The sequence below is a fragment of the Abramis brama genome, assembly GCF_963993115.1.
Source record: "Abramis brama genome assembly, chromosome: 1".
NCBI lineage: Eukaryota > Metazoa > Chordata > Actinopteri > Cypriniformes > Leuciscidae > Abramis > Abramis brama.
Genome location: NC_139963.1, coordinates 21,809,220 through 21,939,219, shown reverse-complemented (window position 1 = coordinate 21,939,219; position 130,000 = coordinate 21,809,220). Strand labels below are relative to the sequence as shown.

Below are 130,000 nucleotides of genomic sequence, written 5' to 3'. Positions count from 1 at the left end.
ATATATGTGTGTGTGTGTGTGTGTGTGTGTGTGTGTGTGTATGTATATATATATATATATATATATATATATATATATATATATATATATATGTATGTGTATGTATGTATGTATATGTATATGTATATGTATATATATATATACATACATACATACATACATACATACACATATATATAAATATTTATATCCTGTATGTTATATTAACAGTACACAGTAGAGCATTGGTACTTGTAACGCCAAGGTCATGGGTTCGATTCCCAGGGAAAGCAAGAACTAATAAGAATGTAAATGTGTACCTTGAAATGCAATGAAAGTGTCTTTGGATAAAAGTGTCTGCCAAATGCATAAATGTAAATGTAAATATCCTAGGATTCACTCTGCCTCCACCTCAAAATAAATCAATCAATAAAAAAATATTTATTTTATTTGTTTACTTATTCATATTTTGGGGGGGAGCAGCCAACACATGCTTAGCAAACAAGGGCACATACTTCCATTCATTAATTTCCATTTTGATGAATTGACTATTATTGTAAAATGTAAAAAAAATAGTAATACTAAAGAATGAGTTAGTGTGTCAAAACTTGTTTAAAGACGCACCAATATCTTGGTCACCCTCACGATGTGGAGATTGTGCAAGGCCTTGTGCAAGAAACTTTTTGTGTTCTTAAGGTGACTCTTAAACACAGAGGATGATGCAAATACCCTAGGGTTTTCAAAAGTCACCTGAGGAGCCAAGTCTGCAATTAGACCTCCATTCAGGAAACACATAAATAACGGAGACACGCGAAGCCAGAGACATAACAGTGATTAATAGAACCATTAATTCAGGCAAATTTTCATCCCAAAACCTTACTCATCTTTTCCCTAATAATGGATAATTACAATCTATGGATATTGTCAAAGGAGGAGAGCAGATTAAATGGTGGAGGTGGAGTGAACATGAACGTGTGTGTGTGTGTGTGTGTGTGTGTGTATGTGTGTGTATGTGTGTGTATATATATATATATATATACACAAACACATATACATATATTCACATACACATATATGCACATATATACACACACACATATACATATATTCACATACACATATATGCACATATATACACACACATATACATACATTTGTATGTGTCTGTGAATATATTACAATATATATAATATAATATAATAATAATTTTGATGCTATTATTATGGTAATGTTGTCAAAGATTCCTAAAGGTGGACGAGTCTGCGGATCAGCCTGCAGTTCTGGATGAGAACAGCAGGAGGCGTAGTGCTATATCAGGCCTGAGTATTCCTACTGACTGCATATGAATGCACAAAACCCAGTAGGATAAAAAGGACGCGAGAGATTAACAATGTCCTTCTGAGCCAGAGATCATAAAAAGGAGTTGTGCTTTCCGACAAGCACTGGGTCAAAAATGTGTTGATTTTAAAGCAGCCTCATAACTACAAATTCATTAGAATAAAAAGTTAGACATCCTTAAACACAAGCATGTACGGAGTAGAGTGAATGATATTCCACTTTCAGCTTTTTGAGTGAACTCTCTCAAAGTGAGCAGATACTAAATGACATCTGGGACGCAGCCAGAGCCTGAAACCCGCCAACAAAGAAAGACGAATAGAAACAATTAGATAGAATCTCCTCCTCACCAATCCACCAGAGATCTATTTCACTCGGTGGAAATAAAGGCCATCAGATCATCTCTGGCAAAAGCAGCAACTAGAAACAAAGAATAAAAGTGACATTTAAGACAGGTTTGTTGCATTGGGAGGATGATGATGTACCACGGCAAAGAAGCTCCGTTATAACGTCCCAGCGAGAAGCCCGTATTATCCTATCGGAACAGAAAACATCGAGTTCCCTCAGTTCCCGTTCGCCGCTTTCATCTCGACAAACCCATTACGTCCATATGAGATTATGTCTTCATCCACTTTCAGAGGTGACGAAGATCACATGCAGAATTAACAGAAAGAGAGAGAGAAGCTAATATTTACATAAGTGCAGGTGTTAATATTTGCCGCCATTAATTCCCGGGTCTCTGCTTCAAACGGGGCTGAGCAGGCTTTGAGCAGACACAGGCCTTGCCCTGCGCCCAGGCCTCTTTCAAGAGTGCTGCGGTGTGTTTGGACAGCACTAATCCTGCCATAGGTTAGCCTGACACTGAGGCTCTTAGTAAGACGGGCTCTCATGATAAAGAGCAGGAAATGAGAACAGCAGCATCAGAAAAGAAAGGGGATTTGTTTCCTTTATAAAAATAATCTGTTAACTAGACATGTAAGAAAATGTAAGTTGCCCATGCAAAAGTCTAGAGTGTTGCGGATGTTCAGTGACACCAAAAAATAAATAAACAAAATAGTTGCCTTTTATAGTAAAAAAATATATAATAATCAATGCAAAGACTTATTTTGCAACCTTGTATCTTGAATAATATATAATGTAATGTTATATAATAATTTGTTACCATTAGTTGCTTTTTCCTTCTTTCAAGCATAAAGCTAGCTGGATATTATAAGATGCATGCATACAACACTAAATAAATAAAGTATTGCTTTTTTTGGCAGTTTATTTATTATTATTTTTTCTTGTTGCACATTTCATAATACTAAAAATATATAATTATCAAAAAAAGTTACTAAGATAAAGGCTTATTTTGCAAGCATCTTGAAATTAGGATAACATTATTATGAATTATAATTTCATACAATAATTTGTTAGCATTAGCTGTTTACTCCTTGTTTCAAGCATTAACCTCACTGGATATTCTTAGATTTATGCTTACAAGAATTTTTAATTGCTGTTTAATATTTGTTTTACACATTTACTATAAAATATATAATTATTAAAATAGATTTACTAAGATAAAATACATTTTGCAAGCGTGTATATGGTCAATATGATTCAGCATTATATTATTTTGAATATAATATAATATAATATAATATAATATAATATAATATAATATAATATAATATAATATAATATAATATAAAAATGAATTATTAGGTATTTTCCCCTTATTTCAAGCATAAACCTTGCAGGGTATCAAATAATGAAAGAAATAAAAATAGAGGTTTGGTAAAAATATGAGATAAACAAGATGATATAAAAAATATAATACAATATACACCATAGTTGTTTTTATTATTTCAAGCCTAAACCTTACTGTATATTATTTGATGTATGCCTACAAAAATATGACAGTTTCATATTTAGGACTAGGAGTTTCTGCAACAGTACTGATGCTTGTCAGCAGTAATCATAACAGCAATTATATCATCATCAATTCTATGATGTTGTTATAGTTTACAGTGGGGCGTTTTCTAAACTCTAGGCTTTATTTCCTCAATGAAAGATGACTTTCTGTCAGATGTCATTTTTAGTCCAGTGCTAAATTGAATCTGGGTTTGAGAAACGACCCGTTCGAAGTCGAATCCGTACTTAAGACGGACAAGACAGACAGAGCTCGTCGTCTTGTTTATCTCAAGGCGTTGTGTGATGTGCCGACAGAAAAAGTAGCACTCCGTCGTGTCTTGACATCAAACAACAACCCCTGTTACCACTACAATGAAAGAGCCACCCTCGGGAGGAATGACACTTTGGGTCAAAGGTCACCGAGAGGAACCTCAGCTCTCCTCTCGCACACAAACACAAACAAGCACGCGTACAAATACGTACATTTTCTCATTCATGTAGCTGCCTGAGGCGCAGTGGAAGCGGTAATATTTATGTGGTTCCTCTGCTGTTTTACGCCCGCAGCAGACGCAGGCTGAGTCTCTCCACCGCCCTGATGACTGCCATAAAATCAGCTGCCATAAAAATTGATTTGAAGCGAAAGAAAGAAAATGGAGACATACTCCAAAATAATTATACACATGAACGCTTAAACGCCACCGCGGTGACGCTGCGTGAGTTATGGCACATATTTACCCACAACACACCACTGTGACAGAGTACACACAATTTTAAAGCCTTTGTTATTGCGTTCATCTGTCTTCATGTTCTAAGATCAGCTTGATTCTCCTGCTTTTCTGACACTAAGTTTGTGCTACTAGGGGTATATTTTAATGTTACGTATTTCTGTGTAGTTTCCGTTATGATCTGTGTTGTTTGTTTGTGAGACGGGCCCGTGATGGCTCTATCCACAGGGGCTCACAGTGAGGATGATATTGCTCACAGTCAGTAAAGCCTTTGACCTGCTGCTGTGTTGTTCATTAGCAATGGCGATTTGTTCGGATCTGCTACTCAAGGAAAAGGGGAGAGAATGAAAGAGGAAAGCCGTGTTTGTAAACCTGCGGTAAGACACTCAAATTCAGCTAAAACTTCCTTCACACAACCAAACAGAATTTTGCAAAACAGCAAAAAAAAAAAGCCACATTTCCAGACAATTATAGACTTATGAAAACCTGTGACTACACATAAGTCAAATTCTATGTTAAAGTGGTAAGTTAATGTAATATTTATGCACAATCTGGTATGATCAATCGAATGAACTAAATTACAAATCAATATTTTATAAAATTAGGATGGATGGATGGATGGATGGATGGATGGATGGATGGATGGATGGATGGATGGATATACAAATATACTTAATATACAAATTAAGAAAAATATTTCCTGGCAGTATATATTACTTGAATTTCAACTCATCATTATTTATATATCACAAACGTATTATCACAACCTGCAAAAAACAAGAATAAAAATGTAATTTATCATATTGCTTTTATTGGCATATAAAAGCAATAAGCCGCTTTGCATTACACTGATTTTACCATGGTTAAGGGTATATTACTTCACACTATTCCCAACACAACGGTTGTAAATAAATAAACTGAAGTGTATTTCTCCTCTTCTCTTTCACTTATACATGACATCCTGCAGAATTTGTCGTTTTCTCCCCTCCCCGTCTCTCTTTTGTCTTCCCTCACTTCCTTTCTTCAGATCATATGTAATGTGCTTCATCATTCATTTGACTGTGGCCTCTATGTGACCCTGCAGAGTTCAGGTAAACCAGAGCATGTCCTTGATCTGACTCCCTTCACTCATTTATCAGTCTCTACAATTCCTCATTCAGTCACACTCACATTCTTTTTTCCATTTCTATCTCTCCATAACACACGTTTTCTGTTCCTATCTGTATCCATCACACATATATACACAATGCAGGCATAAATACACAGAAACACAACTTCTCTTTCACACAGTCATCAAACATTTTCATTAGGTGTATAAAACATGTGGGCTGGTCAACCCTGGGATAGTTCACCTAAAACTCTCAAAGTTTTTTTGTCCAAGTCAATAGGGTTGATCTGAATCAATGTTGTTCTAAACTAGGGCTGCACAATATATCAAAACAAAAGCAATATTATTTAGCAATACTAGCAATAATAATAAGAAGCAATACTCTGTATTTACACAGAGACTCAGAATGGCTTCATTCATTTACTGTGAATCGAGCTGTTCTGAGACGCCGATATCATCAGTTTCACTCTGAAACCGACAGTACATCTTTTTATTTGCCAGTTACCTGTCAAAATTAAAGCTTGATGTTTTCACCATTTGAAAGTGAAGACATTAAATAAATTTTAGTATTGTAATTTTACAGTAAACGTTTTTATCACATTTTTTTATTTTACAGTATATTACAATATACTTTTGTGAAATATTTTATATAATAATAATAATAATAATAATAATAACAATTCAATCATAATAATTATTATTATTTTATAGTCATATTGAATTGTTCAAAAACAGAATTTGGACTATGGAAACTTAAGTGGAAAGGGAAAAAAAATAAATAAATAAATAAATAATAATAATAATAAAATTTGAATACCGAAAGGTGCATTTCGGTGTTCCACAGAAGAAAGTCACACAGGAAAAAACAAACAAAAAACAAACAAGAGAGTAAGTAAATAATGACAGAATTAAAATTTTGCGTGAAATGTCCCTTTAACAAGAGGTGGATTGTTTACTATTCCCTGCCTTCCCTATCATCCAATCAAAGGCCAGAAACGCTGCTTAAGCCCCTCCCTTCACATTTATTTTCTTGTCCAAACCTTGTAGCACAACTTGAGCAGTTTCTTTTGTTTGTCTCTGATTAACCTCTTTATGTTTATCTCAGTGGCTCTGGTTATCTTTTTTGGCAACATAAATGGTTCGATAAAACCAATTTAACAGGTGTTACATGCACAGTGTAAAGACTTCATCCCTCCTCACTTCCAGTGACTGTTCCATAAATATAAAGCGGACCCTGTCTGGTATGTGTATCCATCCCACCAGCACCTGACAAATGCAGTGACGAAAGACTAAGAGTCAACAGCACCTGTATCTGCTCTTATCCTGCCATCTTGGTCCTGTGTCCATCTCTCTTGTGTTATCTTGCCCTTTCCATTCATCCTGCTGGATGGATGCCTCTAAAATCGAGGGGAGACAGAGGCGCGGTTCACGGGGGATTGTCTGGTGTCATCGGGACAATAACGACCCCTTTACCATGGTGATGAATGATTGGCGGTTTACTGTGTGATTTGTAGGGGGGCGGGAGAACAAGGTGCGATGGAGGCCACGGGTGGACGAGGTGCTAACGGATAGACTTTCTGTCTCCGCCTAGGACGAGACCCGTCCCGCCATCACCTAAGGCCAAACCTCAAATTCCTAGACAGAAAGGAGGGTCGATGATAGACGAACGTTGGTGGAACAGGGGATGCTAATGAGATCTGACAGATCTGTCAAGTGAGGGTCTTTGTTCCATTCCCGCCACTTTGTTTTAGGAGTCCTGGCATGTGCAGGCACACAAACAGGCGTCGTGAGGAAAGATGGCTGACTGAAAACGTGAAAACTAAGGCTCTTTCTTTTTGCTCTGCTGTTGGTAAACAATCATTTGTTTAAAGTTCAGATAGAAGGTTTTATCATGCATCTCATCTGCGTCTGTCTATCTGGCTGTCTATCCATCTATCTATCTATCTATCTATCTATCCATTTATATGCCTGTCTGTGTCTATCTGTCTATATCTATCTTTATGTCCACCTGTCTATCCATCCATCCGTCCGTGTCTGTCAAATTTATCCGTCCGTCTGTCATTTTAGTATTATTTATACTATTATAGTATTACTATTGAAGTAGTATTTATTAATATTTTGAATTAGCTTTTATTTTTTTCATTTCATTGTTTTTTTTACTTCAACATAAACTTACTTATTTCAGTTAGTTTCCAATGCAACATTTTTAATTTTAGTTGAAGTCTCAACTAAAGTTTTTCTCAGTTTTTCCTCAAATATCTAAATTACCAAAAACTATTTTAGATCTAGACAGATCTTTTCTTCAGGCTTGTTTGACTTTTTTCAAAACTTTCAAACTACATTCTTGACAAATTTCCATTTTCTAGCTAAAATAAAAATGTAAAAAAATTATCTAAATCAATAAATTCTACATCCTTGTAGTCAAATTCAAATGGCAATCTAAAACACATTTTATATATATATATACAGTGAGGAAAATAAGTATTTGAACACCCTGCTATTTTGCAAGTTCTCCCACTTGGAAATCATGGAGGGGTCTGAAATTGTCATCGTAGGTGCATGTCCACTGTGAGAGACATAATCTAAAAAAAAATAATCCAGAAATCACAATATATGATTTTTTAACTATTTATTTGTATGATACAGCTGCAAATAAGTATTTGAACACCTGTCTATCAGCTAGAATTCTGACCCTCAAAGACCTGTTAGTTTGCCTTTAAAATGTCCACCTCCACTCCATTTATTATCCTAAATTAGATGCACCTGTTTGAGGTCGTTAGCTGCATAAAGACACCTGTCCACCCCATACAATCAGTAAGAATCCAACTACTAACATGGCCAAGACCAAAGAGCTGTCCAAAGACACTAGAGACAAAATTGTACACCTCCACAAGGCTGGAAAGGGCTACGGGGAAATTGCCAAGCAGCTTGGTGAAAAAAGGTCCTCTGTTGGAGCAATCATTAGAAAATGGAAGAAGCTAAACATGACTGTCAATCTCCCTCGGACTGGGGCTCCATGCAAGATCTCACCTCGTGGGGTCTCAATGATCCTAAGAAAGGTGAGAAATCAGCCCAGAACTACACGGGAGGAGCTGGTCAATGACCTGAAAAGAGCTGGGACCACCGTTTCCAAGGTTATTGTTGGTAATACACTAAGACGTCATGGTTTGAAATCATGCATGGCACGGAAGGTTCCCCTGCTTAAACCAGCACATGTCAAGGCCCGTCTTAAGTTTGCCAATGACCATTTGGATGATCCAGAGGAGTCATGGGAGAAAGTCATGTGGTCAGATGAGACCAAAATAGAACTTTTTGGTCATAATTCCACTAAACGTGTTTGGAGGAAGAAGAATGATGAGTACCATCCCAAGAACACCATCCCTACTGTGAAGCATGGGGGTGGTAGCATCATGCTTTGGGGGTGTTTTTCTGCACATGGGACAGGGCGACTGCACTGTATTAAGGAGAGGATGACCGGGGCCATGTATTGCGAGATTTTGGGGAACAACCTCCTTCCCTCAGTTAGAGCATTGAAGATGGGTCGAGGCTGGGTCTTCCAACATGACAATGACCCGAAGCACACAGCCAGGATAACCAAGGAGTGGCTCTGTAAGAAGCATATCAAGGTTCTGGCGTGGCCTAGCCAGTCTCCAGACCTAAACCCAATAGAGAATCTTTGGAGGGAGCTCAAACTCCGTGTTTCTCAGCGACAGCCCAGAAACCTGACTGATCTAGAGAAGATCTGTGTGGAGGAGTGGGCCAAAATCCCTCCTGCAGTGTGTGCAAACCTGGTGAAAAACTACAGGAAACGTTTAACCTCTGTAATTGCAAACAAAGGCTACTGTACCAAATATTAACATTGATTTTCTCAGGTGTTCAAATACTTATTTGCAGCTGTATCATACAAATAAATAGTTAAAAAATCATACATTGTGATTTCTGGATTTTTTTTTTTTAGATTATGTCTCTCACAGTGGACATGCACCTACGATGACAATTTCAGACCCCTCCATGATTTCCAAGTGGGAGAACTTGCAAAATAGCAGGGTGTTCAAATACTTATTTTCCTCACTGTATATATATATATATATATATATATATATATATATATATATATATAATTATCCAGTTTTCTTCTCTCCTGAAAAAAACAGGCAGTTTTATACTTATTTGGTGGAATACATGCTTATGAATACATGAATATGCTTATGTTCTGGAAAAAAACAGGATTGCTGGTGACTTGACATGTTGGTCTTATCAACAAGGTTGTTTTGCTCATTCTTTGCCTATCCAACATCTACTTGCAGTTTTGAAGTCAGTCCTCTAGTAGCAGGAGGAGCTGCAGGTGGAGGGACAGATGAAAGGAAAAGTGTTTTCATGTAGTGGGGTCATTCTGTGGGGTAGAATTACCCTCATCAAACCTTCCTCTTTGGTCAGAAGCAACTTTGAGGTCAGTCTGTTTCACCTTGACCGGATCTACTTCTCAAACAACTGAGGCTTCACATGCCACTTGCAGAAGTTAAAGTGTAATTTTGCTGCAGGCAAATTTAGTCCTCTGAGAAACTCACTCATATGGTAATGATGCACCTGTTGCATAGCTTTGAGGCAATACAACTACACAGTATGCAAGCTGAAGCTAGGCAATCCAATCTATATATGTGTATATTATATAATATTACATTATAGTATGTAGATTGTATAGTATGTTGTAGTAGTATGTGTAGTTACAATTATTAGGTATTAAAATTTCTATTTATTATATATATATATATATATATATATATAAACTGTAATTTATTTCTGTGATGGCAAAGCTGAATTTTTAGCATCATTACATAGTCTTCAGTCACATGATCCTTCAGAAATCATTCTGATATGCTGGGATATACAGTATATATATATATATATATACACACATACACTGTATATAGGGTGTTGATGTAAAATGAGTAAAAAAATATATAAAATTTATGTTTAACACTATTCAATCATTACTCAACAGTGCATAAGCTCATGGTATCGTCCTCTGCTACAGAAGGCACAAACAGACGCACAACTGCTTTTCACTAGCAAATTAATTTAATAATTGCCACTAGGGGGCAAATTGTTGTATCTAGAATTTGCAGAGATTTAAACAGTGTTAGAAAAACATACAAGGACCACACACTAAAACAGCATATCAAATAACATTTGCACTCACCCATTAGGCAAACATGCACAGAGCCATAAAGACCTCATATGTATGCATTGTCACTGGTTTGCTTGAGCGACTCATTGTTCAACACCAGACTCATCTGCACAGAGGCAGTCACATCAGAGACGGCCACATCTCTCTCTCAGTCTTTCACTTAAGTGATTCCCAGCAACACACATACACAAACACATACAACTGATCCTCAAAAACTGGCGCATGGATATATGATGAACATCACTGACAGCGTCTGATCTCATCCAACACAACCAGAGATGGAATATAAATCAGATACTTTAAGGGACCACCAAATAACCTTGATCTTCCTCTTTTGGGGATCTTTGACATTCTTCACAAAAACTGATTGATCAGGAATCACAACACACAAAGATCACATAATTCAAGATGCCAAAGTGACATGGTTTCTAGTTGTCCTCTTCATTTTTTTTTTTTTTTTTTACTAAATTGCTAGTTACAAGATTTTAATGTTCTTGAAGGTAAACTGATGCATGGCACTAATGGGTTTGACAGCCAGGTAAAACACATATTTAGGGATGCACAATATACAGTATGAAAACCATATAAGTTGCTCATATTATTGGCGATTATTTTTAATAATACGTTTATAAGTTTTTATAATAAGTTAAGTTTTTTTTCAAAAATTTTTTTTTGTATGTTTGTTTATTATTATGTTGTGTTTATTTTTATTTATTTATTATTATTTTTGTTTTATTTGTTTAGTATTGGCCGATGTAGGATATTTATTCAATATAAAAAATAAATTAAATATTTCAACAACACAAAACCCACAGGTATTAGCAGATAAATTATTTAAAAAAATTATTTCAATTGAAATATTTTAAGAATTAAAACAGTATTTTTTATATTAGAAATTAATTTATTTTTTATTCATATTTCTGTGTTGTTTTCAGTATTGGCCAAAACTGGAAATTTATTAAAGCAGAAAAAAAAAGCAGATAACCGATAAAAAAATATTAGATGTTTAATTGGTTTGGACTATTTTAAGAATTAGATAATCATCTAGCAGTAACTTAAAGGGATAGGCCTAAATTATGACAAAGATTCATCAAAGAGTTACATTCACAAGACATTATTGGGAAAATGTAGTTTCACATTTCTCGTATTTTCCTTTTATCCATTTATTCTGCCCATCTTTCTGTCAAGCATACGGCCTCTCTCTCTCTCTCCCTCTGCTCTGTTTGTTCAGTGGTCCCTCTGTACCTCTCTGCCTTTGTCAGAGCTAATGTTCTCAAATGGAGGGAAATTAAAGCAGGGAAGCCATGCGTGTCGCACACTAACTCTTCCCCCTGCGGGCCTATTGGTTTGCAGCATGCATACTGATGAAGGCACATGGTTCCTAGCCTTCGTTGCGCCTTCACACCTCTGAGAGGAACCAGCTCGCTCTACACAGTCACATGCATGAAATATACATGCAGAACAGAGAGGGAGAGACGACCTGAATTTATTGAGGTACTCATTCATATGAACAAATATGCACACACAAACACACACACCAGTATGTTCATAAAGAATGCCTGTTGCACATAAAAATGCCACCTAAAACTTTAACATGCAGTGATATTCACAAATCTGAGTCGGTTCTGAATATCAAGGATTCAAAATCCAATTTAAACCTGGAAATAAAGTTTGAGGATTTAAGGTCAGATGTTTTTGCAGACATGTGGTGTTCATGCAGCTCGAGAACTGCTGACAATAAAGCAAAGGGAGGACAATCCAACTTGTGTGTGTGTGTGTATACGAAATGTATGCATGTATGTAATATATATATATACATACATACATATATATACATATACACAAATAGATACATACTATGCTTTCTATTTACTGACCTTTTTCTCCTCTACCTTCTCTTCTCTTACAAATACAAAAACATACACTGAATGTGGGGCTACAGCGGGAGGTATGACAGTGTTGATTTGTGAGGTTTCCTGCTGCAGTGCTGTGAAGTTTGGGGACAAATCAATCTGATCCCCGCACAGACCTGTCTGCCTCTCTTATTGAAAAATGACCTCTCAGAACAGATCAACTGACATGGAGACAAGCTGTGTGAGCGTGTGTGTGTACATACAGAGAGAGAGAGAGAGAGAGAGAGAGAGAGAGAGAGAGAGAGAGAGAGAGAGAGAGAGAGAGAGAGAGAGAGCGTGTGTGTGTGTGTGTGTGTGTGTGTGTGAGGGAGAGAGAGAGAGAGAGAGAGAGAGAGAGAGAGATAAGATAGTGTGTAAGATCTAAACAAGCATGTACGTGTGTTTGTGATAGTGTCAGAACTAGACAACAATAACAATCCACCTTGCAGAAACTTGCAAAAATTGTAAAGTTCTTTTTGAAAATGCTTTTTAATTATGTTTTTCTTCTGCCATTTTATTATTTTTTTAATTATTATTATTATTATTATTTTACAAAGCACCGTTATATAAAAAAAAAAAATATTTGATGGTTTAAAAATACATTTTATTTAGTACAATTAATTGTAAAAAATAAAGGATATGAAATTTTTTTACAAATAATCATGCCACTGACCTCTAAATAAATATGGTAATAAGGGACACCTCACTGAAGCTTAAAGTACCACCATTATGTTTTGTTCATAGTCGGCACAGCCCCAGCTGCTAATAAAGGCAACACGTCTCACTAAAGGCCCCGATATACTCACAGCGAAGTTCTTTTTCGTTCTTTGATAAGATAAAAAAAAAGTTTGAATACCTTTGCAGCAAAATTAATATGTATGAATATAAGTGCTGCGCTTTCCTATCAAAAAATAAATAAACATCAAAAATTACAGCGGTGAAAAAACAGCAGTTAAGAAAGCATCTCATAGTGATGTGAATATGTTTTCTTGAGCTCTGCAATTCGGCATTCAAGTCAAGTCACGTTTATTTACATAGCACCTTATACAATAGATTACTTTAAAGGTGCTGTATGTAATTTTTTTTTTACTGTACTAAAGCATAAAAGATAGTGCAGATATTTAGGAAACATGCTAAATTCACATACTTGTTTCTCAAAAAAAAAAGTTATTTCTACTTTGAAATGTGCGTTCCATGTCGGAATGTCACCCTGTGTCCCAATATCCATACTATCCTTCCTAAATAGTATGTGAGATTAGAATAAGTGTGTCCCAAGGCATAGGATGTTGATAAGAGTATGTTGATAAGAGTATGTCAAAAGTCCAGGGATGGTCTACTACATCCATGCACACTATAAAGCAGGGGTCTCAAACTGCCGGCACACGGGCCATTTACGCCCCCCCCCCCCCCCCCTCCCTCTTCCTCCGGCCAACAACTGATGTAAAAAATATAACAATCCGGCCCGCAAAATATAATTTAATTATTTTTTTCTAGTTGCTTCATGCCAAATTTAAACTACCCCTTCATATTAAATTGAAACAAGAACACGATTCTATAAAAAAAAAAAAAAACGCATACCAGCATATTTGATAAGAGAGCTGATTTTGGTCCTAGTAGGTTTATTTGTTGTTTGGCTGCGAACGAAAATATGTCTCTTTCCAAACCGAAAAGGAAAGTGGATAAGTGGATGATGAACAGACAGTTTCAAGAAAGATGGACATTGCAGTATTTTTTTGTGGAGTTTAGTGGAAATGCTGATGTGCAAAGAAAAAGTGGCAGTCCTAAAGGAGTATAATCTCAAGTGTCATTACTCGACTAAACATGGAGAACAGTATGAGAAGTACCAGGCAGACGAGAGGGAAAAAAGAGCCACGAAGTTGAAGAGAGAGCTAACGTCCCAGCAAAGCCTTTTCCACAAAGCCAAAAAGGATGCTGATGCTGCAGTTGAAGCAAGTTATGTGGTGAGTGAGTTGATCGCTAAAGCCGGAAAGCCATTCACTGAAGGGCAGTTTATGAAAGATTGCATGTTGACAGTCGCTGATATTCTATGTCCAGAAAAGAAGGGCTTGTTCAGCAATCTCTCTCTATCAAAAAAAACAACACGATCTCATGAAAGTGCGTATCTATAGCACAAATTTTATTTCTCATGCAATTTATACTCCAAAAATAGTTTTTGCGTACATATGATACGCACTGTAAACCCCTTGGGTAGGATTAGGGTTGTGGAGGGCGTGTGTTTTACATGCCATAAAGTGCGTATCATAAGCACACAAAAACTATTTTTTGGCGTATAGGCCTAAATGGCACGAGAAAACTCGTTAGTTCAGTGCAATGTTTTGAGAAGTTATTTAAGTAAACAAAAAGTAAGGGAAAAAGAGTTGCACTAACTGTTAAAATCATATTTAATATATTGTTAAATATAGTATGTTTATTACTGATGTTTAATTTTTTTGTTAAGTATGACAAAAACATGTTAGTTATAGAATTTGAAGTAAATAAGAGCTAACATTCTGAAGTGAGGTACATTTTTAGAAAAATATTGCGCTTTCTTCTTGTGCTTGAATGTTAAAATGGCCCTCCTATGAGGTGTCATTCACAGCAATGGCCCCCAGCCAATTTGAGTGTGAGACCCCTGCTATAAAGGCTACAACCCATTGAGCTTTGGAGGAGGATTCAGTTCAGAACAACAAACATGAGTTAAAAGTGTTAAACTACAAAACATGGCGGATATGCGCAACCGACGGCGAGAAGTGCAGGTAAAGGTTTGAGTGACTAATAATCAAAATTTAATCTGATAAAAAAATATTTATTTAATGTTATTCGTGTTATATTTCATCTGCAATAACAATGAGGACTTTTATAGAGCTCTGTTTGGCCATTAACTTTTAAATGCATCATTATGCATTAATATGAGGAGAGTTCTTCACATGGAAGACCCGCGACTGCAGATCAACGTGCTACTACATTTCTCTCACGGTAGGAAATGAAATGAAATGTGGAGGATTTTAACTGTGACAAGTTGATTGACAGGCCAGTTTATGGCAACAGGATGCGACAGAGCAACCATTAAAGACGCAATTGTATGACGTGATAGTAAGTCCCAAAGCTTGTCTACTCTTTTGCTACACACTTAAAAGTATCTACTTTTTCTTCACACAAAGAATAAATACTTTTAGGAGATAGTATAAGTAGGAGAATTGGGATGCAGCATTTGTTTTTGTTTTGGTCTGTGTGATCCCCGCCCACTGCTAATTTACCCAATAGTATTTACCCAACATCCCGGGTTGCCAGTTGGCAGAAAACACAGCATATTGCAGCCATGAAAGCCAGCAAACAAACTGGGTCAGAGATCACAGATTCCACACAACCTAAAAGGCCTCAGTAATGCATCCATCTAAAAGCTCTGACTACAGCCATATTAAAACGTGGAACTCAGTTTAGAGCTTGTCCCCTTCCATTCTCAATTGCACTCATTCCTGTTGCGTATCCTCAATCTGAAACCAGCATGAGAGTTGAGTCTGAGGGAAAAAACACTCCAATATTTTGACTGCAGTACCCAGTTCAACTAGCTGTCAATATTACATATTGCACCTTTAATACCTGCTACAGACTGTGCAATTTCAGCAATCCTATAAGATCATTACAAATCACACTGTACGCGACATGGATCTAATAAACTTGGGTACAAGTCAACTTGTATGTAGACTGTACGATGATGACATCTATTCTATCGCAGGCTATGACACAAGTTAGTATAGAAGAATAAAACGTTATCAGCATTCGCTAGTGGTTAACAAATAGAGCAAGATGAATCGCACTTTGGTAATTGTGGTTTTTATGTGCGCTGAAAAAAAGAAAGCGAAAAAGGAGAATATGGACATGGACATGGCTAGGGAAAAGAGGCCAACTTGGCATGGCAATTTTGCAAATGGAGCTTTAGGTAAGTAGTTAAGTTTTAGCGCCAGCAATGCGTCAAAAGTTGCGCTGATCAATACGCCATTTCATGTTGCATTTTTATCGGCTAGTCATTAGCCATAGGTTGTAACAGCAAACACGCTGTGAGATGATCATGCTAAATTTCTGACACTGTCAGAAAATGATCGCAGACTATCTTTGGTCGCAAGACTGTGACAATGGCCGTCTTTGACCCTCTCACACTGTACGACGTAGGTAGGGCTGCACAATATATCAATTATCAAAATATCGCAAATGTATATATCGTGATATGCATATCGCAACAGCTTGCAATAACTGGGGTCATGAACAAAAGACAAAGAGAAAATCACTCACTGCTCTTGGCTGAATAACTTTGTTGATTTAATAAGAATCAGTATATATTTAATTCATACAGTGAAAACTAAGCAGTGTTTTATTTTTACATTTGATTATTCAGTTTCTGTTGTTAAATAATCCTAATGTTGGATAACCTGAAACCCTAAACCCTGTGGTTTACACTGATGTTAAAATAACACTTCTTATGCTACAGTAAAACACTGCTGTTCACTTTCAGACGTTGTAGGGACATTTTCTTGTCACAAAAAGAATGTGAAACATATATGTAGGTTATATAATTTTAAATATATTAAAGATAATTTAAGTTTATTTTACACACTTTAAGCATTATTGTATCGCATATCGAATAACGCATTATTTAATGAGTTATCTCATTTTTCTTCAATATCGTGCAGCCCTAGACATAGGACCACCGTTTAGGAGCCACGACCACAGAAATAGCCACGACTGGTCATCTTTCGGCCGGGACAGACCAAAATCATACAACGTGTACGAGGCATAAAGCAAGCAGCTTTACATTATTAAACATTAAAAAACAGTCAGTGACTCTCTCAATTACAACAGTTTCTACTAAAAAGCAGCTCTCCAGTGAGTTCATGTTTTTACTCGCAAACATCTGACCTTGATGGACTGAACAGAAGAAATCAACCAAGTCAAATCCAATCCAAGTCAGAGGCTTGTACTTATTACATAATCGCCACAAACCAGTGGAAGTTCAAGGTGTTTACCAGCCGGAGCGAACTTTTCTGGAAAACTCACTTTGGCAAGCAGTTTCGAATTCCCGAAATGAACTTAGTTTTGGCCTGATTTTGTTCAAAACAACATTACACCAGTTCATTCTTCGATAATCCGCTTTAAGTATATCGGGACTTTAAACCACACACTGATAACAGTCCAGAATGAACAGAACAATTAAAAAAACTACAAGAAAGAGCACAAAGAAATCTGATGCTGGTGTATCAAAACGTGTTTTGCAAAGTTGAACCATTTTAACTTGACACACCATACAGTAAAAACAGCACTCATGGAGCGGGACACTATAAAACAATGTGAAGCGGCCCTTCTGTATGTGTGCACACACCAACAACAATCTGTCTATATTAATCTGATTGATTGCAAGGTGTCATTGAGCTTGGGAAAGCCCATATATAAAAATTATTATTAACAAACAAACAAAAAATTGCAAACAGAATACAAGGTCACATCTAGTCCGAATGGCCCCTTAATTTATAGACATATTGACACTTGATTGCAAAAAAATATTACTGTGGACATATATGCATATAAAACAACATATTAACATATATCTTCTATGCATTGCTTTCAACTGGTACAATCATTTATTGCCTTTAAATGATCTTCATTTGGAAGTTTTCTCAGCAAATACTGATTTCATTAATTAGCAGTTCACTTAATTTTAATGGATTGATTGCTCTAAGTGTTCCTGTTTTTATAAAAGCAAAACGGTTTCTTCAGAATTTCTTCTTTACATAACTGCCCACCCAAACACTTCAAAAACCAGGTGACCTATAACTTCACAAACATCTCTGTATTAATAATTCATTTCTGATGCTGTTCAACTCAAAACCAACAGACCTTCGACCCCTTAGGCTATGCGCAAGGCTTAGTGCTAATCGCAAACTTCGCCATAAAACTTTTTTGACTAGTCACCCGCTCTGTTCCCCTCCAGCGGTCCATGGCCGACCCTGCGGCTACACTTGTCCTCTCGGGCCGCCGGGGTCAGCCATGTTGCTCCGAAGTGGGTCCAGTCGCCCGCCTCCCTGGTGCTCGGGTAATGGGCTGGCAGGAAACCGGCTTCCTCCGAGCGCTGGAGACACTGTAAAACGTTAATGGCTCACCGTGGGGATCCGCGATTGAGCCGGGGCCCCCGAACCAACCCCATTATTCATTAGACGAGAACGTTATTTATTGCCTCCCGGCACAAACACAACAAGCCAATTAATAATTAAGCATTTCTATCCGCCTCTGTAGCAGCTCGCGCAGATGAGGAGGACAGGAGATATGAACGCGAGCATGAGATATTGGCGGTCGTGAGCTGCATAACTTCAGCACTATTGAGGAAAAGGCCAGTTAAGACCCAACCACTGTCTGGAGAGACTCGGAGCCAAATCCAAACGAAGCGGAGCGGAACCGTCGCTGTGGCTTTTGTCCAAAATCTAGCGCTCAAAATCCAGCCTCCTGTACATTTAGTAATGAACATCAATAAATAATGTCAATATAAATCTGATGAACAGGATGGGATTTGAGGCTTTTTTTATGAACTACAAGTCTTTCTGATTAAAAGAAAGAATAGATGGAGAGTGTCATTTATCTCAGTTCAACCATCTAAGGAGATCTGGATGCCCAGAATAAAACTACAAACATCTCTGCACAGGTTTTACAAGAAAACTCACATGAAGGGCTACATACATGCATGCATATGAAACTTAGCAACAGGGAAAGGCAGATACACACTATGAGTGTGTCACATTTCTAGTTAAAGGTCACAATTGAAGGTCACACAACTAAAACGCATTAGTATCCACAAAAAGGAGCCTAAACCTCAAATTGCAGGCTTTAAACTGTCATCGCATGGCTTCAGTGAGATTTACTGAAACTGTTTTATGTGCCCGTCACTGTATGTTTAACTGGAAACTTGACCAACGTCTTTTTCCTGTGTGAGTAATTCACTTCTTTTTTTTAATGTTGCTTCATAAAAGCCTATATTGAAAAAGATTGTGTTGATAAATGGTTTATAGTGCATTTTCAGCTGTTTACATGTGCTTTGCAGTGAAATAGACTTGCGTTAAAACTTCTCTTTGTTTTAAACAGCAATTCACACAGCTAGTGCGAATGCTCAAACCGCTTTCTTTACTGTACAAAACTACAACAGTTAAAGATCCTATATCACAACCAGTAAAGAAAGATCCTGCTAAGAAAAATCCCTGCAAACACAATAAATGTTCATGACTGATCTGTACACATCCAATGAACGTTCTTAAATCGCAACCTAAACAAATTCGTGTGGAGAAAAATCCTGCGCACACAAACTTATTCAGTAGCTATAATATTCTTAGCATGCTCTATTTACACATTCACTAATAAAGCTATGCATATCTGTCTATCTGCTAAATGGGCCGTTTCACTAGCAGATCCCTGAGACGCGAGTTAAGACCTTCCACCCAAATATTTTTTTCAGTCTACTCTTCCTGTAAGTGCATCAGCTGACCTGTATCTTCAACTCCAGTATTGATCGGCTGTAGACAGGCTGCGGAGGAACGGCGGGGGTTTAGCCGGGATGTCGTCCTGAGATCGAGCCGAGGTCTGTATCCGCTTCAGGTCAACAGAATTCTGGATCAACTCCTTATCTGAAATAAAGTTACAGAACAATACGACTGAAGATTCTGAAGTGAAGCTCAAAAATTCAGCAGTGAATGTCTCAATACCGGAAAGCCCTTTCCTATTACACGAGTTTCAAAATAGTAAATACTTTTATTCAGCAATGATGCATTAAATTGATCAAAAGTAACAGTAAAGACTTGTATAATGTTACAAATGATTTCCGTTTCAAATAAATGCTGTTCTTTTGAATTTTCTATTACTCAAAGAAACCTTAAAAGTACACATGTATCATGGTTTCCACTAAAATATTAATCAGCACAACTGTTTTCAACACTGATAATAATCAGGAATGTTTCTGGAGCATCAATATTATCATATTAGAATAATTTCTGAAGGATCATGTGACACTGAAGACTGGAGTAATGATGCTGAAAATTCAGCTTTGACATCACAGGAATAACTTACATTTTAAAATATATTCACATAGAAAAAGTTATATTTCACAAAATACAGTTTTACTGTGTTTTTGATCAAATAAATGTAGCTTTAGTGAGCATAAAATAGTGTATATATGATTATTAAAAATTAAATTAAATATATAATTATGTACATATAAAACAATCAATATATGAATAACCATAATTATTATTAAATGTATATTTTATTGTTATCTTTCTCTCTCTTCAGTATTGCAGGTATGGAACTTGAAAGCCAAAAAAGTCATGAGAGTTTTAGTCACAATCATGCAACTTAATTTTCAAAGATACAAACAATTAAAAAAAAAAAAAAAAAAAATGTATCTTTAAAAACCACCTTAGCTCAAACATCTTCAGGAACTCGTGCCCCCCTTAGTTTTAAAGGCCATGACGCTTCTGAAAGTAGACATTCAATTTCATGGCATATGAAGTTTACACTGATTTCAATGTATTATCGTGGCTCATCATTGTAAAGGTTTTTGTGTGGAGTTAGGGCAGTACTCGTTTTTTTGCCTATGTGTGCATGTGTGTGTGTTGCTCATTTGACTTTCTGCTCGATTGGTCAGCCTAATGTGGCCAGGCTCTGTCGCCCCTGGTAATTGTGCTCATTTCATTTTGGCAGCCTGCGAGGAGCCTGTCCATCACTACAAAGTATAATATATAACACTTATTCAGAAGAGTGTGTGTGCTCGTCTGTGAGAAAAGAGAAGAAAAAAAATAGGACACCAAAAGCGTGTATGAAGACGCAAGCACGTGGATGGATGTTTAATCAATTACAGCAATAACACAAATGACATTAAATGAATATATTTAAGAAGCTTGTGTGAGAATAACAAAACTGCCATTAGTGAGAATAACTAAAAGTAATGATGCTACATTCTAGCTTTTATACAGCTTACTGTAACTACAGACTAGCTTGTACAGAGCTACGGTCTCTAATGATTAGGAGTGTAGGACAACAAAAAGCTACGTTTACAAGCAAGAAAACTACTGAGGCAATGAGTCAAACACAAAGCACTGGGAATTCTGATTCAATTTAGTGAATCAGTTCATTGGGATGATTCATTTAAATGAACTAGTACGAAAATAATTGTTTTTCTTTTTCTTTCTTTTTACAAATAGCTAATATGCTGCTCTGATTGAAATAAACATCTGATAGTAATATACTGGGAAAGATAATAGCTTATAACTTCACTTGCGACATGGCTTCAACTGCAGAAAGGCTACAGTGATGTCATCAACCTCATCATTATCGTGAAATCTTTTCATTTGCTAAAAAAAAAAAAAATTGCTTCCCTGACTTGGAGCAAAAAGGCTGGATAATTAAGTTTTAAGACACGCCATAAATGTGTGTGAGAGCATGTGCATCTGTGCATACGAGTGTGTGTTTGTGTGTGTTGTAGCTCATCTCTCCTGGCCATATGGGGCACAGGAGAGGAACCCTGCACACAGATGGCAGATCGTACAGCATTTTATCTTCCATCTATCTCACGATCATCTCTTTTATCTCTCTCTCTCTCTCTCGCTCACTCTCCTAGAGTCAACTTTCATACACACACACACACTCTGTTTTGCTATCTTTGTGGGGACTCTCGTTAGGTATAATGATTTTTATACTGTACGAACTGTATATTATACCCCCTAACTCTAAACCTACCCATTTATTAATCCATTCCCTCATGGGGATTGCTGGCTGGTCCCCACAATGTAGGTGATCTCAGGTTTTACTATCCTTGTGGGGGCATTTGGTCCTCACAATGTAATACAAACCTGTACACACACACACTTTTCACAAACAGTCAACTTTCATGCACACACAATTCTCAATATTATTACTATTACATACATACACACTACTAAAGCCACTCCTATTCCTACATCCACATAGAAGGATAGTTGAAATTTCAAGCAATGACTGCTGCACTTAATCTAAAACCATTAAATACTCCATTTGATTATTATGTGTTATGCAATTGCTCCTTATATCTACCAGTTTTGGGGGTAACGCATTACAAGTAACTTAAGTTACGTAATCAGATTACTTTTTTAAAGTAACGAGGAAAGTTACTTAAAACGCATTACTTTTAAATTTGAAACAAAATATCAGTGTTACTTTTTATTCATTTCACTTTTGGTGTCAAAGGGCCTTTAGAATAGAACTTTTGTTTTTTCTGTTATTAAAAAACAAGCAAGCAAGCCCAACCTAGGTGAGAAAAAGTAACCTAACGCATTACTTTCCATAAAAAGTAACCAAGAAAATGCAATTAGTAACTTTTTAGGGAGTAATGCAATATTGTAACTAATTACTTTTAAAAGCAGCTAACTTTCCCCAACACTGTTATCTTCTATTACAATTTTCTAATATGTCCAATTGAAAATTATTATTAAATTATTTATAACATAAAATGCATTTATAATAAATAAATAAAAAATTAAACAAAATGCAGAATGTCTTAGTATTTAGTTGGAGCACCTTTTGCAGCACTCAAGCTGTCAACAAGTTTGTGTAAAACCTGATGATCATGTTCTCCAGCATGATTTGAGATTATCCAAACAGCATCTTGAGCTTCAGTGGAAGCAAAATCATCTGACCTTCTGTAAAATGTAGTTCACGTGTTACAAAATTGCTTTTCATGATTGATGAATATTGCAAAATCTTACATATGAAATACATTTTAATATAGAACTTTATACAACTTTAATTTTCAAAAACTTGATTCACAGGTGAAATGAGAATGTTGATAATATTGACTTTTTGGATTCAGTCGGGGGAAAAAGCATTCATTTAATGCAAGTTAATACCCTTCACCAACCTCTCTGTCACATCTTTATGCATTTATCACGTATGTACATAAATTACATATACAAATAATTTACAACCTTTACACCAACAGTTATGAAGATCTATTGAATGTGACTAGTTCAATTACTTAATTAATCAGTCTTAACTTGCAAACGTCATTAGAAATCATATCAGCATCATGAAATTAAGACACAGATTCTGTAAGGTAAGAATAAGAATAAATTCCACCCCCAAAACTGAACACACACACACACACGCATGCAAATGTCACTGTATTAATTTCATAGTGGCTCATCATTTTGATGAAGTAAAAGAGAGGGGGGAGAGGGAGGACAAAACAAGCTGTGCACAGCCGGGAGGGAGAAAAATATCACATTTTCCAGGTGATGAATTTTTCCAATTTCTCGCAGACAAGTACATAAACTCGTTCAATTAGGAGCAGAATCTGGAAATGAGGGACTGTGGACGGTTGGAGAGCCCGAGCCCTGATGGCTAATTTTATTGAGTGGAAAATTGAATCAAATTGTTTCATTGAAACAATCAGCCTGTACTCCTTATATTCCACTCAACACAGACACAAAATAAATAAATAAACAAAAAACACCACTATACGGTTCACACTCTTTTCTTAAATGGATCAATAGAGAGTTGAGAGCTCAAGAGCCCAAACTTGCACAGCCTGTCACTTCCCTTTGACAAAACAAGGTGCATATTAATTATATTAAATGAAAACCAACAGATTTCTGACAGTAGAGGAGACATAACTGGTCATTTCCATGCATGTCTCTGTCCTCAGCGGGACATTAGAGCGGGTCTTTGGTGCCCTTTAACTGTAAACTGTCCATCTGTTCTGCAGCGTTAAGCTTGCCAGCGCTTCCCTCCGAGGGTCACATACTGAAGCAGACATCAGAAGAGAACTCCTTGTGGTTTCACATGAATACATTTCACCAATGAGATCCCCTCTAATAATGAGACTTCATTCTGTATTAGCAATAAGTCCAAAAAGAGTTGGTCTGTGTAACAGACCCTGCAGAAATAACTTATTTATATGGTCATTATATATCTTATATAATATAAAAGAAGTGGAGAGAGCTAATGTATTCACTGAGCTCATAGGCCTGCATCCAAATAAATATGCTGTGAAATTAAATATTAACCACATGAATACATTACATTTATTTAGTGCACTAACTTCTGTTCAAAAAAAAAAAAAAAAAAACAGGGAATCTTTATTAAGCCCTTTATCATGGTCTTCTACTTTCATGGTCTTGGCTTTAGAAATACTCTAGAAACAGTTTCCCATTACGCATTATTTCATAGTCATTAACATAATCATCAGTGCATATATTATTATTATTATTTTGATCATTTATCACAATTTCCACTGGCCAAAGCTTAACCACAGTCTTAAAAATAAAGGTTCCAAAAGGGGGTTTTCACAGGAAATGCATTCCCCAAAGAACCTTTCAGTGAACAGATCTTAAAAGAAAGATTTTTTTTTTTTTCTCAGCGTGAAGAACAGTTTAATAATGTAAAGAAACGTTCTCCTCTATAAAGAACATTTTGTGCAAGAAAAAGGTTCCATGGATGTTCTTCATGGAATTATTGATGCTAGTAAAGAACCTTTATTTTTAAGTGCATGTGTATGCCAGTTTAAAAAGGTAAAAAGTCAATTCTTCTGCTTTCAATATCTAGACTTAAAATCACACAATTGCCATATAAAAAATATAAAATGGTCAGACATCATCCTGGACAAGAGTTCTAAAAACTAATCTCAGCAATGAAGTGATTTACCCATGTAGTTTCTTGCCCAAGACACTAGAAATCAATGCGGGACAATGAAAAAGAGCTGTTCATATGCATGTTTACATGTCAGAAATACGTCAGTAAATCTCTAAATCCATGGCTTATTAGTGACAAATCAATAACACAAATTGGTGCATCACTCCTAAGCTCATAAACCAAAGCAACCCACATAAACTGCTCAGTCGGCTACAGAATAAGCATAAACTACTGAAAGAAATGTGGAGATTTTAACTGGCACAGAATCTGCAATGAAACTAAAACGACTGGGCCTACTACCGTTCCCTCTCAGTGGTCCCATCTGTAGAAACCTCACAAATTATAAAGACGTAGATTATATTGGTTTGCTTTAGACGACTCTGATCGTTGAACAGTTAGACAAAGCTGTACTGTTCAAATCTGAAAATGCCTGATTTTTAAGCGGCGAATGGAGGAGTTTGTGGCCTCTTCTGGATTCGCTCCAGATAGTGCTCAGAAAAGTGGCACCTAGAAAAACACAGCAGTGGTTCAGATGTGTAACATTAGAACAAAGTCAACATTGATGCAGGAGCTGGAATTATTTGTCGAAAGTACTTTCAGCATTGTATTGCCGCCCAGGGAGAAGCACCACTAGCCCTGGCCTGTTACTAGGCTATATAGCCTACACTACCATTCAAAAGATTGAGGTCAGTAGACTTTTTAAAGAAATTAATACTTTTGTGTGTTCTTTTTGTATTTTATTTTTATTTTTTTTAATTCAAAGAATCCCCAAAAAAGTGGCAAGTTTACCATAAAAATATTAAGCAGCACAACTGTTTTCAAAATTGCTAATAATAAGAAATGTTTCTTGAGCAGCAAATCATCATATTAGAATGATTTCTGAATTATCATGTGACACTGAAGACAGGAGTAATGATGCTGAAAATTCAGATTTGATCAGATTTTAAAATATATTCAAACAGGAAACGGTTAAAAATGGTTATAAACTTTCAATTTATGATCAAATGCAGCCTTGGTGAACATTAGATACTTAATCTTAACAACCATAAACTTTTAATAAGTACATATTTATATGAAACATCTATTTTTTTAAAATTATTATTATTAAACAAAAAGGCCCGTAAACTTGTTTCAGATATCAAATTCAGCAGCTTTTTCTTTTATCCCTCAAGGATTTCAATTCATCTACGATTTATTCAAGTCCCATCATCATTAAACAATCCTGACATGCTAGCGTTTATTCCTAAACCACTCTATGACATATAGGAGACGTAGCATCACAACTAGGATAAATGCTATATGTAGTACCCATTTAAACAGAGAGGAAAGTTTATGAGACGTAATGAGAACGATTTAGTGGTGAAGCTGTCATTAAAGACAAGCGTCTCATCATGTTTTATTGACAACACGCATCTTCAGTTAGCCAGCAGGGAGGCAGCAACCCAGAGGCTGCAGATTGAACAGACGCAGGAAGCTAATGTGCTAATGCTGCCGCTTAATGACTCAGTGAGAGCTTAGCAAACTGTCCACTATAATAAGAAAAAACATCCTGTTCAAGAAGCAACATAGCTGCAAGTGATGCCGTTATCCGTTTATTGCCAATTACAGACTTTATAACTTTAGTTTTTTGGGGGGTTATTTTCCATTTATTGGTTTGTTTATTTGTTTTAACTAACGTTAGCATGTTTGGGTTGATTTAATGCTTGATAAATTGATGAAATAATGAGAAGACTCTTGCTGTATATGAGCATCTAACACCAAATGTGTGAATCTAACGTGTTAGCAAGAGTGTGTGTGGTTTCGCTAGGTAAAATGTGTGTGTAGGCTGTCCACATCAGTTAACTAAATCTGACAACACCTCAACATATAATCAGAGTAGACATATACATTGTTTTTAAAATTCAAAAAATGCAAAAAGTTTACTTTAATGTTTGCTTTCAAGAGGCCTGAACACACCAACACAAATGTTCAGCAAATAAATTGTAAATTGGGGGGAGTAGACAGGCTGAGAGAAAATTCACTCTCTACTATATTCTCAGAAGGCGAAGGACTGCTACTTCTGTGGTGTGATTTACTCCAACTCTGAGCGAACTCTCTGCTCCTCACCACGGGGCTTCTCAGGTGCTGCGAGCAAATCACTCCACCCAAGTAGCAGTGCTTCGCCTTCTGAGAATATAGTTCCCAGTATGTATACGGTTAGAAGATGTCTGTGTCTCATGTGACCTTGTTATTTGTACATGCTGTGACTATACAAATCACAACATGTAAATAGGAAAATGCTGCCGTTATTTTGTCACTTACTGGGAACAGTATGCTAGCTGGAGCCGTTTACCTCCAGTCTTTGTGCTAAGCTAGGCTAGTGGTTGGTACGTCAGACAGAGTTACGGCACGCACGGAGATGAGAAGGGCATGTATGGACTTATCTAACTCTGGGGGATACGGTGAATAAACTAAAGTCCCAAAAAGTCGGCGTGTTCCTTTAACATTTATTTTGTTTCAGTTTTTAGGCTTAGTTAACTATAAAAACTCAACTCTTATTGGTTGCGTCGCTTTGAACGGAAGCATTAACTGCCGTTCATTCAATTAAAAAATGTTATTGCACCAAACATTCATATTGGTGTAAACGGGCCTTTAGCCTGCAATTCCCATTAGCTTTACATAAAAAAACTACAGGTTAATCAGTGGTTTGGTTTGTCCCCATTTAGACAGTAAACGTGCATGTGTGTGTTTGAATTGGAAGGTCTGTTGGAAAACATATGTTTGAGGAAACCAGCTTTCCTAACCAAGAGGAAACAGCACAATCCCAGAAGACAGACAGGAAGTCCATGCAGCAGGACACCAGCTGACTGACATCAAGAGTCATGACACACAAACACACAACCAATGCCCCTTAAAGATTCTCAAGGGCTGTTCGACTCCATAATTTAGTCCAAGGTGTACACATTCATTTTGACAAGATGGCAGAGTGAGAGCTCAAGATTTTCCACCCCTCCCAAGGCCTGACTGGTTTCCTGGAGGACGTCCCACCCCCTGTGGTGCTGCACGCAGGCAGATCGCTTACAGTCAGGTGTTGGGGCGCGAGCTTGCAGGAATTCCCTGACAGAGACATAATGGCCTCCGGAGCACGGCGGCTCCTTTGGATTTGTTCCCTTGACTTCACACGTCTTCCCATCTCCTCCTGCGCACATGCAACGCCCTGTCAAAGAGGTCAGCGCTCAGGGTCATCAGTCACGTCACAGGGTCGTTTCCCGTCGATATTCGGCTTGATGTGTGCATCCCCGACATGTGGATCGGTGCTCGCATTGGTACGGCTCTGGAACCCTGCCACTCTTCCTCTCTCCTCACCTGCGGCTCCACAGCAGGATTCCTCTGACATTCCCAGATCGTAAAACTCACAAGGATGTTGTTTCTGGTCCCACCCCCCCTTCTACTGTAGCGTGTGAACTGGCCGTTCAGTCGGCGGACCCCATGCATCCTCTGAGGGTGCGTCCATTTTTTTTCATGGTTGAGGGCCAGAGAGGGGAAACTGCTCCAATTACAATGCGGTTCTTCTGCTGTGTTGTCAGAATTTCCTCCCACAAATCTCCAAATATCTATACAACACAATATAAAAATGTATATTTTCTTAAGCTTAGAAACAATTCCAAGAACAGAAAAAAAAATCAAAACAATTGGCCTAGAAACTCTGCATCAATATTACAGTAATAGCCTATTATTACTTAAGTCCTCTAAGAACATTGTCGCTACATAACTGAGATGCAAGATGGCGCGATGGAGTGATATGGCAAGACACGAAAGTAGCTCCAGTTTCAGAATAAACAGTCTAATATACAGCATTCTCATGGATGAGGATAAATATTAAGAAATATCTGACCAACTGTCTAATCTGAATCAGGTATTCCAGAGAGTCATGTTATCAGAGTACATTTAAAGGAGTCAAAAGACTAAAAAATAATAATAATAATTGAAGACTGCAGTCACCTCACTGGCTGTAACAAAATAGTGCCGCATGCCCCATCAAACAACACATGCAATATGTAAAGCTCTTCAGCAAACAGCTCTAATTTGAGTCTTAATTACCTTTGACTGGCTCCAAGTACACTTAGGAGAGGCTCCCTACTGCCCAGAGTCCTCATTCTCCTTATTCAATAATAAACAAACATATGCACTCAAACTCAACCACATGCACACACACTCTTTTAATACACTCCTCTGCAAGTAGATTTAAGACAATCTCTCCATAGTTTCCTGTTTACTACTGTTTACCACTCATTAGCTTTGGCGCTGGATGTTTGGATGCTCTCACAGGAAAGACTGGCTCTCTGTCGGACTGACTGTCTCGTTCATTTTACCCCCCTCACTTTCTCTCTCCACTGTCTGGCCCGCACAAGTCTGTCACAAATGGATACACAGACAGGATGGTCTACACAAGTGGCTGCCAGAAACACACAAAAGGAGTGAGAGAGAATAAGTGCTGATGTTAAGAGAAATTAACTTTTTTTTCCATAGTGCCGCAAGTGCTGAGAGGTCAACAACTGCTGACTACTAATATCATAACAGACCGAAAGAGCATTGATTTATCCATCCATTTCATCCCGAAGTAACATACAGTGGCCACAAAAAAAAAGGTACTTGGACACTTAAATGACGCTTGCAAATGTGTGAATGTCATTGCATTTGCAAAATATCAAAGCAAGTGGCATTTATTTTATATAAAGGTAGTACAAGAACACTTTTGAAGCAAAACATTTAAAAAAGGTTTGTTTAAAATAATAAAAATACTGTAAAAATTAAGACTTTCTGGGTTTAAACTTAAAGTGAACTACAGTACACCTGTGAACTAGTGTTGTCAGTCACAAATTAATACCATAAACATATCTTATGATGCTATACCGGCTGAAGTTTCATGACCCCCGGTAGTATCACAATGCCGTATTGTTTATTCATAATTCAAATCTACAAAACAGACCAAATTTTCATAAATGCGTAGATGTAAAAGAAAACTACTAGACTAGATTTTCCTCTGAATACTTAATGAGAATGAATAACTTGCTATTGTTACCAATCAAATGAAATCAGTGTAAAAAAAAATAAATAACTATGTTAACTGCAGATGTGACAGAATCTGCATCTGAAGTGGCATTTTAATGTTGCTCAGAGGTGGTATTAATGTATATTCATACATTGCAACTACAATTGTATAAATCATGTTATGAGATTAATATTTTAAATCTAATATTATGAACATAGAAATATTAAATGTTGAAAAAAATCTGAAATAATATACATACTTTTAAATAGGAAAGTAAAACCGCCAGTAGGTGGCAAGTCTCCCCTACACCCTCATTCACTATGCCCTACATTACTCACTAATGAACTTGAGGGAGTGAATGAAAGCAAATGAGTGAATTCGGACCCTGAGTGCCCCGGAAGGGCTCCTGCTTTTGCATAGCTTGTGCTTGCCTTTTAATAATTATTTGAAACTTGGCAAACTGGCAGCTCCAGTAGTAAAATGAAAAGATAATATTCCAATATGGCAGACGGATTATGTATACTGGCCGATAGAAATAGTCGTTAATGAGGTCATATCTATGTATAGGCCTATGTATATATATGTATATGTATATGTATATATATATCTATCTATATATCTATCTATATATCTATCTATATATATCTATATATATATCTATATATCTATATATCTATATCTATATCTATATATATATATATATATATATAAATCTATGGTTGAGCACACATTGGTTGTACACTCCTATTGTGGTGCATTGTGGGATTGAATGAGTGCGTTCGATAACGTCCACTATGGTTTCTTTCAGACACCACTACAAAAGGGTATGGGGGGGTGATTTCAGAGTCACTGTTTTTGTGAATGGCTTATTGAATCATTGATCAAAAACACAGATTCATTCAGAAACAAAACTCCTGCTGTGTTCGGGGAAGCGCAACTTTACTTTGTTTAGAACTATTTTCATTGGTGAAATAGAGAGAAAATATCAACATTGACAATGTTGTGTAAGTAACTGTGTTGTGTGTCAGTTAATAGTAACTTTTGTTTATTGAACTGTTATTAAAATCAGTCACATTTGCAATCAGAAACTATGCTTGCTGATATTCAGAAAAACAGCTCCCTTGCTCATGTCATATTGCTAAACTATATTGTGTTATAAATATATATTTTTAAAAAAATAACTTATACAGGAGCATTTTTTGCCACCAAATCTTGAAATTTCCAACTCTGACTGGAGGACAGTATGTATATTGTGGAATATAAATTCATTTATAATGTTAAAATCACATTATAAGGATTTAAATGATTGATAAGAACCGAGTGCAAATGCGACAGGAATTGCGACATCTACCATGGATTTGTGCTAATGCTAACCAGCCAAACCTTGAGCCCTTACTTGAGTTTGAAGCCTGAATATGCTAATCTGGAATTAGATGTTCCAGCAAAAGAATCATTTAGATGCTTCTGATCTTCACCTACAATGTCTTACCAAGTTCATCATCCATCCCTTCACTTTCAAACATGTGAGTCTAAATCTGTCTTGTCTTTTTCAGTGTTTCATTCTGTCTTTTTCCTGCACTCATTTGTTCTCACAATCCTTCTCTCTCTCTCTCTCTCTCTCTCTCTCTCTATGCTGACAGTAATGATGAGCTATGTTCAGTCAGGCTGGAGATGAGAGACACATCAATCTGTCTCTTCCGACACATTTTACATTTGATTTGTTTTCATTGGGCCAGAGTTCCACAGCTGAAGAAGAAGAGCTGAAGAAGAAGAGCATGAAAGAGAAAGATCTGAAGGTATAAAAGACTCGTACAGCAACTGCTTAGCTTTCATATACTCACTGTCACCCAAAAAGGGCAGTAGACCTTCATGTTACCTAGAGATTAGAGGAAAGACAGAGATTTATTTCGAAGAGCACATGGAGTTCAGATGCATAATTTTCTCCTTTCACATTTCAGAAGCGTTTGTTTTTGCCTGTGAGGTTGTGTTGTACCACAGCTGTTGGTGTGTGTGTGTGTGTGTGTGTGTGGCCGCAGGCGGTGTGTTCTGCAGTAATGGGAACGGTGTTTGAGACTGAGACTGTATTAACAGGATAATTGAGTTGCTCGATCAGGCAGAGCCGAATTCTGTAAAGATTCGTAGAGTTGGGCAGACTAAACCGCCTCCGCCTTTCTTTCGTTCTTTCTTTTTTATGTTTTCCTTTCTTTCTTTCAGTCCACCCATTCTCTCTCATGCAAACCTTTGATGCTATATTAGTAAAGTCCTCTCACAAACACAGTGGTTTTCACAATGAAGTAATAACTTTTATACCACACTATACTCAACTATACTATATCTCTAAACCTAACCCTCTTGGAAACCTGTTGAAACCTGTTTTTTGAGCTGATACTGAGATCAAGCACACAAGACAGGTTTCATTATATTAGTGACATTTCAGACAACTGAGGGAATTTCATATAGCCAAACCTGTAAACCCAAACACATTTACTCACTGAAAAACTAGATTCCAACAGACAGACAATCCAGAACGGTAGAAAGAACAATAGGCAGATTTTTTTGTTTTCTGTTAAAACTTGTATACGAGATGTAAAGCCGTTTAAATTATTTTAGTCAATTTAGTTTTTTAGTGTTTATTGCACATTGGCATTGCATTGTCAATGTAATAACAAAATTATAAAATTAGATACAAAAGTTATTCAAGGTAAAGGTTAGTAAGTGAATTTTCACTCTAAAACTACATTAACACGCATATCGTTTACATCTTGTGGCTATTATAAAAGTATTTAACATTTACAGATTGACCTCATTCACTTTTATTGTAATTTCCTCACTGTACGCCCAGTTTTTGTTTTTTTAAATGAAAAGGAGGGACAAGTCGAAATAACTGTTGTGATAATCAACAACATGCCACTGATGCAGAACTTATACTGAACCCGGATAATTCCTTTAAAAAAAAAAACAACTTATTTCCCCCTGCGATGTGAACAGAACAGGAATACACACTCATCAGAGCAGCGGCTCGCGTGTGAACGTGGCCTGTGAGACTTTACTGATGGTTGATATAAACTATACTGTCTCTCCTCTTCTCTCTCTCTCTTTCTCCAGATGGTAATGTTCTCTTTCTCGTCCCTGTGCAGACTCAGCTTCTGTATGGAAGGAGATTTATGGGAGCCCTTCGTCTCAAAATCACCACTCTGAGTCCCTGCACACACCAGGGTGTGTGTGGGTGTGTTTGACGGCGTATCTCAGTGTTGCAGCTTGTGTGTGTGTGTGTGTGTGTGTGTGTGTTTACATTCTACCCTGCTGTGCATGTGCTCGCACACACTCTAAAACACACTCGTAACCACACAAATATACTGCAAACAAACAGGGGAGTATGGCAAATAAGAGTGTGTGCGTCACAGGCAGGAGGGTTGTGTGTGTGTGTGTGCTCATCTGCAACCTGCTTGCTCTCTCATTTTCAATCTCAGCCCAATTAATTTAGCAGAATTAATCTCTCGCTGTGCACAGCCGTTCCTACCACACACACACACACACACCCCGCGACACAAGGCACAGTCAAACATGAAATAGTGTCTCATGCCACCATCCATCTGGCATCTTAACACACACATGCATGCCCACAGCCCGGTGACATTTGCAGATTGGGGGTGTGTGAGAAATGGGGGAATGATTTCCTCTCCTAATGAAGAACTTGCTGTGTTCTTGCGGGTGGAAAGCAAAGGGCGGAGGAGATGAGGACGTTTTTTAGTTGAACAATCAAAGGAAAATATGTTTCCTATATGACTATAAGTCGAATTAACTGGATAGGAGGTGAAGTGATTTTGTCCCAAACCAATTCTACAATGGCATGATGTAGAAACAGGGATGTACAGTACCAATATTGAAATTCTGGCCAAAACAATAAGCTAATAATTCATTTATTTTTAATACTGAAAAATCAAAATAGCTGATGTTATAAAACTATACTATTTATTTTAATTCTCTTTATTTATTTATTTTTAAATGTAAATAGTTTCATTTTATAATGCTATTAAGATTGTAAACAGTATAAAAGATGGATAAACATTGCTATTAAAAAAATCATCCTTTTAATTTAATGCTAACGATGATCTAAATCTTAAAAGATTTCAGGGAAAAATTAGATATCCAATATTGTAAGTAAATTGAACATACACCACCATGTGAAAGTTTGAGGTCAGTATTTTATTTTTTTTAATTAATACTTTTATTCAGAAAGGGTTCATTAATTTGATCAAAAGTGACAGTAAAGCCTTTTTACATGGCTACAAAAAAAGATGCACATTTTAAATGTCATTCTTTTGAACTTTCTATTCAAAGTATCTTGAAATTTTTTTTATGAAAGTTTCCACAAAAATATGCACAATATTTATATTGTGGTAGCACAACAGTTTTTGACATTGATAATAATAATAAATGTTTCTTGAGCATCAAATCATCATATTAGAATGATTTCTGAAAGATTTAAGTAGAATAAATAACATTTTATTATTTTATGTATTATGTTTTTATTAAATAATTTCAGCCTTGGAGTGTTAGATACTTTTCAAAAACCTTTTAAAAAAATCTTACTTTTGAATGGACATTTTTTTTGCATAATTTTTTTTTGTATAAATTATGAAAAATAAATAAATAAATAAATAACCGTTATGGTACTGACATATTATACATCCCTACAAAAACCAAGAATTAACTAATCAAGTTATGTTCAAATCAGACTAATCTCCTGCCACATGGAACATGTGGTTCTGGCTCAATGCAGCATTCTGCTGTTACGATCCCTCCGCCAAATTAAATGCCCGTCTGAGGGGGTCTGCATGGCACCCAGCTGTCCTGCCCAATGTATGCCAGGGACAGTCTTGCCCGCTCGCCATGCCAGCAGTTGCCCTGGCAACCCCAAAGACCTGCAAATGCTCTCTCACAGAGAATAAAGGGAAGGAAAATAGTGAGTGTGTGTGTGGGGGGGGGGGGGGGGGGGGAGGGGTCATCTGAAGCACAATCGCTAACCACTAGGCCACTTTTCCAAAAATTTACATTTAACTTAAATTCTAAATAATTCTGATCATCAGCCGTGGAAAGCAATGATGGACAATTCAAAAACATCCAAGAAATAAAAACAAAAAGCAATGATCAGTACCAAGGGCCAAGATAACAGCCAAATCTAATGCTTGCATGAATTAAATCATAAAACCACCTTTAAAAGTACAAAAAGCACCTTTAAAAATCCTATGAGGATCCTGTATAAAAATATGGCTCAATAAATATAATAACTTAATGCCTCGCAATATTACAAAACATTTGTATGTCTTGTCTATGAACGTTATGCAACAGATATTTGTCTAGAGCATGAATTTGCGTCTTTATATTTATTTATATAAATAAAGACTGTACAATCTATTTTACTGTATTTAAACTAACACAATAGATTTTTACAATAAATTGCCACTACTGCTTTTTTATTTATGGTTACAATTATACATCCTGGGTTTTTATGAATATTACAATGACATTTGTGTACTTCTAGTTTTGATATCTGCGGTAAAATTTCAAAGCTTTAAGCTAAACAGAAACCAAAACGCTGACTCAATTTCCTGAATAAACCAAAGAGTGTCACAATTATCCCTGCTCTCCTTTTACTTCAGCACTTGGCGGACCTGAAGAACTATAATCATCTCCGGTTGGGTAAGCGTAAGTCAAAGCAGAATGACTTTATTAAGCATAATAAATAAAAGCAATCATTGACAACTGTTGTCACATCACAGAAGAACTAAGAATAAGAAAGGAAAGCTGAGCTTCAAATCACAGCTGTTACATTTAGCCATTTCAGCACACTAAACTAAAACTGAATGCAAAGTAGAGAGTCACTAGTGTTCATTTCATCAACGGTCCACCAGACACTGCTGACATCTAGAGTCCAAACGCTGCTATTAACAAGCTGCCTTCATTTCTGATTAACAATCACTGGGGGCCAAAATTCTCCTGAGCTTTCATAGTCATTGAGCTGTTAAAATAAAGCACTGTGATTTTAATGCTGGGCGAATCTGGGTTTTTACTGAGATTCATTCGATTTAGTTTGTAATTTGATTCTTTGAAGCAACTTAATTGGATTGTTTTTTTAACTCAGTGCTCACACCGAAACAAATGCAAAGCGCGAATCAGAACGGATTAGCATTGAGCGGCGCTCCAATCAGAACAAAGCGTTTCCGTTACACCGTCCTGAAATATCCCTGCGGCAGTCCAGTGGACTAGAAATTATGGACCGGGCATTGCGGCCTCAGGACAACTTCCTCTTGCTTTCAAACTCTCCAAGTCACGGCACGCCCTGTTCGCAAACACGTCTCGGGGGTGAATAAAAGCTGGATCACAGAGTTTCGGTTAATGAATAGAAGGAATACAAGGTTCAGCGGGTTTGCGGACGAAATAGTTAACCTGTGTGCCGTCAGGCTTTCAAGAAGGGTCCTGAGGGTTGATCCCACCAGAGATCACAGCGCTGCCTGGTATGCACCATTCATCTTATCGTTTGGGCCACAAGAAAAATAGCCAGCAAGGACGTGTTTATATGTGACAAACGAGTCTAGATTATGAGCTTCCGTCCCACAATTTTCCAAACGCCATGTTTTAATGGGTATAACAGTATGGAGGGGATGTTCGGTTCTTCAGGGATGAACGGTTTCACCACGCGTTGAACCATAAATGCCTGTGTGCGGTAAGGACGGACCCATTTAGCGTCAAATATGATGCTCGAAAGCATCATGTTTCACTCCAAATCAGCATCGCGACCCACACTTTCCCTTAAAACACCTCCAGGCCTCTGTTTAGAAACAAAAGGTATGATGGAAGATAGATGCACAGGTGCACGCAGAGATGAGATAAGCCAGGGAAGACGGGCGGGAAACTAGCATGAAAGAGAGGAATTAAAGGAAAGCATTAGAGGAGGAACAAGAAAGAGCATTCCATCAGTAGGCACGGAAGGGCATTACACAGCGCTTCATTTTTCCTCCCGACCTCGCAACAACCCCGAAGCTGATGGGGTGAAGAGCAGGTGGAAAGAGAGAGAGAAAGAGAGAGGGAGGTATGAGGAATAGGGCTTTTAGGAAAAGCCGGCAGCACGCTGGTTAAAAATATCTCTCTGATGATGCCACATGGTGCGTCTGTGATGTCAGATGTTTACCAGCGCCCTCGCCAACATGCTCATTAATACGGCGAAATACAAAAAGGATAATGAGATGGGAGGAGAATGCATCCGTTTCTTGGTCACATTCTCTTTTTCTTATATAAGAATTGTGCTTGTTCTGCCCTTTTTCGTTCGCATTTACTCATGCATCTCACTTTTACTAGAACTAGCAGCCTCACATGCATACAGCGTGCTGCATCGCATGCCCTCAGGGACCAAGTGTGATTGAGAATGGGGGGTCTGCCATTGCCCTGCCGTTGAACCCGCTTCGTTCCTCCTCTCGAAAAGGCACGCTATGAAACCTCATCAGCAATGGCTGCACCTTGCTGCAGATCTCTTGATTTCGACCTCTCCTGCTGCGTCCCATGCGTACCGACGCGTCACAATCGACACGCCGAGAGATCGTTCCACTGCTAATTCGTTCTGTACCTTTGTCTTTCACTGCTTCTAAAAGGCACATACACTCTGATGTGGCACCGCATGGGGCTGCACGATTAATCCAAAACCGAAATTGCCATATGGCTTAAAGCGATTATCAAATCGCAAAGGTTATGATTTAATTGGATAAATATATGCGCTGCGTGCTTCAGAGTGAAGCGCAGCACTGCAGCTCAATACCTGCCGGAGTTTGAAACGACTCGGTTCGCACACAAACTCAATCTCTGCTCGGAGTTTGGGCTGATTTAACGTGCATTTGGGAACGCAACATGCGCCGACCATCTTCACATACTTCTAATGAGAAGCACTTATCAACAAAAGAGAAGTTTAAGGGCTCCCTGTGGTTTTCCGTCACTCCATAAAATTGATGGTTTAATGTTTGAAAATGAAGAAATTAAGTAATATTAGAACTGTAATTTTACAGTTGTTTTGGCCAAATTGTTAAGCCCTACGAACAAGCGCAGCAAACCTTGACTTTTTCACAACTGTTCCTCGTGTCAGTTGGCCGCCCATCACAGTGGTGTGGATGACAGAATTAGCTCTGTCCTGTCAACTCTGCACACTTAACTGATAGAAGACCATCTCAAAAGTACTTCATCCTTCGACGTCGCTCCCCAGGGGAGCGAGATACGGATGCTTCTGTGAAGTCGTAACGGCGGTTTAAAGTGGACGCGAGTGGCTGTGGCCTAATGATGCCTGTTTACGCCGCTGTCCTCCATCTGTAATGATTAGAGGCAGGATAGATGAGCCCTTGGGCACTGCCACCGAGCCAATCAGACCCCACGGATGCAACCAACATCCTACGGTGGCTCGGATGGGACACGAGAACTGACCGCCAGATGACCCTTGAATCTGACCGCCGACTGACCCCGGTTACATGCAGGTCAGACGCAGGCCAAATACATGCAGCCTACTAATTTGAATGATCAGACTAACTGATCACCGCTTGTATGTCTTTTTAGGGACATTGTAGTGCTTTTAGGGGAAGAAGCACCCCTATGCCACTGACCGCCAGACGACCCGCATCGCGTTCCGGGTGAATTCGAGGTCACATGAATATTAATCGAAGTGTGTGAAAATTCTGAAGTATGCGGTGGGAGCTACGGGGTAAAAGCGACATACTGCTACTCTGATGTAATAATTTAGTATTCAAACAACGAATCAAATCCAAAACCAAACAGAACTTTCATTTGGAAATATCTGGCTTGCATTCAAACACACCAACACAACTAGGGATGCTCAATATTAAAATTATGGCCGATACCACAGACCAATAATTAATAATGCTGCCCAAAAAACAAAAAAACAAAAATTAACCAATAAATATCATATTAAAATTCTATAATATTTTGCAAAGTTTTAAATTTTTGCCACATATTCATGTCAAGATTTGAAAAAATAACAGTTATCATTGTACAATTAATAATAAAAGTTTTTTAATAATACGTTTTTGGCAAATGTTTGGCATTTTTAAGGCCATTTTAATGTTGTTAATGCTGAATTTCAGACATATTCTTTTCTGATTAACTGAACTCTATGAAACTCTGAGCTGCATGAAAAGTGCCTGCATTGAGACGCATATTCTTAAGGAATCATATGATTGTTGTGCCATGGAGTAGAGGAGGTGAAACATTCACACAAGCGCTTCTGTGCATCACATGGAGGTCAACAGTAATAATTTGGGTCAAGCCATTACACCTTATGAATGTTACCAAACGTTTGGGTTTTGCAGCATGATGCTGACTACGGAGTGACCTATGATGACAGACCGAAGCCATAGAGTTTGAAACCTTGCTGAATCATCTGGAGCTTTTTTGAACACACTCCGATGACTGCCAAATGACCCCAGGCTCCAGGTCATGGCGGGGGCAGATATGTATTAGAATAGTGGAAAGCAGGCAACATCGTCGATTTGCTACTGCTGCTTTAGGGAAATGCCTTGTAATTGACCGGTTGACGACCTCTGTGTTGATGTGGAAAAAGAGGTTCATTTTAGGTTAGCTACAAGCTAGCAATCTGAATACTTTGTTTCTATAGAAAAAACAATATGGAAATAATCTGTCTTTTCTTAACATTAACAGCTTTTTCAGGCTAGTTTCCAACTGTATAATGGGAATGAAATATGAGACAACTAGTATAATCTCACACGCTGAAACACAAGACCTGCCCTTTGATGAGACTGACCAACAGAACCATCTCTGTGGCTTCAGGGTCTTGAACACACCACTGATGTTGACCAAAATGTGACCTGATGTTGACCGAGAGATGAACCGAGGCCGCAGACTGACCCCTCTGTCGCCATGGCCGCCAGATGACCTCTGGAAAGGTCACAGAGATCAGAGCCTGTGGTCAGATCAATGCTGGACACAAAGAGTCAGTGAGAAGAATGAGAAAAGAAACATAGGGAGCGAATAAGAGAGTGAAAGAGAAAAGGAAGACATGGGGTCAGAGGTCACTATCTAAGCTCTTCCTTTCTCCATTTCATCATCCTCGGTCCCTCCTTTCTCTCTTCTGCGCCCTCATTTTGAGTGACCTCTGACTTCGACGTGTGTTTCGGGCAACGCTTGGGCTGACCTGACCGTGAACGCGTCCCAAACACTGCAAATAACACTAGTCTTAAAGGGATAGTTCAGCCAAAAATGAAAATTCTGTCATCATTTACTCGCCCTCAAGTTGTTCCAAACCTGTATGAATTTCTTTGTTCTGTTGAACACAAAGGAAGATATTTTGAAGAATGTGGGAAACTGAACAGTTCAGAGGCACCATTGACTTCCATAGTATATTTTTTCCTATGGAAGTCAATGGTGCCCCAGTGTCCTGGTTACAAACTTTATATAAATGAAATATATTCCTTTGTGTTTAAGAGAACAAAGAAATTCATGCAGGTTTGGAACAACTGGAGGGTGAATAAATGATGACAGAATTTTTGAAGATTTAATTTATCATCCCTTTAAGCAGTGTTTTTGCATTCATTGTAAATTCTACCAAGTTTAGTTTACTGAACAAAATGATTGGAAAAAGATGGTCTTATTTATTTTGAAGCAAACTTTAAGGAAAATTTTAAATAAAAAAATCAGCTGAAAGTAAAGAAAGCAAACTCTTCACGAGTAAATTAAGTAATAAATATATGTGAATTTCAGTAGAGGTACTTATATTTAATAGCAAGATTACTGTATTGATTTCATCGGATTAAAATTGTTATATTTTGTACTCCAAACAAATACCAAAATACTATTCTCATCATGGATTTAATCTTACATTTTAAGTTATGGAGACTTTTATTTTAAAATGTGCAATCGGTTTCCAGCGTTTCATCAAGAAAACAAGTTCAGTTTCCCAACTGTATATTTTGTAATAAACAACTGTTTGAGAAAATCACATTAAACTATGTTTCTAAAACATCTTATATAAGACTTGTACATTTACAGACCTCCTGAATAAACTGCAATCTGCTGTTATACAATTACAACTCATCATGGCAACTATTGTTTTTTAGACTATCAAAAAAAATGTCAATAGGTGAGAGAAATTAACTTTAATTCCAGATAAATTCTATAAAAGCCACTGCTTCGAGAAAATTTGTGAACAATAAACCTTATAAAATAATAAGTATATATATATATATATATATATATATATATATATAGTGAGAAAATTTGCTTGAATTAAAATTGTGCACAACAAATAATATGATAATTTAGGCAAATTTCTTAATTTGTATTTTTTATTTTTTTTTTACAGTGCAAATATCTAAATATCCTAAAAACAAGATACATCAATTAATGATTGACTAAATATTATTATTTTTTTAAACTGCTTACAACAGTGCCAAAGAAATAAAAAGTTACACTAATTCAAAATATATTATCTTCAAGCAAGTTTTAAATATTTCAAAATTTATCTTGAAGTAAATTTATTGTTTTTTAAAGATACTTAGATGTTTTCCACTAAAATTCAGGAGGGAAAATGCTTAAATTATATCTTTCAGTGAACGGCTGTTTCAGATGAATAATTATTTTATTTATTAATTTCCTCTGTGTATTTTCTCCATCGTCATCATCAAAACTGAGCAGGTCGCAAACACTGATAATGGTATAATCCAACTAAATCAACAAGAACGTAAAAGGCATTTTGACATCTCAGACAGCAGCCTCTATCTGTAACAAGTCTCTTCACTGTCAACATATTCCTCTGAACTCAAGCAACAAATCATGACCAGATCTGAAAGAATACAGAGGGATCTAATCTCAGGTTGTCCGAATGATTCAATTCAGATGCAAAACAGCACAGGGACCAAGTCGATCGATTCTGCCGCCGCATCGAAAATAAATATGCTGTTTAAAACATACATCACATTCAGATTATGGATGAAAAATATGAAAGCGAGCAAATATTCAAGAAAGAAGAAGGGCCAGGGGAAGTAGAATGCTGCTGACCTCTGACCTCGAAAGCACAGCAAGAAAGCGGTAGATAAAGAGGTGGCGTTTGATGTGTACGTGCAGTACAGTGCAGCTTCGGCTTTCTGCAGAAGAAAGAATGTTAAAGACTTCAGCACACATGGGCTACGGATAGATTACACCTCTCCTCACAGCGGGACAACGGGAGGAAGAGCGAGTTGGACAGAGAGAGAGGTGAGGGGGCAGAAATAAAGCAAAAGAGAAGAAGATATTGTCAAGAGGACGAGATAGAGATGAGAAAAGAGTTGAAGAACCTTATGAAGAGGATGGTTTAAATTGAGATGAAAGGCCCGGTGGAACAGAAGAAGGTCGCTTCCCTCTGTGCCGCACTTATCATCGCCATTCCACATGCGGGTCTCTCAGGTCACGGATCTGTTACCCTGTCTGGGAACGGCCTATCCTTCTGCTATCTTCATTGGAGGTGACATTTAGGAATCCCAGTTAGGGCTCCCTCTGCTGTGCACACAGACAACGGCACATAGTTCAGATCACACAGACTTTGAGTATGCACAATAATGAAAATAAAGTATGACTGCTTTAATGGGTATGGTATGATTTAATTATTATTTTTTTAATAAAGTAAATACCCAAAAACGTCTAAATGCAAAGTGCCATGCTTGTTCTATTTGCACATAATTGTATCTTTGTGTCATAACTACAATGTGAGAAACAGTTGGCGAAAATTTCACTAGAACTAGGTATTCTGCATATGTCCATGACCTTTAATGTAATATCAAGATTTTCGGTTCTGATCTACAGGGTCGATGACCAATAAGGATTTAAAGGAAATAGTTTAAAACACACGCAACATGTTCTTAAAAATGTAATCGGTGTGTGTGTGTTGCTGGTTCTAAACATCTTTGGAAAATGTTTAGTAATTTCTGGGAATATTTAATTGAACAACTCTAAAAATATCAAGCGGTATAACCATTAAGTACTGAAATAGCCTACTTTCCTTGCACCTTGGAAAAGCATTTAAAACCCCTGGAACATATTTTTTTCCTTTTTTTTTTCTTCATAAATATATGAATTTGTTAAATATCTTGGATGTTTTAGTCATGAATATTTAAGACATTTTCATAGGGATGCTCCAACTAACATAAGCAGACATTCCTTTTCATAAAATTAAATTTATGAATTTTAATATGAATCACAAAATTTGTATTTAAGGTAATATTAAGACATATTATATTAACAATGTATTTGACAATATTAAGAATATTTGAAAGCTACATGAATGCTTTAATGATGCTTTTTCTTTTTAAAAATCTCCAGATAGTTACCTAGACATTACCTATTTATTTTTTGTCTTTAAGAAAAAAAGACTAATTTATATCAAAATTACATTTAATTCAGAAATTGAAAACATGTTTATAATAAATATAGATGTCTATCATCACTTTTCATAAACTGCATTTTTGAAAAACAAATAACATTAGTATTACATACACCAATACCCATAAATATGTATATTTTTATACTTTACAATTTAATATCAAATTGTTTAAAAAAAATATCAAATAAATAGGCTATATATAAGATGAACTGTATATTGAATCATCATTTTGATTTCACTAGAATTCAAACGATCATGCAGCGTGACAAATGTTTCTATACAATTTCTCAAATATTATGAGTTCATAAAAAAACAGAATATGTAGGCCTAGTAATTGCAAATGTTTTAGGAGATGTGGTGTAAAATATCACATTACACTACAGCATATCCCGCCACCGAAGATACTGCTAAAAGCCACGTTAAATGCCATGCACTTCAACTATCGTAGGCTACTCCACACATAAATAATGATCTTTCATACCTCGTTCACTCCTCTTCAACAAAAGCATCTTTAATCCCAACGTAATAACCATCTTAAGTTTTCATTTTAAACATTCGCAAATAACAGAAAAGGCTAAATATCACCAATAGTCCACCACTGGTATAATCTCGTGTTACTCCCAAGCGCCACCTGGCAGCGAGAGGCGGTACTGCAGCCGCGCGCGCTGCTCTCTGTCACTGTCTCTCAGTGGTAAATAAAACAGGCCTCAACGGACAGGCGGGATTCTCTATTTCACGGTATGACCGGCTCTATGGACGCACCCGACAAGCCGATGCTCTAAGTGGGATTACATTCCTCTGCCTCGATGATAGTGTATCGATTTTTATTCCCCCAATAGGCAGTGTAGATAACTCAACGCTAGCAGGCCTAGGCTTCATCTAGCCTACATCAGAAAATAATTCAAACAACGAGTTTCGACTAAACTACCAGGAAATCTTAACCATGTAACGTTACCACTGAAGTATTTCCCCTCTATCCCTGTCCAATATTTGAAATCATCTCAATACAATAACGGTTCGAGTTGCTAAATTAACGGCACGCACGGCGTCTGATTTCGTATGAAATTTGAAGCGAAGTGTATGAATGCCATCAAATTCACCGTTTAATGTTCTTCACTTAGCATTATTTAAATTTTATGTTAGCTGTCAAATCATTTTTTTGTGTGTTTGTTTTGCATTACCTTGTGATTCTTAGCAGCAGGCCAGGCAGTGTACATGCCTTCACAGTTATGTTTAGGAAACGGGCTGTTACGCTTCTCACCGATAGGTGGCAGAACAACACAACTTTTCACCAGTTTGCTGACGTCACTCCCGGCACAAGGGGGCAGCAGCTCCTTAACATCTGTTCACATCAAGTGCAAAAGGAAGTACATAAAGTAAAAAAAAAACATACAATTATTTAAATAAATACAAAACTACAGGGCTTTGAGCATAAAATTAAGCATTTAAATGTCATCTCACTAGATAAATTATTGGGAGATACAGAGTGACGATAGTTATTCTATTATGTGAGTTGTCTGCTATAATGTGATGTAAAAACTCATTTCCATGGTTTCACAGACAAGGCTTAAGCCTAAATTGCATGTTTGAGCTGTTTTAACTGAAAGTAACTTGCTCTGTCAGTGCCATTGTTTTGTCTCAAGACACACACCAGTAAAAAAAAAAAAAAGAATGAATTAAGGCATGTTTATAAAAGCTACTTAAATGTCTTGATTGAACTATATTTAGTTGTTTCAGTCTATTTTAATGCTTGTTTTGTCTTATTTTAAATGATTTTTGAAGTCACAAAATTTAAATAGCTGAAAATGTTAAAATATTCAGCCAGTTCTTTGTGATGTGCAAAGCATGCCATATATAACCTTTATTTAAACAGGAAAAGTCCCATTGAGACACAGTCTCTTTTACAAGGGAGTCCTGTATAGCACATTCAATCATAGGTTGCAAGACAATACATTACAATATAAAATACAAAGCAGATTTACACAAAATATACAAAATATTTGCATGTGAAGATGCAATGAGGTTATAATATATAAACAAACGAAGTAAGGGCTAGAAGTCAATATCCACCCACCATTAATTAAAACAATTGCACATGTCCGTCCGCATATCAGATATTCTTTTTTTAAAAGCAGCTAAGGAAATTAGCGCACCAATCTTAAGTCTAGACTGGAGTTCATTCCAGGACGAAGGACCATAGTAAGACAGACCCCTCTTTCCTGCTTCTGTCCTCATTCTTGGTACCTTAAAAAGTAGTACATCACTAGATCTTAATTGATATGTACTTTGAGTACGAACAAATTTTAAACAAATATAAGATTACCTAAGATACCTAAAGATACCTAAAATCGCTTTATAAATAAAAATGTACCAATGTCGCATCCTGCGCGATTTAAGTGACGGCCAATTTACCATATTGTATAAGATGCAATGATGTGTCAGATAGCCAGCATTTGTAATGAACCTGAGAGCCGCATGATAAAGAGGGTCTAGTATTGACAGAGTAGATGGACAAGCAAATTGATAAATGATATCCCCATAATCTATCTGAGACAGGAATAGTCCTGCAACCAGTCTTTTTCTTATAGTCCTAAAAAAGCAAGATTTTAATCTATATAAGAATGCCAGAGTGAATTTAAGTTTCATAGCGAGAGCTTCAATGTGTTTTTTAAAGGTAAAACCTTTATCAAGCCAGATACCCAAATACTTGTAAGTATCAACAAGTTCAATAGCTTCATCTTGGAGTGTCTTAATAGCAAGAACTGGGACTTTAGTACCTATGGGGGCAAATATCATTGCCTTCGTCTTTTTTGCATTTAAAAGTAGCTTCAAATCAAACAAGGCGGATTGTAATGAGGCGAAATCTGACTGCAAATTCGCACAGGCAGTCTCAGGTGTAGAGGCACAAGAATACATAATTGTGTCATCGGCATACAAATGATACTGTGAGTAATTAAATTCACTACAAACATTATTTATATAGATGATAAAAAGCAAAGGACCTAAAACTGATCCTTGTGGAACTCCCTTTTTTAGGACGACAGGCTCAGATGTTACATTCCCATGTCTTACAAATTGCATCCGTTCAGAGAGATAGCTGTGAAACCAATTTACAGCTCCATGACCAACACCAATATTCAACAGGGTTTTGATTAACATGAAGTGGTCCACTGTGTCAAAAGCCTTTGTGAGGTCAATGAACACAGCCATACAGAATAACTTTTTATCAATTGCCGCTTTTATATCATCGATAACTTTTAAGCAGGCAGAAACTGTGCTGTGGCCAGATCTAAAACCAGATTGCATGTTGTTAAGAATATTTTGTGAAACCAGAAAAGTTTTTAATTGATCAGACACTAAAATCTCCAAAACCTTAGCTAAAACCGAAAGATTTGAGATAGGTCTATAATTATTTGCATCACATGGATCCCCAGATTTTAGTAATGGTGTGACGTAAGCCTGCTTCCATGAAATGGGCACTGTATCTGTGCAAATGGACAGGTTAAAGATAAAAGTGAGTGGTTTCACTATAATTTCTGCTGCCATTTTTAACAAACCAGGATCAAGACCATCTGGCCCAGCTGCCTTCCTGGAATCAATGCTCTGTAAAACATGTAAAACTTTTGATTCCAAGAATGGCGTAAACTCAAGGATCGAAGAAGAAACAATATCAGCAACCACTTCCCCTGGTAGTGACTGGGATCTAGGTTCCGCCAGGAATAGATTTTTCCAAGATTCCTGCATGTTGGTTTCGCCATGGGGAATTTCACCTATTTCTACCTGGGAACTATGTTGAACAATAGAGGTTTCACCCAATGTTTTCTCAAAGATATGTCCTGCCTTTTCAAAGTGCTCATTAAAAGCATTTAGCATATCCCTCTGCTCTGTTATCACAGCATTTCCTATTTTCAACTGGTGAGGGAAGCCGTTAACTTTTTTATTTTGTAATGCTCTAATAGTTTTCCAGAATTTAGAATGGTCATGCAGACTAATTGACGTTTGTGCCAAATAGTATTCAGCTTTAGATTTTCTAATGAGCGCTGTACACTGATTTCTAAGAGTTCTAAAAAGACGCCAGTCGTTAGTACTCTGTGTTTTTCTAGCTATTGACCATTGATTATTTCTGGCATGAATTAGGTCAGCTATATCTTTAGAAAACCAAGGGTTGTCTCTGTTTTTTATCCTAAACTTCCTAATAGGGGCATGTTTATTTGCAAGCTTTAAGAAATGTTGCTGAAAAAAAGCTACAGCATCCTCAATAGTAGAAATCAATTCTATTTGAAGCCAATTCACTCTGGATAAATCTTGAAGGAAAGCTTGCTCCGAGAAATGCCTGAAACAACGTCTGAGAACAGTCCGACCTTCGGATTTGGGTAATTTTGTACTCCTAACATATGCAATAGCACAATGATCACTCATATCGTTTGGAAAAACTCCAACAGCAACATATTTATGTGCTGCATTTGTTAAAATAACATCAATGAGTGTATCTTTACCTGGCTGTAAAGGATTTACCATGTGAGCCAGGCTGTGGTTTGCAGTGCCTGCAGTTCCCTCTTGCTTTCCTCCTCTTTTCATTTCTCACTCTCAGATCAGTAAGTGTGATGAATTTAATTCAGTTGTAGGTTTTGTGTTCATGGTTACAAATGTCAGCTGCAGAAGTGATGCAAAGAACTGGACATTATAGACAGTCAGTCCATGTACATTTCTCATGCAGTTTGGAAAAGTATGGGATTTGATTCGAGTTATTTCCAAGTCTGGATAAGTATGAAAATCTGTTTTCAGACTATTGATCCTATTCAGTTTTCTTAAATATAAAATTAAGAATGTCTAAAAATGTATAATACAAGTAGAGTGCGAACACAATTGAAAGCGTTTTAGGTTTCTTATCATCATGCAAGCACATGTTATCACTTCAAGAAAACCAATGAAAAAAAAAATAGAGGAAAAGAATTACAGATGACTATAATTTTATATATACATAAAATATATACTCATGTAGTCTAGATGGAAATAGGGGTCCACGCGCACCCCCCGGCTTTTTTTATGCCACCTGATTTTTTTTAAATCCTTAAAGTGTCTATTTTCAGAATCTGCCAGGTACCAAGCTGAAATAATGTCCCAAAGGGTTCTTTTTTAACCCTTTGCTGCACCGGACCGGAACTCGAAAAATCAAAAAATGATATAGAAAGTGGCATAACATTAGAAGTAAACAACATACAGAGACAAATGAACACATTTTCCCATACAATTCTGACCCCAGGAATTTAATGGAATGGTTATTTTTGACATTTGATAACATATTGACCTTATTTCTGGACAAAAATAGCAAAAAATGGCCAAAGATGTGTAGAGGATCAACTATTTTTTTCGTTTTCTCAAGCGCATAGGGTGATTTTTTTTTCTTTTTCACAACCTGTTATTTCTTTATCATTCAAGTGTCTATTTTAAGATTAAATTGGGTACCAAGCTGAAATAATGTCCAAAATGCTTTATTTTTAACCCTTTGCACCAAACCCGAAAAATCTAAATATGATATAAAGTGGCATAACTTTTGATGTAAACAACTTACAGAGACAAATGGACACATTTTTCAATACAATTCTGACCCAGGAAAATTGTTATTTGTCATGTTTTACAACATCTTGACAATTTGTGGTCAAAAAGAGCAAAAAAAGTTCATTTGACAACATTTTTATTATACTTTAATTTAAAATAGCTTTACTTTTGAAGTAAACAAAACAAAGCAAATTTAGCAATTTTGAATGTTGGGGCTTTGCAGTTGGTGGCTGTTGGTTGGTACCTGCAGATCACCATCTCCCACTGCTCTCTCTTTTGGAAAAATTTCAGTAAGTATTTGAAACTATAATTAAGATATACCTTTGTAGTCATAACTTAAAGTGATTTTTCAACAGTTACTATAATCACAGGCTTTCGGAAATCGAATCTGTATTCTTGACTAGCAGTGTTGGTAGCTTAGTTGGTAGCTACTAGCTAAAGTTTTTTTTATTTTCAGGCTCAATACTTCATACATACATACCATGGGGAAAATTAAACATTGTAACACAGCAGAAGTGGCTCCAAAGAGGATTCATTCCCTAACATGTATTTTACATGTCTCAACTCTTTCTGAGTATGGTAATTTTACCACACTCAACACATGCAAGGGGGGGGGGCCAAGCGAGAAGCTATCATATCTACACAGTATACGAGATATGAGACTCTGTGAAGAAGTCAGTTCACCATACCACATGATGGATATTTGTGAACAGATTCCATTAACATTAGAGGACTTGGATACAACTGGCTATCACCAATACTGCTATAAAAGCTTTACAGGGAAAATAGATTGTTTACAAGTGTCAAAGGCTTCTACATCTGGTGAATCATTATCATTGAAAAGGGACTCTCTGCGCCATGTCAAATCTCTGTCAGTTCAATCTGAAGGAGCTCCAAGAAGGTGTTCCTTCTTGTTTCCCAATCAATGCATTTTCTGTGACAAAGCAAAATCCAAGTTCAAGGGCAAGACTGAAGAGCTTACAAAGTTTCAGAGTTGGAAACACAAGGAACCAGCCTGGAAAGTTATTGAACCTAGGGCACAGGAATTAAAGAAAGAGGCTCTTTATCGCAAGGTGCAGGGCAAGGACATTTTTGCAATGGAAGCAAAGTATCATCCATCATGCAGAAACAACAGCGTGGAAGGGAGAGGGCAGAAAAGGCAGGAGACAACATTGACAGCCTGCAGGCCCAGAAAATAGCAGCACATAACAAGTCATATTGTGTGGTAAAAGATTACATTATTAGGAATGTGATTGAATGCAAAGAGGTTGTCCAGCTAAGATCCATGTGCAACTTGTACATGAAGACATTGGAAAATCAAGGTTTTCCTGATCCTGAATACCGCAGTGAGAAATTGGCAAGACGGTTACAAGGAAACAAAGACATCTCTCATGAACTCACATTCTCCAAGGTGCAACAACGTGGGTGTATTAAGTCGAACCTCAATACAGCTCTAGCATTACTGTAGATGGAGCAGTTGGATGTGCATACAAACTTGGAACAGCTGACCAACTTCAAGCAGCAGCACTCACCCTCCATTCTCACATTATAAAGGCATTCAAAGAGTCAAAGGAGCTACCATGGCCCCTGACAGCACAGGAGCTAGATGCTGTGAAGATGGACGTGCTTCTTCCAGAGCATCTTGTACAATTTCTGAGCTCAGTGGTGACTGGGACACTTGATGGCGAAAAGTGCGAGAAGACACAGAGGCTGGTCTATTCAATTACACAAGATGTGTGTCGAGCAGCATCTAACAGCAAGTGGAAACTCCCAAAGCACATCCTCCTATGTGCTACACTTCGACACCTCTATCGAAGCAAACAGGTGAGTTACACTGTAAAAAGTGAACAGTTGGATCAACTTAAAAAAAATACTTCAATTGGTAACACCTAAAGAAATTAAGTTTTCTCAACTTAAATTATCACGTTTTTCACGATAAAATGTGATAATTTAAGTTGAGAAAACTTAATTTCTTTAGGTGTTACCAATTGAAGTAATTTTTTTAAGTTGATCCAACGGTTCACTTTTTACAGTGTATAAGTTAATTTACTGCTTTCGAGGTCCTACATTGTCAATGCTGAACTCTTTTTGATACAGGTATTTGATTTTGATATTTACTAAAGCAATTTTCTGTCTTTGTAGCTCACAACCATCCTTTCATGACTAGGACACTCAGAAACATATGACTTCAGTATGGAACTTGAGACAGCAATGGCCAAGGCTTTTGATGACGTTTCCACCCACCTGACCCCTCAAATCATCACCGGCGAGGGAAACACTGTTTTTCACAGCGAGTGGGACAACCTGAACAGAATCACAACCAATGTTCATGGCTCAAATGTTGTAAACAGCACCAGGGGAATCATGATTCAAGAGGTGAAGGAGAGCCATGTGAGCACCAAGAAGAGGACACTTCCTCTCTATGACAGGTCATCCAAGATGAGAAGCCTTAAGATCACGCCTCCTGAAACGTTCCCAGAGCTGGCATTCAAAAGAGCTGGCCCCAAATTCCCCAACAATGCCAACTTTACCCCTCCTGCTGAGAACCAAGTGTCATATGATGCCTCAATGTTGCAGTACAACACCCATCTCCTCTGCAGATGGTTAAGCAGCCAGGGCAAGCAGCAGGTGCCTGGATTTGGAGGTTTTATTTCAAGCACAGGGAAAGTGCCTTCTAGGAAATCTACAATTGACTTTTACACCCCCATCAACCAGCCCATTACAGACAATGCAGTAGTGTATGAGATACTCAAGAGGTCCGAGTCAGCAACGGAGGAGGTTGGACAGCCATACACTATCAACACGTTTGACCTGGGAGTGGTCATGAAGGCCTGTCCTATAGTATGGAAGTATGGGGAGGAATTCAGTAAGCATGTGATCCTCGTTGGCAAGTTCCATACGGCCATGAATTACATGGGCAAGCTCACTGGGCACAAGTGTCTTGGAGCTGGCTACGCGGAGATCCTCATAGAAGCTGGCCACGCAACCAGTGGTTGCCTGAAAAACATTCTGAGCGGCAAATCATACGCCAAGACTCTCTTCAGTCTGAGGGCGGTCACAGAGGCACTTGAACGGTTACTCATCAATGTTTTCCTGGAGGATGAGAAACCAGACATCCCACATGAGACCCTCATCAACCTCATCCACTGCTGCACTTGCGAGAACCTTGACTCCACTCTGAAGAATCCCTCACTCCTCAACCTGATTAATCAGAACAAGCAATACCAAGACAAGGTACGCAAGGGCCATCTGGGCAAAACAGGCATGTTCTGGCTCTCCATGATGGATCATGCAAGGCTGGTCTTCATGATGGATTTTGCAGTGAAAACCAACAACTTTGAGCTCTTCCACCGCTGCAATGGTGCCATGGCAGATCTCATCTTTGCATATAATGGCCACAACTACTCCAGGTAATCTATGCAATCATTCCCTTAATACAAAATATAAAAATAAGTAAGTGGGAGCTTACTTGAAGTATAAACTTTATTTATTATTCATTTCCTACAGGTACCTGACTTGGTTTGAGGCCTTTCTAACAAACATTGACCTCTCTCATCCTGGTGCTCTTGATTACATCAAGCACGGAGCCATATCAGTCGCAAGATCTCTGATCCCAGGGGCTCTTGCAGGGGCTCTTGATGGCAATTTTGCCAAAACAAATAAGGCCACCATCCTTCACCATCTGCTGAAGGACAGGGATGAAGAAGTAACTTACCCCAAGGATGCCCTCTACATACAGGATGGCAATGCCCTCTTCCACATGATGTCCAACCTCCCACCAACCTGTGGAGAGATTTGCATACAGCTCCTGGACCTAATGGTTGCCAAGCACCATTTTGTGTTCTCCACAGATTGCTACCAGCCAGATTCCATCAAAGCCCAGGAGAAGCTCAGGCGTGGCTTTACTGAGAAGTATATAATTGACGGTCCAAATACCCGGAAGCCCTATGACTTTAAGTCATTCCTTGGTAATGAGCTGAACAAGAAGCAGCTATGTGACCTGCTTCTCAAGGTCTGGGGGAGCAATGAGGCAGCATCCCAGATTGAAAAGATTATGAAAGCAGTCGTGTGTGTTAACGGGAAATCCTATGACCTAACACCAACAAATGGAAAGGTAAGTTGACAGAAGTCTTAAGCAGTCACACAATGCTTTGAAAAAAATATTTAGGCTCTACAATAATAGGTAGACCAAATGGCTCTGGAAGTGTGAATATTCTCGACTTCACACATGTACAATTGCAGACCATATTTGGGCTCTTAAACATTTGAAGTCATGCAGTTGTTGTCTTATGTATTAATTGTTACATTATGTAGTAGTATTTATTTTCTTTATTTGTTACAGGTCCAGACTTCTGAGATCTATGCACTGTGGTCCAACCAGGAGGAGACAGACAGCCGCATTGTCCTGTATCTCCATCAGGCTGTCAAATGGGGGTACAAGTCCTGTGTGGTGAGGACACCTGACACAGACATTCTGATGATCCTCTACCATGCCAGCAAGATCAACCTCTCAATCTACCTTGACCATGGCTCTGGCAAACATCGCATACTCATAAATGTGACGGAACTGTCTGAATCACTGGGCCCTGACTACTGTAGCACTCTGCTGGGATTCTATGTCTTTACTGGGGAGGACTGTACCAGCGCTTTTAAAGGCAAAGGAAAGGTGAATCCCCTGAAGAAGCTACAGCAGAGTCCTAAACTCCACAATGCTTTCAGGCAGCTTGGTGCAGACTGGCTGGTCAAAGATGAGCTTCAACGGGAGATGGAGAGCTTCACGTGCATCATGTATGGCCAAGCACGGATGACATCAGTTGACGCAGTACGAGCCAAGATGCTGAGAAAAATGGTCGGTGCTGACAAAGTCCTGGACTCAAAGTCAAAAGTAGACCTGGAACACCTGCCACCCCCCAAAGTCTGTCTCATCCCACATGTACAGAGAGCCAACTACAGAGTTGCCTGCTATAAGAGAGCAGACGAGGCAATAATCGAGAGCCCCAAACCATATGATCCAGGCATGGGCTGGGAGAAGACAGGAGAGGAGGAGGTGTTGGAACCTGTTTGGACAATTGGACCCATCCTCCCTCCTTCTCTTGTTGAGGTACTGGCTCAGAGAGCAGAGTCAGAAGAGCAGGCAGCTGGTTCCAACAACAACAACAACAACTTGTCTGTGGGTGAAGAGGATGGAGAGTATGAACATAATGATGAGGATGAAGTGCTGGTAGAAATAGACTTAGAAGATCTCTTCAGTGATGATGAGGAAGATGAGTAGTTTAGGTCAACTTTTATTATTTATTATTTTTTGGCCATAAATAATAATAAAAAAAACAGTCAATATGTTGTCAAATGTCAAACATAACCATTCCATTAAATTTCTGGGGTCAGAATTGTATTGAAAAATGTGTCCATTTGTCTCTGTAAGTTGTTTACATCAAAAGTTATGCCACTTTATATCATATTTAGATTTTTCGGGTTTGGTGCAAAGGGTTAAAAATAAAACATTTTGGACATTATTTCAGCTTGGTACCCAATTTAATCTTAAAATAGACACTTGAATGATAAAGAAATAACAGGTTGTGAAAAAAAAAAAAAAAAAAATCACCCTATGTGCTTGAGAAAATTAAAAAATAGTTGATCCTCTACACATCTTTGGCCATTTTTTGCTATTTTTGTCCAGAAATAAGGTCAATATGTTGTCAAATGTCAAAAATAACCATTCCATTAAATTCCTGGGATCAGAATTGTATGGGAAAATGTGTTCATTTGTCTCTATATGTTGTTTACTTCTAATGTTATGCCACTTTCTATATAATTTTTTGATTTTTCGGGTTCCGGTCCGGTGCAGCAAAGGGTTAAAAAAGAACCCTTTGGGACATTATTTTAGCTTGGTACCTGGCAGATTCTGAAAATAGACACTTTAAGGATTTAAAAAAAATCAGGTGGCATAAAAAAAGCCGGGAGGTGCGCGTGGACCCCTATTTCCATCTAGACTAATGTCAAAATGTCAAATTTCCAAACCTATCTGTAGATTTTTCAGACCACATAAATTGTCATATGTCATTTGTTATATATTTATACCAAGTATATAACAAATATAATGCTGAAAATAAAACTGTCTGGACAATTTATGTTAAATATGGTCTGAAATATTTACAGAGAGGTTTGGAAATTTCACATTTTGACATGAAAAATGTGTAGGAACCTTGAAGTTAACATTACTATACTGAAAAAGTTTGGGGTCAGTAAGTTTTGTTTTATTTTAAACACTTTTAATCACCAAGGCAAGGATGCATCAAATTGATCAAAAGTGACAAGACGTTAATAATGTTACAAAAAGATTATATTACAAATAAATGCTGTTCTTTTGAACTTTCTATTCATTAAAGAAAATCCTGAAAAAATGGTTTCCACAAAACAAAAAGGCAGCACAATTGTTTTCAACACTGATAACCAGAAATTTTTGTTGAGCAGCAAATCATCATATTAGTTTGAAGGATCATGTGACACTGAAGACGAAATTATGCTGAAAATTGTCACCATCACAGAAATAAGTAAATTTAAATATTAAAATAGAAAACAGTTATTTGAAGTCATAATATTTAACAGTCATGTCATCCATTACTGTTTACTGTATTTAAAAAATAAAATAAAAAGCCTTGGTGAGCATAAGAGATTTTTCAATAACATTAAAAAACTTCCTGAACAGAAGTGCATAAGCAGTGGCCTCAAAGTATTTGTACACTTACTAAATCACTCTTACCCCCGTTTCACAGACAAGTAGTCCCAGACTAAAATGCATGTTTGAGCAGTTTTAACTGAAAGCAACTGATATTAAAATATGTCAGTGCCATTATTGGTCTCAAGATGCAAAAAAAAAATATTTGCACATTTATAAAAAGCTACTTAAATGCCCTAATTGAACTAAGGCCTAATCCTGGCTTAATCTAAGCCTTGTCTGTGAAACCAGGCCTTGATGTATAAATGTCATTTATAATTTACAAATCTGACAAACTCAGTGGGACGCATTTATTAAATACGTGATAAACTACACTTGTGAGCAGTAGTTAAGAGTAATTCTCAGAAAGAGAAGTTCTGAGAAAACTCAGGTCTCACATCATTTGTTTGATATTTTGTTAGTCACAATCAGAAGAGGACAGACAAGGTTAGTGAACAATACAAGTTTAAGTAGTGCAGAGGGAAGAGCAATGCAGGGAAGGTGTGCAAACGCAATGATCGTTGAACTGATGATGACTTAGCTCGACAGTAATGATGTCTCTTGTTGCAGGCAGAAGACGGGAAGAACCAGGGTAACGTAGATCAGTGATGACGGGAAGAACGGGACTTCAGGCAAGTAGGCTTCAGATGAGGGCATCTGGGAGTCTTCATCCGGAGGGTGAGCAGTGCATGTAGACTCCAGGGCAATGCCAGCAGCTTGAGAGACCAGGGCGGAGCAGGCTGTGCAGGCGGCCAGGGCGGAGACGACCCTTCAGGCGGCCATGGCAGATTCCGTGATTTCCGTGGGAGCTTGGACTGGCCACTTTGGCTGAGGAAAAGAGGACCGCTCAGACGGTGTGGCGTCGGCGGCCATCCTGGCTGAGGGCTCAGGCGGCAGCCATCTTTGCCGAGGGCTCAGGCGTGGTGGTGGCCATCTTGGCCGGAGACAAGGGCTCAGGCGTGACAGCCAACTTGGGCGAGAGCTCCCGGGTTGGAGCCAATGCGTGTGCTGCCCAAATACACAGAGCTGAGGCGACTATCACAAGTGCTGTATCATCCGGAACCGTCTCAGGTGCAGCGGCCACCTTGTCCGAAGACACAGGAACGGTTGACCTGGCGTGAACATTCTCTGGCTAGGCGGGACTGACGTGAAGAGGCTCAGGCTGGGCGGGATCGACGGGACGAGACTCTGGAAGGGGGGCGGCCATGAAGGGACGAGGCTCTGGAACAGTGGCGGCCATCTTGAAAGGAGGCTCTTGGCTGAACCCTGTCGGGGAGCATGGTTTCCGTACTGGTGTATAAGGGTGAGGTCACTGCAAGTGGCTCAGTGACTGAAGGTGACAAACTCCATGATGTATTCCTCCAGGCTTCTGCCATTTTGGAAAATAAAAACTGTTGTACCTTCCATAATCCTTCTATTCAAAGGGCCAACATTTATAGAAGCAATTTCCAAGCTTCTCATCTTTATGGTCTGGTCTTCTGTCACAATCAGAAGAGGACAGACAAGGTTAGTGAACAATATAAAAGTTTATTAAGTAGTGCAGAGGGAAGAGCAATGCAGGGAAGGTATGCAGACACGATGAATGATGATCATTGAACTGATGATGACTTAGCTTGACAGTAATGATGTCTCTTGTCGCAGGTAGAAGAAGACAGGAAGAACCAGGGTAACATAGATCAGCAATGACAAGAAGACCGGGACTTCAAGCAAGTATGCTTCAGATGAGGGACACTCAGGTGAGTAGTCTGTGGCACAAGACCAGACAAGGGAGTGCAGGAGAAGTGTCTCTTTATAGGGAGTGCTGATGATGAAGAGCAGGTGCTGATGTAATTAGGTGATGGCTGATGGTGCAGGTGGGAAACATGAGGGATGCTGGGAAGTGAAGTGCGGTTGAGGTGACAGAGCTGTTGACCATGACAGTTATCTATTCAGACATTTTAAGTATGGTTTAAGCATATAAATATTTTTAAGGCCATTGTAAGTGAACTATATTTCGATGCAGTATGTCTCTCACCAGCAAATATGACAACAACAAAAAAGGTCACCAGATGATCATTGAGATATTTAGTCAATGAACAAAAAGTGATCAAGCTAACACAAATCATAAAATCTTGGTCCTGTATGTTCCATGATGGCCATCAGCTATATATTAAGAGTATTACACTGATAATTATTAATATATTCTGAATTATTATTAGCAGAATCTTGACTGCCATGTGCCACAACACCAGGGTATGTTGAATTGAGTTTTGAATAGTTTTTTTAAATTTTCAGTTTGTTTGTTTTTTGTGCAAAAGTTTATAAAATGTTTTTTGGAGAGAAAGGGCAGAAGCAGAGTTATAATTTTGTCTCCACATGCTTGCAGACGCTGCATGAGACAATATAAATCTCACCCTCTGTTTGCGTATGGTGTGGCTGGTTTGTTTGAGTAATGAGGTAATTAACTCAATCACGACACTCAGACAGATGATGAATTTTGTTAATGCTTCTCCTTTGTTCTCCACTCATTTCTGAGCAGGTCTTTTTCCTCTACATTAACCCGACATGTGCACACAAACACACACACACTGCATCTTCTTTGTTGCAGCCATGCAAATGGGCCAGAGAGAGGAACCTGTTACTAAGTGGAACTGCAACGGGAAAACAAGGTATAACAGAGGCGGTTTCTTATTCGCTGTGCTTACAAGGTCAACATGCTATTGTTCATTGGGGCAAAGTGCAGCATTGTGCAACAGTCTGGGAGTCAATTGCAGATCACTGACACTATATTTACCTCAAACACAGAGATAATGGCAGGCTGTCGGGCTGTTTTCACACTTGGCTCGATTGCTTGGTCTGAACCAGATTTCAGTTCCACTCCCATCCTTCAGCAGGCGTCTTTTCACGTTGCACTTTTGGGTCTGAACCACATTACGCTTGTGTCATCGACCTGAGCACCATGGCTGTTTATCACTGTAGGAGGAAAATAGCAGATTCACTCAGTTATTATTATTTTTATTTATTTTTATTTTTGTATGTTTGCACACATAATGGCACATATATCTGTTAAGAAATGCAATACCAATGCTGTAAAGACAGCAATACTGTATCCTCTCTGGAGGCAATTTACTCAGACACAAGCAGCTATGAGAAATTCATTATATAAAATAAGTGTGACATGTGAAGTGTGATGCTATTTATATGCCATCAATAACAGTTTGAACTGATTGCAAGCTGTACCAAAGTTAACATGAGCCATAATCCAGACTTCTAATGTTCTGATGTCAATGACCCTTTCAATACTGCTTACATACTGTTTATAATCTATATAAATCAGAATATAAGCACTGCCTTTATACAACTGAATGCTCAAGTATTACTTACATTTCCAAAGGTCAACAGCTAATGAAAACAGGTCAGATTTCACATGGGATCTGAACCAACAGACGAGGGGAAAAATAAACTCCACACATGTCCTATTGTCTTTGAACACCAGCCACAACAATTTTCCCTTTTTTTCTATGAAAACAGCAAACAAAAATTATTCAGATTTTAGTTTAAACAGCCACATACTTTTTCATATAAAATATAATTTATAATTATATCACCGTTCATAAAAGCACTAAATCTAACATTATATCCAGATTGTTCAGTCCTGCGAAAAGCAAGTGCTGTCAAACTTCTTCAAATACTTGAGGCATTGTTTGAGGTTCATCTGGTGAAACCCGTTGGAAAATCTTCAGGCAATTTCAAAAGGTCAGGGGCCGTATTTACAAAACATCTTGAGGATAAAAGTAGCTCCTAGCTTTATGATTTAAGAGAAACTATTAGAGGTAAGGTTCTGGCTGCAACCGTAATCGCCTACTCTCTAGAGTAGGTATTTATTTTGAATAAGTAATTACTTCAACTTCTAAAAAAAGTAGTTCTATACAGTAGCCTATATAAGTGTGTGTGTATGAATGTAATCTGGACATACATCTACCATGCTTTCATTATCATGCGACCTACCAGCATCAGTTGCATCCATTCACTGTCATACACAAATCCTCCCCCGTGGCCTCATGGGATAGTAAAGTGTCCCTCATATGCACACTTCATAATCTCACTGGAAGTAGGTCATCCAGGTAGTTTTTGCCTATACTCTTTTATGAGTAGTCTACTGTGAATTCGGACATATTCTTTTGTTACATACTGTTTTTACCTACTAGATGCAGCCGAAATGTTTTGTGAATATGGCCCCAATTGACCCTTTTCACATTTTCAGGTTTCTCAGAAGCGGAAGTTGTCATAGTTTGGTAAACTTCTATAGTGGTGAATTAGAGACTAGCCTACAATTAATTTTTTTTTTCGTGTTCCCATTTGCTCAAATAACAAAAGAAAAACTCCACAATAGTTTTTTCGCAACTTTCAAAAGAGGAAAAAATAGAGTGAGATTGATAACGGCAGTCGGAAGAGAGAAAGATGTAGATTTTACCGTCACTCCCACAGCCAAACACCCTCACAGCATAGGTTTTTATTTTTTTTTAATGCAAAGGTAATATTATACAAAGTAGCCTATAGTGTTAAAATATACGTTAAAATACAATTTTTTAAAAAATATTAAAAAAAAAACTTTACCGAATTTACGATGTTGATGTTTGTTCTCTGAAGAACCTTTTTTTTTTTTTTTTTTTTAGTTACACAATTATTAGGAAAAGATTTTTAGACAGTTAAATGTTGCAATTTTTAAATAAACATTAGGATATTTGAGGCATCTTCGAAGTGTAACGAGGAACAACAAACATATTTTCCTCTTTCAAGTGCGCACGTAAAACTACAACTCCCAGGATGCACCACTCGTGTACTAAGAGGCACGTACTTTCCGTCGGAATTGGCGGGTTGCTGGAGGCAGCTTTCGTGTACTGTAGCATTCCCTTTTGTCTGAGCAGTCAAAGAACCTCGATAAAATAATAGCAAACTCTTTCCCCAGTCGACAGATTTCAAACGTTTGTCGACACTTAAAGCAGCTCTATCCGCAGACAACCACCTTATTTGGTGTTATTTCGCCCTTAATTCCGTAATTCACAGGTAAGTGGCGCTGCATGCAGATTGTAAAACATACTATATGTTTGTACTAAGGACTGTGATTTCTTTTTTTTCTTCTTTTTTTATAATTAACAGGCAGATATTTTGAGTACTTTAAGCAACTAATTGCTCTTGAATAATATCTAACGTTAGTCATATTTTGAGACATTTTGGTTAGTTTTCTACTCGGATCCAGGTCAACATGGTAGAAGTGAGCGACCATGCTTCTGCAGCATTAGCCACCAGGCTAGTCCGTTTCTCGGGTTTTAGGGCCATTTTGGGGTTTATACAGTTTTTAAAAAATGTGTATTGGAACGTTTTGTGCATGTATTTATCGGACAGCTTAAACGTTGTTGGTGTCATGGTAGCTTTTGGACCTAAAAATTGTACGGGCAAAGGGGTCTGTCCAGCTAGCTACCCATCTCCGCGCGAGACAGAAACGCCTTTCTCGCACACTCCTTGCGTTAAAGGAACTCGGGAACACACTCTCCCCATTTTTTTCCTTCATTTCTTTTTTTAAGAGATCTACATGGAGTTTGCTCAGTTGCATTGCTACCTTAAAATGTAACACTTGGCCTCACTGGTTAGTCTTTGTTGCTATTGCAGCTTGAAGGAAATGGGCCGAACATTCTGGCAAAGCGTCTGCGCGTGCACGTCGGAAGTTGAATCGAGTATTTTTCTGCGCGCGAGTTGCGCTGGTCCTCACAAAGTTTATTATAAAAATATAAATAAAATAATGATGCACATGATCTGCTTTTATTTAGAAGTGAAGAGGTACGATCAATTGTTAAGAAGATAAATATGATTAACGTTACATTAATGCGATTTAATTTTTTTCAAAAAGTGTCCCATGCTCTTGGTTTGGACCTTAATTTGTTAGGTTTTTCTGTTTTTACGCCCTTTAAGTTGACGACATAGTGCTTCAGCCTGGTGAGTGTTTGCTGATAGCCCCATAAAAGCAAAACACGTGTGTATTGTTTTTCTGTTAAATCATCTGTTAAACAGGGGATGGGGACATCTAATAAAAAAAAAAATACTTTGAGTTGTTGGTGCAGGTCGTTTGCCTCAAGATATTGTATGCAAATTTACGAACTTCAAGCCAGGAATTTGTTGCGTTTATTTCGGTTTAAATTTGTAACATTGCAACCTGTTGCTGTGTTTATTTTTTATTTTTTTCATGACATTGAGTCACATTTGAGTTAATTTTACCCCAAATTGACAAAAAACACCAAAGGTATTAAAGGGGTCCTATTATGCTTTTAGTTAGTGTGTTAGAGGTAATTAGTAACAACTTAGAGCTTGACAAATACTGCACTAAACCATCAGCCTGATATCTCCAAATAAGCTTGCCTTTAACTTTCATAGTGTTCAACCAAGGGAAAAAAGGCTTCTAAGGGGGTGTTTGGCTCGAGGTCATGGTGCAAAGGACCCTAAGTTGATTTTACTCCGAACCATCCCTTTAAGTCTTACTAGTTTAAACATTCAAGTGATTTTAAACCATACAGTAGGCCTACTCGCGCACTCTCTGAGAGATGTTTTTCTCTGCGTGCATTAGAGTAAATTAAGCCGCCTCACAAACATTATTGTTATTGCAAGTAACAATTTATTTTTCGCGGATTATCACTTTCGCTTTAACAGTCGAAAACACGCAAAATTGTCAAAATTCTGGTCTTGGTGAGTATACTCTAAACATAGTTGGTTATGTCTTAATTAAACATAAAACGTATGTGACAATATAATGAACACTGGATCCGTGCACTTGCTCTTAAAGGGATAGTTCACCCAAAAATGAAAATTAGCCCATGATTTACTCAACCTCAAGCCATCCTTGGTGTATATGACATTCTTCTTTCAGACGAATACAATTGGAGTTATATAAAAAAATGTCCTGGCTCTTCCAAGCTTTATAATGGCAGTGAATGGTTGTTTCTGTTTTGAAGTCCATCAAAGTGCATCCATCCATAAAAGTCCTCCACACGGCTCAGGGGGGTTAATTAAGATTAATTCTGAAAGAAGAAAGTCATATACACCTAGGATGGCTTGAGGGTGAGTAAATCATGGGGTAATTTTCATTTTTGGGTGAACTAACCCTTTAAAGTGACAGCAGCCGTGGCTCTCATTAATTTTGTTTTCAAAACAACAAAAGATAGCTTTAATTTTAAGGAATCAGGATTAATATCCTATTTTATTTTATTTAGTCAGGACTAAAATACTACCCAGTGTTATTTTACATTTGATTACTTTCTGAATACTAGTGTTAGACCTATCCAAAAAGTTTTCTCTTTATTGGTATCTTTATTCTATTGTATTTATTTGAGCTACTTTTTTCAATTTTAATTCAAAGATTGAAATCAAGCTTCCTTGCGTTGTTTAAATTCTTAACAAAATTACCCCATTGTAAAAATGCAATGAGTGAGTAAACATTTAGGTGAGATAAATGTAATTTTTAAAAAATTCCCCACATAAGAATCACCTAGGGGGGGATTTCCCTCCCATTTTCCAAAACGAAATTCAGGTCCTGCATGTTAATTGCCATCAACTTGCACATCAACTTACTCAAATGTTGATCACATTTATCCTCATATATCTCATCCAAGTTCTGAGAAACAGAAATGATTAATTCATTGCTTAGCTGGGTCTTCAGGCTATGCAGTATGTTAGTTCACCTCACCTCCCTATCAGAGTCGTTCGCTCTTTTGTCGCGTCACATCCCCATAGGCTGAAGCTAAGCTGTACCGGAAACACAAATGATTAGTTCACCGTCCGAGTCATCCGTTCATCACGAGTTATGGAAAAGAACCGTCATGACTCTAATTTATAAATTACAAGCAATTTGAGTCCAAAAATGCATCAATGCACGTAACTGTAAAACATTTAGCCATGGGCTTTTATAGGGAAGGTTGGGAATTGACAATTTTTTGTATCCATATAGCAGTAACGTGACGAAAGAACATACGACTTGACTTGAGAGGTGAAATAATCATTTCTGTTTCCTGTACAGAATCTATGGCATGTTGCGCATGCACGGTCAACACAGAAGGAACGAATCACTCTGAGGCAACTCACTGTTCCTGAGTCATATTAAAGATTTGTTCAAAATGAACGAATCGTTCATGATTGACCCATCACTACTTGAACCACGAAATTTTGGCCTAAAAGATCGATTCTTTGGATTTAAGAATCGATATTGGCTAATCAAAATGAGAATGAAGGAAAATTGTGTAATCAATATTTTTAACCCAGCCCTAATGAAAATATCACAAAAAAACCTAATCGTCCTAAAAATAGGTTTCATTACACAAGATATTTTCAGTCTGACCTGGATGCGTTTTTGTAAGATTAACCCAAAATGCATACCTGTAATAAATGTTTTTTTTGAATTGCAAAGCAATTCAGAGGGAGCTGTGCACTACAAAATGCTGTATTTGTTAGAGCCAGCAAACTGTTATTCACAGTGCTGTATAATTTTATTTCCTGCCTTGTTGTTCTTTCCCTGATATCACCTGACCCCCCCCCCCCCATCCCGTCTAATTCACACTTTCACTCTGTTCAGCACTGTTGACGTTGACAAGGAACCGGAAGGTTCCGCAGAGCCTCCCCCCTTCATGACGAGCATGAGCCAACCAACAGAGACAGCTGTCAGTGATGCTCCCAGCGTCACCGAAGGTGTCTCACAACTTTCTCCTTCACTGCTATTTTTCTTTCAAATGTGTGGGAAGGAGGGTTTATTTCCAGACGTTGTTTCTGTCTTATAAACAAGCCTTGAAATTATTTTTTTATTATTATTGAATCACGGGTTGTTGGTAACTGTCTGTTTTCATGACCACTGTTTCATCTGCCATGTGATCCATTATTTGTCACTCACTAATAGAGGTGCTTCTGCTGGTGATTTATAAGGTCAGAGGTGCGATTCTGGTCTGGTGCACAAAAGACAGAATGAGCATTTCAAAGTGAAGAAATTTGGGAAGCATTTTACATTAAGGTCTCATTTGTTCGTAACATTTTTAAAATCAAGTTTATTACTAATTGAATTGTAGTATTCTAACTGGCAAGTTGTATCTGTTAACATTAGTTAATGCACTGTGACCTAACTAACTTGAATTTTTAACAAGGATTAACATTAACAAGGGTTTATAAATGCTGTTCATGGCTAATGCATTGGCTAATACATTAACAAATGAGACCAAATTGTAAAATGTTACTGAAATTTTAGGCTGCATTACCCTTATTTGTGATTGATTAGTTAGGCATTTGTTCTCCACATTAGCTGTTATCTACTATGGTATATTCAATTGTGTAATGGATGTTGATATTAATGGAGTTGAATTGCCTCCGACACTGATATAATCAAGATATTGGTTTAATGATGACGAATTACATTTTCATTAATTAATATTTTGGTCAGAAAATATGCATTACTGTTCAAGAGTTTGAGGTCAGTAAGATTTTTATTTTATTTGTTTAAAGAAATTCATGCTTTTATTCAGCAAGGATTGATTAAATTTATCAAAATAGTCAGTAAAGAAATTTGTAATGTTGCAAAAGATTTCTATTACAAATAAATGCTGTTTTGTAAGCTTCCTATTCATCAAATAATCCTGAAGACATTATCAATGTTCTCAAAAAAAATATTAAAGCAGCATAACTGTTTTCAACATTGATAACAATAAATGTTTCTTAAGCATCAAATCATCATATTAAAATAATTTCTGAAGAATCATGTGACTTGAAGACTTGAGAAATGATGCTGTAAATTCAGCTTTGCCATCACAGGAAGAAATAACATTTTAAAATATATTACAATAGAAAAAAAAGTATTTTTCACAAAATTTTAATGTATTTTAATGCAGACTTGATGAGCATAAGAGACTTCTTTCAAAAACAATAATAAAAAAAAAAAAATCTTACTGACCCCCAAATATTTGATGCCAATGTCTTTTGATTAATTGGTCGTTTACTAGCCCTGAGAAGTTGTGAAATGAGTGTCAAGTGGTTATGGTTCTAGTTCAAACTGGTATCTGCCCTGCTTGATTGTGATGCTAACATTGTGATTATGCTGATTCTTAACAAGTGAAAGTTTGAACAGCTTAAAGGAATAGTTCACCCAAAAATGAACTTATCATGTACTCACTCACCATCATGTTGTTCTAAACCTGTATGAATTTCTTTCTTCTGCTGAACACCAAAGAGGATATTTTGAAGAATATGGGCAACCAAACAGTTAATGGACCCCATTGACTTCCATAGTACTGTTAAGTTACAGACATTCTTCAAAATATCCTCTCTTGTGTCCAGCAGAAGAAATTCATGCAGAATTTTCATTTTTGGGAGAACTGTCCCTTTAAGGTGTGTCTGTTACACTGTTATATATCAGATGACATGAGGGTTAGTATCTGACTTTTTTACTAATTTAGATTTTTTGATGAATTATCTAATTGCTGGACAATGAATCTGAAACCCTAAAACATCTTTTGATAACTATTCTGAATGATTTTAGTTACTGATCTAGGTCTCAATAGCAAGAATTTATCACTAAGAGCTGCGGTTTTATACTGCAGTCAAAATGTCTCTAATTTTGACACTCTGCTCTATACAGCAACATTTGTCTAATGTTGGTAGACAGACTTTTTTGACCTTGGCCTACCTTTCAAATAATTTCTCTTCCTCTTTGCGCACGACCCACTGCCATTGAAGTACCACTGTTTGTATTTGTTCTGCTCAGCCCCATAGTGTCTGTTTCAAGTTCAACTTGCATCATATTTTAACTGTTTGAATACTTAAGATTTTTTTTCCCACAGAAAAGACTGACCCTCTTTTCTGCCCTCTTCTTTCTCCACAGACGAGAAGCTGGCGGCCACCGCTGGAAAGAAGCTGAACAAGAAGAAGGTGGAGGAGGTTGTAGAGGAAGAGGAAGAATATGTGGTGGAGAAAGTCCTGGACAGACGGGTGGTGAAGGGCAGAGTGGAGTTCCTGCTTAAATGGAAGGGCTTCTCAGAGTAAGTTACTAATATCAGCTAGTATTAGTATCAACTAATATTCCACTAAAATGCATTCATGTAAGGCATGGAACTGGATTCCTAGCAAACGTGTTGGCAATTTTATCATTATATAAAGAACTCGGGAAGAAAAAATGGTTTTCTAATAAATATGTCATTGAGATGCCATTAAGATGCTAAACAGTAACAAATGATTGTTACCTACTTGTACACTTTATCTCCACTGTGTTGCACTCTTTTTTTTTTTTTTTTTTTTTCTTCACGATACAGTGTAATGACGCATGTTTGTATTGTTTATACTCGGTGTATATTTTATGTGGTACGTTGTAAGTGTGTGTCGCAGTGACTGCAGCCCAAGACAAATTTCCCCCCTGGGGGACATTAAAGTATATTGTATATTTTATCTTTTATCTTTATCTTATGTACTTTTGGTTTCGGTTAGTGGAGCAGCCCTTCCTCCAAAGAAAAAGATGGCATTCAAATCTGTCAATTGATTGAGAAATGATTTCCTTTTCTGTAGAGAAGACAACACATGGGAACCAGAGGACAACCTGGACTGTCCTGATCTCATTGCAGAGTACATGCTAAAACATAAACCTGTGAGTGATGAGAAGAAAGATTCTAGCGGAAAGAGGAAAGGAGAATCTGACACAGATGGTGGAGAAGACAGCCGGCCTAAAAAGAGGAAAGATGAGGTTAGACTTAATCATTCCATTTAATGAATAATCTTTTATAGACTTTTTGGTTTACAAATGTTGTTTCTAAACAAATTTTGTATACAAATTGGCATATGCAGTGTTTGCTACAGGATTTTATGAGACTATAGGGGGTGGACCTCGGCCCTTGTTAGGGGGTCCGGAGCCAAGTTAAATTCAACAATCTAGTGCACTTTGAGAGTTCAAAATTAAGAGCTCCAACCCATGTTCAGTGTGCAAATTAAACAAAGACAAAGTCTGTGAACTGACTTGTACCTAAACTTTAAAGGGGACTCAAACCTTTTTTTTTATTTTTTTTTATTTTATATAGTGTCTCAGTCTACTTTACATTCACACGGGTGTTTTTAGGAAGCCAAACAATTAGAATATAACAATAATAATAATAATTTTATATTATTTTTATTCCTTTGACAGTAATAGCCATATATTGTAACAGGCACTGTAAAATAAATGATTTCATATGTATATTATTTTACTTTAAGCTACAGTAGGGAAATTACAATACTTTTGTCCTAATTTCTATACTTACAAGAGAGAAACCCTCAAGCTTTTATTTTGATGGAAACTGCAGTTGAGCTTTTATTTCAGCTGAAAATGCAGTTTCTGTGAAAACAGGTTTACATTACAAATCTAGTGAAATGCTGTAATCTTCCCATAATAATGTTGGAAATTATGCAATTGTGAAAATAACTAACTGGTGCCCGTGTAAACTCTCAGCACATGCAGCAATGGAGTTCACTGCATTCATTCACTGTAAACTAAGCTGTTCTGAGACACGTAAAACACCAGATCACAAACTGACGCATGAGCAAAGTGCACACTTTGCTTTAAAAACACGCAGCACAAACAGATTATATACTTGTTTAATTAAGTCAGTCTTTTGCGATTTGATGAGGGCACAAAGCCATATCACACATTCGATTTAAGTTTGACAGATACTTGCCAAAGCGATGGAGCAAAACAATGTTATAGACATTTTTTGTTATGAGTTCGATTAATATTTTTGGTTCATTATGAAAGTGAGGCAGAACATAAGACTATGCATATACAGTGCTATGCATAAGTTTAGACACCCATGCTAAAGTTGACTAAAAAGAGGAATAAAAAATCATCTTTTGGAAATTGAACTTAATGCCTTAAAAAAAAAAAGGAAAAATCCAACCTTTAAGGACACCAATTTTCTTTGTGAATGAATAATGTATCGTAAATACATAAATGTTCTTCCTTAAAATACAGGGTGCATAAGTCTGGACACCCCTGTGTTAAATTCCCATAGAGGCAGGCAGATTTTTATTTTTAAAGGCCAGTTACTTCATGGATCCAGGATACTATGCATCCTGATAAAGTTCCCTTGGCCTTTGGAATTAAAATAGCCCCACATCATCACATAGCCTTCACCATACCTAGAGATTGGCATTGAGTACTTTCCATAAGATCATATCTCAATGCAAATCAAACCAGCTATTAGGCTAACTGAAATAAAACCATGCTGAAGGAAAACCAGGCTATGTGATGATGTGGGGCTATTTTAATTCCAAAGGCCAAGGGAACTTTATCAGGATGCATAGTATCCTGGATCCATGAAGTAACTGGCCTTTAAAAATAAAAATCTGCCTGCCTCTATGGGAATTTAACATAGGGGTGTCCAGACTTATGCACCCTGTATTTTAAGGAAGAACATTTATTTATTTACGATACATTATTCATTCACAAAGAAAATTGTTGTCCTTAAAGGTTGGATTTTTCCTAATTTTTTTAATTAAGGCATTAAGTTCAATTTCCAAAAGATGATTTTTTTTATTCCTCTTTTTAGTCAACTTTAGCATGGGTGTCTAAACTTATGCATAGCACTGTAGTAGCGTATGCATAATAGTAGCGCAGTTTAATTCTGCTTTTATTTCGTTTTCCATTTGATGTTGGGAAACATTGTGGTCATGCCACTGCAACCACAATGTTGGTCGCACCCCCATTGCTTGTTTGATGCACATTATTACTTTTTATACATAAAACTGTGCTCATACTTACATTTATGCATCTGTCGTGTGCTTTTAGCTGTTTATTCAACTTTGGGAAATTTATGTCCAAGAGTTGATTTTTATTATGCATTTATTTAGTTTGCTGCTTATCAAATACCTTTTTGAGACATGATTAATGAAAAAAATAAATCTTATTTATAAACAGAATATTTTTGTGAATCAATTCCAATCTGAAATTTTGTCTTATTAGAAAGTATGAAATCATTATTTAATTGTGTGCATTTAGGATACATATAATTTTAGCTGTGAATTTAGTTTTAGCAAGACAATCTTAGCACAACCTTTTTGCTAAAAAGGTTGACGCATAAAGACATGCTGATTAGAAAGTAGAAACAATGTTCCTGTATGGAAGACTACTTGGAAGAAACTTTTACTGCATATGAATAATAAATGATTTGCTAATGTTTTGCAGCAAGACAAGCCGAGAGGCTTTTCACGGGGGTTAGACCCAGAGCGCATCATTGGAGCCACAGATTCCAGCGGCGAGCTCATGTTTCTAATGAAATGGTATGTAAATATTACGATTTTAAAAATGTGAAGTGTGTAATTTCTAGAGATGCACCGATGTATCGTCCGATTTTTTTTTTTAATCAATTTACAACCATCGGCATATCGGCAATAGCATGAAGAAGGCTGATATAACAAACAATGGTTTAATCTAATATTCCTGCTGTGCTGCTGTCTGTCTTTTAGTGTTAATCAAACAAAAGACAAAAAATGCTCACTACTCTTCACTAAATAACTCTTGTAACTTTCGTAAGTATTAATATGAATATGATTTCCGCTATGCGGAAAACGTGGTCGGAATCGCCACGTTCCAGTCATAAAACAGAATTTACTGTACAACAAGGAATGTCAGCAACCCGTCAAAAAAGTTCAGTTTTACTTAAAGTAATTGACAGAAATATATTACTGTTGTACAGTAGAATTTAGCTACGTCTCAATGCAATAATAATATGTATTAGGGGTGGGAATCTTTTACCATCTCACGATTCGATTCGATTCCGATTCTTGAGGCCACGATTCGATTCAAAATCGATTTTCGATTCAAAAAGATTTTCGATTCAAAACAATTCGATTTTATTCATAATGATTTCTAATCAGGTTTCTGATCATGATCTACTCTCATCTGCTTTGCAATACAGAATGACAAACGGAGACATTAAAGTGTCTTTTTCACATTTATTAAGTTCAATTCTCAGGGAAGTGCCTTTTATCAAAAACATTGAAAAAATATTTTTACTTGGTACTTTTAAAGCAAAGTATTTATGATGACCCATAACGAACTTACTTCCAATACTTCCTATATTAATTGTAATAAAACAAATGGAAGTGATTTGGCAAGTCAACTGTAAGGTTACATTTGCCAGCATATGTCCCAACATTGCTGAGAACCAACAGGAAAATAAATGTGTGCCTGTACTAGCAGCATACTTGTAGTAAATTAATACAAACTTCAGCATATTCTGAATCTCTAGCATTTAATAATAGACTTCTAACCAACATCCTCTTGTTATTTCCAATGAGCAATATAATCCTTCAGACAAAAAAAAACATTTTGCTGTAGCAAATTCACAAACAGTTTTCGTTCAAAAATATAGAATTATGTACCAGAAGCTATCATAACGTATAATGCTTGTGGACTTATGCATATTCTGAATAATTAGTAACATACAAAGTCGCTCTTGACTTATACACAACTAAATAATAAAGAGTTATGACTTGAAATGTTTGCTGTATACCACAATCAAAAATAGCAAAGAAAGTGAATGAACATTCTGCAGAGAGTAACTTACAGTCAAAATGTAACTTTTTGTGACTGGCATTGCACATATTGCATACAGATCAGATCGGTTTACACAGCATATTGATGTGAAAACTAAACAATACAGAAATTAGCTCTCATACAAAAAAATACTAAATAGATCACAATGAAATTGCCAATGTTCCATACGTTAGCTTTTAACGAAGACATTCTCTGGTGCCGTTCGGATTTGGCGCTCAGCCATCATGCCTCTGTTATGTGCGCGTCTCTGTTATGTGCACGCCACAGACTGTCCGCGACTGCACGTCCGCTTCAGAGTTCCGCCTTTTGCGTTCCTTCAATGTTACGTTATTAGATTTATTTATTTATTTTTAGAAAATCGATTTTTGACATTTGTGAATCGATTCAGAATCGTCCACGTCCCGAATCACGATTCATCTAAGAATCGTTTTTTTCCCCCACCCCTAATATGTATTTAAAGGTGCACTGTGTATTTTTTAGCAGCATCTAGTGGTGAGGTTGCGAATTGCAACCAATAGAAGTTACGGTGGCCGACAGGAAAAAATGTCATCGTCTGAGACAGCAGAGAGTAGCCAGTTAAGCAATGAGGTTTCTTTACAAAGATAAATTAAGAAATTAGGTTTACTTAATTATTCAGTTCAAAATGATCTGTTATTGTGAATATTATTGTTACTTGTTCATCATTGTCAGTGTTTTATTCACTGACTTTAGCTAGCTTCTTTGCACGAAGAACAACATGGTGACGAAACGTGTTTGTCCGTTTAGGGCTACTGTAGAAACATGTTGGCACATTTCAATGTAAGGGGACCCGTGGTGCATGTAGATAGAAATGGCTCATTCTAAGGTAAAAAAAACAACGGTTCCTTATGTAAGGTCTTTATTCACCACTGAAAACATAGTTATGTATATGATATTGCATTTGTCAACAAATCCTCCTAAATATTACACATTAATTTAGAATATACAGTGAAGAATATGCATATATTTTACAATTGTTTACTTTATTTCTGAACCTGAAAACTGTTAAACCTACATAAAAACACTGTTTATTTAATATGTATCTTTGTTCTGTTGTATTTATGTTGGCCTGCTGAATGTTAAATGGATCCAATCCTTGTTCATTAGAAATGATTTGATGCAGCAATAGACTAGCTAGTATAACTTAATGCATATAGTTTTGATCATGTTTTAAATCAGCAAAGTAAAAAAAACACATCTATTATCAAATTAGATAATATAAATATAAAAGTGACAAATATCGGTGTCGGAATCGGCAAATAATTGTTTGTTAATTTGTATCAGCACCCCAAAAAAATCCAAAAATCCTATTGGTGCATCCCTAGTAATTTCAGCTCCATTAAAGTCTCAAATTAGTTTTGAAAATAATGAAAACTTCCCACCTTTGGTCAAACAAACAGATGCCTGATCACACAGCGCTCGCATTCTCCATCTTCAATAGTTTACGGTCTCTGTTTAGCAGTCATATCTAATATGATATTATATAGAACTGTTAAACAAAAAAGTAAAGTGTGAAAAAGTATAGCGTTTGCTTTTTGTACTGTGGCTGCCGTCGCATCATCCAAGTGGATGCTGCACACTGGTGGTGTTTGAGGAGAGATGTACAGTAGTACATATGAAAGCGCTATATAAATGCCTCATTAATTCATATGTCCACACTAGTGCGTTTTAGTTTTAACACACTGTTTTAAAATGAAAGCAATCCTCCATACTGGTGTTTCCACTGCGTTTAAGAAAAGATCTCCATCCACACTACACGACCGAAAACGGATGTCACATGACCTTTCATGCACACTGGCCATGTGCGTACGAGTGTAAACAGTTGCCGAATGCTCTAATAATCTTGCTCATGGGATATGGGGCTTGACGAATCAGGGAAGGATATGCAATGATCCAGAAGACCCGATCAAGGAGCAGATGTGGGCAGCCATGCCTTCGTTTTCAAAAGTCTCTGTTTTGGTCTGCACTAAAAAACGCAACCACAGAGTTTTCAAACTAAAACGGGGTCTGTAGCATTTCCAAAAAGTCTCCATTTTTGTGGGTGGAAAACCCCGGTGTAGTGTGGACGCCAGACGTAACCATAGCAAAAGATTAAAAGGAAAACGCTCTAATGTAAACATAGCCTTAGGCAGGCTGAGCCAAAGCCTAGATGCCTGTCTTTTTACCCCATTCTGTATGATGGGCTTAAATTACATTATCTCAAGTGCTTATTTAATTGTATTTCCCCAGGAAAAACTCTGACGAGGCAGATCTCGTTCCAGCCAAAGAGGCCAATGTGAAGTGCCCGCAGGTGGTCATCTCATTCTACGAAGAGCGACTGACATGGCACTCTTACCCTTCTGAGGAAGAAGAGAAGAAAGACGATAAGAACTAGGCTTGCGAGGGAAAACAAGAAAGGTGGCAAGTCAGTACGAGTTAGGGTGGGGCGGGGGGACATGGGAAGTTTAGAAATGGGGGAACAGAGACAAAAACTCTTACACTCAATGCCATAAAATCGGATTCAAGAGTATATTCAGAGCATGATATGCAGACGTGGAGTCATCAAAAGTGATTTTAGTCAGAATACTGACCCCCGTAAGAAACACAGGATTATTGTATTTCCTCTTTGCTTCTCTTTCTCTTTCTTTTTTGTTTGATTATGGGAAGTGGGGTGTATATGCTGCTGTAGTTGCTCAGTTGTCGTTCCCGGTGGTGAACGTCTGATTATGTATATGCTTAATGCGATGGATCCTATGTGCACATCCTCATGCTCTGTATTTTTCTGACAAGCGATTTGAAGGACATTTAATGTCTAAATCAGAACGTGTCACTGTGTAAAATGCTGCCCAAAGTTAAAACATAGTAAGTATGCAACACTATAACTGGAAAAAACAATGGATATAAAGTTTGATATCAGTGTGTAGTTTTCTCTTAATCTAGGCCTAGTTTTTTGCTCAACTCAGTTATGATTGTGTGCAGTTACTGTGTTTTGTCTTCGCAGGGCAGTATGACCTATATTTCTTAAGCCTTCTCTTTTTCCTTTCCATCTCATTTTTTGAGACTTACTCTTCAAGTCATTTGTTGTGTAAATACATTTACCAAAACTGTTGTCACATTATTAGTGAGCACATTGCTGTGTAGTGCGGTCTTGCTGTTTTAGCAGTATTTTTGAATTTGTATTCATCATGTATACAGTATTCTGGTCTTTTATTCGTTCACCACTTGAGGATATAAGCTGCATATGGATGGATGGATGGATATATATATACCGATGTGTGTATGTATGTGTATATTCACAAATAGGTTTTTTTGATCAATTCTAGTCAGCTTAGTAAACTCCATTTCCCATAATCTTATGTAAACGTTTTTATTTTTAACTATTAGCTGTCAGTGTATTTTATCAGTTGCATTACTGTGTGAAGAGGAAATATGCTCTTTAGATTCCAGCTTCTCAGATTGATCTTTCAAGTTTTATAGGCTGATCAAGGAGTGCCAGACCTGGCTCAGAATACTTAAGAAAACATTGATGAAAGGTTGGACACTTTGCTGTTTTACTCTCTTCTTTGGCGGTGCTCAAGAGTTAGAATGTACTACACAGCTTTAATGCATCTTTCTTGTTTTTTTTCCATGAACGTAAATGTGTAGTGAAGGTAAAAAAGCTCACCAACATTACCATGCTACAGATCAGGTCTCTTAGTACCACTTTTGCACCAGCATAAACATGTTAGTATTGGTAATGTTCATTTTAAAATGTAATGAAGCTCTTCAAAATGTTTTGCCGTTGGTTAAAATAGTGCTTGGATCACTGGATACATTTTTCGCTAAATATGGTATTAATAGTGGCATACTCTTCTGCTGCGTACCAGAGAAGCCTGAAGTGCTTTTAGTTGTACACAATCAGTAATGTGACTGCATTATATTTCTCTGATTGTCTGTTTTCTCTTTTAAAGTGTACTGTTTGAAGCATGTTACTTTCTTTCATTTTCACTTTTTCAAGGGGGAGATGATTATTTGTTCATTAAACTAAACTTTTGTATTAATTCTGTTTTTTGATCTATGATTATTTTAAGAAATGGTGTTTAAAAATGTACTTTGTTATATTAAGGTCCTATTTTACAGAAAAGAAATTGAAAATTCAGGACCATAAATGGCTTTTAATTAAAACAAAAGAGCTTGTCACCAAGAACATAAATTCACTGCAAAATATGAATCACAAGATGCATAAACAATTGAATATAAAAAGGTTTAAATTATTTACAAGGCATTTCAAAATATTAATTAAATCAAATGCCAGTTCTGTATTTTAACATTTCATCACAGTTAAAGCAATGCAATTTAAAATAAACCACACAAACTCAAGGACAGAATTCCAGTTCACTCAAAACATGGTGGGTCAAAAATACTTAAGTTATCTAGTTAATGTAAATCGAGCTTAAAACTAAATGTACATTCATTGTATGGTGTTCCCTATAATGAGATGGCAAACCAACACTTTTATCAAACCAGTAAGCAATATTTAAAACGCATTATCACTTTGTTTAAATACTTGGATTCCAAGCATAATTCCAAACACAATTTGCCATTCTAACACAGGATTATTGTACTGTTTTTTTTTTTTTTTTTGGGAACAATTTATGACATTCCTAGTTTGGTTCTTAATGTCCGCATGAAAGTTGCGATACTCTTTTCTTCCCTATTGTGACATCCAAGTGAAACAGAGCGAGGAAAAATTGATTTTCTCCATTGGGAATTGATTGTTGTTTGCTGTAATCTCATGCGAGTCAGTGACGGGTTGCTGGAAAGGAGGGACCCTCTCTGTGGCCCTAAACAGTCTGTTATTTGCTGTTGTGCCTTTCAGAAACGCCCGCTTTACATGTGACATCGGCTACAGCGTTGAGTGCTTTCTCTGGCTAGACTCGGCCTCAGACACAAACTGCACGTTTGCTGCCCTTTACAGTCTGTTTTTAGAGTATATTTAAACGCACATTGGAAACACACATTGCACTTTAAATTAACATCAAAACCTTGTGGAACTTGAAGTTCAGTCAAGTTGTATTAGGTGGTTACACAGACATCTTCAAGGATGATCTCTGGGGTAAAAATACCCTACTTGGTGTAAAATCCCTTTGAACTGTGGAAAACCAGCATGTAGAACTAATCGACATCAGTTCATTGAAGAGTCCTCCTCACTTCTTGCGTTTTTGTCTCTTGCTAAGTTTGCGTCTGGAGTGTGAATCTGATCTGCGTTGGGATGTTACAGGGCTGGTGCAGTCTGGCTGCAACGTAAAGTTGTTGTCCGAGTAGAGCAGTCCCTGTTCCTCCCTTAGTCTCTCATACACCTCTTGATACAGGCTATTAAGAAGCTGCTTAACCTCCCTGATGGAGCTCAAGATCTCTGATTTTTCCCTAAGTAGTCTGACCCGGAGGCGTCGCAGGCTATCCACATTACGCTCCAATCCCACTAGGACATTTAGCTTCCTTCGACGACAGTTCTGAGCAGCCAATTTGTTTTTACCCCTGCGGCGGATGTCTCTGATGAGCGAGAGCTGAGCCTCATTGAGGTGATATTTTGCTAGCAAACGATTGAATTCCTCAACGGGCAAGTTCACGATGCGTTCGTTTGAGAACGGGATATTCAACGACTTTGCGTGTTTCTCATCCCGGCTGGACAGATGCTCCAGCACTTTCTCTTTCGACTCATCGAAGGGATCTTTTGGAGGTTTCTTCTGGCTTTGAGGTTGGTTGTAGGTATGATCGTGTCCGATGTGCTCGAGCCATGGAAGACGGTGGAACTGCCTGGCTTCCAAAAAACTTGACTGACACATTTTGGTTTGTTCTGGCATGAAGCCACCCACAGCTCCCTCCTCTTCCTCTTCCTTGATATGGGTGTAGCCCACGGCACCTTCCTCGGGTATCATAGAGGTTGGGCTGGAGGGTGATGAAGAGCATGAAGATGATGATGAGGAACTGGAAGATTCAGATCCAGTAGTGGAGGTAGGGCTTTGGCTATAGTCCAGGGATAAACCAGAGTCAGAATCCGCTTGGTTTTGCTCTTCAAGTTCTTCCAGGGACAAATCCATTTGTCCAATCTCATCAAGCATGGCTTCCTCTAGCAGAGGATCTAAAGGGCTTGCCAGGCTAGTCCCAGTAAGGAGGGCTATGATATCAGAGTCTTCGAAAGCTTCTACATTAGCAGAGGTGTCCAAGTTGAGGTTTGGCAAGGAGTGGTTGTTAATCCGACAGGTTTCTTCCATGGGGACGCTGTTTTGTGCATCAGTGGATCTTGGCAGAGTGGCTCGGTGAAGGCTAACATCCTGATGAATAAAGTTGTCCATGGATCCAGTATTTCTGTCTGAATCACTTATATTGAGGGGGGGATCGCCTGTTGTTTCGGCTATATCCATGTCCTATAAAGATAAGAGAAGTTAAAAAAGGTTCAATAGGGCAACACAGGTCAATAAAACACGTGAACTGGTCCATCATTTTGAATATTTGACCCAGAAACGCAATTTGAGTTAAAAAAATAAATAAAATTAGGCCTAAATGAAAAAGTGATTGTTTTATGATAAAATCCTCCAAATCCTTGTCAAAATATAATTTAAAGGTGCCATAGAATGTGAAATTGAATTTATCTTGGCATAGTTAAATAACAAGAGTTCAGTACATGGACATGACATACAGTGAGTCTCAAACACCATAGTTTTCTCTTTCTTATTTAAATCTCGTTTTTGAAAAACACCCCTGAAAAACGGGCGAATCTCCACATAACACCAACTGTGACGAAACCGATGGGATCATTAATATGTACGCCTCTAAAAATTTGCATATGCCAGCCCATGCTCAGTGCCAGGCGAAACTGCACAGCCGAATCATCAGAAGTTCTGCAGGTGAAGAAACAAGCAGGAGGAGGATCATAGGGAAAATGGCAGATCTATCTATTATCTATCTATAATCGGATACCGCTACAGTTTAATTCGAAGTTGTTTAGTTGCTCTGCCCATTTCACCACGGACTGTTACAACAATATCAAGCAGCCAGGCTTCTCTCGGCGTCTCAAACGGACGAAGGGGGCAATTTCAACTAACGTTATATTCCCGCAAGCGGCAAGTAGGGATTTTATTAACGATAATTTACATTGTGTTATCTAGATCCAGCGCGATATTGTTTTTTCCTCGAGAGACATCATGGCTTGCAAACGAGCGAACGAAGCATGGCAGTTGCTCAGTGTTTGGTTGTACAAATGAACACAAAAATATTTTTTTGCTCCTTCATCCGAGCCTCTGAAGAACCAGTGGGTTCATTCATTCATTCATTCAATCTTCATTCACGCGATCAACAGGCTGTCATCTGCTCAGTGCTCATCACTGAAACCTTTTATGTGTTGGGAATAGATCTAAATACTTAAAAAAAAACTTCTCATGATTCGTTAATCCCGATAGCTGTAATAGTAAAAACATATAAAAGCTGTAATAGTAAAAGTTTTCCAGATAGCTCTACATGTAATGCCAGATATTTCATATGCAAGCATGTCAGCCAATCACAGCAGTGGGCGTTTACACTGAAGTCTCACAGCAGACACGCCCCTTCAAACAGAGTGTTCAAATCAATGGATGAAATCAGGCTAGGAAATATGCCTTTTATTTCTAAATTATAACAAATTTTGATCTAAAAAACATACTAACATTATAAGGGCACCCCAGGAAACATTATAAAATAATAAAATAATCCATTCTATGGCACCTTTAAATGGTTGCTTGTTACATGTCTGTTTAAAATGACGAAGTTGAGCATGCAAAAGATGCGACGTGAACAGGCCCTAAAAAGCAATTGTACTGCGCATGTGTCGAAGGCGTCCATCCGCACGCTTGAGTATACTTTTGAAAGCGGTGCGGAACACGGAAAATGATCTGTCACACCACATTAAATAGCGTCAAAATGGCATTTAATGTTTTAATCCTGTAAAAAAACAAAACAATTGCCATAAATCTGAAAACTGAAACTTTATAACATTAAAACAGTTTTTTGCTTATCGTGTTTCTCAAACTATTCATTGCTACAGCTCAAAATGATAGAGCGCGTCACATGTTAATTGAAGCACTGATGAACTTATAATTTGAGACTTGACAGTAAGATGCATGCATTTGCATACCTGTGATTCCATGATGGCCAAAACATCTTGCCACTGTTGCTCTAAGTTAAATGTGGATTCCTGTTCAGGCAACAAGGGTGAGATGAGTGGCCTCTGAAACTGAAGTGCATGTTCTCCTACGTTCTGTAAACCAGGACCTGTCAACTGAGAAAATTAAGATTTTCAAACGAGTTTGGAAAGAATGCATTTCCTTTCAAAAGACTTTCCTTCTCTCTCTCTCTCTCTCTCTCTCTCTCTCTCTCTCTCTCTCTCTCTCTCTCTCTCTCTCTCTCTCTCTCTCTCTCTCTCTCTCTCTCTCTCTCTCTCTCTCTCTCTCTCTCTGTGTTCCTACAGCATTAATTGTTGTAAAAAAAGATGAAACTTTGTTTTCTAGATCAGGTTCTCACCTCTGGATCCTCTTCTGAGGCGAAGTTGTCTTCGATGAGATGCAAGCACTCTTCAATGGCAAGAGAAGTGTCGTCCCTTACACCTGACAACTGAAAGAGCAGAAAGTGAGCTGGAGGAAATTGTTCAATAAAAACCATATCACTCTGTTATCTGTCAAGGCCAAGCTATGACGCTCATGTTGCACTTCTTTGGAATGTGGAAAGTCTTCAAGCCAGAAGAAACACTGAATAGCAAAACATTGGGTGCCGAAATCTACTTTTTACACTGTTAATTCAGTTTTACATGTTGTGTCCTATTCACAGAATTTTAGTACTTTAGCTCATGGTACATATTTCTCTGCAAATTGAAAAGAATTTGACAAATGACAAAATTAAGTGTCTTGTTTCATAGAATATAATGTAAAATTTAAGAAATACAGTAGTGGCCAAAAGTGATGTCTGGCCTATAAAATGTTATTCAAATATTATAAAAAAAATTCTTAAAATATTTCATAAGCATATTGCGTAGTTGTGCTTGGAGTCAATTGTTTTATTTGTGATAAAGCAATGAAACAAGACAAATTGTGCAGACAATTTTTGTCCAGGCTGTCATACAAAGAAATTATGAACACGTGCAAAAACAGGAGAGAACCAACAAAATATTAATAACTAATTATATTGTAGTCTATATTATGCTTTTTCATGTGAGCTTTTTGTTTTTCCTGTGCTTTTTTTTTTTTTTTTTTGGATAGTAAAATAAAACCTGTATCTGTAGTTTGCCTTTTTTGCCACATCATTTTGTCAGATAAATACCTTAAGTTTAGTGTTTTGTTCTTCCCTAATATTTAAAATATATAAAATATTTTTTTCATAGTTTGGTTTAATCTAAATATTAAATATTTGGAGCCTTATTCACGGTCACCTGTAGATCCTCTCCAAACATCTGGTTGTGAAATGGATTTGTATTCCTCCAGCTATCCTCCATAAATTCATCTTCCTCTTCTTCCTCATTAAACAAGCTAAGTGGTTGTGTTCTTGCATTTTCCAACTGCTCCTGATGGACATTTTGCTGAGGTTCTTGTTCCCAGAAGAAAGACATACCATCTCCCTCCTGCAAATGCAAAATGAAGGTCTAGTAAGGATAGGAAATTGTCCATCTTCCCCATATAAATATATATATATCGTGTTTTAAATTTGCGGTTAAGTTCAAAAACGCATGCATTAAGGTATACTAGTTTATTGCTGCATCATCAAATCATTGAACATGGATTGGATCCATTTAACATTCAACAGGCTAACATAAATACAACAGAACAAAAATACATACAAAATAAACAGTGCTTTTCAGGTAGGTTTAACATTAGTTTTCAGGTAGAGAAATAAAAAAAAAGTAATCAATGTAAGATAACACTGCTGTATAAATCAAATATAAATCTTTATTAAAATTACAAAAGGTATTTAATCAAGAGTAGTGAGCGATTTTTGTCTTTTTTTTTTTTGATTTAACATTAAAATCACAATATTAATCACATTATTAAGCTGCTGTCTCTTTAAGAGCTGCACTGATCCAATATACTGATACACATGCGTTTTATTTTTCAACTGTTCATGTTCATTCAAGCCTTAACTTGTGTTTACTAGGATACGCAGTTTTGATATAATTTTGTGTGAATTTGTCCGTTCAAGTGCAAGAAGACTCGAAAAAGAACTTGATTCAGTATTCACAATGTCTGAGATGCGGCTTTCCAGGGGCTCAAAGTTAGATGTATGCGCACAGAACTTCTTACACATGGAGTACCAAATTGAGTTCTCTTTCGCATTTTCTTGTGCTTGAATATTTAAATTGGCAAGGCTTAAAAACACGTGCAAAGGATAAACTTCCGTGAAGATACAGCACTGGCCCGATCGGGACAATTCCGTCAATTGTCGTGAGCATCGTTCACCCTGGCCCCGGGCAGTCTGTATTGTTGAGCTCTGATATTCATTTTGTTTTAGCAAGTTTTTAATTATTTTACCAGGAGAAAAATGTTGGATTATACAACAGACATTACACAACTCAGTGCCCTCACGCAGTTAATTAATTAAAACTATCACTATCTGCATTTTTCATGATATAGCCGATATGTTGTTGATTTCAAATTGATCAAAAATCTATGGCCCATTCATCAATGCATCTCTAATATATACAGTATATATATATACAGTACTGTGCAAAAGTCTTAATCACGTAAGTATTTTCACACACACACAAAAATAATAATTTTAAGCCAGTTATTTATATCTTTTGCTGTAGTGTGTCAGTAGGAAATATCAGTTTATATTTCCAAACATTTCTTTTGCCATTAATTGTAATAATCCAGTGAGATTTGTGTATGCACAAGGAGTCTGACAACAGCCGGTATGATCTGATCTCACCATCATCGAGTCTGTCTGGGATTACATGAAGAAACAGAAAAAAACTGAGACAGACTAAATCCAGAAGAACTGCAACAATGTCTCCAAGACACTTGAAGACTTGAATAACTGGCTTGCTTAAAACTATTCGTTTCTGGTGAAATACTAACGGGCCTAAGACTTTTGCACAGTACTGTGTATATATATATATATATATATCATCCAGATGGGTGATGTTTTGGCATATATGGAACCCATACATTTACAGACAACAGCTCTTGGCTATAAATAGACTTAACCTTTCCCTGTTCGGGAGCGTGATTAATGAAAGCGATTGGTCTCTTGGGTGTCTGTGCTGTTGTTATTGGAAGTCCCCTTAGCCTCCACAGACCCCTGTGGTCCTTGTGACTATCATGGGTTGACTAATGTGTTTTTGGCATTAGGGGAATAACAACTCAAGTCCCCCCTGCCTTATAGTTAAGATTAGGGTGTCATTTAATCATGTAACCTATTTAGTACAAATCAACTTCCACACCTATATATGCTCAGTCAGAGAGGGTTTGACAAGGTCACAGCTGCCTGTTTACGTATGAGCTTAAGGTATGTGGAGCAGTAAGATGTCTTTAATGCACTCTCCGTTAAGTCCATTTTGAGGGGATAGGCCCAGACACTTGATCAGTAGCCGGTAAACAGGCATTGCGAAAGCAAATGTGCATGTCTTCTCGGATTACAAAACAAGCCAGGATGGTGCTGTGGACGCCAAGCCAGCACATGCTCAGGCATATCTAACAGGGGTCAGTTTATATTTGGGGTTACAACAAGCTTGCACAGTCAAGTACATGTGCCCTTGTTTGAACTACAGTGATTCGAGAGGGGGATTTTTCGATATGGTAATGATTCCTGGCCGTCTCATTGACATCTCTTGTGTGGATCTAACATTATAGAAGTCTGCAAATAGAACAGACAGCCTATTAGGGATGCACAATATATCGGCATCAGCGATATTAGGAGTTTTATTTATTTCTTTTTATTTATCAGTATTGATTAATAGTTGATGTTTAATTGTGTATTCAATGCTCATTTGCCTTACATTTAGGTTACCTTTGCTGGAAGAGCTTCACAATTCTGGATAAATTGAAAATCGGTTTAGTGATGTTTCAGTGATTTACAAAACCTTATCATTAGTTTACTAAATAAATAACATGTAATTTACTAGTTTCTGACAAGATTTCCGTTGCTTTAAGAAATTGCATTAAAAAAAGTGTTTACATAAAAATATGTATTAATGTACAGGAACGGAAGTTTCTCTGCTGGATCCATCGTGATTTAGGATTGGGTCTAGCAGAGAAACTTATGTTCCTCCGGCAAGGTACGGACTCTGTATAGGAATATAAAATTCAAAACTACAATCTGACTACAAAATGGCACAGGAATTATAACCAGGTAGAATACAACCAAATAACAGAACCATAAGATACACAAAACAATATTTCATCACAAGTGCCCAAACATTTTGTTCCCATATTTTTGTTTTTCTTTTTTTGAGATGGAAAAATGACAGGCCTGTTCTGCAGTTGCCCTTCAGGGCTTCGCGCTAGTCACATGACTGAAAACTATGAATAAATCAGCATCAGTACTTGCCATCTCTCACACAAAACCCAAAGATGAACTTATCACCAGACTGCATGCTTCTATTAATCTCTAGGAGTAAAAGAGTCAACAGTCGGATCCAGGAACACCATGGCCGCCAGTCAGTACAGGTCAAATGTGCCATAGGGCCAAATATGCAGCCTTTTGTACATTCTAGACTGGCTCTTGGTTCAGAAATAGCCCTGGGGATCATGTGCATGGAAACCTGTCAAATTTGATCTGGTCTGTACTCTGTACATGTAAGGGACTTGGCACATGGCAGCTGTTTCTAAGTTCAGGGTCCTTACTCAAGGGGGAATTCGAGTTCAGAAAGTCTTGTACTGTGTGTTACATCTTACTCTGTTTCAAAGCCCATTGAAGGAACAGAAAGTAAAAAGCATCCAGTCGAAATTTCCCTAGCTGTCCCGCTGAGTTTATGCATGTGAACAGAAAGCAAAAGAAAGCGACTCGATGCTTCTCACAAATGTCAATAATGTGGGCACACAGCCAGGCAGCCGTACAGTCACACTAAATAGTCTGGGCACTGGCTGGCAGCCTGCTGTGGGTCATGTGATAAACCAGTTTAAAGTGTCCCTATTATGCTTTTTATGATGTAATATAGCTGTTATAGTTGTAATATAGCTGTTTGTACATTTAAAAGGTCTGCAAAGTATCAAAAATCAAAGTGCTCGACAAATAAAGTTATTGGCTCCCAAAAGAGAGAGAGAAAAAAGGTTCTGAACTCCCTGAAAAAGAGTTGTCAGTAATTTCAGTCTTCACTTTCTGTTGCAAACCTACGTGTGTTTGTAACATACATAATTCCAGCCTGGTCTTCATTGGCTGCCCGAGAACAACTTTGTCCTACTTTAACCTGACACTGTAACACTGTAGTTGTAGCTGAGGCCTGGAAGAGATTGGCTTGTGTTGTCAACATGTTGCTAAGATGCTTTTTTTCTGCAGTGCGAAAGCAAAGATAAGGACTCGCACTCGAATTGATACAGTAAAGCCTTGGATATGGTACTGGGCATTTTGTTTGTAACATGCACTGTAAGCAATATAGTTAAACCAATCAAAATAATTATATAATTATATAAAACCAATCAATATAATTAAACCAATCACAACAGACTGGGCCATCTGACCAATCAGAGCAGAGTAGGCTCTCAGAAAGGCAGGGTTTAGAGAGACTGAATCGTTTCATGAACCGTTTCAGACACTGTGAGAAGAGAGGAGATGCTACAATGAGAAAATTAACGTTTCATGTTGAACTTTTAATGTTTTTATTTTTTTTTACCTTCAATGCATGTAAACCTGTTGTAGAAAACAAAATTAGCAACCTTTAAAATAGCTTAATAAGGGAACTTTAACTCTACAAAATATTACAAACAGTAGGCGCGTTTCCATTACAGATTTGCGCAAAACTTTTGCGATTTTTTTCTAAATGTCTTTTTCTAATGTTTTTTTTTTTTCGCGATAAGTAAAATCATTCCAAAAACCATGGCAACAGACATTGGTAGGTTTATGTACTATATCCCAGCCACTGCACTAGCCATTATTATTAATCGAAGGAGATGGATGTGTATTTTCCAAGCATTAATGGTAAGGAACGACCCTTATTATACTTGTGAGCAGCACATATGAGGTGTTTATGGGTGTTTCTCCCTCATATCTGCTTCGAGATCTTGATTGTGGCATTTATTTGAGGTTTAGAATCCATTATTCCTGTCATTCTTTTGTCTTATATGAATTTAATAAAGAACTCTGTCTCGTATTCTGTCCAAACACACCGCGTCATTACGTCAGGTGACCTGTTTTTTTGTGTGTTTAGAAAAGACTAACACAACGACCTTGATATACTTTTAAATGACTGTTTAGACATTCATTTGCTTTATATATATGGTTAAACAAATAATATGGACCTATATCTAAGATTGATAATTTTCTACTTATTCTTGAGTCTGAAAATTATTAGTTGAAACTGTTTACAATACAGACACTTATATGTAATGTGCTAGTATACACTTTAACCCCATTACCAAGAATACTCTGGGTCTCATGAAACTCTAACGGTCAGTAGGACAACAAACAACATGCAACACTTAAGTAAGACGTGGAGGGGAAACCCAGCCAAGATGTTTGAAGTTGTTTAATGCTCAGCTGTGCCTCAGGGCAAAGACGAGGACACATGCATCTGTCCAACTCAATAACAAATCCATGTGCACGTCCAGACCAGACGTTTCTGGTATTGAGCCAGTGTTGTTTGGGTGTGTGTTTTCAGAATTGATATTAGCAAATAGAGTTTGTTTAGTGTGGTTATGCTACTTGTGTATTAGCAATATCCAAATAAATGAAATGCATTCCGTGATAATTTTTTCATGAGTTTGTTAATCATTTTTCTTTTTTTTTTCTTGTTTCACATAATTTTGAAACTCACTGTCAAGTATAATGCATCAGCTGATAACCTAATAAGATTCACAGGTAAAACACTTCCTTATTTTGTAAGGGCACGATTGAACTGAAATCATGCCACGAGGAAACAAAACCCTAGTTGGCAGGTCAATAAAGTCAGATGTAATAATTTTTGATTTCTTTTTGTTAAACCAGATTTCTGCGCTCTGTAGAAGGCAAATACAATACATAGCTAATTAGAAGACTTGTAAATGGTATAGTTGACTTTTACATTTTTTTTTTACAGTTTTTAACTTTGGGGTCAGCAAAATGTTTTTAAAAGAAGTAGGCTATCTTATTCTCGCCAAGGCTGCATTTATTTCATTTAAAAAACTGTAAAAACAATAATATTTTGAAATACTATTACAATTTAAAATAGCTGTTTTCTATTCGAATATATTTAAAATGTAATTTATTCCTGTGATCTATCATTACTCCAGTCTTCAGTGTCACATGATCCTTCAGAAATCATTCTAATATGATTTGCAGCTCAAAACTTTCTTTCTATTATCTTTAAAATTTCTTATTATTATCAATGTTGAAATCAGTTGTGCTGCTTAATGTTTTTGAGGAATACATTTTTCAGAATTCTTTGATTAATTGAAAATTAATCAAAAATTGACAAAAAAATGTTTTAGTTATTTATTCTTGTTATAGCATTTTAAAGTTTTAAGAGTGTCATCCTTGTCATGAAAGTGAAACATTCTTGAAGGGTGTTGCTAGCACCAACTTCCATTCTTCAAATATTAACTCATTTATCTATTATGAAACAAACCACAAAGCAGGCCATTGGCGGAAATAGGAAATAATTTTTCGAAGCTTTCACTGGCTTCACTGCTTACCTCTTTAATGAGTTCATCTTCGTCTGGATGGTTGAGGTTTCTTGACATGTGCCCCAAAGGTCCAAGGGTTTGATCCTCAACTACGTCATAGCCCAGTTCTCCTCCATTTCCCAACCTCATGCTTAGCTCTGAGGGTTCCTCCACATCTTCAAGTCCTCCAGCTTCCTCAAGGAGACCTACTTGACCTGGAATGGAGACTCCATTGTCAGGCTCCCTGTGGACCAACCAGGCTTCCAACTCTGCCGCTGGCACCTGCAGGCGGTCTAGGGAACGTACCCAACTCAGAAGCCTGCGGGCTGTGAAGAACCCATCTAGGTCTACGCTTTTTGGGTGCAGGTTATATCCATCCAGGATGTTTCGGAGATTGTGGAATTGAGTCTGAGTTAGAGCTAAACTTGGGCCCTGAATGATTTCGCTAAAGTGGGGCAGGTAGGGATCCACGTCCACACGCATCCCGGACAGACTGAGAAGAATAGCCACTTGAAGCAGGCCCTCAGTTAGGTACTTCTTTAGGTCCGGCATGGCCAAAACCGGTGCCAGGAGCTTTCAAAACTCTCCAGAAATAAAAGTTGTTTTTTTTAGTTCATAGGGAAAAAATATTTCACAAATTCCTGAAACAGAGAAGAAGAATGATATAGGCTAATATCAGAATTTAACACATTATCAGTGAGTGTTTTAATGAAAATGAGTTGTTGCTTAGATTAACTCTTCTTTTGTTTCTGTTTATATATATATATATATATATATATATATATAGGCTAATCAATAAAAAAATATAGGCTATTTCAAAAATCACTATCCTTATTGTTTTTAGCAATATAGCTTCAAAAAGTGGGAGAGGCATGCATTACATCTGAGAGATGTAAAAGACTTAGAATGGAAATTGAAAATCATATTAATATTTATAAATGTTTATGAGAAAAATCAAGGTCACTGTAAAAGGCTGAGACCTCATTAAGTATTGTTAAAGGGATGGTTCACCCAAAAATGAAAATTCTGTCATCATTTACTCACCCTCAAGTTCTTCCAACCCTGTATACATTTCTTTGTTCTGTTGAACACAAAGGAAGATATTTTGAAGAATGTTTGTAACCAAACAGTTGATGGGCCCCATTGACTTCCATAGTATGGAAAAAAATACTATGGAAGTCAATGGTGCCCCACAACTGTTTGGTTACAAACATTCTTCAAAATATCTTCCTTTGTGTTCAACAGAAGAAATAAACTCATGCAGGTTTGGAACAACTTGAGGGTGAATAAATGATGACAGAATTTTCATTTTCGGGTGAACTGTCCCTTTAAGTTCCTGGCCTCTGATTGGTCAATACAGCGTTCCACTTATGCACTTAGCATATCGTTCTGTTATGTCATGAACTTTCTCTAGCGGAAGGATGCTTTTTTTATTCATAAACTTGTTGAACAATATCAGAAACAGTCATAACTGAAAGATTTACAAACAAAGACTGAGATTACTTTCAATTGTCACATCACATAGGCTACATATCATACCAAACAATAAGTAATTTAAGACAAAAGAAAGAAAAGAAAAAAAATGAATAAAAAGAAAAGTAGGAGAGTAGGAGTTTTTTATATTATAAACCAAAATCTTCCAATAAAGAACACAAATACATTTATTTGGGACTTTTCATCCCTCGGAAGGATGCATATGAATTTACTGAATAGCCTACAATTTCAATGAAAAATTGCACTTTAAAAAGCAATGAGGCACGCGGGGCTGTGTTGTATTTAATTTTCAGTTTTTTTAGTTTCAAACATGAATTAACAATTTTACGATGGACGTACGCGCGAAACTTCGAGAATCTTCTGCTATATCTTGACTGGAGTCAACAAGACTGAAGATCGCTGCAATCATCAACGCGTGACACTCCCGTTGACACACTTCTTGTTGATTTTCTCATAACTAGGTAACAGGCGACATGAGTCAGCTATAATGTAATCAAAACTTTTCTCGTGAAATAACAGAGGTCCAAGTGTTCAAATAAATAAGCTAATTGAATAAAATATTAAATTTCACAATATTAACATTAGGCTACAATACAATAACAAGCAATGCAAACTTGCACATTTACAGTTAGTTAATTCACAATATTAAAATAGGAATAGGCCTACCTTTACACTGATAAACTGCATCTTAGATTATGTCAATCATTATTAAGTGATTCATATTTTCAAATGAACGATGTAGAAGAGAGCTATCAGATCCATTACATTTCGCACAATATGAACGCAATATCTGCTGTTTAGATTTAGGCTATCAATAAGTTAGTCAAAACATTACCTTGTCTACGGACACAGAGTTCTGGTAGTCGCTATATACAGGCGTGAGAGCAGGATGCTCCTCTTGGATGATCTGAATCACACAACTTCACATGCTCTATAACAGTGTGCGAGTGTATTTATGGGGCTGTGGCGGAAATATTGGTCTCCTCCCTACATGACGTGATGAGCCTTTCAGTTTTCTTTCGGCAAGACCGCGCGTGCTCGCCCAGTTTGTCAGTGTTTAGAAAATATTAGGCTACTGATTTTTCCAGTAACACATCAGATGTGTTTTTCAGAGCTTTCCTTGTTTATCATAGGACCATGAAACAAGTGTCACGGGATAACTGAGAGGACAAAATTCTATAGCTGTTCAGAACTGTTTTATGAGATAGGCTACTGTATGATGGCAAACTATGCAGTAGCCTACATTATGCAATAGTAGGCTATAGTATTTAGATGAATACAAAAATGGTTTAACAAACACCATTAACATAACATATAATATATAAAAGGGGGGTATGTGGGGGTATGCAGATTAGCCTATTGTCTTTGTTATTATTAAGACATTTTAAGTAGGCTAATGTATTTACAGTAAGCTGAGTGTAAGCAAGATCCTTTTTCCCTGAACCTTTTCAGCTTTGCTGCCCCCTGTCGTGCTAGTAAGTGGTGACGTTACATAATTCATTGGTTTACAGCAGTCGTTCATTATCTATTCATTGCATGTCCTGTATGATGTGGAAGTCACGTGAAACTTTCTATGCAAAACGGGTTACTCAATAGTAGAGCAAATTACATGACGCCAAAAATATTAATTTCGTTCCCAAGACTTCCCAACAAACGAGCTTCCTATGAAAGCCGCCATTGTGGCTCCTGTACGGCAGCGCTGCCCAACCAGAACGCTATTGTAGGTTTGAGCCAACATGGCGGCTTGAGGGCTGTAGTTGCAGACACGCCCACTGTGAGTCAGAGGGTTTAGGAGCGCTACTGTAATGACAGCTCAAAGCTGTCCACGTCAACACTGTGCTACCACCATGGACTCCACGGCTCTGGTAAGATATGTGTGCCATTTAATCGCTGTTTTTATTTCTTTAATTCATTGTAAACGTTGAAATAGTAGATTGGCGACTGGCTTTAGCAGCTTGTGAGCAGTTTTTCATTTGGAATCTATGGAGAAATATGTTTTCGACAGCAACTATTTTCTCTTTATATTATTCTTAGGCTTAGCGTGCTAAGTTGGAACAATATTTAAGAAACTCTACATTTGACAACTTCTGAAAATGCGTGTCGTCTTGTAATATAAATGCTCGTGCATGTATTTTCTTTCCTCGCGAAGAAACTCTACATTTGTCAACTACTGGAAATGTGTGTCGTCTTGTAATATAAATGCTCGTGCATGTATTTTTTCCTCGCGAAAGCGAAATCGTTGGCAGAAACCGACACGGTTTCTGTTTACGAGCGCACGAACATTAATGTGATCAAACCATAACATTATTTTTCAGATTATGAATGGATCATTGTAGTGCACAATGCGAATGTATAGCCTAGTGTTTCCATTTCTTCCACGTCATTCTCCACTTGTGTTCAGTTTGTTCTGAAAGTTTTTTTTTTTCGGTCTACGGGTCTAGTCGTGGAAGATGTGGCTTTTCAAAAGTGGACGTGGATGCCACGTCCTCGATGCGTCTCTGCCGGAGCGGAGCGCGCGCGCTGCCTGTTTGGTGCGCGTGATTGATTCCACAGGTGGATACTTGGAGGAGATCAGGGTTATTGCTTGCCATGGACTTTTTAATACTCTTATGAGTTGACCTGGCTATATAGACAACATAAATTCCAAATGCAAATTATTAATACTGTAGCTGTGGAAAAAATATTCTACAAAATAAATGCCTTTAATGTGGGAAAAGGTGACATTTAAAGTACATTTCCTAATGATTTATTGGAAAGGAGTATTAGGCTATTAAAGGGTTCCTTTAAAAGGGTGATTTAACAAGGTTTTACAGTTAATTTATTCATTACTAGCATTGTAAAAAATTAAAAAAATAAATAAATACAAGGCTTTGCCTTGTTTAAGTCATTGTTTACATACAATAAAGCCCTTACTTGGATGGAATGCTTCATATTTTATTGCTATAATGAACAAAATATATTAGTTAAATGGTCATTGGTAAGACTTTGCCTTACTGTGAAACAGATATTATAATTTACAAAGGGCAAAGTTTCATCGTTGGGCCCTGAAGGTCCGTGTCTCGAGACAGGATACTCTTGTATGCCAACCAGATGATCTGAAAAGGTGACCAAAGAATAGTTTTCTCCTTCTGTTCGCCTGGCTCAAGTTCTGTGATACACTCAGACTTTGAATCAGTGGTAGTCAGTGCATGACAGAACTTTGGCCCGGCCGGACCCAGTCGAGTGAAAGCCAACAAACAGCCTCTTCTAGGCATAATATAATAGCATTTTAAGGTGTATTTATGACATCATAGATACAAAAATCCCCATAATGTGAATTCTTGAAAATAATGTCGATTTATTTTCAACCAGGAACCCTCGCTGTACACCGTGAAGGCTGTCTTCATCTTAGACAACGATGGAAACAGACTGCTTTCAAAGGTGCTTAGACCCCTTCCCCCTTCTGATAATCTTTCTTTTTACAGAAGATGGAAAAAGATCATCATGAATAACTATTTATGTACTGTGCAATTATATATGTGCTCATGTGCAATTACAGTACTATGATCTAGAGCTCTACCCTTCCATGAAAGAGCAGAAGAATTTTGAAATGAACGTCTTCAACAAAACACATAAAGCTGACAGTAAGTTCATTATTTAACAGTGTTTTGCTAACCTTCCCATTAAGTTACGAAATTTTTCAGAACATTATCAAAGACCAGATAACTTTGTCTAGATATCTTTGAACGAACCAGATAACCAGATAACTTTGAACGAACCTTGAGAACCTTGGCAGAACAGTAGCTAAAGTTCTGAGAACATTCCCTGTTAGCTGGGATACTGCCAAATGTTTTGCTTGTAGTGATTAGACCTGATGGGCTGCTTTATATTCCAACTCAAGCTCTTCTCTTCAGATCAGTGTTTCCTACTAAACTCAGGGGAGTTTAGAGACTCTATTGTGTGGATTAGGATCAAATCCACTCTAAGAAGTGTCCCAGATTAGTCCCAGATCAAGTTTCAAACTAGTTTACAGTGGTTCATGGTTGTTAGAACTTGCGGTTGCAAGGTTCCTCTGGGGCTTGTAGGTCAGATTACTGGAAAACTGGGTGGAGAACCTGTTCTAGAATTCATAAATGTTTCTGTTACTTGCCCTGTGGGGTGAAGGAGTTTGACACCAGGATAACAAAACCACCCTGATCCTTTCACCTGTTTAGGTGTTAAATGTTTTAGCTTGGTAAAAATACACACCTGTATTTGTCTCTTTAAAGGTGAATCTGAGGTGAAACTGTCCGATTTGTTTAAATTTCTTGGAGTCGTTCTTGACGGAAAAGGGGCAGAAATAGCTTCTGACCTCCAAATGATTTGCTTCACTTGAAACTTTTAGTAATCAATGATCTTGAATTAGCAATAGAATTTTATGTGAAATGCAGTCACTGGACCTTTTTACTGTGCTGTATATTGCATTTTAGCACTGTACTCATTCTACCCAGCTAACTGGGAAAGTTCTCAGAACTTTGGCTAATGTTCTTGCAAGGTTTTGTCAAAGTTAAGATCAAAACACCCCCTTCAGTATGTGAATTTAAAGTTATCTGGTCTTTAATAACGTCCTCAAAGTGTTAGCACAAAAATTTTATTTATACGTTTTGATACAATATGCTTTAAATCGGACAAGGAAAGTGTTTTTCTGCATTTTTTTAGTTGGATGCTTCTCTGACGTTTTTTAAACATTGTTCTCATCATGTGTGCAAAATGATAAAAGGGAATTTTTCCTTTTTCCTCTCATAACCAAGAAAAATATAAAAAAACCTTGATGATTTTAACGTTCAGACAACATTCAAAAATAACATTTTCATAGCTTAAATCAGGGGTGTCCAAACTTGGTCCTGAAGGGCCACTGTCCTGCAGAGTTTGGCTCTAACTTGCCTCAACACATCTGTCTGGAAGTCTCTAGTATCCCTATAGACCTTGATTAGCTGCTTTAGGTGTGTTTATTTGGGGTTGGAGCTGAACTCTGCAGGACAGTGGACCTCCAGGAGCAAGATTAGACTGCATGCATTTTGTGGAAGAACATTGTTTTGGTTGTGCTTTGGCTCTGCATGACTGTGTGGATGAACTGGATTCTTTCTCAAAACTAAAAAAAAAGAGAGGGAGATTACTGCTCATACTGCTCATAAAACATAAGCTGAAAACGTTACTGTGGCTTTACCCATTAATAGACATGGTACTTCATTAAAATAAATTTCAGCACAGCTACAACAACCAAAATGAAAAGAGCCTTCACAATAGATAATGTTTTACAATGAACTCTGTTGGAGAGCTACATATGGCAATTTATCTGTTCAATAAGATACCTTACTCACCTGTTGAGTGATAAAAACACCATCTCTGCGTCACTTTTACAACATTTCAAATCCCTCAGTTCTCACCATCTCCAAAAAGCAAAGCCTATGTTGATTTTTGTTTTATTACGAGCTCTGTCGTGACTCTCTCAGCATTTAAAAAAAAAACAATTGCATTTAGCAATCTTTCTCGCTCGTTGTGACAACTAACCTATACCACACCATGCATGCGTCAAAGTAGCCGGAGCAACTTTTCTCTATTTACGAGAGATGATGAGACACACACGGGCATGTGACGTATATACACTATTTCCCACGAAAACCATCCTGTAAGGTCTAAAATATAAACACTTATAATAGGCTTACCATAGTGAATCAGAGTAAGATACATAATGTACCTTAAATCTTTTTAGAACATATTTTTGTTAGCTGGGTATCTCTATCATGTTGCCCATTAAATAAATAAATCTATAAGGTTAATCAAGACTAACTTTGCTGGCTGGACAAAGACTTGCCTGAAAGTGTAAAAAAAAATAGATAATTTCTCTGATGTTTCTATAACTGAATATACACTTATGTTCAAATAAATATATGTATATCTAAACAAATATTCAGATGTACAAATATATATAAATGAATGTATATCTTATGTATTTTAAGTCTTCTGGTTCATGTGTGTGTACAGATGAGATTTCCTTCTTAGAAGGGATGACGATAGTCTACAAGAGCAGCATAGACTTGTTCTTCTATGTAGTTGGCAGCGCTCAGGAAAATGAGGTAAGTCTTGTATGCAGATGAGTTGGCCTGTAATTGGCTGGAATGTTGTCCATACTCCAATCGTGTCACTCATTTTGCATGTCACAGTAATTCATTATGACCATTATAGAGAGCTGGTCATTTTTGGACAGTATTTGATTTCTCTAAGAGGATACAGATATAACAAAAAGTCAGCTGTGAATCATTCCATTTCCTTTTCTGACTCTCTCTTCCTGTATTTGTCTGATCCTCAGCTCATGTTAATGGCAGTGCTGAACTGCTTGTTTGAGTCTCTCAATCAGATGTTGAGGTGAGTTCATGCTCTGATATATAATATATATATATATACATACATACATACATACATACATACTAGCGTTTAAAAGTTTTACTTTTATTCAGGGATGCAATACATTGATCAAAAGTGACAGTAAAGACATTTATAATGTTACAAAAGATTTCTATTTCAAATAAATGTTTTTTTTAAACTTTCTATTCATCAAAGAATCCTGAATATAGGTATATCACAGTTTTCACAAAAATATTTTCAACTGATAATAATAATAAATGTTTCTTGAGTATTAATTCAGCATTTTAGAATGATTTCTGAAGGATCATTTGATCAATTCCTGGTGAAAATTAGCAATAGGATTAAAAAAAAAAGAAAATAATAATAATAATAATAATAATTTATTTATTTATTTATTTAGAAAATTGTATTAATATTTGATTACATAAATGCAGCCTTGGTTAGCATATTAGACACTTCTTTAAAAAACATTAAAAAAAATATTAACCCACCCCAAACTTTGAACAGTAGTGTATGAAATCCGAGGCCATGTAATATTAGGACAACATCACAGCCAGTGTATGTTTTGATATTTAAGAGCAGTTCCACTGACACCATGTGCCGTTCTAACTGCCCTTTAGGCTGATTCATGTCAGAATTTACAGAATTCTAGGCATGCACGCCTTCTGTGGTCACCATGGAAACTGGTGAAGGGCAGCACAAGATGTCAAGGATGTCATAGTAGAAGACTTGTGTGCTCAGGTGTCTGCTTCTTTTCCAACAGGAAGAATGTGGAGAAAAGGACTCTGCTGGATAATATGGATGGAGTGTTCCTAGTGGTGGATGAAATCATTGATGGAGGGTAAATATTAATTTATTAATATTAAAATATTAATATTAATAGTAATTTTTTTCAGGATTTATTGATGAATAGGAAGTTTAAAAGAATGGTCACTTTTGGTCAATTTAATCTGCTTTTGCTGAATAGAATTGTTATTTTAAAAAATTGTACTGACCCCAACTTTTGAATTGTAGTGTGCTGTTCTTAATTTCACAAATTGTAATATAGATCTGTGTTGTAAGTGTATAGTGTCGCCATTAAAGGTGATGGGTATAACAATATATTAAAGAATACATACCGCATAACAATATATTAAATTTAAGTAAATAAAATAAAAATGCTCTATTTTGCCTATATTTGCTATTAAGTAAAATAAATGATTATAAAAAATTTAATTATAGGCCACAATTAAAGAGGTCATGACATGGATTATTTTATTATTTTAGTATGCTCCTTGAGGTTCACTTATAATGTTGATAAAGTTTTTAGCACAAAAGAACCCCAAATATTTATGTGTAAAAACCATTATTTTCAACCTTCATTCTGAAATGAGCTGTTTTTAAAGTGTAAGTTGCAGGTGAACCACCACAGCCAATTAATGTGTAAATTAAAGTGCTCTATATGTATATATTTAATTATTTCTGTCTTAAAATGCGTTAAAATAAAATTTATTGGGGTTTCTTCAAAGGTAGCGTGTTTTTTCAGTAACTGGTGATGACGTCATAAGAGGAACTCGCAACCCATACTCTGCTAGATTCCTACTGTATTATGGCTATTTGGAGAACTGAGTGAGGATGTGTGAAACCATCAAATTCTTTATGGACCACAGCCCTACAATTTTTAACCGGTCAGACGTGAGAGAGGGGAGGAAATTGCCAGGACCCATGGCACTCAAAGAGTTATTAATGCTTGGTGTGAGGAGAATGAGTGGAGGGTTGGCCAGGTGTCTGGTGAGTAGCTACGTTAGAGCTAGTCTAGGCTAGCCTGGTGCAAACTTAACCCGGATAATATAAGGGAACAATCCAGTCTTTTCAAAAATTTGCCGTCATGTAGAATAGCAAGGAGGGACAACGACTGAAGACATTATTTACTTACATGGTGTCAGTCCAAATCAGAGCTGTAGAGATGCACACACTGCACAGGCAACAATCGCTAGTCTCATCGACGCCTCAAACGTCATGTAATACCCTTCCTCAATCCACGCTATTTCTCACGATTTAATTAGCGATGTTTATTGTCAGAAAAGAAAAAGAGAGATCGATGTCCCCATCACTGTGTTTGTGTGGGCTATGCCACCCAATTGAATCAGTAGTGGAGAGTATGTGCTGCCGTGAGGTGAACGCGTTTTGGAGTTTAGTGGAACAGCTCGACCTGCGACCGGCTGATCTGACGTGCCTGAACCCGTTTGTTTTGCGAATAGCTTATTCTCATTTCAGGCAGGATCACGGTCCCCTTGAAGCACACACGAGTATGTTTACAGTTGAGTTATTTTATCCATAATGTTTTTATCAAATAAAACATACAACCAACTTTTCTGTAGTTATGTAAGGCATCTATAGCTATGACTATGCCGGTAACTCTACTAGTGAGTTCCTCTTATGACGTCACGCCCCATCTAGTGGAAGGGAGCGGGAGCGGTTAAAACCACTGTTAAAAGTGCCAAATTTTCATATTATATTCAGCATTTTGGTATAAAAAACAATGGTGGGCGGTTCTTATCTTTATGTTTAATAAACACATTGCATTATCTTCGTGAAAAATTTAACCTGCAATTTACACTTTAAGGCGCCATTAAAATAAACCATCCACTTTTTTCCAACGCTGGGTTCCTTCTGAAGTCTGTACAGAGACGCAAACGAGCTGTTTAAAGGTCCCGTATTATGCCCCTTTTCACAAGATGTAAAATAAGTCTCTGATGTCCCCAGAGTGTGTATGTGAAGTTTTAGCTCAAAATACCCAACAGATCATTTTTTACAGCATGTTTAATTGTCATTTTTTTGGGGCTCAGAAAAACGCGCTGTTTTAGTGTGTGCCCTTTAAATGCAAATAAGCTGCTGCTGCACGGCACAGGGGACGGAGCTTCACGAGCTCGCGCTCAGTCTCTCAGGACAATTTCATGTCACGGAATGATGATAAAATCAGAAACTCTCAGTAACGGTGTTCATTTCGAGTCGGACAATAATGCCTACAGAGTCAGAGTGCTGTATAGAGATGGAACAGGTATAGTTTAGTAGTTTAATTACGGTTATAACGTATTTGTCATCTGCTTGTATGTATTCATTATTAATAGCCTACAAGTCTGCTGTTTCTGACCAGGTCCGAATGATGATCATACATATACTGATGAGTTTAATAAAGTTTATTGTACATCACACAAAAGATGAAGCGTCAGTTTTACTTCAGAAAATCACCGTAAGAGCTGAGTAAACACAGTAAGTTATAAGAAGTGCGCAAGTACATAAACGAATTTCGGTAGAGTTGATGGAGCATTTGTCCTGTTGTTGGCAGACTGAAGTCATGGAGCATGTCAGAAACTGAACATGCATCTGTATATTGTATCCATCCAGTCTATTAGATAGTGATTATAATGGTTTCTATTTGCTTTTGACACAATGCTCGCATCTGGGGCTGGTTGCGTAAACTGCTAAGACTAGTCTTACAAGTTAGTCATCAATTTTTTTTTTCTGTAAGACTGTTTATAACCTTTGTTTATAAAAAATCAGGGACATAAAAAGGTGGATTGTTATAATTTGATACCGAAAATGAAGACTGCTTGCTCCTTGGCTAACTGCTAGGTGGTCAGGCTAGTTCTTAAAACACAGTCTTAAAGGACAAATCAGTGAAAAATGAACCTAGGGGTAATTAACACATGGTTACCGAGTCGATCGTTCCCTGCGATGCGTTTTCATGAAAATCGAATGTATAGAGTTTTATCTTTAAAAACAGATTAGCTCATAACAGTAGTATATGGGGCACAGAGTAAGTAAAAGTAAATCGCTAGTTAATACCACTAACAAGGCTCAAAATAGCCTCACACTAACACGGTAGCATAATGAGGGTCCCTACATGCAAACCGAAGCATTGAGAACTTTGTAAGTGTACAGACAGTTTAATAAGAAGATACTTCATAAAGACAGTACATTACGCGTTTACAGACAGGCGTCATCTTGGAAAACAGTCTCGACTAATCGAGTCACGAACGCCGTGCTAAGTGAGCTGGTCGATAGGAATTACGCATAGTGAAATCTAACGTAGCACGGCGTTCGTGACTCGACTATTAAACTGTAAACTTATTAAACTGTCTGTACACTTACAAAGTTCTCAATGCTTCGGTTTGCATGTAAGGACCCTCATTATGCTACCGTGTTAGTGTGAGGCTATTTTGAGCCTTGTTAGTGGTATTAACTAGCGATTTACTTTTACTTACTCTGTGCCCCATAGTGTTATGAGCTAATCTGTTTTTAAAGATAAAACTATACATTCGATTTTCATGAAAATCAAGCTTTTAATGTTGTTTATATGTCTATGTGGTGTTTTTAATATGCTTTAAGACAAACCATGTGCAAATTCATAAGTCAACACCATTGCTGAGTATTTTCTCCTTAAAACTGCAGTGAACTCAAAAACACAGTTTGAAATCGCTGGTGTTTCTGACGTCACAAACGACCTTTTAACCAATCACGACAACGTGTGATAGTCAACGAGTGGATCTCTGAGCTGGTGTGAGTGAGTGGAGGCGGGGATAATTTGCATTTTCATTGAACCGCATATACTAAATGAGGCAAGGGTGTAGAGTTACATTCAAGCTATTTTAAGGCATGAAGAATTATTAAGAATTATAAGGGGAAAAAAACGTTTAAAAATGTCATATTTGGTGATCTAATGTGAGTTTTAAGGGATAAAATGATTGACTACAGGGGGACTTTAAGCGACTGAACGATAGTGGGCGCCCATACACAAAAGAAATATATTTTCAGGATATATTTTGGAATATATGCAAATATTTGAAATTGGCCCAATAAATATATTTCATACTTATATTTCATATATTTTTGTTATATTTCAGAATATATTTCAATGTATTTTTTTCTGTATGGGTCCCCAAAAGTGTCAAAAATATATGTGGTATATATTCCAAATACATTGAAATATATTATGAAATATAACAAAAATATATGAAATATAAGTATGAAATATATTTATTGGGCCAATTTAAAATATTTGCATATATTCCAAAATATATCCTGAAAATATATTTCAAATATATTTCTTTTGTGTATGGGCGGGGGCCTATGGTGCGATGATGTATAACTATTTGTCAATGTCTTGCTCTGGAGGCAGGCATATGCAAATGTATTTGCTTGTTTGACATCACAGATCCTGCAATGTCAAGTTGTTTTGGAGCTTGATTAAATAAATGCTTTGTTAATAATGAGGAGGACGTTTTAAACTCTGAAACTTGCAGGATGTTTTAGTAGTACAAAGACATGTCAAAAGATCAAGGCAAATTTGACTTCTCATGTCATGACCCCTTTAAATGAACATATGAACAGATAATGTGTACAGCAGTAAGAATGTCAGCAATGACTGATAAAAGCCTCATCTTAAAGAAATTTTCTTTTTAAATAAACCTTTAATTTTATTTCTAAATAACCTTTTATTTGACTAAATTTACCAGCTTTTAACTGTTAAAAGGACTTTCTTCCATGAGCAGGCTGATTTTATTTTGGGATCATCACAGCTGTCAACCAATATGGATTTATTATTATTATAATTTATTTATTTTTTTACTTAATTTACTCCATGAACGTCATCAGGGGGAAGATAGTGGCCCAATAAGATCCACCCATAAAATAAATAATTAACTTCAAATTCTAAACTTCATTCATATGTTGCTCTTAAACTTGTTTACAGGGTGATCTTGGAGAGTGACCCCCAACAGGTCATTGAAAAGGTCAACTACAGGGTAAGAGACTGTATCAGTGCTTGTTTTCTGTATCTATGAGTTGTGCTTCACAATGCTTTGAGAGTTTGTTATTGAACCCCAGACATTCATCAGATACAGTGGTGGTCAGAATTAATGGCACCCCTGGTAAATATGATCAAAAATGGCTGTAAAAAATAAACCTGCATTGTTTATCCTTTTGATCTTTCATTCAAAAAATGCGCAAAAATCGAACCTTTCATTGAAGTAAAAGAATTAAAATTGGGGGGGAAATCACATTATGAAATAAATGTTTTTCTCCAAAACACATCGGCCACAATTATTGGCACCCCTAGAATTTTTTATGAGTAAAATATCTCTGAAGTATATTCCCATTAATATTTACATTTATTTAGCACACCAGGGTGACTAGGAACATGAAATTGTCTAGCTATGACTTCTTGTTTCACAGGAGTTTAAATATGAGGAAACACAAAGGGCAAATTCCCTTAATCATCCATCACAATGTGTAAAACCAAAGAATATAGTTCTGATGTGCAGCAAAAGATTGTTGAGCTTCACAAAATAGAAAGTGACTGTAAGAAAATAGCTAAAGAATTGAAAATCCCCATTTTGACCATCAGGGCAATAATTAAGAAGTTCCAATCAACTACAGATGTTATGAATCTGCCAGGAAGAGGACGTGTGTCTATATTGTCTTAATGCACGGTGAGGAGGAAAGTTTGAGTGGCCAAAGACTCTCCAAGGATCATAGATGGAGAATTGCAGAGATTAGAGAGAAGTCTTAGGGTCAGAAGCCTACAAAAAAAAAATAAAAAAAAATAATCAAACAACCCCTACATCCCCACATGTTGTTCAGGAGGGTTTCAAGAAAAATCTTCCTCGCTCATTCAAAAATAAACTCCAGCATATTCAGTTGTCAGACACGACTGGATCTTCAAAAGGGACCGGATTCTGTGGTCAGATGAAACAAAAAAATGGGCTTTTTGGCAGCAAACACGCTAGATGTGTTTGGTGCAAACAGGGATAAAAAGTACCCCATGCCTACGGTTAAATATACTGCTGGATCTTATATGTTGTGGGCCTATTTTTCTGCTGGAGGTCCTGGACATCTAGTTCAGATACATGGTATTATGGATTCTAGCAAATACCAACAGATAAAAAATCAAAACCTGACTGCCTCTGCTAGAAATCCTATAATGGGCCGTGGTTGGATCTTCCATCAGGACAACGGTCTAAAACAAACATCAAAATCAACACAAAAATGGGTAACTGAGCACAAAATGAAGCTTCTGCCATGACCGTCCCAGTCCCCTAAACTGAACCATATAGAAAATGAGTGGCTGAACTGAAGAGAAGAAGCACCAACATGAACTTGTGAATCTGAAGGATCTGGAGAGATTCTGTATGGAGGAATGGTCTCTGATCTCTGGTCAGGTGTTCTCCAAACTCATCAGGCATTATAGGAGAAACCTCAGATCTGTTATCTTGGCAAAAGGAGGTTGCAAAAAGTATTTAATAACAGGGTGCCAATAATTATGGCCAGCGTGTTTTGGAGAAAAACATTTATTTCATAATGTGATTTAACCCCACTTTCAATTCTTTTACTTCATTGAAAGGTTTTATTTTTGCGAATTTTTGGAATGAAAGATCAAAAGGATAAACAATGCAGATTTATTTTTTACAGCCATTTTTGATCATATTTACCAGGGGTGCCATTAATTCTGACCACCACTGTATATAGTATACTGCAAGTCAGCACAGTTTCTAGCTCTTTACCCTGAAGCACCGCTTCCTGTCTTTAGAAATTAGCTTGGCACATCATTTCAGCTTGACAGGAAGTTCCCTTTTCTTTTTGCCCAGTTTAGTCATGCACGCAGACTAAATGTCCCTCTCTTGCCCTGTCAGTGTGTGTCGGAGCAAGCGTATGGCTTCGTCCTTTTTGATTACATCACTGGTAACGTGGAGGGCCAAGGAGAGAGACGAGAGCTACTGTAGCTCTCCTTCAGCCCCCTTCCTCCTCCCTCCGCTTTAGAGACTAGAGAGAGAGAGAGAGAGAGGGATGAGGGTGAGAGAGTGGGCAGGTAACTGCATGGCATGCACAAGCGTGTGTGAGGCTCACAAGAGGAACCGCTGTAACCGAGGGAGCCGATCAATAATAAGAAAATGTCCCGCTGACACCTGACCGTAAAGCTTTTGCTGCGGAGTGGGAGACACTGAGTCACATCTTTGAGTTACGCTCACATAAACTCGCTCAGTCAATGACCGGCATGATTTCAGCAGTCCACACTTCTGATTTATGCTGTTATGAGTTGGATTTTTTTACTTCAGTGCAAGGGGGAAGACACTGTCCCACTTCAAATAATATTTAAAAATACATCAAAATACAAATAAATTAAGGTCTAATCTAAAGATCTTGTCTCAGACAAATGTATTTTGTAAATAAATCTTAAAAAAAAAAAAAATATATATATATATATATATATATATATATATATAAATTTTGAATGAATTGGAAAATTAAATAAATTAAATGTAATGTATTATTTTTTTATTAGTAGTAAAATTAGTTATTAGTAGTTATTAGTGTTTTAGACTTTTTAGACCCAATTTTACTGATGGTCCTATCCAATACAGTTGTCAACCAATATGGATTATATATATATATATATATATATATATATATATATATATATATATATATATATATATATATATATATATATATATATATATATATATATATATATATATATATATATAAACATTTCCACTACAGGGACGTCATCAGGGGGAAGATATTGATAAAATACATTATTAACTTTAAATAAGATTTCAAAAAAACAAAAATACAGAGAGATAACACAGTTAAATAATCTAATCTAATTTTGTATCTAATCTAATATATATTTATATATATATATATATATATAATTATTATTATTTTATTTTTTTAATTAAGTAAAATTGCAGTCTATTATCTTTGAATACACTATAGCAGCTAGGGCACTTTTTGTGATCTTTGGATATTTTAGTCAATTTTAGCAATGGTCCTGTTCTAGTAATAGTGGTCAACCAAATATGGCTTTTTAATGGGCAGTGATAATATGATTGATTGCTGAAATAATGCCATAATAAACCAAATGATCAAATGCATACACAAAAAAGTGCTTAACTGACAAAAGAAAATGTTTAATATCCATTATCAAGGGCGAACTAACCCTTCTGTTAACGGGGCAAGCTGGCATTATCATCAGCCGAAGATATTTACAGATGATTTTGGAGCACAAATGTTCTCTATATATTTTCTCTACAGCTTTGGGACACTATTTTTGCCCTTTAGTGATGTTTAACAGTAGTGGCAGATGAATTGTGGTGTGTTATTGATCTTAACCTTCACTTTGCTATAGAGCAACTCAAGTATGAAACATCTTGCACGATTTGTCTGGCTTGGTTGGTTGCGGTTTATGTCGGTTAATTTTGTCATTTGTAATTGTAATTTGTCCTGTTTTTGGTTACTTTACAGGCAGATGACAACCCATTATCAGAACAGAGTGTGGCACAGGTATAAACACACATATACTATATAAAAACATACAAACACACAGAAACTCTAATCACAGACACTTTTCCCACCTGTTAACGTTTGTTGTGAAACATTTTAAAGCTCTGGTCTGAAATGTTTCCCTTTCTGTCTAACTCTCTTTAACGCCTGCACTGTGATCAACACCATTATCACCTGTCTCGCTCTAACCTTTGCCACTAACTCTAACCTTGACAGCACATCACTGAGAAACTGGCTCTCACCTCTAATGTAAGTGCATGAATGCTTACTCTCACACACGTGTATGCGGATACTTTTAAGCGCTTAAAAATGAAACATTTGATCTTTTGGGTAAATCCTTCAAATATTTTGTTAGAGTGACAACAGATGCGTAGAATGTGACTGAAACTAATCTAAAGTGAAGTTTAATTCTAAAAGAGGCCGCTGTAAAGAAACTTCCAGTCTAATACTGTGGTCTTCAGATGCCCCCTTGTGGCCGTAATATAAAGTTGTTCGTTTATTAGGGAACTTTTGTCATTAAGAATATAGTAGCTACACCTCATTATTGCACTATTCAGCCTTGTATTGTGCACATTATTTTAATTGCATATTTCATTTCATAATAGTGTTTATTTAGCTAGATAATATAAAATCTGATCAATTTAAAATGGTGTTTTACAACTAGCCTATATTGCATTGATTCAGTGGGGGCTTTTTATTATTATTACTCACAAAATATATATGAAATATGTCCAAAAACCATATTAACTGATTAACAACTAACAACTTAATGTCATGAAATGCACATGTGGAGTAATGCTGCTTTTTGAAGTGTGTTGTAGTTTTTGGGGTTGATCACTGAATGTTCACTGAAATTCTGTTTGATTTTTCAGGTGTTACAGTCAGCAAAGGAGCAGATCAAGTGGTCAATTCTAAAATAAAATATCTTGAAGGAATCTGTAAATTATTGAAAGGGAATTTCAATTTTATTTTATATTTTAATTATTTGTAATTTAATTAATTGTAGAAGTGCAACCTGTTGCATCTCATGTTTAGTGCTGAAATATTTATATTTATGTCAAAAGTGGGTCATTTCCGTTTTTTAAATGGTATAAAATGTGTTGTCAATGCACAAATACCTGTCTATTTCCAAAGCAGCTTTAAAGCAATTACAAATTGTTTAATTTTTTTTTTTTTTTTTTTTTTTGCTGTTCTGTTTAGAGGAGGTACAGTATATTTTTTTGCAGCATGGCCTGTGATATAAATAATCACAGATTGTTACTTGATTGTCTAAACTTGTTTTAGTCTTGTCAATTTTGTCATTGTTTTTAAGTCATGGCTGCTTTACAACCTTTTGTCAAAAATATAATTCACAAAGTTTTGTTACATTAGGCTTACAACTAAATATTTTGCTATTATACATGTAAATTGTTTAAATGACAAAGAGGCAATATTATTAAATATAATACAATTAATATAATACAAAATAACAGTGAGTTACATTTACATATGAATAGCAAAATATATTTTATTTACTAGGATTTATTTTATAGTAACTGTGTATCACCTGAATGTTTTAATGGGAAATAATTACGGACGAACATGTGACTAAAAACGAATAAATATGTTTTTCTATAGCTTTGTTTGGTCGTTTCTGTCTTCGAGTCTGTATGACAGCTCGACAATGATGCCGCTTCTCTATTGGTGAGAGACGAGTGAATCTGGACCAATCAGATTTGTGTTGTCCTGCATAAATACTATTAATTACAGGAGGGTGTGGCTTAGTCTGCCATTGGATGGTGTAGGCCAATGGAAATCGCAGATCCGAGTCTCCACCTATGACTGAAGCCGAGGGATCGCCTCAAGCCGTGACTGGCCACAGTTAATGAAGCTGGGTGTTGACTTTTGAAAGAGGAGGAGACATTCAACACCCAATCACATTTTATTCTTTCTGTTCGTATTCATGCAATAGCCTATTATGATATGGATATGTATGTAGCCTATCTATGTAGACAGCCGATGCCTGTCGAATTAGACCTGTTAGGACTAAATTAAACCTCAAATTCTAGGCCTACTTATTTTCTTTACGCCTTTAAATATATTTTATAAATTTGGAAATTATGATGCTAATAATGCTTAGCCTATATAAGCACTGAAAATTAACCAAATATTTTGTTAAATAGCTTCAAATGTTAATTACTTTTAGAGGTTAAATGTAGTTGTTTAATTTAATAGAGGTAGGCTAGGACTAATTTTTATCGTCGCAACGAATGACAACGACAACTGCAAATAACACATAAAGTAGGCTAGCCTATTCATAAACAGCTGCAATAGGCTAAATAGGCTGTAGGATCTACTTTATAAGCATGATGCACAATTTGTAAAACAAAACGCGAAAATCATTATCGATCTTGAAATAGGCCTATCGTCATCGAAAATCATCGAAAATAAAATAATAATAGGCTATTATTAAGTAATAGCCTAATAATAATCACTGACACCAGCAAACCCCTTTTTTGACCATAAACATAAAAAAACAAGATAAAACCCGTAGAATCGTTTGTACTAGGCTACTAAAATGAATATAGGCTATTCCAGGGCATAATATAGCCTAATACAAGTGAATTTATTGTTGTTTATAATGTTGGTTAGTTTTTTGTAAGCTGCATGAATGCAGCTTCGGTTCTGTTACGGTGATCCCTAGGCTGTTTTTAGGCTATCGTGATCATTAAAACAGATTAAGTTGATTAATGTGCATCTGTGTTGGAAACAACACAAATTTAACAAACATCGAGACTCAAAATTGTGACGTATTGAAACAAAATCATGTTCCTCAGCATAACATTTGAATTCTCATAAAATGTTAGTAAGATATTTCCCAACGCGGTCGTAAAAAATGACAGTGGATTTTATTTATTTTTATCATCATTGTTAGGCTATCATCTTCTTAGATTAGCCTAGGCCTATTTAACGTCACAATAAGTTCAGTCATTTCCTACTCAATTTTATTTTTTAGATTTTTTAGATTCAACTTGATTTTCTTGATCTGTTAGGCCTATTTTAAAATAACATAAATAGGCTATATGCTACCTACATTTTACGTCAGCAATTAATGGTTTAAGAAGGTTGGTATTTATTTATTTATTTTATTTTATTTTTTTACTGTTGGTAGGCCTACTGCATGCACCGACCCATTTATAGAGAAATATCGACCGAGAGAAAGCACTGGATGTTTAGGGGTGTCATGGCCACGTGACATGGAAGGGCTCATTATCACATTGTGATGTGAGGAGGTTGATCAGCGCGAGCGCAGCGGTGGCGATGGAATAATTAATTTGATTGTCTCTTGATTTGAAAGAAATCATGCATTTTTTTACAAGCTTGAGGGAAACGTGACATGGAAGGGCTCATTATCACATTGCGATGTGAGGAGGTTGATCAGCGCGAGCGCAGCGGTGGCGATAGAGAATTTACTGCGGTTAGGCTACTTTCTCTAATAAGTTCCTTTACTATCTTTATTCCCTCTCCGCGCCACGGAATATACATATATATAGGCCTATATGTAGGCTAGTTGCCTACTTTAATCTCTCACTTCTTTGTTTAGTTTTATATATTTTCTTGTGGCAGTTTTGAAGGGATTTCAAATATATAGGCCTACGCAAATAATCAGTCAATTATGGCAGCAACTCAATGCATTTAGGCATGTATCCTCAAGACGATCTGCTGAAGTGCAAACTGAGCATCAGAATGGGGAAGAAATATGATTTAAGTGACTTTGAATGTGGCATCGTTCTTGGTGCCAGCCAGATATGAGTATTTCAGAAACTGTTGATCTACTGTGATTTTCACTCACAACCATCTCTATAGGGTTTACGGAGAATGATCCGAAAAAGACAAAATATCCAGTGAATGGCAGAACATGCCTTGTTGGTGCCAGAGGTCAGAGGAGAATGGCCAGGCTGGTTCGAGCTGATAGAAAGTCTACAGTAGGCCTAACTCAAATTAGCACTCATTACAACCCGAGGTCTGCAGAAGAGCATCTCTGAATGAACATCACATCAAACCTTGAAGCAGATGGACTACAGCAGCAGAAGACACACAGGTGCCACCCCTGTCAGCTAAAAACAGGCTAAAATTCACACGGACTCACCAAAATTGGACATTAGAATTGGAAAAACTTTGCCTGGTCTGATGAGTCTCGGTTTCTGCTGTGACATTCAGATGGTCAGAAATTAGTGTAAACAACATGGATCCTTCCTGCCTTGTATGGTGTAATGATGTGGGGGATATTTTCTTGGCACACTTTGGGTACCTTAGTACTAGTTGAGCATAGTTTATACTCCACAGTATTGATGCCGACCATGTCCATCTCTTTATGGCCACAGCGTCTTCTGATGGCTGCTTCCAGCAGGATAACATGCCATGTCACAAAGCTCAAATCATCTCAAACTGGTTTCTTGAACATGACAATGAGTCGATATGGACAATGAGTCGATATGAGGAATGTTATTCAATCATTGTAAAATGTTAAATGTATTGAAACAAATGTTTGAAATGTGGAAACACTGTTACCACCACAACAGGATTTTTTTCCAGAAGCACAAGTAAGGCCTATCTTAAGTTGCAGGAGGAGTGAATGATTGTGATGTGTTTGTCGTTTGCTCCATCTAGTGGACAACTGAAAATCTACACTGTCCTCTTGAAAAAGCCAGACTCTCACCACCAAAAGCTAGATTAGGTTTGTTTTGCATCTCATTAGACACAGCTCTTTCCTATATATTAGATACGTCTTTATTCAGCCTGCTCTGTTGGATGCCGTGTTTAAAGTTTAAATCAGCTGAACATCACCTTGTCCAGGACGTGAGACCATCTAAAAGACAAGCAAAGACCAACAAACCAGCATCCCTTTACAGCATCCATTCTCCCAAACATATAATGGATGTATTTTTAACCCTTGTTGAAATCCATCATTTATGGCTTCATGCTTCCTGCATGTAATTATATGGAGGGGTCACTCAGCGAACGCATGACACATGTGTGGCTGCATCTTCACATCCTCAGGAAATGTGTTTTTAAGAGAGTAACGGGTGTTAATAGATTTCAGATCGCTTGCAGCTGCTCTCACAAAGTGCTTCAAAGTGAAGAAGCATCAGATGAAAGAATGTCACTTCATCTGTCACAGACATCTTCATGGGACAGAGACACGCAACGCTGTGTGCTCGTCCCGAAATACAGCCCGAGGTCATAACTGCACGCTAGTTTCCTCAAGGACTTAACCTTGAGAGCATTTGTCTATATTTTTCTCACTTTTTTTCCATGAGAAAACTGACTGTGTTTTTCCTGTGCTGGATAGTTTATTGACACGATGAAAGATAAACTTACGCATAAATGACATAAAGCAATAAGTGAAATAGCTGGAGTTATGCACTTTGAAGGCCTTAGATTCATTAACACAAATGCAAAAAAGTGGATTCAGAACTGACAGCTGTCAATCAAGTGTTACGTCTGTACCATAGACAGCAGAGTGTATTGCTACTTAATCATTTCAGTAAAACCAAACATTAAAAAAACAAATAAAACATTTTAGTTCACATTGATTTTCTCTTGTCTTGTCCCTTGTTTCTCACATTTTCTGATGTCTCTTGATTTGAATGAAATTATGCTACAAGCTTGAGGGAAAAATATAAAAAAATGATTGGCTTAGACACTTCTTCATCATAAATTCTAATCCTCATCCTACAGATCTGGGGCCAGTTGCATCATGTTAAGACAGTGTCTTAAGATCTATGACCCAGCAGTTCAAGGAACGGTTAGTCTTACTTTTCGGTATCAAATTAGGGCCATTGTACGTTTTTATGTAACTGACTTAAAAAAGCTATGAACAATCTTAAAGAAAAAAGTTTGATGACTAACTTGTAAGACTATAGCGGTCTTACAAGTTAGTAAGACCACTATATATACCCATATACAGTTTTTCCCTTCATATTTAGTAATATTATTGATTTGACACCACTAACACTGTAGGATGAAGCTCAATAATGACACTATTGTCTTCTGTAGAGTTGCTTTAGTGAATTAACTTTACAGTTATTGAACTGAACTGAATCGTCACTGAACTGAATTGAGCTGAAAAATGAAAAACTTTCATGTATATTACTGTAAAGCTGCTTCAAAACAATTTCTATTGTATAAAGCGCTATAAAAATAAACGTGACTTGATTGACTTCAAGTTCCTCAGCGGCCTGACACCAACTTTGAAGGAAGACTGAACTACACATGCTGCTATACATGGTCGCACCGCGTCGCTTTGGCACTTTACTAAGCACCGGCTGAATTTGTCATTCAAACTAAAGAAATCAAATGTTCCTTTTAGGAGTAATATTTGCCCCCTGGATTTGATTTTAAAATTTGGTACATTTATGAGGACATATTCTTTTTAACCATATATTCTCTCTGCATAACATGATGGCAATTAAATAAATTCACAATGTGAATCATTAGATGTTTTCATTAAGCTCTTACTAATTATATAACATACATTTTAACACATATTTTATGTGATAATATATAACTTGAAGAACTACATCAGACCACCAAAACTGGCATTTTGGCCTGATCCCCCATTCATTTCTGACCCTGATACACTGTATACATGTATATGGCTTGAAGAAAAAACTTGACAAAAAAGTGTCTTATGAAGTAATAAATTAAGTCAAACACACACCATGGTGTGCATTATCTAAATAAAGGTGAGCTTTAAGAGACAGACAAGAGCATAATAAGCTATTGATCAAAACATCAAGTTGACTCTATAAATTAATGAATTATGAGGGGGTTCAGTTCTGAAACATTGATTGGTCAAATGGTCACCCATAATGGGGTATAAGTGGCATCTGGGAAGTACAGGCAACAACGCTGATGTCACATTGCTTTTTTACATCATAGGAGCCAGTTGGCATATGGGGAGACCTTTGAACTGTTCCTCATATTTCACATGTTGGCAGATCATCATGCTTAGGGAAATGTAACGCTGCTGTTTGGAAGGTGATGGAGTGAGTATAACAGAGAGAAAGAGATAATGTGAACGACACGGTGTTGTAAGTCTAACCTTTTAGAAACTGAGGTGATTGAAAGTGTAGGTATATTATTACACAAAAAAGACAGTTCTATCAATAGTCCAGTTTCATGCACTGTGTGTTTGAATGTTTAGATGTTGTGTGACTGTGACTCATTTCTAAATCAGCCAGAAAAGACATGCCTCACATCACAGTTCAATAATCTGAAATAATTCCTTTCTTTCATTGCAGGAGTTAAAATCCACAATCACCAGAACAGCAGCTCAAATCATGTAACTGTTATCCCACTCACACTTTCAGTCAAATCATGTAGCACAGCGAGGGGTTGCTGCATATATAGGAGACAGCGTGAATAAACTGAGCTTGATTGGCTAGCAGCTGTTTAGCATACTCTCCCTAACTGGCTAAGGAGCTGACATTGATGGATTGGTTCTTTACTGATAGGTTCCTCTAAAAAATGACGTTTCAAATGAAGGGCAGGGCTAAAACTATAGGGAGTGGCTAATTTAATGTGTGCTGTCAATCATCATGGGCCCTCCACACAAAAGAAAGTGTTTTCACCTCCAACATTTTTGTTTAAAACACATTTACTGTTATATTTATAGTTTAAAACATAGATTATCAACTCAACACATTCAAAGAAAAGACTAGTATTTCATCCTTACCAAATGTACACACAATTTCACTTTTAATCCACAGAACAATTTAACAATTGCTCTATTTACCACAGTGGTAGTATTAGAAAGATAAATATGGAAACAAAATTTGGTAACAAAATTAGTAAAATCACACCAGAGCGTGAAAGTAAAATAGCTGATGAAAACCTATTTTTCAAGCTATAACAATTCATAAATCAAGTGCTCATGACATTCATGTTCCTGGCCAGTTTCTTTTTAACACAGAATATTAATCACTCAAACTGCTGAAAGAAAGAAAGTGCGTATAGCTAACATGAAATTAACTATTTTAATCGTGCGTTTCTTGGAAGAACTGAATGGTATGGAGTAGCCTACTTTGGAGGCCTGTGTTATTTAACTATCAGGGTGCTTTCCTTAAGTATTGTACCAAATTACACCGCACTGTCATGTAGCCTTAAAATCATATTAAAATATGTGTTGTGCTGGATCTCGAGATGTCATGAAATGAATCCATCCATGAAGCCAGGCGCTTTTAACCAGATAAACGCCGTATGGAAGGCCTAAGCTCATAGAGATGTGGCCCGCCATTTTGTCTCCTGTTTCTCGTCAGGTCGCCTGCCAACTCCGCGTCACAGAGAAACACATGGTCCGCGGGGCTCCTCAATACCCTCGCGTGCCGCACGCCCCATTTCAAATAAACACCCGGGTCCACTTGGCCCGGCGCTACCCGCCATCTGCCCAAACAGACCACGCGGAAAATAAATGCTGCTCTCCTAAACAAATAAACCCTCGCGCCATTCAGAACGCGCGAGATGGAAGCGCGGGATAGGAAAAAACACGATTTATCCTCGCGAAGGATAAACACGGCGACAGGTCTCCGAATGTATGTGGAGAGGGTAGGTTTCACAGAGTGTATAGTCAACAGAAAAGTAGCCTAATCAAGAGGAAAGTGTAGGCGAGGTCGTTTAAATGATGTAGGCCTAAAATTATAAAGTTTTCAGGCCGAAAGCCACCGCGGGCTGCAGTTAGATGTGTCAGAAACGTCAATTGTACATAGCCAGCCACATAGAGAAAATATTATATAAAATGTTTTACATAAGGAAACGGGTCAGTATTGAATTAGCCGTCTAAATGTAGGATAATAATGTAAATATCTATTTTTATTGATTATTTTATTGAGTAGGCTACTTTACTCAACCATTAAAAGCTAGCCTATTTGTTGGTCTAACGGCGCCAAATCATATTTACTCAAATAATAGCCTATAATATGACCAAAAAAAAAAAAAGAGAAGATAATTTAGATCTTATTACACAAATTAAATATATGTTTACTTAATGTTTTTATTAACTTCTCAAAATACAGACACATTGTTAGCGGTTGCAGTTTCAGTCATATTTGTAACCAGTTGTTGCATAGCCTACTAAAGGCCATGTATTCAAAAATGTCATCATCTGCAGCTAGCTGGCAACTGCAAGCAAGTTTCATATTCTCTCCAACCACAAAGCATCGCAGCCTCAGAAGTGGAATGTAGGATCTTCTAACAATCAATGTGGAGGTGGCATTAGCCTACTATTTATAGTTTTTATGTTTATTATCAAAAGTTAGATGTTTTTGAAAGAAAGTAATACTTTTATTTAGCAAGGATGCATTAAATAGCTAGATAAAAAGTGACACTAAAGAAATGTATAATTTACAATAGATTTCTGACTCTAATGCTGTTCTTTCTTTATTGAAGATCAAAGAATCAGTTTCCACAAAAATATTAAGCAAATTAGTCATACAGTATTTCTGAATCACGTGACATTCAAGATATATATATTTCTTTTGATGTTTATTAATAAAATAAACATTTTTACAATATTAGTCCCATTGTAAAAAAAAATCTGAAAAAATCACTTCAAAAAATATTAATTTAAACAGTGTGTGTATAAACATCAAATGAAATCAAAATGAATAAACATGAAATGAAATACTTTTTATGAGCAGGATTTCAAAATATTGATTGATTAATGTTACAAATAGAACAAACATTTCAAGCATATTGAAAACATTGTGGTTCATTATCATTGTCTGTTTTTACAGCAAACTTGCGCATCAACCTTTCATCCGGTAGAGGGCGATAGAGCACCAAAATGCAGTTGGACCAGGACGGGGGACTCTGAGGCCTTGTTCCTGTCTTGCCTTTCCTCGTGTTTCAGGTTATTCATGAAATCACAAGAATCTGAGATGTCTGAAGGTACAGAGCTGTGTGAATTCTTCATCAGTCACTTTCGAAATTGTTATGTTTGTTTTCAAGTATGTTGAGATGTCAAGTGATGGACCGCTTTGTGAACGTTTAGTGATGTTATCACAAGCATCATATGAGGAAAGATTTTATGATAACTTTTATTCAAAAACATAATTTCATAATAGGCTTCATGAATTAAAGAGACTGATTTTTAAGCTACACATTTAACATTGCATAAAGAAAGAGTCTTTCTCACTCTCTCTCTCTCTCTTTCTCAATCCCCAGGGCGGAGAATGAGATGATTGGCCATCTTTGCGTTTCGTCGTGCAAGAGGCAGGGCTGTCAGAGAAAGCTGTCCTTTTAGGGACATAATTGAGGCGGGCAGGACGGCATGTGTGGGCGTGATAGGTCGATTGTGTCAGAGAAAGCAAGATTGACAGGAGTGACAGCTCCATTTATTGGCTGCTAGAGTCTAGTCAGCAAAAGGGCATTCAGGGCCACTGGCTGGCTCTGCTGGCGGCCTGTGCAGTCGGCGCCTGGTGAGTAAGCATTTAGACAGCAGCCCTCAACGCTGCAATGCATGGGAGAAATATCTCTGTCAACACTGACTGTGATCTTTGACGGTGCCTCTAAAGAGGAAGGTCATACATATGAATGCAATCTCTGTCACACTCTTTTTCACCGACACTCTCGCACATAAACACACACACATAAAACCAAGCCTGACATAAATTGCACATAATGCCATGTTGTCAAACTCTCTTGGCACAAAGATTCAGCAGTAAAAACACCCTTGACTAAAGGTTCAGAGTCCTTACCCTGGAAACATTTCTCAGCAATGCGTTTATTGAATGTTATCTTTGTGGAACGATTATAACTTTAACACATTGGCTGTAATACAGTTTCATGTTTGGTGTTTGACATTCTTGCTGAATGTAAAGATTGAGATTATCCTTAAAGGTAATGTGGAGGTAATACAAGGTTTTTTCATGAAGACAGATTTTGAATGATGATTTGTTGATAAAGCCTGGTTGAAGTCTTGTAGTTTGACAGTATTATAGACGGACAGAGAGATCAGTTTAATTTATATATATATAAATGTATTAATCTCTATATAATATGTTACTGTTCAAATATTTTGTTAAATGTTTTTGAAAGAAGTCTCTTATGCTCACCAGGCTGCATTCATTTGATACAAAATACAGTAAAAACAAAATACAGTGATTTTTTTATTATTGCAATTTAAAATAACAGTTGTGTATTTGAATATATTTTCAAATGTAATTTATTCCTGTAATGGCGACACACTGAATTTTCAGCATCAGTACTCCAATCTTCAGTGTCATATGATTGAAAACAGTGCTGCTTAATATTTTTTTTGGAAACCATAATACATTTTTCCATGATTATTTGATGACTAGAATGTTAAAAAAGAACAGCATCCTTGCTGAAAAAAATTATTAAAAAGTATTAATTTCTTTAAAAAAGGCTTAAACTTTTAATCAGTAGTATTAAATCTATATTCATCTATCTGTCTCAACACACAGACACACACACACACACACACACACAATATAATCTAATACATGTAAATTGTAAATGGATCTGTGAAGTGAAGCACACTCCCTGAAGGCATTATCTTATGAATCGCTTTGAATGAATAGTTCCTGTCAATCCAGTTTGACTTCTTGTAGGGTGTGGCCAGCGCAATTAAAATTCTGACTCCTGGATTGAAAAGGAGCCAATTGTTCAATTCTACTTTGTACCCAGTCCAATCATTCAAATCATCACTTTGTCATCACACAAATCATCAAAAAATACAGTACAGAAAAGATGGTTATACCCATTATACCCCAGAAACATTTTAGGAGAACAGTATATGTATTGCCATTACTGACAGCATAAGACTTTATTTAATCTTTTTTGGTTTCTCTTTGTCTATTTCCAGTAATGCATGAAGCCATGCAGTCATGGTAAACAGCATATCTCGTACAGGAATTTTATCCAACATGGAGGATGAAGAGATTTCTCCTGGAGAGTTCTGGGAACTCTGTGTATGTGATTTCTGATAAAATAATCCTGCAGTTGTAACTTTGGTCAAAAGTCCCCTGTAATTGTTGCACTTGGCTAATGAATGTCTATGACAATATTTAACTCACAATTTTGGCTTCTTTGCACACACATAATCATCCACTCACAGGCACAGATATACACACATCAAACAAAAATCGTTCTTTTATATACGTTTGCATAACCTTTCCATCAAACAAAGGTGAAAGAAAATAAACACTATCCAGAGGAAATGTCCTTCTAAAGGAAACATGCTCACTTGGTGTTATAGCATGCTTTGGTACTAAAATATTTGGGTTTCAGTTTTTTAGAAATGTTGTCGTCCAGAGGGTTGCGACCTCAAAATGTTAAAACTAGAGTTGTAGAGATGCTTAGAGAAAACTGAAGAGAGACTGCGCCTAATGGAAAATGTAAGTATTTTATTCCAACTGGCCGTATAGTCAGTACTTTAAAGGAAAGGTTTCACACCATCAGACCGGGATTGAGCAGTGTCCTTCAGACTAATAAAAGCAGGCGATTCATGTACTTAGAAAAAGGCCACAGAAAGTACCACCTAATATCCTAAAGCTGTCATGCTCAGAGAATCACTTAATAAGGCACATAATCGTAAGAGGCGGCCAAGACCTCAGATGACACTAAATCAATTGGCAGACGGTAACTCCTCAGGCGGGCCGCGGTACCTAAGCTCTGAGTTATGACTTTCGGGGTGCCCCAGGGCTCAATACCCGGCCCACTCACACTTCTCTTCGTCCCAACTTTACCCTCTGGACTTAATTCATTTTTCCCTTGCTGGATCTGACAGGTTGCGTGTTACTTGGCGCCTTTCAAGTCGCCGGGCCGGCAGTATGATTAAGGGAGATGGAGGAGGATTAATGGAAAAATACAGGAACTGCAAGGAACGGTGTTGACCTAGAGGGAAGAACCTTACGTTAATTCTTAACATGCCGTTTGTTTCTGGCAGGGAAAGATAAAAGGTTAAATGTCTCAAGAAACCATAAGTACGTCAGAAGTGTTTATTTGGTTTGTCCAAGCGTATATTGAAACAGTTGTTTGCGAAGGAAATTGAAATTATAGTACTGCATGACCGAGTTATTTGCTGTGGAGGTCTTGCTTAATCATTTCCATAGCTCATGTTGTCTTTGGTGTCAAATCCCATCTGCAGATGATACCACTAAAGGATGAATGGCAATCAGATGTTGGAGAGCGTTTTCATACAGTAATCATGAGAAAATGCTGTGCCCAGAATTGAATTCGCCACAAAGAACACTTAATCCCTGTCACTTCTCCATCTTAACCAGCATGCATCTATTGTTTGCTTTGTGCTCATCCCGACAAGAAGACGTTAAACGCCAGTAGAGGTTTTCCAGGTTAGCTTCCCACATTCTCCTCACTAATCAAGAGCTGCCTCGCAATAACGATAAATCTCTCATTTTGACGTGCGGCATAAATAAAGCAAACAGGCCTTGGTTTGATTACCCAGACTCCCCGTGAACAGACGGGCATTTGAGTGGCTCTGCTATTTATCAACCTGGATCTCCCTTCCTCTCAATCTCTCCAGCACTCAAAAAACGCCGTCACTGATTGCGTTTAATGTCTAACACATGGCCTGGCCAAGCATTCCCACTGCTGCCCGGGGAGGTGTTTGGACTGATTAAGAGTACTGTGTTTGCGGCCAAAGACTTGGGTTGTGAAGCCGAAAGGTTCTGGCAACGCGGCAGAATTCCGAGTGTAGCTCTAGGGATTCGAATGTGGTTGTCCCTGTGGTTAGCGGACAGAGTTTCTACTCTTGGAATCTTGCAGAAGCATCCAAACGGGAAAGAAATGGCATAGCAGCAATTACTTATTATCCTGAGGAGTTTTCCTCACTTCAGTGCTTTACCTCTCTCTCACTCTTTCTTTTTCTCCTTCATCCATTCAGCACTTCTCCCTATTTGCCGGCTGCCTGGGGTCACATTTAACCTGGAAGTGCTCTGATTGAGCCGGGGGTCACTTCACGGGCCCCCAAATTGCCTGCACCCATCCGTCACTGTCAGGCCATTATTAGTGCTATTATCATCAAAGTCACAGTCTGAATTATAGCGCATGCAAAAGCAACGCCGCTCGGACTTAACGGCGACCTGAGCCGGGATGACAGCGAAAAGGGTTGAGACCTTGCCGATGACATCACTCTAATCCCTCAAAGGCAGAAATGGCTGATGCTGAACAGAACGGTGTTCTGGGAGAAAGTTTGCAGGTTGCACAGCTTCATGTCATCTTGAAACTCTCAGATTCATGTTAACAGATGACCGTAGGCCAGATCTGGATGGGCTGGTGGAATAGTGAGCATTTATTGGGGAAAAGGTCTTGTTTCTTGCTGCAAATGCAATGAATTAGATGTTAATAGTTAATGAGAATCAACCTTTGACACGTTGGAGTTTACTCATTTATCAGCAGGTGTTTTTATACAAAGAAACTTAAATATGAGGGATGCTACAGCATTATGCGATTATTTCGTTAATGGTTTACATGCTTAATGGGATGAAAATTCTGTCATCATTTACATTTACTCACCATCATGTCGTTCCAAACCTGTATGAGTTTCTTTCTTACGTGGAGCACAACATTATTGAAGAATGTTGGTTACCAAACAGTTTCGGTTCGCATTGACTTCCACTGTAATTTTTGTCCATGCAGTGTAAATCAATAGGAACCGAAACTGTTTGGTTATCAGTCCATTTTTTAAAATATCTTATATGTTCCACAGGAGAAAGTAAGTCATTTTGAATGACATGAATGTGAGTAAATGATGACAGAATTGTAATTTTCGGGTGAACTATTTCTTCAAGTGTTTAATTTGTGTTTTTACGAGTTTGTCATTTTATCATCAAGGTAAGATGTGAAAGTATAGGTTAGTGATTCTGTAATATGTCTGATTTAGGATAATGAAACTAAACATAAAGAAACTACACTATTTGCCTTGCATGAGATTGAAATTTACTTGTAAATGCTGGGTTTGAATGCTTGTTTCTTTAAAGTTGAACTGTATAATTTCGGAACAACAAAAAATTGTAAAAATAATGAAATTTTTTGGGCTCGGTTGTCTCTGCCCTCTAAACTGTTATATACATATTTAAGCATCAAAATGTACAAAAAATTACACATTTCACCTTAGAAAAAGAGAGAGTGGTAACCCTTAACCTGGTTTTCCCCATCAAAGGCTTGCAAGACCCCTGTCCAGCACTCCTTCACATTCAGTGCTGCCCTGGACACCGAATGGCCTGCATTGTTTTGCACTCATGTGTCAGTCTATGTTCTCTCTGCGACAGATCTTAAGGCAGCGCTGTTGTCCTTCCAAATTAAGCTTCTCCATATGCATGAGCAGAAAGGGGGGAGAGAACGTTGGCAACGGAGGAAAGAAGTGCCATGGTGGGGAGTCTAAACAAGTGACAGACTGCTGAGCGGCCTCAAAACACGAGCTGTCCATCAGCGTTAGGTGAGTATAAGAAACAACAAGCTTCTGCATGCACATCCATAGGGAAATGTTAAGAGGTGCATTAAAAACAGACATTATAGTATTATAGTAGTACTGTATGTGTGATAATTTGTATCATCCTTTTTTGCCTGGGTGGCTGGCCTACTTTTCTCTCCATTAAATCATTTTTGGGCGCTCCCAAGGGTTGATGGGAGTAGGGTCAGAGATCAACTCCAACGCCCCCATATGGTCAATTAAATCCCACTCAGTGCCCAGGCAGGGCCTCTTTCTTTATGGCACTATTTACTCTTTTATTTTCATTATGTACAAAGAAGGAGAGGGCAGGAGAGAAGAAAGTCTTTGTCTGTTACCTGCGCTAGCAGGTACGATTCACATTTGGAATCATATGAATTTAACTATTGTAGTTCTGTTCCTGATTCCACTTAATTCTAGTTCATTGATCATCACATGCTTCTTTTTGTGGTTGGTCTCAAATAATATGGGACAGAAATTTTTATTTCAGGCTTCTTTGATGAATAGAAAGTTCAAAAGAACAGCATTTATCTGAAATAGACATTTTTTTGTAACATTAAAACACTACCGTTCAAAAGTTTGGGATCAGTAATAATTTTTATTTTATTTTTGGGGGGAAATAAATAAAAGAAATCAATACTTTTATTCAAGGATGATTGAAATTGATCAAAAATTACAGTAAAGACATTTATAATGTTACAAAAGATTATATTTAAAAAAAAAATGCTGTTCTTTTGAACATTCATCAAAGAATCTTGAAAAAAATGTTTACACAACTGTTTTTTGAACATGGATAATAATACTGAATGTTCTTTGAGTATCAAATCTGCATTTGCAGATCAGCTCCTTTTGTACAAATTCTGATGCAGCATAAACAAGTCTGACAGTCACAAGACAAACTTCAAAGCTGCTTCAGACTAAATGGGGAATGGCAGCCCGTGACCCAGAAAAGAAGCTTCATGCTGTACGTGCAATTGATTTGTTTGGAGAGAGGTGAAAGGCCTTATGGTTAAAGTAAATAAAAGAATGCATATCAATATATCATCAATACTCCTCTCTATGCCATTTCGGAGCCTCTCAAGAGGCCGAAATGTGGGGAGGAGATCAATAACTAGTCTGTCTGAGCAAGAGATGGTGGCTCTGCTGTCACATATGTAGTCTGGACTGTAATAACATCTGCTGTGCTTTAGTCACAGATCTTCATGTTTGGTCTCTGCAGATTATGAACGTCACGGTGGATCCGGCAGGATGAGTAAGTCATTTTGTTCATGTAAGTTAGAATGAACCTCTCAGACGGTCTGAACTGAAATGACTGGCCACCAGGATCAATGTAGTGTGGATTTCATGCTTGTCTAATCACCATTATAAGAGAAGGTGCCAGTTTGCTTTCATCCAGTGTGTTAATGTATCTTTCTTAATGTCCGTAGAGAAGTAATTCTGTAGTCGATGCCATTTGTGTCTCCTAACAGTGAGTCTTTGTGTGCTAGTCTGTTTTAAATTCAATGAACAAGCTGATAAAGAAATGGCTATGGATTTAAAATGAGTCAAAACTTGCATGATCCCCATTTACTCCTTGTATTAAGATCTGTTTTGGGTAATCACAAGTGGACAGCACTAATTGCAGGTGTAAACAGGGTCCAAAATACACTGAATTTTGAACCTATAGATGAAATCATATTTAAAATCCATGTGACCAGACCACATTTGAAGTATAAGAACTAATTTAATGTACCTGGACAGTAGTGAAGAGCCGCTTTACTTACTCGCCTGTCAATCACTCATAATTTAATACTGAGAATAGCTGAGAAATATATCCCTTTTAGAAGCATTTTACTAACAGGTATAGATATAATCTGTCTTGCCTACGCACTTGATTGGATCAAACGGGGCCTTGTTTAACTGAGCCATCTTCACAAACCAGAAGCAAGACAGTACTGGTTCACATGGCACTATTTGATTGACCTTTTGTAATCCACAGACTGCTTTAATGAGTTACAGGATCCACTTTGTTCCAGCCCAGAGCTGCTTTCCTCCTCTCATTCCTGGAGAGACCTCTGTTTTACAACCTCAGGTGCTTCTGGATACACTTAGTGCTCACTGTACGTCACCTGGGACTGCATGGGGTCAACCCGTACCTGACCTCTCACTGGTATCTGTGCTCACACAGCCAAAAGAAGAAAGAAAAAGAGAGTAAGAAATAGGAAAGTGGCCTATAAAGTCTCCATATAATGTGGAATAAATTTCAAATCTTTAGACTTGGATAGATTTAGATACACATTTTGGTTTAAGACAAGTGCATTTATACATGTCTTAATGTATTAGGCTTGTAATTAAATATTTGAATAATACAACATATTAAATCTCCTTATCCATTTAAAAATCCATACATTTAGCCTATTTGTTTTAACATTTTCTTAAAATAATTTGATTATCATGGTTGAGTGGTTGAGCTTGACAAATGCAGCAAATGCTAAAAATAGCCTAATACTTTTTTTTGGTCAATTTGATTAAGTAGGACTTACATTTTGGTATGTTTTTGGTCAGTAAAGTGTATTTAGTTCAAAAGCTTTTTACTACAATTAATTGAATATCATTCCAATAGATTGTGACATTTATGATGTTTTTAATGATGATGTCTATGACAGTGATTATGATGATTTTAACTATTAGATAGTCAAGATGTGTTTAAAACTAGCTACAATTCACACCATGTTAATTTTGTTAGATAATAGTTTATCAAACATTTAATAGGTGTTAACACAAAAACATGGGATATGTTGTTTTAAAAATGTCATGGGGACATTGAAGTGTACTGTATTTTGTGGAATGTACAGTAAATCAAAGCTGCTATTACTAAACAACAACAACAAAACTACAGTAGCAAGAGGTTATGAAGATCATTAGAAGTGGCTATATTAAATAATACTAATATAATATGAATATGAAGGCTATAGAATAAATAGCAGTTATGAGCTTTACATTATTAAAATGTCTGATAGCTAGCCTATAGCAATTATGAGCTGTACTATATGATGCTTTTTTAAATCAAACTGGAATTAATTTAAGACATGTTAGCCACTGTTAAAACTTTTAGAGTCCTTTATTTTTTTTATTATTATTATTTTTCTTTATTTATTACACATTTTACTCGTATTTAAGTGTTTTAAGACGCACTCGTGATGTTGACACGCCAGAGTGTCTTTAACTTTAATGGAAATGCCACGAGCGTGAAAGTCATCAGTCTGTCACGGATCTGCGCGTGGCCATGACCGGCATGATAAAGAACCGGACGCTTTTCCGGCGAGGAAAACGGCTAATGGGCGAAAGATGAGGAGAAAAACAATAGCGAAGCGCATCCTGTACAATGGATACGAGGGATACGAAGAGACACCCGAAGACACCGGTGCGAGGGCGAACCACGTCTTCAGTGTATGTAAACATCATCCTTTTGTTGCGTAAGTGTCCTTGTTTTACAGACCCTTGATATAATTATGTGACTGTCTTTCAGCAAGAACCGGCGAAGAGGAGAAAATGGAGAGGACTAAATGGAGAGGACATCTCATCTTGTAAAAAGTTAAAAACAAAGGTTTGTTACTTTTTAATGCTGACTAATTATAATCAGTTGTGTTTTTTTGCTGATAAGCATTGCTGAGTAGATTAGAATAACTGTTGCAATGGCCATTCTTACCATTTATAATAACTTATACATTTTTAATCAGAAATGATAAAATAATACAATTACAATTTGAAATTTAATGAAATATAATATTTATATTAAAATTATTTACTGTATCTTCCATGTGATAAAGGAGCTTTTAAATTGTTTATGTGTTTATTTATTTCAGACTTGATGTAGCTCATCTGCAGTTTAAAGCTACAATATGTAAGATTTTTGTAATAAAATATTCAAAAATCACATGCACAATCCCAAAAGTTCCCAAAGATTTTTAATTTCAGAGAAATTCCCATTTTAAATAATGGCTCATCCCGGTTCACTTGTCGCCTGTCAATGACGTAATATCCGCGTTATCCCTGGTTTCCGCTTGTACTGCCATAGTAACCATGGCGACAGACGTGGACAACTGCGTTACGTCTAGCGGCACGCTCACACTGTTGTTTCGTTCAAACATTATGGACCATGGCAAGCAGACTTTGGGACAAAACGAGAACTAAAACGAGGATCAATATCAGCGCGGCGTTTTCGAGGTGCCGAGAGCTTCTACTTGACAGAGACGCTGCTTCTGCATGCACTTTATTAGACAGGTGAGCAAATGTACATGAAACAAATCAATGTTATATAGATCAACATGATGAAATGTTAGAATATGATCATTATGTTATTCTAATGTTGATCTACCTTACTGCTAGTCTCATACAGATAAACTAACACATAGAATAACATTATAACTTTCAACACACTCAAATGCAGTTTAGTGTGATAGTGTAGACCAAGTGAAACAGCGCTGCGTTACCTCACAAGTTTTATTCGTCTAACAAACTGACCTGTGTGAGTAGTAATTCAGCACTTGCGTGTAGTTCGGTAGAATAAAATGTCCTTATTCCTATATATCCGTGGGACTCGCGTGAGGCGCTGATATCTGTCTCTCATTAGTAATTGCACCTTGCTTCATACCACAGTCATGTTATTCACTCATCCATAAACATTATTAGATCCTTTGGCATGACGGCAAGTTCCATAATTCCGCTTATACGTCATCAACCTACGCCTTTGTTATTGTAAGAGGTTAGCGACCCCTAGCGGCGAAAAAAATTACATATTGTAGCTTTAATGAGGGTTAATAGGATCACTTACAGTAAATATGAAGACACTAGAGGCTTAATTTGGATTTCCGCAGACTGGCAGAACCCTCTGGAGGACCTTTAGGCACCATTTCAAAAAAGGAAATCAGTTCTCTGGGGAACTTACATGATGGAACCCCCAAGTTCCTCCAAGAACTTCAAAGACTGTCATCATGAGGGAAACGTTTTGAGGCACTTTAAAAAATATTAAAGTTTGTAATAACAGGAGTACAGGATATCTGAGGCATCTTAGAATTGAGGATCTTTAGAGGGTTTTGTCAATGTGATGAACCTCAAATATCTTTTTAAATTGTTACCAAATGTCCTTTTTTAAGTTACAAACCACACCAGAACCACTGTTTTATTTCTGTTTGCTCTCGAACAGGCTTTTGAGGTTGACAAGCCCCTTGGAGATGCAACAAGGGATGCAGATTTCACTATGGAGGTAGTAACTTTATTAAAAATCTAATATTTAATTCCCTGCATTAATTAAAGCTTCTTATTTTTAAACATCTAAGTGCCTTTTGGAAGTTTAGAGCCAAAAAGTGAATTGCACTTACACTCTTTTGGCTCCAAACACTTGCTTTCCATGCATAAACAGTCAAATGCAAAAAACAGCATTTTTGGTAAATTGTTTATACTAGTTTGAACCCATGTGTCCACGTCACTGTCTATGCTATTAAAATGGGATATGAATAATCTCCTTTCAGGTGCTTGGGAGCCTCCAATCATGTTCAAGGGCGGAGCTTATCGCAATGGTGCTCAGTATGCAGAGGGAGATGGACGGCCTTCGAGAGCAAATCAGGAGCCTAACAGGTAAAGTGGTGGACTTCTGAAATGAGGAGGCAAAGTGCCCTCGCTGGGTTTGTTTTTTTTAGTGCAATGCATTTCCATTGGCAGGGAAAGATGTGCACCGAGCTGAAATCTTGCTAACAACCGACTCATTCACAGCCCATTTCATGTTTCAAGATCATTTCAGTTTGAGGAAAAGTTCAGCAAGTTCATGAGGAAACTTCACGTCGAAGAAAGATTTAGTATTAATGTGGTGTGCTATGTTACACAACACGTTACCAATTGTGAGACGGTTTCAGACTAAATTCATACTTTTTCTTTTACAGCTTGTGGGAAGTTGGCTCAGACACTTGAAGAGTTGATCGAGAGGAGTGATAGATGGCTGTGTGGCAGCCACGAAGCTGCAACTCCCAGCATTCCAAGGGAGGCCGAGAGAAGCAGGCCACCCAGTCACATTTCTCCTCCAATAGTGCTTAGTGGAAGAACAGATGAATGTGCAAGTTCAGAGCAGCAGGGGTGTGGTCAGTATGAAGTCACACAAACAATGCAAACGCAAAGGAATGGAACGCTTCTGGAACATGAAGTAAGAGTTACATTGTAGATGCCGGCGCAGTAATCAGTTTCAGAACTTGTCCAGAACATCATAGAATCTTCATAGAATCCCATGTGTTTAATTGTTATTATCCTTAGTTGCTGTTTTCTTTAACGATAATTGATTTAATAATAGGTTAATCTGCTGGTTATTTATTTGATTAATTGGACATAATGCCCAGTGCCCTCTTTAAACAATGTGAAAAGTAATGTTTGCATTGGGTCCAAAAATGGTTCAAATGAAAAAATCAAAATCAAAAAGTTTTTAGCTTCAGTTGCTGTTTTTTTGCTACTGTTTCATTGTTCATAATTAATGACTATATTAACAATCAATTAATTTGCTTATTTTTTTGATTAATCAGACATCATACCCAGTGCTCTAGTGCAACCAATATGCATAGTAATATTGAAGTAATGTACATTGTGTGCAAAAATAGTTAAAAGTTACATTTTATTGTAAAAAATATATATATAATTTGAAAGCAACAGTTTTAAATAACCAAAATTACAGAACCACGAACTAAGTGTGAACAGATATTTGGATATATATTAATTATGCATGACTTAAACATATCATATACGATTTCAAGTTCAGTTGTGGTTCGTTTAAAACTTAAATGTGATGTTAAACAGCTAATATTTGATTAAGTTGCATGCACAATCTTTGTGAAAGTTTAACAATGGCGAAAATTGAATCACTGCACTAGACAGTAGAAATACTTGCATTATAAGATCAGTATCATGATATTAAATGTGTTTTTTAGGTCATAGAAATGCATTTATCACTACTTAATGACAGGGTTTCTTCATGCGCAATGCAAACACCTGATATAATCGATAATGAAATTTACTGTAGATTATCAGTTTGAGTTGCAGCCCTCATTTATTGGTCGGTGACTGCATTTTTTGCAACTTTTTTTGTTCCTCAAGGTTATCAGTGCTGATCTCCTGGAGCGCTGCAACACAGGGACCACGGCTCGGAAACTCACCAATGACCTGCTGCGCAGCCTGTACGACAGAGACTGTCTGGCTTCTCACTCAATCTCAGGCATCGTTAACAGCAAGCGAGGGATGCCTAAGCCAGCTCTTCCGGCACATGAGATCCAGGCCATTCTGAGTACGTATAAGGGACGGTTTGTAACAAGTACTGAACTGTTGGCGTCCTTTAGTTAGTTTGAGAATTCACTCAGTTCCATTTCATTAACTGCAATCAGGCCATTGTGAAGTTTTTGATTAATTGTGGTCTCAAGTTTGCAGCTTTGATTACCAGTGAAACATTCTCCACAGGGACGGTGCAGCGGTTCTTCCCCGGAAAGACAGATTCAGAAATAAAGGGCTACATTCGACAGAAGCTGCAGAATGAGGCCAAGAGGCTTCGGAAAAGGCCACACCCTGCTGATGATCCATTGGTGGGCTCTTTTAAGGAGGCAGGAGCAACGTTTGAGTATTGAATGTTGACTTCCTTTGGACATACCCAATGAATTTTAAAATGGAATTTAACGACTCAAAATTCTGTTATTAAACTTAAAAGTTCAGAAAAGTTCTATCATCATTTACTCAGTTTTCATTTATTGCAGTTCCAAACCAGTATGCATATAGGTTTCGCACGACATGAGGGTGAGTAAATTATGACAGAATTTAAATTTTTTTGAGAAAGGCTGCACAATTAATCTATATAAAACCAAAATCACTATATGGCTTAGTGTGATTATCAAATCTCAAAGACTGCGATTTTAACTACATAAATATATGCGCTGTGTGTTTCAGAGTGAAGCGCAGCACTGTATTCATTTACACGGGAGCAGCTCATGATCTGGTGTTTTCAGGTCATTTGTGCCAAATCATGCAGCCCTATTGCTGAGCGAACTATCCCTTTAAGATCGTATTTGTACATGACAAACTATGTGTGTATGATCTTTATCATGTTGATTACACAAAACTGTGACTTTGTATTGACTCGAAATTGCAAAATGAACCCTGGAGTCACAGTTAGAAGTAGATGGAAAACAGTATCTTCGGCGTACATCCAGCATCACTGCCAGACATTATCACACACTGTTTGTCGTGCGCTAAAACTTCGAACGAAGTAGACTGAGCTGTGAACACAGCGGCAGATGGTTAAGCATCGCTCTCCTGTAAAATTACATGGTTGTCACTTGGTAGGGGGGTTACATCGTGATTGATGTAGTTCAGACTTGTGGTATTTTAGTTGATCACATGTTGAAAGTGTGCCCCGGCGTGTAATGTGAATATATTTTTTTTGTGTGTGTAATGTGAAATACGCGCGTGCCTCCTATAGCATATTGGACTCCTTACTGTGGCCTTATCAGTCAGAAAACTCAGCAGTACAGTTCTCATTTCGAAAGCACTGTGATTATATCCATTAAAAAAACACCTGGTCTGTCTTGAATGTGTGGCGTCTTTTCTTGTCTTGATTGCAGATTCTGTTCACAGAAGCGTATTGAATCGGCTGCTTGTAAACGTACACGTTTTTTTTTACCTTTCCAGACAGAAGCACGCAGGCTCCTGAAGGCCAACGGCTGTGTGAGTAAATTAACCCCGCACTCACCAGCTGTATCACCGCACACACCCCTTTCAGAGGGAAAAAAACACATCACCGAACACATGGCACAAAGGACGGCGTGGGAACTGCATATGGTACATAATCAATAGGCCTTATCGCGCACACACAACCCGAACTGCAGACACACCAGCATTGGGCTAGACCATTATCAGTGATACATGACCCTAATCCATTTAGGTGTCAATGATACAACAGATTGGGGTTCGGGAAAACAGCGGTGTGGCACTGGGGACGATATCTTCACCGATCCAGCCATCTTACAGACCTTGCCTGTATTTCCACTCACTAGATCTGCTAACAGCAAATCAATGGGCTTCTTTTGTTTCTGCAGGTTCAGACATCCTCATTGTGTTGTTGTGTTATCGGCGCCGTGTTGTGTGTGTGTGTGTGTGTGTGTGTAAATCGCTTTGAATATGCCACCAGGATAGAGGCCTCTCCCAGAATGTTTTCTTTTTTCTAATGTGAGGATGTAGACGTTGCGAGGAAGCGAATATTTCAAATGGCGTTACAGTGCGGCCATTTGATCTCTTGAAGGCTCGAGTTGATTTACGCATATGAAAAGTGCTTCAGCTGTATTCGCCAATATTTTCACTGCGCAGTCAAAGAAAACTTCAAAGTTGAAGGTCGGGGCGTTAAACAGTCCTCCGGGCTCGCATCCTTCTCTGAAGGGGCCAACGCAAACACGCCTCGGCCCTTCGTGGGGCTCTCGCTGAACCTGGGTAAAAGCAGCAGGGAAGACAACCGAAATGAAACGTTTGCAGAACGCAGGGGAAACGCCTCCTCCTGTAGGCCCATGCGTTTCCCGCAGAGCTGTAATATGTCATCCGGGCAGCAACTTCGGTGGAGGACATATCCCACAATGCCCTGCAAGGCAGGGTGCCGCGGTACCCGTTGCGGCTCACTAACATGCCTCCACGTGCCATCTTAACTTTTCATTTGTCTTCTACCTGTCAACCGGAGGAAAGAAATGTTTGGAGGAAATGATCCTCCTCAACGGTTTGTGCCGTTAAATGACATTGCACTTTTATTCAACAATCCACAAGCATCTTAGATGAGCACAAAAAGTCTAATTCAATAATCTTAATCCCAGTCATAACATATATTGTACATTTCAGGGACTAGACTCTAAAATTTTGGATTACATGAACATTTTCTTGTGTATGTGTGTACTATAACTGCTGTATGTAGCTTTGCTTTTATTTGTTTTGCTTTGCTTGAATTAAGTTTGGACCAAATCACTATATTTTTGCTTTGTTTTCTATTTCTATTTGTTTTGTCTAGATCTTTTGTATGTATAATATAAGCCTAAATATAAGCCACTGTTTTTTGTTTGTTTGTATTTTTCCCCTCTTTGCTTTGTTTTTGTCTTAATCTTTTGTAAAATATAAGCTTAAGGATTAATTTTTTTTGAATGTATAATTGCTATATATAATTGCCAATCATTTTTTGGTTTGTTTTTGACATTTCTTTGTTTTGTTTGGATCTTTTGTATCTATAAAAAAAAGACTCAACTGCTGTTTTTTTGTTTTGTTTCTCTGCCTAGTTTTGCTTTGATCTTACATTTGTGTTATACAAGATCAAACAGTCATACTGTGTTTTGTTTTGACCTTGTATAAGTCCAAACAGCTGTT

The 130,000-nt window shown here is 37.2% G+C and overlaps 4 protein-coding genes across 12 annotated transcripts in view; 3 read left to right on the top strand and 1 right to left on the bottom strand.

The window, feature by feature from the left end:
- Window positions 1-60,374: 60,374 nt before the first annotated feature.
- Window positions 60,375-75,162, top strand: cbx1a (chromobox homolog 1a (HP1 beta homolog Drosophila)). Its single transcript, XM_084114591.1, has 6 exons — window positions 60,375-60,594; window positions 64,145-64,257; window positions 66,431-66,587; window positions 67,108-67,282; window positions 69,752-69,846; window positions 73,373-75,162. The coding sequence occupies exons 2-6, from the start codon at window positions 64,197-64,199 to the stop codon at window positions 73,515-73,517; spliced, it is 633 nt and encodes a 210-aa protein (XP_083970717.1). The 5' UTR covers window positions 60,375-60,594; window positions 64,145-64,196; the 3' UTR covers window positions 73,518-75,162.
- Window positions 75,163-75,261: 99 nt separating this feature from the next.
- Window positions 75,262-89,364, bottom strand: nfe2l1a (nfe2 like bZIP transcription factor 1a). Its single transcript, XM_084114580.1, has 6 exons — window positions 89,249-89,364; window positions 86,950-87,560; window positions 80,559-80,747; window positions 79,658-79,747; window positions 79,272-79,415; window positions 75,262-77,529 (listed from the first exon to the last, which is right to left on the bottom strand). Exons 2-6 carry the CDS (start codon window positions 87,469-87,471, stop codon window positions 76,309-76,311), a joined length of 2,166 nt encoding a protein of 721 aa, XP_083970706.1. The 5' UTR covers window positions 87,472-87,560; window positions 89,249-89,364; the 3' UTR covers window positions 75,262-76,308.
- A 798-nt stretch (window positions 89,365-90,162) lies between these two features.
- Window positions 90,163-105,743, top strand: copz2 (COPI coat complex subunit zeta 2). 3 transcript variants are annotated; one of them, XR_014606230.1, is made up of 10 exons: window positions 90,163-90,278; window positions 91,765-91,833; window positions 91,952-92,036; window positions 94,417-94,508; window positions 94,742-94,797; window positions 95,561-95,638; window positions 100,532-100,583; window positions 102,471-102,630; window positions 104,089-104,127; window positions 105,000-105,098. XR_014606230.1 is itself a non-coding variant. In XM_084114555.1 (10 exons), exons 1-10 carry the CDS (start codon window positions 90,219-90,221, stop codon window positions 105,045-105,047), a joined length of 612 nt encoding a protein of 203 aa, XP_083970681.1. In that variant the 5' UTR covers window positions 90,163-90,218; the 3' UTR covers window positions 105,048-105,743. The 3 variants fall into 3 exon arrangements, 2 of the variants coding, with proteins under 2 accessions (XP_083970681.1, XP_083970682.1); XM_084114555.1 differs by lacking the exon at window positions 102,471-102,630 and adding an exon at window positions 104,344-104,376 and having other exon boundaries at window positions 105,000-105,743; XM_084114556.1 differs by lacking the exon at window positions 102,471-102,630 and having other exon boundaries at window positions 105,000-105,743.
- A 16,902-nt stretch (window positions 105,744-122,645) lies between these two features.
- Window positions 122,646-130,000, top strand: part of LOC311080715 (BEN domain-containing protein 6-like) — a 15,842-nt gene continuing 8,487 nt past the window's right edge. The window contains exons 1-10 of one of the 7 annotated variants that reach the window (XM_084110820.1): window positions 122,977-123,031; window positions 123,111-123,188; window positions 123,448-123,485; window positions 124,788-124,847; window positions 125,113-125,218; window positions 125,521-125,777; window positions 126,716-126,902; window positions 127,073-127,194; window positions 128,294-128,443; window positions 128,547-129,994. In XM_084110820.1, the coding sequence (XP_083966946.1) occupies window positions 124,842-124,847; window positions 125,113-125,218; window positions 125,521-125,777; window positions 126,716-126,902; window positions 127,073-127,194; window positions 128,294-128,443; window positions 128,547-128,780 (1,062 nt within the window). In that variant the 5' untranslated portion in view covers window positions 122,977-123,031; window positions 123,111-123,188; window positions 123,448-123,485; window positions 124,788-124,841 and the 3' untranslated portion in view covers window positions 128,781-129,994. The other 6 variants (XM_084110817.1, XM_084110822.1, XM_084110821.1 and 3 more) reach the window with 6 other exon arrangements.

Coding starts and splice junctions, on each gene's coding strand:
- cbx1a (XM_084114591.1), top strand. CDS start 64,197: ATGACGAGCATGAGCCAACCAACAGAGACAGCTGTCAGTGATGCTCCC. Junction 67,283..69,751: donor CTAAAAAGAGGAAAGATGAG/GTTAGACTTAAT, acceptor AATGTTTTGCAG/CAAGACAAGCCGAGAGGCTT. Junction 69,847..73,372: donor CTCATGTTTCTAATGAAATG/GTATGTAAATAT, acceptor GTATTTCCCCAG/GAAAAACTCTGACGAGGCAG.
- nfe2l1a (XM_084114580.1), bottom strand. CDS start 87,471: ATGCCGGACCTAAAGAAGTACCTAACTGAGGGCCTGCTTCAAGTGGCT. Junction 79,748..80,558: donor TGTTTGGAGAGGATCTACAG/GTGACCGTGAAT, acceptor CTGCTCTTTCAG/TTGTCAGGTGTAAGGGACGA. Junction 79,416..79,657: donor CCTCAGAAGAGGATCCAGAG/GTGAGAACCTGA, acceptor TAATTTTCTCAG/TTGACAGGTCCTGGTTTACA.
- copz2 (XM_084114555.1), top strand. CDS start 90,219: ATGACAGCTCAAAGCTGTCCACGTCAACACTGTGCTACCACCATGGAC. Junction 95,639..100,531: donor GATGAAATCATTGATGGAGG/GTAAATATTAAT, acceptor ACTTGTTTACAG/GGTGATCTTGGAGAGTGACC. Junction 104,128..104,343: donor CAGAACAGAGTGTGGCACAG/GTATAAACACAC, acceptor TAACCTTGACAG/CACATCACTGAGAAACTGGC.